At 32.0% G+C, this 140,027-nt stretch overlaps 4 protein-coding genes across 5 annotated transcripts; 2 read left to right on the top strand and 2 right to left on the bottom strand.

Annotated features, from left to right (window-relative positions):
* Positions 1 to 19,272: 19,272 nt before the first annotated feature.
* On the bottom strand, positions 19,273 to 36,303 carry LOC127700242 (mpv17-like protein). Of its 2 annotated transcripts, none has more exons than XM_052203668.1 (5): positions 36,243 to 36,303; positions 24,472 to 24,848; positions 22,593 to 22,660; positions 21,819 to 21,947; positions 19,273 to 19,605 (listed from the first exon to the last, which is right to left on the bottom strand). In XM_052203668.1, exons 2-5 carry the CDS (start codon positions 24,743 to 24,745, stop codon positions 19,528 to 19,530), a joined length of 549 nt encoding a protein of 182 aa, XP_052059628.1. In that variant the 5' UTR covers positions 24,746 to 24,848; positions 36,243 to 36,303; the 3' UTR covers positions 19,273 to 19,527. The 2 variants fall into 2 exon arrangements, with proteins under 2 accessions (XP_052059628.1, XP_052059629.1); XM_052203669.1 differs by having other exon boundaries at positions 24,472 to 24,837.
* A 251-nt stretch (positions 36,304 to 36,554) lies between these two features.
* LOC127700229 (sodium/hydrogen exchanger 8-like) lies at positions 36,555 to 115,393 on the top strand. Its single transcript, XM_052203652.1, has 16 exons — positions 36,555 to 36,846; positions 51,432 to 51,595; positions 55,205 to 55,285; positions 85,593 to 85,642; positions 88,395 to 88,478; positions 91,304 to 91,405; positions 92,932 to 93,110; positions 94,820 to 94,958; positions 99,420 to 99,525; positions 102,919 to 103,035; positions 103,783 to 103,868; positions 104,992 to 105,103; positions 108,766 to 108,917; positions 111,307 to 111,384; positions 112,293 to 112,436; positions 113,818 to 115,393. The coding sequence occupies exons 1-16, from the start codon at positions 36,677 to 36,679 to the stop codon at positions 113,962 to 113,964; spliced, it is 1,911 nt and encodes a 636-aa protein (XP_052059612.1). The 5' UTR covers positions 36,555 to 36,676; the 3' UTR covers positions 113,965 to 115,393.
* Positions 115,394 to 120,467: 5,074 nt separating this feature from the next.
* On the bottom strand, positions 120,468 to 130,427 carry LOC127700234 (endonuclease/exonuclease/phosphatase family domain-containing protein 1-like). The gene is made up of 8 exons (XM_052203659.1): positions 129,796 to 130,427; positions 128,464 to 128,515; positions 127,213 to 127,320; positions 126,614 to 126,742; positions 123,972 to 124,107; positions 123,562 to 123,615; positions 122,549 to 122,689; positions 120,468 to 120,963 (listed from the first exon to the last, which is right to left on the bottom strand). Exons 1-8 carry the CDS (start codon positions 130,146 to 130,148, stop codon positions 120,788 to 120,790), a joined length of 1,149 nt encoding a protein of 382 aa, XP_052059619.1. The 5' UTR covers positions 130,149 to 130,427; the 3' UTR covers positions 120,468 to 120,787.
* A 6,417-nt stretch (positions 130,428 to 136,844) lies between these two features.
* On the top strand, positions 136,845 to 138,128 carry LOC127700235 (cholecystokinin receptor-like). Its single transcript, XM_052203660.1, has one exon. The coding sequence runs from the start codon at positions 136,885 to 136,887 to the stop codon at positions 138,028 to 138,030; it is 1,146 nt and encodes a 381-aa protein (XP_052059620.1). The 5' UTR covers positions 136,845 to 136,884; the 3' UTR covers positions 138,031 to 138,128.
* The last annotated feature ends 1,899 nt before the right edge of the window (positions 138,129 to 140,027 follow it).

Here is a 140,027-nt window from a genome sequence, read left to right as displayed (position 1 = left end):
GAACAATAAAGATAATCTAAAACAGTGTAAGGGAGGTAATCCAAATATAACGTTTTGGTTACTTCCCTTACACTGCTTTTAAATTATGTTTAAAGAAATGCATATTTATAAAGGAAGACCAGTAAAAATATCTGCAAATGTTTTCATCTTTTTTTTTTACAAAAAAATCCATATGAAAGATTTGACACTATATTTTTATTAATTCTATTATAAAATAGATTAAGTTAGCACTATGGTAAATTTAAATGGGTAATTATGGTTGCCAACTCCATTGGAAATTTGAATTGAGATTATGACCATATCTTGAGGGAAAGAATTTTTTTGGGGGAAAAAGGGGGGGGGGATAAAAAGAAATTGTGGGGGGCCAATTTTTTCTCATTTCAGATTTCAGAAATTAAAAAGAATTATTCTTCAAATATTATTTTTTTTTCAAATTTCAAATATTGAAAAATTTCAAGAAGTAATCTTTAATTGCACAGTATGGCGCATTAGATTTGTAAAATCTTTGATCACATTTATTTATTTGTTATGCCGAATCTAACAGTGTATTTAGATTTTTAATTTTGGGTCCAGTTTTCAAATTGGTCTACATTAATGTCCAAAGGGTCCAAAATTAAACTTTGTTTGATTTTAGTAAAAATTGAATATATGAGGTTCTTTGATATGCTGAATCTAAACATGTATTTAGATTTTAGATTTTTGGCCCAGTTTTCAAGTTGGTCCAAATTGGGGTCCAAAATTAAACTTTGTTTGATTTCAACAAAAATTGAATATATGGGGTTCTTTGATATGCTGAATCTAACCATGTATTTAGATTTTTTATTTGTGGACCCCGTTATCTAATTGGTTCATATTGAGGTCAAAAGGGTCCAAAATTAAACTTTGTTTGATTTCATCTAAAATTGAATTATTGGGGTTCTTTGATATTCCAAATCTAACCGTGTATTTAGGTTTTTAATTTTGGGTCCTGTTTTTTAAATTGGTCTACATTGAGGTCCAAAGGGTCCAAAATTAAACTTAGTTTGATTTTGACAAAAATTGAATTCTTGGGGTTCTTTGATTTGCTGAATCTAAACATGTGTTTAGATTTTTTGATTATGGGCCCAGTTTTCAAGTTGGTCCAAGATAGGGTCCAGTATTTAAACTTTGTTTGATTTCAACAAAAATTGAATATATGGGGTTCTTTGATATGCTGAATCTAAACATGTATTAGATTTTTTATTATGGGCCCAGTTTTCAAGTTGGTCCAAATTGGGGTCCAAAATTAAACTTTGTTTGATTTCAACAAAAATTGAATATATGAGGTTCTTTGATATGCTGAATCTAACCATGTATTTAGATTTTTTATTTGTTGGCCCCGCTATCAAATTGGTTCATATTGAGGTCAAAAGGGTCCAAAATTAAACTTTGTTTGATTTCATCGAAAATTGAATTATTGGGGTTCTTTGATATGCCAAATCTAACCGTGTTTTTAGATTTTTAATTTGGGTCCCGTTTTTTAAATTGGTCTTCATTGAGGTCCAAAGGGTCCAAAATTAAACTTAGTTTGATTTTAACAAAAATTGAATTCTTGGGGTTCTTTGATATGCTGAATCTAAACATGTGTTTAGATTTTTGATTATGGGCCCAGTTTTCAAGTTGGTCCAAGTTGGGGTCCAAAATTAAACTTTTTTTGATTTCAACAAAAATTGAATATATGGGGTTCTTTGATATGCTGAATCTAACCATGAATTTTGATTTTTTATTTGTGGGCCCCGCTATCAAATTGGTTCATATTGAGGTCAAAAGGGTCCAAAATTAAACTTTGTTTGATTTCATCAAAAATTGAATTATTAGGGTTCTTTGATATTCCAAATCTAACCGTGTATTTAGATTTTTAATTTTAAGTCCCGTTTTTTAAATTGGTCTACATTAAGGTCCAAAGGGTCCAAAATTAAACTTAGTTTGATTTTAGCAAAAATTGAATTCTTGGGGTTCTTTGATATGCTGAATCTAAACATGTGTTTAGATTTTTGATTATGGGCCCAGTTTTCAAGTTTGTCCAAGTTGGGGTCCAAAATTAAACTTTGTTTGATTTTAACAAAAATTGAATATGTGGGGTTCTTTGATATGCTGAATCTAACCATGTATTTTGATTTTGGACATTGGACCATAATAGGTAAATTAAAAAAATTCAAGTTCTTAGACCACATTCTTTCTGTGTCAGAAACCTCTGCTGTGTCAAATATTTAATAACAATCCAAATTCAGAGCTGTATCAAGCTTGAATGTTGTGTCCATACTTGCCCCAACTGTTCAGGGTTCGACCTCTGCGGTCGTATCAAGCTGCGCCCCAGCGAAGCATTTTATTGATAATTATTTTGTTATTAATATTTCTTGTTATTTCCTAAGAACATCTGTAAATTAATCAGAATATGGAATGTTTGAAGTAAGATTTTTTTCTGCTATAATTGTACTTAATTTTTGCAATGTATCTGCTTAAACTTACTTCAGGTATTTTATTTCTGAAACTTATCAAATCTTAGTGTAAATGTTACCTTACAGTAAATTAAACAATGGCTATTAGCCTACATTGTACTTCGGAAGAACTTTATTTGTTGATTTAGATTTTCGTTGTTTGTTGAAAATTATTTCTTTTGAATTCTTTGTTTCAGACTTTGAGTAATAAACCAATGGAAAATATGCATTTGTTTGGTATTGAAATTTGTATTTTTGATTAACCATGAAATCTACAAAAAATTCTTCTCTATTAATTAGAATGTTTCACAACTTACTTAGAGATGCAAGTTTCATTACAATATCTTCAGATCAGACTTTGCTAGAATATTTTAACACTTGGTTTTGATCTGTTGGAATCTTCAATAAAATATTATTAACATACAATTTGTAACACCTGTATAGAGAAACTTGTAGTTCTGTATCAGTATTATGTAAGGAGATCACTTCATTAATTTGTCTAGCAAGGCTATGTTAACTCTTTTTTAGGGAATGTAGGTTGAATGTCTGAACATCATATGCATTCCTTATTTCACTTTTTGCTTGATATGTTTGAAAATAAACTGTACATTCAATTCATTAATCATCTGTGTGGACTTGTAATTTATGTATGATAATGGCCCTGGTCCAATTTAATTACTTATCTCTCTAATGAACTAATGACCTATGTCCTGTTTGCAAGTTTTTTCTGTCTTTTTAAGGATTTTCTCTCAAATCCATGAAGGCTTCTTTGAAAGCATTTTTAGACTACCTGCATATGTTTTTACTCTGCCTCTGGTTGTAGGTTAGCATTATGGTTTTTATACGACCGCAAAAATTAAAAATTTTTTGGTCGTATATTGGTATGACGTTGGCGTCGTCGTCGTCGTCCGGCGTCGGCGTCGTCCGAAGACACATTGGTTTTCGCACTCTAACTTTAGTTTAAGTGAATGGATCTCCATGAAATTTTACCATAAGGTTCAATACCACGAAAGGAAGGTTGGGATTGATTTTTGGGGTTATGGTACCAACAGTTAAGGAATTAGGGGCCAAAAAGGGGCCAAAAATAAGCATTTTTGTAACTTCCAGACAATAACTTGTGTGTAAGTGTATGGATCTCTCTGACATTGTACCACAAGGTTCCATATCACAAAGGGAAGGCTGTAATTGATTTTGGGGGTAATTGCCTCAAAATTTTAGGAATTGGGGGCCAAAAAAAGGGGCAAAAAACAAGCATTTTTCTAGTTTCATGACAATAACTTGTGTGTAAGTGTTTGGATATTTCTGAAATTGTACTACAAGGTTCCATATCACAAAGGGAAAGCTGGGTTTGAGTTTGGGGGTAATTGCCCGAAACGTTTAGGGATTGGGGGCCAAAAATAAGCATTTTTCTAGTTTCCAGACAATAACTTGTGTTCAAGTGTATGGATCTCTCTGAAATTGTACTGCAAGGTACCATACCACAAAGGGAAGGCTGGGATTGAGTTTAGGGGTGATGAATCATAAGGGGGTTCAAAAAATTTGGGGGGGGGGGGGGATTTTTTTTTTTCTTTTTTTTTCTTTCTTTTCCTTTTATTTTTCTTTTAAAATTTTCCATTTTAAGTTGGTTATTTCTGATTATATTTAAAAGCAAATAATAATGATATGGTAGGAGATACACACCAAACAGGATGTGTAAATTATTATATAATAAGTAATGTGCAATAGCAAGAAATTTTCAATTGCACAGTATTGCACAATAGCAAGAAATCTTCAATTGCACAGTATTGCGCAATAGCAAGAAATCTTCAATTGCACAGTATTGCGCAATAGCAAGAAATATCCAATAGCACAATATTGCGCAATAGCAAGAAATTGTCAATTGTACAGTATTGCGCAATAGCAAGAAATATTCAATTGCACAGTATTGTGCAAAAGAAGATACTTCATATAAATTGCTTATTTCTTGATCAATTTCAATGGGGTTTTATTCTTGAATTCTTGGGGTTCTTTGATATGCTGAATCTAACCGTGTATAAAGTTTTTGGATTTTGGGCCCCGTTTTTAAATTGGTCCACATTGAGGTCCAAAGGGTCCAAAATTTAACTTTGTTTGATTTCATCAAAAATTGAATTATTGGGGTTCTTTGATATGCCGAATCTAACCGTGTATTTAGATTCTTAATTTTTGGTTCTGTTTTCAAATTGGTCTACATAAAGGTCCAAAGGGTTAGTTTGATTTTAACAAAAATTGAATTTTTAGGGTTCTTTGATATGCTGAATCTAAACATGTATTTAGATTTTTGATTATGGGCCCAGTTTTCAAGTTGGTCCAAATCGGGGTCCAAAATTAAACTTTGTTTGATTTCAACAAAAATTGAATATATGGGGTTCTTTGATATGCTGAATCTAACCATGTATTTAGATTTATGATTTTTGGGCCCCGTTATCAACTTTGTCCACATTGAGATCAAAAGGGTCCAAAATTAAACTTTGTTTGATTTCATAAAAAATTGAATTCTTGGGGTTCTTTGATATGCTGAATCTAACCATGTATTTAGATTTTGGATATTGGACCATAATAGGTGAATGTCCAATTTAAAATTTTTAAGTTCTTAGACCACATTCATTCTGTGTCAGAAACCTATGCTGTGTCAAATATTTAATCACAATCCAAATTCAGAGCTGTATCAAGCTTGAATGTTGTGTCCATACTTGCCCCAACTGTTCAGGGTTCGACCTCTGCGGAGCATTTTATTGCTTTGTGCCTCCATATGTCTGATTGTACATTGTATGTGTGTAAGTCTGTCCTGTAACAGGTTAAAGTTTTTTTTTAGGAAAGTTTTCTTTGAACATGTGCTCTAATCATCTTGAAACTTTGTACACATATGTAAAAATAAGATGTAGTGTGATTGGCAATGAGACAACTCTTCACCAGTATAGTTCTCGAAAAGTAGCAGTCTGAAGGTTTTAACCACCAAATTTAGGACGGACACAATTTTGGTATATAGCTAGGACCAACAGATTTTCTTCAAAGGACCACCAAGGAAAAAATGATTTTGAGAACTCTTCACCAGACACCAAATGACATAGAAGTTAGCAACTATAGGTCACCATACAGCCTTCATGTGCATCAAAATGTGAAGTTTTAAAATTATATACCAAATTACAGATTTGACCTTGATTTAATGGTTCACAGAACATAGAAATGTAATAGTGCAAAATAAGTCAATTCTCAGGTTTAAGTCTATTGTTAAGGTAGTTTATCATGAAGTTGTGGTCACATTTACTTCAAACTTAGAACATGTTGATTATGAAATGAACTTGTAAAATTATATGCCTCTGATTTCACAGTTACCCAAACATGGGCACATTAAAGTGTGAAAGGGCCACCCACTATGGTGTTCTAAGGACACTTATTCTTGTTTTATCATAAAATGAAAGTGGAAACATGTTCTAGATTAGACCAAACATACAAATGTATATGCAAGTGCCTACAAAGACTCCACATAATTTATAGGTTCTTATTTGGTCTTCAGCATGAGCTTGGTATAACAGTCACAATACATGGGTTTTCCATTTTACTTGCAAATGGTCTCTTCAATTTAAATTTTTTGTTAGAGCTATTTTAACATTTGGTTGACTTTACCTTTAGGTTTGTCTGAGTACCACTTTAGCATTTTTGATATCAGGACTCAATATAATTTAGTTCTTGATAAAATTGATATAGAACTCACAACTTTTTTAAAATGATACTGGAAAATGAGATTTTTGGCATAGATGTAAATAGTTGTTAATATCTACATCATTAGGTCTATGGTGGATAGTTGTCTCATTGGCAATCATACCACATCTTCTTATTTTTATATTGATGTTAATAAGACAACAAAACCAATAACTACTGGGGAACAACTTGTATATCATAGGAACAGATCTTCCTTTTAAATATAAGGCTTTGTACATCCAGTATATGCCACTGCCACCTACTGAGCATCATATTCTAGACATTAATCACATGAAAGACAAAATGGAAAGATGCTTTTCATTTGTAAATGCAACATAATTATGTTTACAGTATGTATAGATCTTCAAGGTATATTTGTATAATGTGGAGATCTGATTCTTTTGCACTCAGAATTAAAAATAATATTGAATAATCTGTCTTCTGGAATATGCATGAATTATTTCCCACCTGAAGTTACAGGTACGCAACCAACAATCGTTCAGATAATCAAATTATTTGTTATTCATTGTGAGATCATCAACATCTGAAACATGATGATGATGGATTAGTGTTAAATGTCTGGTGGCAAATATTACATGTATAACAGGATGGGACATGTTAATGTGATATGAATATGAACCCTGCTTTGTACTAGATCAACATGCTGAGCCAAAATTTTAATGTGTTAGTTCACAAGGTAATAGTCTGCAGAAATACATGTTATCTTACCCAGACAAATAATGTCTTCTTTAAAAAAACTCCTGGCAGTTCAGTCTTTGCTATAACCTCCAAATGTAGATGGCTTAGCAGAGAAGCAGCAAATAGCCAATTTTTAAGTATTAGGTTTTATACGGAAGGGTATCAAAATTAGCAACCTCACGTACTGGAGGCAAGCATGCTACCATGATACAACCTATCCCATTACATCTGAGGCATGTAACAGTATTAAACACATTTGAATATTAACATTAACTCTTAACTTCAATTCCAAGTATAGGTAAGATCACAAAAGCAAAACAAGTGATAATTTGTGGACTTTTTGATAACCTGGCTATGCATTTAACATTGGAAGAAATTATATTTCGAGAGAATTTATGTAATTTAAGGAGTTGCTCTGTGAATCTCTGTTATCCTTCATTGGTCACTTTGTAAGATATTGGTGTGCTATGTGACCCTGCTCTATAGGTCACATGGTCCTACTTTTAAGTGGTGTCTTTTGCAAAACATTTGAACATTTTCCCAGAGGCGTAGCGTTCAAATTTTTATTGGTACGGCAGGAAATCTAATGGGTGGCGAAGCGACCAATCCCGCCTTGTAGAGGCGGTTATTCGGCAGGGGAACGGTGCCGCTCAAGGTCCCGAGAAATTTTGGAATAAATGGTGCAAAATCCTGCATTCTGACAATCTTCTGACATTTAAATTTCACTCCTGAAAACCCCATTTTCATTAGCAACGATTTGACATATGACACTTTTTTTTTAAAAGTCAACTTCAAAATTTATGACAAAAGAGATGATTTTTCATTTCCTATTGTTAATTATCCATTTTTAGATGGTGACGTTCCCTTGTCACCATCTTATGGTGTTTATATATCTCAACTTGTTCGATTCGCTCGTGTATGTAACAATGTATTTGATTTTAACGAAAGAAATCTCTGTATTACTGAAAAATTATTACACCAGGGTTTTCGATATCACAAACTAGTCCAAACATTTACTAAATTTTATCATCGGTACAAGGACATCATTCGTAAATATAAATTAACATGCAGACATCTTATACGTTCAGGTATTTCACATCCAATCTTTTATGGTAATATTCTTTACAAAGCACAAAAATGTCCGCATTCACCTCAAAAGATAACCAAACCTTTAAACAGACTTATTTGGAAGGGATATAGTTACGATACTGTTGTCAAGTCATTAAAGGATTGCATGTTTTGGTATTAATATTGATTCACTCATAGGGTCTTTGCATCGGAAATAAACACATTTATTCTAAAACCAGTTGTTGGCATGATACGGGTTATGTTCTTCTCATATATTTTATGATGGTATGCCGGATACTAAACCCCTAACGGGAGGGATTGTACTTGATTTTCATATGATGAAGACATAATCTTTCAATCAGTTTAATTGAGGTCTGGAGCTGTTATTTCAGTAACTGCTAGTAGTCCTTTGTTAATTTATGTATCATTGTCATTTTGCTTAGTTTCTTTTGTTACCTATTCTGACATCGGACTCTGACTTCTTTTAAACTGAGTTTTACTGTGCGTATCGCTGTGTGTTTCTTTATTCTACATTGGCTAGAGGTATAGGGGAGGGTTGAGATCTCACAAAACATGTTTAACCCCGCCGCATTTTTGCGCCTGTTCAAGTCAGGAGCCTCGGGCCTTTGTTAGACTTGCATCTTTTTTACTTTTGGTTCATTTATATATTTTGGAGTTGAGTATGACGTCCATTTTCAATGAACTAGTACACATTTTTATTTTGGGGCCAGCTGAGGACCACCTTCCGGGTGCGGGATTTTCTCGCTGCGTTGAAGACCCATTGGTGACTTTCGGCTGTTATCTGTTCTTTGGCCGGGTTGTTGTCTCTTTGACATATTCCACATTTCCATTCTCAATTTTATTCAAAATATAGAAAACAAAATTTGAAACATGAAATGTGTCAAAAAAGACAACAATCCAACTAGATAGAAAAAGTGAAATATCCTAGCTAAAATTGATACTTTCAATTTGTGTCGGACACTTTGCTAGGCGTCTTGGTATGCTCCTGCTTGGATATTATTAGAAAGAAAAAAGATAAATGCGTGCAATTCTGTATAGCAGTTGCGGGAAATTAAGAAACTAATTTTAGACTATCAAATCTTCGCTAAATGTAGCCAGGGTAAAAGGAACTATGGTCAGAACGATGAACATATTATCAAAATTCCTTGTACAATTTAAAGACCGAGAAATAAATGACCTGCGGAATTTCTCAAATATTGTCAAGTCTGGGTAAGACAAATGAGGAAAACTATTACACTGCTTACAAATCTATTTTCATTGCTTGTGAATATGGTCACACTGTCATAACGACCAATGAATTCATGATGACAACGCTAGAACTTTTAAAGCGATAGATATAAAACGGTGTGGTATAAGTGCCAATGATACAACTATCCATCCAAGTCACAATTTGTAAAAGTAAACCATTATAGGTCAAAGTACGGCCTTTAACGCGGAGCCTTGGCTCACACCGAACAGCAAGCTATAAAGGGCCCCCAAAATGACACTTATGTACCGCATCAACAAACGACAACCACTGAACATCAGGTTCCTGACTTAAGACAGGTGCAAACAAATGCAGCGGGTTTAAACGTTTTAACAGGCCCCAACCTCCACTCTAACCTGAAATAATAGCGAAACATCACAACATAGAAAGACACTCTATAAATTAAAATATCAATTGAAATACAGCAACATACGAATGTTCAAACAATTTAGAACAAACGAAGTTAGAATATTTTCAGCTGATCCAGAGAGGGACATCCCAAATTCACCATCATTTCTAAAGGCATCGTGATTAGTGTATAAAAATGCATTCACATAAATTTCAGCTGCACAAAGATATCGTAAATCGTAGGCTAATGTTTCATTATCTACATAAAAAATAATAAAATAAAAATAAACAAATAACAATGTAGATAAAGGTAATTTTTTATCAAAAAGAAAAACAGATTTCAGGAAAAAAAGTTGGTTTTGGGAAAGAAATGCAAAGAGATGGATGCGTTTAGAGACTTTAATGGAATAGCATTTTCCTATAGCGTTAAACGGGTGTGTAACTCGTATAAGATCAGCCCTTGCTTCAGCGACTCATTTTTTTTATTTTTGTTTATTTTTTTTGCTGTCAGTGACAACAAAAAAAAACAAGTAACAAAACAAAAACAAAAATAGAAATGAGTCACTGAGGCCAGGGCTGGTCTATCATTATATACCATTCTAATGATCAGGCAAAGGGAGCAATTAATCGACTATGTGACTGCTGGACTAATATCCACGGCGTATATTCGTAACGCTTGGTTTCAGATTTTATCGTCACGGAACGCTTACTTTCAGCCTTTTTTAGCTCACCTGGCCCAAAGGGCCAAGTGAGCTTTTCTTATCACTTGGCGTCCGTCGTCCGTAAACTTTTACAAAAATCTTCTCCTCTGCAACTACTGGGCCAAATTTAACCAAACTTGGCCACAATCATCATATCTAGTTTAAAAAATGTGTCCTGTGACCCGGCCAACCAACCAAGATGGCCGCCATGGCTAAAAATAGAACATAGGGGTAAAATGTAGATTCTGGCTTATATCTCTGAAACCAAAGCATTGAGAGCAAATCTGACATGGGGGTAAAAATGTTTATCAGGTCAAGATCTATCTGCCCTGAAATTTTCAGATGAATCGGACAACCCGTTGTTAGGTTGCTGCCCCTGAATTAGTAATTTTAAGGAAATTTTGCCGTATTTGGTTATTATCTTGAATATTATTATAGATAGAGATAAACTGTAAACAGCAATAATGTTCAGCAAAGTAAGTTCTACAAATAAGTCAACATGACCAAAATGGTCAGTTGACCCCTTAAGGAGTTATTGCCCTTTTATAGTCAATTTTTAACAATTTTTCGTAAATTTTTGTTATCTTTTACAAAAATCTTCTCCTCTGAAACTACTAAGATGAATTTAACCAAAGTTGTAAACAATCATCATTAGGGTATGTAGTTTAAAAATTGGGTCTGATGACCCCGCCCGCGAACCAAGATGGCCGACATGGCTAATAATAGTACATAGGGTAAAATGCAGTTTTTGGCTCATATATCTAAACCCAAAGCATTTCGAGCAAATCTTTCAAAAACAAAATTGTCCATTAGGTCAAGATCTATCTGCCCTTAAATTTTCAGACCATTCAGGCAACCCGTTGTTGGGTTGCTGCCCCTGAATTGGTAATTTTTAGAATTTTTTTCAGCTTTTGGTTATTATCTTGAATATTATTATAGATAGAGATAAACTGTTCACAGCAATAATGTACAGCAAAGTAAGACCTACAAATAAGTCAACATGACCAAAATGGTCAATTGACCCCTTAAGGAGTTATTGCCCTTTATAATCAATTTTTAACAATTTTCATAAATTTTGTAAATTTTTACAAAATAATTTCCACTGAAACTACTGGGCCAAGTTCATTATAGATATAGATAATTGTAAGAATCAAGAATGTTCAGTAAAGTAAGATCTACAAACACATCACCATCACCAAAACACAATTTTGTCATGAATCCATCTGTGTCCTTTGTTTAATATACACATAGACCAAGGTGAGCGACACAGGCTCTTTATAGCCTCTAGTTTCGATATCACACAGTAGATTGTAAATTTGTATAGGGTGAAACTCCGATTTTACAGACAAAAATTACACAACCAAGTGCCTCACGGAACTTTTGCATATTTGGTCTTTTTTTCATTAAATTTACTTTACACACGTGTAAAAATCTACTTAAAGTTTCACACTTTTTGTTAGATGACGAAAATTCGTAAATTTTCAATCAAAAGAGTGTTAAATTACAAGAGAAATTTTACTCGCATTCTGTATTTCGTGTGTTTTGTTCAAAATGCAACTTTCTTTGCGAAAACGCTTTAAACAGTGGAGTTGAGTATTTGTTAACTTTAGTTCTTCCATGCCCCTAGCTGAGTCATAATATTCATACATAAAAAGTCATTTAATTGTTCTGAAATGTTTAAGCCAGAACAATTGTAGAAGGCCCTAAATGATGCTATTGATTGTGCTATGACTGTTCATGACCATAATCTATCAAAATCTTTTGTTAGATTAGATTTAGATTCTATAAGTAAAACAATGCCGTACTTTGATTAATACCAGGTTATGTTCGTTAACTCGTTTGCACCTGTCCTAAGTCAGGAGCCTGTTGTTCATTGGTTGTCGTTTGTTGATGTTCATAAGTGTTTCTCGTTTCTCGTTTTTTATATAGATTAGAGCGTTGGTTTTCCTGTTTTGATTGTTTTACACTAGTCATTTTGGGGCCTTTTATGGCTTGCTGTTCGGTGTTAGCCAAATCTCGGCGTGTTGAAGGCCGCACTTTGACCTATAATTTTTTACTTTTTACACATTGTGACTTGGATTGAGAGTTGTCTTATTGGCACTCATACCACATCTTAAATTCTTATTTCTATTGAACCGGTATTAATGAATGTACATGTATACCGTATATTGCTTATCACTCATAAATGGGATTTTCTATCTTTGTTATTTCCTATTAAAACCTTGTTTTCTTTCTTATTCCCGTGCAAAAACCTGTTTTTTTTATATTTTTTATATAAATTTTAGGTACCGGCTGCTACGAAATGAACTTGTCTACATGTATTACTAAGTGTATCTTATCATTGAATATTCTGTTCAACATATTTCACACATGTTGAGCTTCAGAAAAGTAGAGATCCTGCAAACCATTGTGCAATTTCTACTTAACATTGTTCCAACATGTGCAGACAGTTTTCATGCCCCCGCCGTAGCGGAGGGGGCATTAAGTTTTACCCTTGTCCGTCTGTATGTCCGTACGTCCGTCCGTACGTCCCAAAATTGGTTTCCGTTCTCCAACTTTAGTTTGCCTCAACCAAATGTTATGAAACTTATCCACAATGCTTATTAACATAAAACACAGATTGAGTTTGAATTTTGGTGGCATCACTTTTACCGTTCGAGAGTTATGCCCCTTTAAAAATGGAAAAATTGCTGAAATATTAATTTTTGTTCTCTTACTTTAGTTTGCCTCAACCTAATGTTATGAAACTTATGCACAATGCCAATTACCACAATACACAGATCAAGTTTGAATTTTGTTGGCGTCACTTTTACCGTTCTTGAGTTACACCCCTTTACAAATCTCAAAATTGCTGAAGTATTTGTTTCTGTTCTCTAACTTTAGTTTGCTTCAACCAAAGGATATGAAACTTATGCACAATGCTAATTACCACAAAACACAGATAAACATTGAATTTTGGTGGTGTCACTTCTACTGTTCTAGAGTTATGCCCCTTTAAAAATGGAAAAAATTGCTGAATTTTTCGTTTCTGTTCTCTAATTTAAGTTTACATCAACTTAATGTTATGAAACTTGTAAACAATGCTAATTACCACAAAACTCAGATCAAGTTCAAATTTGGGTAGTGTCACTTTTACAGTTCTTGAGTTATGGCCCTTTATAACGTTATATGCAAGTGGGGGCATCATCGGTGTCCCATGGACACATTCCCCATTTATTTCTCTTGAAAAGGTTTTCCCTCTTTTAAGCAAATAATGCTATATCATATCTTTTTGCCTCTTGAAGCTTTCATTTAATAAATGGGGAATGTGTCCATGGGACACAGATGATGCCCCCACTTGCATATAAAGTTATAAAGGGGCATAACTCAAGAACAGTAAAAGTGACGCTACCCAATTCGCAAATTCATATTTGATCTGAGTTTTGTGGTATATTTTTTTTTCACTGTGTATAGGTTTCATAACATTTGGTTGAGGCAAACTTAAGTTAGAGAATAGAAATAAAATTTCAGCAATTTTTCCATTTGTAAAGGGGCATAACTCTAGAATAGTAAAAGTGACGCCACCAAAATTCAAACTAGATCTGTGTTTTGTGGTAAAAAGAATTGTGTATAAGTTTCATAACATTTGGTTGAGGCAAACTAAAGTTTGAGAACGGAAACCAATTTCGGGACGGAGAAGGGTAAAACTTAATGCCTCCTCCGCCACCGGGGAGGCATACAAAATGGTGGAAATAGCAAGCTGTTGTTTAAGTTTGAAAGTTCTTTTAATATAACAACACCCTTTTTATGCTACTTACACAAAATCTGCTCCAACAGAGTTATGAGGAAGAACAACTAAAATTTACACTATGTAAGGTCACCATCAAGAATTGATTGACCAATACAATACGTCTGTGTCTCAACTCTCTAGGGACATCTTTTTGCAGTCTTAGATCTTTAAATACTAGAAAAGTTGTCTTATCTATAATTTCACTGATTGTGAGGTTTTGGCTTGTTGAATTTCATGGTGGGTGATTCATGCATAGCAGGAGACACTTACCCTGTCAATGCACACAGTCTGTCACCTTTTGGAGTTCATGTGATTCCCTTAATTTTTGTTTGTTAACTTGATTTGCCTTCTTAATCTACTTATGAGATTTGAACGTCAGTAAACTACTATTGCCTATTTTAAATCAAAACTAGAACCAAAATATGTTGCATTATTTCAGATCATATACTGATGGTGTATCATTACAAGACTGTTCCTTTACTGATTAAATGTTAAGCAAAATTATAGATTTTAGTTGCTATGGCAAATTAAAAGGGTGGCTGTTTGTGTGTGCTCTGAATATAATAAACAACAGTCCACACTCCAAATGTGACATATAAAAAAACTGCTTCGCTGAGCGCAGCTGGATACGACCGCAGAGGTCCAACCCTGAACAGTTGGGGCAAAAATGGACACAATATTCAAGCTTGATACAGGTCTGAATTTGGATTGTAATTAAATATTTGACATATTATAGATTTCTGAATAATTGTAGTCAAAGAACTTGAAATTGGTTATATGAATTGAATTTATATTCAATTAAATATTTCTGTCTGTTGTGCAATACAATGTGCTGTTGCGCAAAACTTAGTAAATATGTTCTCAGACTATAAACAAATAAAGTTCAATTAATTCTCAATGTCATATTAGAAATTTATGAAAATCAAAAGGGAGCTTACATCAATAGATATAAACAATTCACCAAAGTTTCATGAGAATTGCTGACAGCATTTTTGAGTTATTGTCCGAAAACTGGAAAATCACCCCTTTTTTAATGAATAAAACCCCATAACTCAAAAATGTAAAATGTAAAATTTATAAAATTCTAAAGGGAGCTTACATCAATAATTCAATAGATATAAACAATTCACCAAAGTTTCATAAGAACTGCTGAAAGCATTTTTGAGTTTTTGTCTGAAAACTGGGAAATCCCCCTTTTTTTATGAATAAAACCCTGTAACTCGGAAACGTAAAATCTAAAATTTATAAAAATCGAAAGGGAGCTCATGTCAATAGATATAAACAATTCACCACAATTTCTTGCAAGTTGGTGAAAGCATTCTTGAGTTATTGTCCGAAAACTGGAAAATCCCCCTTTTTTCAATAAATAAAACCCCATAACTCGGAAACGTAAAATCTAAAATTTATAAAAAAACGAAAGGGAGCTCACGTCAATAGAAATAAACAATTCACCAAAGTTTTATGCAAATTGGTTAAAGCGTTTTTGAGTTAATGTCCGACATGTTGACGATGGACGGACAGAGGTATACCATAATACGTCCCGTAAACGGGCGTATAAAAACCAAAAAGACCAAGTGAGAAGTTTGATTTTATTCAGACTAAATGAATGAATACTTCTCTAGTATAATCTGTTATTTTTACATATAAAAACACTTCTTATACATAACTTGTATTAATTGTTATTCAACTAATAAATATATTCTAGTAAGAAATCTGATGTATATAATATATTTCTGAATGCTGCATATGAGATAACATTCTTATTGTCTTGCAACTTAAATTACAAGATGAACTGTATATATTCACCGAACAAAGAATATTTTAAATGGGAATTTCATAAATTAAGTAATTGATTATCTAATTGTTTTACGCACCCATATCTCTGGAATGACAAAAAAGGAGAATCATATTAGAGTAATGAAAATTTAATTTGTATGTGTTTTTTTTAACTGGTTATTATAAGAATTCTTTTAACTTGATTAGCAGCTGTTTTAAAAAGTTTTGAAGCCTGAATCAATCAGGCAAAACTGTGGTAAATCTAGGTTTAAGTCACAAATAGCAAGCTGTTTCAACCAGATCAGGGCAATATTGATTTCAATACCAAACAAATGTTTAAATATCTAGCTAAAAGTCAAATTAAAAGGACCAGTTGCTAGCAAATAAGTTAATACTCATGAAAATTCAAATTAAGATAAAACCTATTACTCTTAAACAACATAACTGAAATTTGTTAAAAAGTATAAACCACCATTCCAAAACATCTGCCAAAAAATGTTAGACATCCAACTAACCTTACCTGAGTTAGATCAAAATATGGTAACTAAGGTATATACTATACAATAGCACATTTGACATTTATGGTTAGAAAAAAAACACTTGAATTACTGTAAATTCAGAAATTATTGCGAGGTTATTATTAATGTGAATAATACGAGTGGATGAAGATCGCAAAAATAAGAACTCGCATATTGATATCTGATACTTATATCTGTATGCAGATTTTCCTGAAATCACAATAATTAACCTCCCATTTTAGCCCATTCTTCAAAAAACGCAATAATAATTGCATGCAATAATTTCTGAATTTACAGTAGATCAAAATTTGTATGTACTATACCCTGAAACATTTGACATTGATGGGTGTATAAAAATATACGAGGTTTTCTGAAGAATGTTCTAATACACCATGAAAATGTGTAAAATAATGTTGTCAACAATCCATTATGTGTACCCAACAACATTAACTAGTAAACTATATCTAGTTTATAAGAAATCTGAATATGACACACAATATATCTCTAAATGCTGTATATATGATAACAAACAAACAAAACCAGTTTAACCAAAAATATACTTAAAATTTAAAACTTTAAAATATAAATAACTTTATACATTTGGAATATGAGATAATCTGCATAAATTAAACAAATGACTTAAAATCTACATTGGTTTTGACACAAGGTCTGTTTATAACAGGAAAATTAACTCCTTTAAAAACATACTGGAACAACAGAAGTGGAATGAATAAAAAGATACAGGGATTAAAAATCATAATTCCAAATCATCCATCAAAATTTCACAAACATCAAACAAATCTTACTTGACTTAAATTATGACTGGTTCACACAGGAACATTAGATATACTGTTCCCAGGTTCACATAACAAGTCAATCGTTGATAAGCATATATAAAAATACACAAAGTTCTGGTAAAAATTTTCTTGAAACATTTACAAGAATAAAAAGTTATTTGTATCCAATAATATCATTTTTACTAAATATATTAAATAAATTAAAACCCTGATTATCTTATCAAAGCAAACACTCAATAGTTACAAAACACTATAACATTAATATAAGCTCTTTTTACCAATAAGAAATAAATCATTGTTTACCAATAAGAAATAAATCAGACGATTATAAAGTACCTGAAATACAATTGGAACTACCAATTAAAAAAAATTATTATAAGAGTGACTGTTTTTTCAAAGAACTGTAATTATGAGGTAAAACAAATTAAAGGCAAATTGTACAATTCACTGAGAATATATTTTGATAAAAAATCCCGTTCAACATGTTCACCAGTATCCAAACAATGACCTGAAACATTTAGTACATTTTGTGCATACAATGAAATTATACAATGTAATCAAACAATCTAATCACCGGTATTTAAGATCTAAATAAAAAATTCAAAACAAACATGTGCAATAAAATTATATGAAGTGATTACACAATGTGCTCACTATTTTCAAAATTTAAAAAGAACAGTTGTTCCCTCTTCTACCATCCTATCGCAAACAATACTGTTTATATGGACAGAAACCTTGAGAATTAACTTATTTAATGTAATATCTATCAACTTACATATAGATACGATAAACCACAAAGGAGGAGTTGTGATCACAATGTAGGTGTATATAAGGATATCACATTATGTCAAGTTTTTTTTATAAAATATGAAGGAGGAATCACATTGACAAAGTATGTGCTGGACAGGGCCAAAATTTCTATTTTGAAAGGGATATAACTCTGGTTAAACTTTGTCAAATAAAAAATCCTTCACATTACACAGTTTGAAGTTAATCAAATACAGATTCTACCACTGCATCAAATGTGTTACGATATTTCTCCACTCGAGCAGATAAATTTTAATGTTTAAAGCGTGAGGCTTGCCATAAATAATTAAAATTTAACTGTTAAGATTGGAGAAATATTGTAATACACAAGTTATAGTGGTGGAATCTGTTTCTCTAATGATTTATTGACGATTTCTAAACAAATTTTATCCTTGCTTTTCAAAGATTTGAAGAAAGTTGAGTTCTTTTTATGTGACGTCATCAGGCATGGTCGCCTCTTTTCATAACGTCACAATAGAAAATTCATAAGAAACGAAGAATATTTGACATCATAATTGAATTTCGACCAATCATTTGCAGAGAACAAAGTTTTCTCTAGAGATGAGAAATATTTTTCTCACACCGATCGAGAAATGTGAAAAAAACATGAAAATTAGAGAAACAAAGGATGAAGAAATTGGTCCAAACAGATGGACAGACAGGCTGATTCCTATACCTTTAAAACTTTGTATGTAGGGGAGGGGGTATGATAAGCTATATCTAAATACCAGGTTATATTTAGGAGTATAGAAGCAAACAACAAGTTGTAATGAAATCATTGTAAACTTCTACTAATACAGTGTAGTTCCAAACTTTCCCTTAAGAAAGATCTCCAAATATATAAGACCAATTTCATGGTCCAGAAAGGATGGTCTTATATGAGGTGGACAACTGTACAAAATATAACCAACACATCAAAAACAAAAACATTTGTGCATCAGGTTCATACAGTCATACACAATGTATTCAACAATATAAGAATCCACTCTTAAAATAGAAACAAATATTTTGTGTAATAGGTTCATTAAACACGGTTACAGCTAATAATAAATAATAAATAAAAAAAAATGTGAATTCAATAATAATTGTTGGATACCCATTTTTGTGGATTTTTTGGGTTAGGGCTATTCCAATAAAAAAAAAATGTATTGGGGGGGGGGGGGGGGGGAGATTGTTGGAAGGCACTTTTATATTAATAATACATGGGTGATCATAATGGGTATCACAGCAACTTTTTACATGTATAATGCACTATGATTCTCAATTACAATTCTCTGTGTGGCGGGTGCTGAAAAAACTGCCTTACAACCCCCAACCCCATACATTTTTTTTCTGGAATAGCCCTTATGGGAAACAATTAATTTGAATACTTAACAAAATACTGATTTTTAGTGACTTTGATAGAAGAAAATCATGAAAACACCAAATGAAGTACCAACAAAATAACATTTTTTCTCAAAACATGAAAATTGATACAAACAAAACTAAAAAAATCCACAGTAGTGTAAAATTTGAAAATCATAACTTATTTATAAAATCCTTAATATTCACAATCATTAAAAATAATCACAGATTTGTTAGGTGCCTAGGTTTTACATTCATTAACTTGTATCTTTTGTTTCCTTTTTTTGAGCTACTGGTGGAATGATCTCCATTTCTATCGCACCTGCATTCTTTTTCTGAAAAAAATATACTCAAACTGTTATTAAAGCAAATCTGACTTAAATATAACATTTTTAAATTAATTAAAGTAGACCTAATGTCAGTGAGTCAACAACCCACCAATATATGTCTACCAAAAATAGACATTTTAAAAGAACTGCCTTTAACAATTGACACAAGTCTAAATCATTTGAAAAGCTCTAAATTGACATGAGTGGTGTCAACTGAAGGTTACATGTATCTAATTTCTTTTGTACATTACTCATATAGATTTAAAATCTGACCAGTAATTTTGTCTGTCTCGTAAAGCCTGATATTGGGGTTTATGGTAAACAATATTTAGAAACAATAAAGTGTCAACACAGAGATATGTCTCGCCTTTTTGTTATTTTGTTATTTTGATAGTAATATGTAAATGTTGAAATTAAACAGCAATACTTTAATATGTAAGTTATATATTCAAAGTCAATGAACCATGGCTGTAGGTACAGGACTTAACAATCTCCATGGAAATGAGATGTACCAACAAAATAACATTTTTTCTCAAAACATGAAAATTGATACAAACAAAACTAAAAAAATCCACAGTAGTGTAAAAAGGACAAGGTACGATAAGCCCCCGTTTTGGCCCCCCTATTTTCTCATTTTTCAAATTTTTTTGTTTTGGAAAGCTACTTATTATGTTGAAATATTCCCTTAGGTTTGAAGTTTGTTTGGATGAACTTCAAAACCATTAATTTCAGCAACTAGGTGAGGTGCAGGGGGTGAAAAGGCATAAAAAACGCCAAAAGTAGGAAAATCACGATTTTTGGCCTGTGTTTCTTAAAATTTAATAGCGTGCGCATACGTGACCCGGAGAAAATTATGGCGATCTAGACAGCAATAAATAAATTGCTTCGCCGAGCACAGCTGGATACGACCACAGAGGTCCAACCCTGAACAGTTGGGGCAAAGATGGACACAATATTCGCGCTTGATACAGGTCTGAATTTGGATTGTAATTAAATATTTGACACATAAAAACTGTAGTCAAAGAACATAGGATTGGTTATATGATTTGAATTTATATTCAATTTTTTGCTTTTGTGCAATACACTTTGCTGTTGCGAATTGACCCCCCCCCCCCTCCCCCACAAAAAAAAACAAAAAATTTAAAATATGGTGTCAAATCTTTCATATGGATTTTTTTGTAAAAAAAAAGATGCAACATTTGCAGATATTTTTACTGCTCTTCCTTTTATAAATATGCATTTCTTTAAACATAATTTAAAAGCAGGGTAAAGGAGGTAATCAAAACGTTGTATTTGGATTACCTCCCTTACACTGCTTTTAAATTGTCTTAATTGTTCATTAACCATTACTTTATACATAATTTAAAAGCAGTGTAAGGGAGGAAATTCAAATGAATGTATTTGAATTACCTCCCTTACACTGCTTTAAATTATGTTTTGTACTATAGTATTGGTCCATTAACCAGGACACCCTTGTTTTCCCCCTTTTTTGCCCCTAATTCCTAAATGATTTGAGCCATAACCCCCTAAAGCAAATCCTAACCATCCCTTTGTTGTATGGAAACTTGTGGTATATTGTCAGAGGGATCCATACACCGTTCCACAAGTTATTGTCTGGAAACTAGAAAAATGCTTATTTTTGGCCCCTAATTCCTTAACTGTTGGTACCATATCCCCCAAAATCAATCCCAACCTTCCTTTTGTGGTATTGAACCTTATGGTAAAATTTCATAGAGATCCATTCACTTAAACTAAAGTAAAAGTGCGAAAACCAATGTGTCTTCGGTTGACAACGACGAGGACGACCCCGACGCCGCCAACATCATACCAATATACGACCACAAAAATTTTTTGCGGTCGTATAAAAACAGTGATTATGACTTTGAAATAAAAAAATTCCTGGGTCACGTTGGCGCAGGCACTTAAAAACTAAAAAATCGTTGTACGGAACACCTCCAAAGTGAATAATAATTACAATATCTGAATAATAAAGGAAAGTTTACCCCCCTCACCTCACCCAGTTGCTGAAATTAATGGTTTTGAAGTTCATCCAAACAAACTTTAAACTTCAGGGAATTTTTAACATGATAAGTAGCTTTCCAAAACAAAATTTGAAAAAATAAGAAAATAGGGGGGCCAAAACGGGGGCTTATCATACCTTGTCCTTTATACTTGACTTTATATCTTATTGCATGTTTAATTTAAACTTTGCAGCTTACCTCTTCCTTCATAAAACAGAGAAATATTGACCATAAAAATGACCCTCCAGCTACCACTAAAGGACGGTACTTCAATGGTACTACTCCAAAGTTGATTACTTGAAGGAAAGGCCAGAATGTTATTCCTGTCTGAAATAAAAACAACCAAAATTTACATATTTTATTAATAATAGCTTTCTTCTGCATAAGACTGTTTCCTTATAACATCATCACAAAGTACAGTCATACATAACATTTTGTTTCAATATCCAGTCCAGGCCATAATCTTGCCGGCGAAATGACTATTTAAGTCGCCAAAGAATTTTGAAAATTGCTAAAACTAACCGGCCGACTGATTTCATAGGGAAGTCAAATCGCTTTCAAAATCGGTAAAAGGGAGACAGGGATTCTAGTCATAATTAAATATAATATATGGAAGTCATTAAATAACCTTTACTTCATTTGGTAAATTAGAAAAAAAATTCAAACAAAAATTTCCTTCCAATACCCTTTTAACACATTACTTGTAAAAACTGAATCTTACTTCAGGAGGTCAGTGATATATATTTTTCATTAAATTCTATCCTCTCAAACAATGTTTAGCACAGTTTTAAGCATCTTTCAGCACATGGATCACAATGGTCATGAACCTTAGTATCTTTATTCTCTTTGTTATACTTGTGTAATGGGTTGATAAAACCTTTTTCAAGTATATTAGATAAATCTAGATGTAACAAAAATGTTGCTTAAAATATCATTAACATACTTATCCATATGTTTGTATCTGAGATTTACCTTCCATGTAACTGGAAATTTGGCCTTTAGCTCTTCTAAGAAGTTTTTACGTTCTAATAAGCTTGTAGCTGAAAAACAAACAAATTTACATAAAACTTGAAAAAAATAAGAAAAAAAAAACTTAATCAACCCATGACTGTTATATTTTCTTTATAAATATGTATGGTTCTCCCTAAGATCAAGTCACAAAGCTGTTTCACTTGAGAGGTTTTGATTTACACAACTTGCATTTTTAAAAACGGTCTGTTTCATATAATAGAAAAGGCCATGTAAGACGAATTTTTGATGTAACAAAAGTTTAACAACTATTCCTACCATCTATAAAAAAAATGTTAACCTCTACATAACCAGAGTAGAACAAAATTTAAAGAACTGGAAGAAATTTGATCAACCTAAAGAGAGGCAAAATAAACAGCAATGAAATGAGTGACAGCATTTTGTTCCTCCAGGGACGAAGAGGACTAAGTCAAATCAAGTCATCCGTTAGAAATGTCAGCCTTCTGATGTGACTGCAACAAAGAATTTCACATGAACAATATAAAAATAATGAGTTGTGGTATGATTGCCAATGAGACAACTATCCACCCAAGTTCAAATGAAGTGGATGTAAGCAATTATAGGCAACTGTACGGCCTTCAACAATGCTGTATAGTCAGCTATAAAAGGCCCAGACATGAAAAATATTTATTAATATAATTGAGAAAACTAACGGCCTAATTTATAACAAAACAATTTACGAAAAACAAATATGACAGACATGAACCAACGACAACCACTGAACTACAGCCTCTGGACAGGCCAATAAAGAATGTGGCAGGGTTAAACATGTTTGTGAGCACTCAACCCTCCCCCTAACCTGGGACAGCGGTGTTACAGCACAACATAAGAACATACTATAACACAGTTATAAGGATTTATGCTCAATGCCTTTGTTGTGTGTAATGAAACTAGAATGGCTATCTTGTGAATGCAAATGCATAAACATCACATGCTTTCCTATACAAACTGTGAAAGAGAACAGCACTTACTTTCTTAGTTTCAAAATTCTGGTTGAGTTTTCTTTCAGAACTTTATTTGAAACATGGAAGTAAAATGAAATAATACTTCCATGGTTGGAAGGACCTTGTGAAGGAGGAACTATTACACTTGTAGGTATATTGAGAGGTTTATGTGCTTGTAAAGGTTACACTTCTGTAAATATAGACAATACAATTTCCAATAGGACATGTAGGAACTCCTTTTACAGCTAAAAGTGTGCCACTTTTACTATGAAGTTTCGTAAAAAAATAATATCCTGGAATGGAAAGTTCACAAGCACTACTAGTGTTTGCAAAGGTCCAAACATAGGGCTGTGCATCATATTTTTAACATTTTATAATATATGCCTCTAAGAGCTTAAACTTATCTTAAAATTCTGTATTACCCTCCCTTTATTTTGAGTCTTCCTGAGAATTCAATTTGACCACTACATGCACTATCCAACTGTATTTGTACTGGTAAAATTCAAAAGTAGTGTCTCTGATACCAAACATGGAGATCATATCTGGGAACTAGTAGGTAAACAAAAACAAAATATCTATGAATATTTTAAAGCATCTCCCCAAAAGAGGTGTGGTTTGTGAAACAGCTGTATTTACAAAGTGCAACCTATAACTGATTAAATCCACCCACATTTTGTGCTTTTACCAAATCAGGCCATCTGGACCATTTTGTACAATATTGTTTGTCTTTGTACATCTACAAATGTATTTTCTCAAGAGGATTCAGGAGTTGGTGGTTGCTGTGCTTATAATTTTGGTTATTCCCATATTGCAATATACCTTTCATTTATTATCAAGCATTAGTTCATTGGTAAATATTCATGTTGAATGTACCTTACCTGCATAGAAGCTTGTTATTGATACAGGTGCAAATGTAACCTGCTCAATAAGAACTTTTGTCAATACAGTTTTGGCACTTTTTCCAGGAAACAACCTCTCTGCAAGTTTTATCCAGTTAAATACTAATGGTGCTATCACAAAGGTCCCAACAGTAGCAATCCTGACAGTTTTTTGTACATCATGTTGTTTTTTCTTTGATATGTATTTTTGTTCTACGATGTCTGCTGCAGTCCACAAAGTTGCATAAACCATCATTGTCCGACGCAACGGCATACTGGTGCATTGATTTCTGAGCAACAAAAATCACTGATAATATCTTATTCTGCATCAATGTTGTTAGCTTTCTTCAAAATCAGGTACTGTTTCTGGAAAATAACTGAAACAGTTAAAAAGATTTTTATCCAAGTTGGTATATTTGAATTGTTCACATCTGTTTCTATGGGCTTTAAAATTTTAATGTAGGTGCATAATATAGGATTTTTTGCATCTTATATACATGTTTATACTTAAAATATAGTATGGAGCTTTGAGATAATTGCAAACTTTAAAATTAAAGACAAATTTTCACAAAACAGCCAATTATCAATGATTATGGTACATGTAGGTGCAAATACATGTGGATCTTTTTTATGCATTACAAAAATTTCGCCAGAAAAATTCCACAGAAAGATAAAAGATTGATCTTTTTAAAGAATAAATTTGCATCGGATCTCTGCCACCAGTAACACTGTTTTTGGAAAAATCCTAAAAATGGGCAACAATCTCACCAAAAGAGAAAAACGGGTACACCTTTTTATGTGCAGGCGTCAGGCATGTTTGAGTTGACTGTTTAGTCAAGAAAAGGTATTAAGCAAAAAATATTTGATATATCACCTGGCTTTAGATTCCATTATTTTTTTCATTTTTAAAATACATGTTGATATAAGGACATTAAAAATTCACAGTACCATGCAAGAAATTTTTACTGAGAGCCCTTGACCACAGACTCCTTTTTAATGCATAACTTGATAAAAAAATTCATTTTGTCTGTGTATGATCTTAGGTAATTAGTCTAAAATCTCTATTTTTTGTCTGCCCTTCCACGAAATATTTAATTCAAATTTTTTTAGTGTTTTTTTTTAATTATCGACAACTGATGAGATAATATGTAGACATGGTAGAAGGTCCTATAACAACAACATGATGAGATAATAGTTTTAAGATGACAAAAGGCATAAAAGTACATTAAATGATGCTTGATAGCTAACTAGTAGATACATTGAATTGTCTTTAAAAATACAAATGTCATGGAAGGATCTTAATGATGCCAGGTGGATAAATTTATCAGTTTTCAAGGGCTAAATTGCCAGCACATCAGACTCCCTACAATGGCTTCCATTTTCACAATTGAAAAAAATATGTTGTGTAACTGGGAGACAATTTTGAGGAAGAAGAATCTTGACTGAAAGGAGCTGAATTCAATAAATTATGAATGTCTATATACTTCTACTTCTACCAGATTATGGGGGTATCAGGTCGTTCAGGCCCCCAGTTGATACTTCCCACGTAGATCCAGCCCCAAGTCAATCCAGCCCCATAATTAAATAATGAATCATTTATATTAACTTCAGAGGATTTGGTGACATATTTGGATCAGGATAAATGGAATTTGTAAAAAGTATCGATGATTAATGACAGCAGGTAAGTGAAGAATGCCTACTATTGGAGTAACATTCAATTATTTCAAATCGATATGAAAATGAGTAAGATTGTTACTGTTTGTAAAGCAGCATCAGCATATATAAATATGAAGTTATTTTACATGATAACTTGGAATATCATGGGGAAAAAAAGTCTTTATTTAATTCACACACAGAAGATATTTACAAGCCAATGGAACATATAATTATGTAATCATCATAATGACTTGTTTAAATCAAATCATTATGCTATAATTAATTTGTTTATTCAACAATTGTCTGATGATCATGAACCAAAGTAATGCCAGTTGTAATCACTTAATTCAATCAAAATCATGATTGATAAAATTTACTTAATCAACAAGGTCTTTAAACATGTTATAGTTTGATCTTTTATTTGAAGTTCTCATAATTATTTGTTATATTTTTTTTTTCAAGTAACATGAAGAAGAAATGTACCATTATTTCTTTTCATCACTGTTTCTCTCTGTGTTTTTTTTTTTTTGTAACATCGAATGCATTTTTTAAATTTGACAATCTTTTTAATTCATGAACAGAATGATTTTTCCTGATTTTGAAAACATATAATCAGATCTGTAATATTTAGCTCTGCATTTGTCATCTGGAAATCATTATTTGACTCATCAGCATATATGACTAAAGTATTGTTTCTCATTATTGTAGTATTATTTTCCACGTATTTTCGAAATATGTCATCATTTTCAGAAATTAGATTCTTGATCTTGTTAAGCTTCACCATTTGCCTTAGCCATTTCCAAGTTTTGCCCTTGTCACAACTAATGTGACTTAATATGGCAATAACTAGGATATACAGTGACTAGAGCTCACCGAAGATAAAGTGTCAAACACTGTTATGAAATAGAATTTACATGTTTGATGAAATATAAATTTTTACATACCACACAGGGGAAAGACATTGTGATATTAAAAGAAAAACCCATTCTGTCTCCTCTTTTAAGGTATAAAACCACTAATTTATAGCCCCATTGCTTTCTATGTTAAATTCTGCAATTTCAAGCATAAATGGCTACTTTACCTTAAGTTCAAATAAAGTGGCAGTTATTTCATGTCAAAACTGTACCTTATGCTGACTTGTGCTGAAAAAATCAACATACCTTTAATTGCATATTAGAGCGTACTGGTTCCCGGAAGTTTGATAGTACAAAAACAGGAACTTCTGATCTGAACAACAGGCCAAATCAGCCCTCCTATTAAAATTTCCTATACTTCTTTATTATTCAAATAAAACTTTCAACAAGGGTTCTACAGTGACCCCAAGTACCCAAGCTTTCATTTGATACTAAAACTACCCAAATATTCCCACTATTGACAAAGATACAGCTATGCGTAGGAACTATTTTGTTTAAAATATGTACTACTTTCTTGTATGTTCTTTCCGACCGGGCCTGAATTAGTGGTTCTATACCTATAACAGCACCAAACTTGTTATATTGACTTCTGCTTGACTTAATTTCCTTCTATGATCTATTTCTAGCATAGAAAAACACATAAAGCTTTTGTCAAAACACTATATCACTGAATTCAAGCTCAAATTGGACTGGTAGTAACATATGCGTTAAACAAAGAAAACTACATATGGATACTAATAGTGACAGATATGACACTTTTTCAATTTTTACCAGTTCTGATTTGTTAATATCTACTCAAATAACAGTGTTCTTACCTATATGTCTTATTTTTATCAGAGATTCAACCTTGAATATAAATATAGTGGTCCAAACATAAAATATAATTGATAATTTTGTCCCCCCTTTTTTCTACATGTTGGAAAAGGAGAGTGATTAGGTAAAAAAACCATACTTTTATGTATAAACATGGATCAACAAAGCAATTTATGTATCTCCAAGCTAGACAACTTGCTAAACTGGTTATAAAATGCATTTCAAGTGAGATTTTGGAATTCCTATATAAGTATACACCAATTTTCCTTGAAATAAATAATTCACCAAGAAACACAATGAAACATGAACACTCACTAGATAATTTGACCAAAAACAATATTTATACTATAAACTAGTCATGATATACAAGTTTCATTGGTTTCAGTGTTAGATAATCCAAAAATTTAAATTTCAGGTAAAATCTTAACTGTGTGCATGCTAAATGACCAAAAAAGGCTAAAATACCTTATTGTAGCAATTTGAGGGTTGTAATTTGACACTAACATAATTAATACATAAAAAAAATAATGTAACATGATTTCTGACAACAAATGTGACCAATTTTCACTGTAAAGGGTATGATTTCTAAAAATAGAATTTCACATGCCTGTCAGTAATAGTTATAAAACCACTAATTTATAGCCCCATTGCTTTCTATGTTAAATTCTACAATTTCAAGCATAAATGGCTACTTTACCTTAAGTTCAAATAAAGTGGCAGTTATTTCATGTCAAAACTGTACCTTATGCTGACTTGTGCTGAAAAAATCAACATACCTTTAATTGCATATTAGAGCGTACTGGTTCCCGGAAGTTTGATAGTACAAAAACAGGAACTTCTGATCTGAACAACAGGCCAAATCAGCCCTCCTATTAAAATTTCCTATACTTCTTTATTATTCAAATAAAACTTTCAACAAGGGTTCTACAGTGACCCCAAGTACCCAAGCTTTCATTTGATACTAAAACTACCCAAATATTCCCACTATTGACAAAGATACAGCTATGCGTAGGAACTATTTTGTTTAAAATATGTACTACTTTCTTGTATGTTCTTTCCGACCGGGCCTGAATTAGTGGTTCTATACCTTAAAGAAAGGATTCAGCAAATCAAACAACATTTCTCAATTTGAGAAGTTTTTATAACTTGAAACAAAAATAAAGTTTGTATGCATCAGCTTTGGAATCAGCTTGTACAGTAACAGTGGTGTGTGTTACTATTTGTTATTTGTTATTGCACCAGTTGAAAGACTTGTTAAGATCACAGTCAATTGAACAAAATGCTAATTACTGCTGATTAATGTTGATGGTACGAAATTCTGTAATATATATTTTTATTATAATTATGCATACCAATAGTCTTGAAAACTTGTAATAAAAACATAATCAACATAAATGTTTTATACAGCATAATCATCCGTATTCATTTAAAGGTGATAAATTGATTTGATTTCAAATATTTTATATTAAAATAATATTATATTTCTATATGAACATGATGAAATCTTAATATATTTTTTTTTTAAATATTCAAATAAATGTCTCATCTTATGAAAATTAAATATTCAAATATTCGTCAAAGGCCAACTTTTTTACCGTCCACCTTTTACATGTTTTATATTATCATAAAATTCATACACATTTATGTATCACAATTCATATATTAATATATCTTTTTTTTTATTCCTTATAAATATTTTTTATATTGGGGCCGGATGGACTTTAAATATGGGGTGGGATCGACTTGGGACGGAACGGCTTGGGCCGGATCCACTTGGGGTCAGATCGAAATGAAAGCATTATGGCCACAATCAACGAACCGATTATTCTGTCATGACTTTTGGTGCGCATACTGACCCCTCCCCCTCCCCCACAATGTTTGAATTGAGTTCTTCTTTGTCACCAAGGCTTTGAAAACTTTGACTGACGGTGCTGATACAGGGTACAAGTCAAATCGGCACCTGGTCAATTCGGCACCTATAGAACAAGTCAAATAGGCACCTGGTCAAATTGGCATCTATTTAAAGTCATTTCGGTATTTGGTTAGTCAATTTGGCACCAAATATTTTGTTTACCTTTTTCTATTATTTTTATTTGAGATATCCCGGGGAGAATATTTTTTTTTTATATATTTTACAAATACACGTTGACACCTCGAGCGAAAATATCTAAAAAATATGGAAAAAAAAGGTGTCTTCAACATGTTCAATAGTTTACTTTGCAAAACATAATACTAGTCATGGGTGCCGAATTAGCCAGGTCCCGATTTGACTAGGTGTTGAATTGACCTTACAGGGTGTGGATTTGACCTGGTGCTGATTTATTCAGGTGCCGAAATGACTAGAATTTGCTGATACAACCCCAGGAGGGAGAGTTTTCGAAATCTATATACAGATATAATATGGTTCTACAACATGTACAAAACTTTGCACAGTGTCGGGCAACACAGCTAGTCTACTAAATGCTTTCCCTATTGCTATAGGAAAATTTTGATTATGAACATGTGTACATGTATGACATTAACAGTTAAGTTAAAAAATCCAAGATACTTAATTTCATTAATACATTGGGCTATTCCAGAAATAATCCATCCCCCCCCTATGGAAGACATTGGAATTCCAGATTTTTTTTTCTCAATTTTTTCTAAAATTCCAGACAAATTTCCAATCTGCACAAAAAATTTCCAAACTTCTTGTCTATTGGTGCACAAGAAATTCCATGAATTTTCCAAAGAGTAGAGTAATTTCCACATAATTTTTACTGGTAGTCGTTAAGAATTTCCAGAACAGAAATACTTTGCAACCCATTATTTCCAGGTATAAAACACAAGAGTTCTGATCAATTCCCTATGTATGTTCATCTCTTAAAAGACTTCAAAATAATGGGGGAGGGGACAAAACTTTGATACAGTGATAGTATAGTTTAAATTTAAAGAGCAGGAGCATTCAAAATATTGTTTTATTCATTTTATAAGTTGCACTTTGTAAATAAAGCTTTTTCACAGACAGTCTCTTTTGGAGAGATATATATATATTATTCGTAGATATTTTGTTTTGTGTATGTACTAGTTCCCAGATTTGATTTTGTGGGGTAGAGATACTACAGAATTTAGTATTTATTTGTTTAAACTCTTTAGAAGTTCGTGCATGTAAATGTTAAAAGTATATGCTGCACAGCCCTTTGTTTTGACCTTTGAATAAAATAGTAGTACATACATGTATCAACAACTTTCCATTTCAGGATATAATTAAATTTTTACGAAACTTCATAGTACAAGAGGCACAGTTTTAGCTGTAAAGGTACCCGTAGTTCCTATGGGAAATTGCATTGTCTTTATTTACAGAAGTGCAACCTATATTCTATCTTGAATTGTTTCATATATATATATATACAAAACTGTTGAATGTTAATCAGGTGCAAATGTCACAATAATTGGATTAATAGCATATATGACTACTCACTAGTGGGAAATTATATCACATGGAAAGATAAAAACAGAGAAAATTTGGTTTGATCATGGAAGTATTATATGTTATACATCTATGATATAATACTTTCATGGTTTGATAAATATTGAATGCCTTAATGACCTTTGTTAACACATCAAAAATATATCTTGACTTATGATTAAATGTAGCTTCAGACACTTGAGATGTAATATATATAATCAAGGAGATGATAATTTCAACCAAGTTATGTATTAAAATCTGTATTTTTCACCCTTTTCATATATATTAAAGGATTAATTAACACCAATAAATTGTGCAATTTGATATCCTAAATTTTATGATGAAATTTAGGGTTTGTCCTATAACATCAACTAATGCCAGATTTTAGGTCACTTCAGCTAAATAGCCAGAACATTTACCAATTAACAGATAATTGATACATCATTTATTCAAACACACTTGTTTGTCTTCACAGCAGGAAATTGTCTAATTACCACAATATTGTAGAAGACTGACCAGAAATGACCAGCTGTGGACTATGACTCTACTATGGTTTGCAAAATACTGCTACAAATAAATAGATTGTTATCAGAATCAGTGGAAAACTGTCTACTGACTTTTGAATTTACATTAAGAAGATCCCCCCTTTTTTTTTAAATTAATAGTCTTAATACAAGGCAATAGTAAAAGTTGAGTATTTGTGGTTAGTGTTTTATTTTCACACGAAAGAATATAACTAAGATATGGAAAATGGATATGAATAAGAAATGACTGATGTTTTTTAAAAGAAATAAATTTTGAAAATTTAAAAAGTTGATAAAAATTCTTTTCACAAAAAAAACCCTGACATTCCTAATATATACCTGTTTAACTATTTATTTTTTGTCTAGCCTGCCACTAGTCGACAAAGCTAGACATATGAAGCAATCCTTCACTCTAGCATCATCAACATTTAAGTTCATTTTTAAGTTAATTTCAATTTTTTTAAACGACAGAAGCTTTGTTAAATCTTCATGGAATTCTGCTTAACTGACAGACACTTCTTCTATACAAAGATCATGAAGATAGCATCCAGAGATTTTTATTCTTTTTTTCAATATTTCATTCATTTAATGGACCATGGAAAATGAATATAATACTTCAATGAATGGACTAATTAGATATAAGAAGATGTGGTATGAGTGCCAATGAGACAACTCTCCATCCAAGTCAAAATTTATAAAAGTAAACCATTATAGGTCACAGTACAGTCTTCAACACAGAGCCTTGGCTCACACCGAACAGTAAGCTATAAAGGGCCCCAAAAAATTACTAGTGTAAAACCATTCAAACGGTTTATTTTGCACTAACAAGGTATACATGTACAAAACTTTAATTTTTTCAAAATACTAAGGATTTTTTATTCCAGGAATAGATTACCGTAGCTGTATTTTGCAAAACCTCTATGGAATTTTGGGCCAATGCTCTTCAACTTCATAATTTATAAATTATTAAGTCTTTTATTAAACTTTTTGATTCAAGCATCACTGTTGAGTATTTTGTAGAGAGAACCCTATCTGGTGTACACAATTTTAAGCCTGGTATCAACAACGTGGTTTTTTAAACAGTCTGAGGGTTAAGCTTTTTTTAAGACTTCAATAACTTTGTCAAGCATTATGGAATAGTTGATATGTTGATTGGTGTTTAATGCCACTTCAGCACTATTGTGCTATTTTGTGGGCCTGGCTGTCAGTTTTTATTGGTGGAGGAAGCCGGAGAAAAACGACCTTCGGTTGGAAAACTAACAATCGGAATCCTAGTAAATTATGATTGAAGTTGAGGGCACTGCCTTGTGTAGGAATAGTTGACAGGCCAATGCAGTGGCGGATCCAGAACTTTTTGTAAAAGGGGCAGGGGGGCACTGACTGACCTAGCTGACTTAAGGGGTTGGGCTGCTCCAGTCATGCTTCAGTAATTCCCTATATAAGCAACCAAATTTTTCCCACCAAAGGGGGGGTCCCTTCCCCTGGATCCGCCTATGCAATGAGCCAATGATACAGTGTTAGAATACTTAAAACACTTGGGCACTAAAGCCCTTATTTTTGTTCAATAAACATTTAGATACAGCCTAGGGTTGAATTTAGCAAAATATCAATAATGTCCTCAAACCTTTAAGCAATATCAGGAAACTTTTAAAGAAGATTCTTCATACTCTATAAATACCTGACATGTTGACTAAAAATTATAATTTTTTTATGAATTCTTCCATAATTTACTTATCAATAATTATTTTGCAGTCAACCTTTAGGTATTAAAATGAAAGATCTTGAATAACTTTGTCAAACCATGGAAGTAATATTCCATGGTCAAACCTTCATGAAATTTAACAAAACTTATAAAAATAAGACAGAAGCTTCTTCTTAAATCAAGAGAAAGAACCCGGAGCAAATTTTGATTTTATTTTTAAAGTAAAGATATAAACATGTCTTGCAATAATTTAAACTCAAGAGATAAGGGTCATATTGCAAATGGGGATTTAGAGGGAGGTCACGCCTTATAGAGCTACCACTAAGCTAATAAGCAACATTTTAATTTAACAAATCACATTATAAATAGTTAACATGATTGATGAATAGTGCAAACATCCAAGTATGAGCAATATTTCATCTAAATCGTTTGTAATCCGCGGGCCATGGTGATCCTTTAAGCTAACTGCAAACTAGTACATGTATTATTTGCAACTTTTGATATAAAGATTTATAGTTTCTGCAGCGAATGAAAGAATGAACCTAAACAACTTCTTCTGATCAATTTAGAGCACAATGCGCAGAACAGTGATTTTTTTTTCATTCAGTAAAACAAGTAAATGTGTCCAAAGCACTCGCACGATTGTTTTCTGTGTTTTGGGATAATTTCATAGAAATATGATCCAATATCCACCTTACCTATAATTTTTAGTGCAAATCATTTCTCTGGCCTTTCATTAATACTGTGTAGCAATGTTTTTGGTTTTTCCGGAAATGTGTTAATTTAAGGGAAACTTTCAGCAGAGACCACCCCTTCTGTTTTTCATTTTTTTTTTTTAATACTGTTTTATTTTTTATTTTTTTTTCATAATTTTATAAAATTGGTTAATTTGAATTTGAATTTAAATTTTGATTTTCTGATTTTCTAACTATTTCAATAAATGTTGAATTAAATGTTTAATGGTAAGAATTTTGTCTTATAAGAATATTTGTTTACATATGTGGTTTTAATGATGATGGTCATTAATTAGTTCTGCACAGTGAGAAATTTTGTAGGAACTGTGATGTTCAAACAAACTATTTTATAGCTCATTTCACTAATTCACCAATGTTCTATTTCTTTTGAATCCTATGGATAGGTTTTAATGGGATATAGCACCTATTGTAGAATCTATTTTAATAAGATGCCAGTATTTCCTGAATACTTTTTGAAGTTTTTCTGCTTGAGAATGATAATATGTAATGAATGATACATTACATCTATTTTCAACTTCCTTCTTTTTCTTTATTTTATCTTGTCTGTCTTGGAATTTGACTTTTGATAGAATTTATTTTACCAATTTCAGTTAATAAAATAGTCTTTTTTGCTGGTTTGTGTTTCTAGGTAAATGAATAACTTTGCCTTTAATATAGGATTTAAAGTTCAAAATAGGGTGGTTTGAGTTTTTAAGAAGATATTAGAATTTTTCTGTATTTTTTTAATAGAATTTCATATCTAAAACACCAGTATGTTCATGTTTTTGTCTTTGAAGATTTCAAGGTCTAGAAATTTTATGGAATGCTTATTGCATTCATAAGTGAACTTTAGCAGGTAGTGTTGTTGAATAACTTGCACTTTCAAACAGGAAATCCAATTTCAATAAGTTGTAGGGATGAGCTGGTCACCATGGTCACTATTTCAAGCTTCATTACATATCTCATGATAAAATCTGGAAATTTAGATGAAGGTCAAGTTTTAAACTTGCCTGTTTTAATCACAAGTGTCTGAATTAGATATCAGAATCTTTTGATGTTTGTAAATGTTTCCAATAGTGGTCAAATCAATTATCTCTTAATCAATTTTCCCATGCATTCTTACCAGCTATTAATTTGCTGTTTGTGCTTTTAATCCAATTATTTTGACATTTTCACCTAATTTATAAATAAACATTATAAAATATGTAACAATAAAACACTACATTACTATCCTAAAAAGAAATTCTGATGTGTTTAGAGGAAATGGCAATGTAACTTTCATCTGTTTAATATACTATAGGTCTATTATTTGTTCATAAATACATTTATATGCTTTTATGACAGATATACATTTTTGATAAGTAAAAATATGATATGAAAAGGGTGGGGTATGTGCTGGATACAAATTCTCCTGGAAATAGTGGTGTACGTCATAAATACAAGGGTAAACAAACAAAAATGTAGTTTTTAGTCAGGAATATGTTTGCGCTTAACTTTTAAATACACTTCTCTTGGTTATGGCTGCATATACATGTATTACTAAGTAAATTCCAGGATTTTTTTGCATATTTACACAGAAACAGATAAATTCCAGACAAAAAATTAAAAACTGGTGTCTTCCATAGGTATTGCTTCTGACCTGTACACTCAAATTTCCAGACATATTGACAGCATCATGAAAAAAATTCCAGGATTTTTAAGTAGTATTATAATTTGAAATGCTGGAATTCCAGAAAATTCTGGCAATGGTGAAAAATATTTCCATGGATTTTTTTTTTCACAACTGATGTCTTCCATAGGGGGGGGATGGTTTATTTCTGGAATAGCCCATTATACTCATTACTCATTATTTGTTAGAATGCAACGAAAGAGTTCATGGAAAGGTCAATTCTAAATAATTTATTCTTAAGTTATTTTGCTATCTGTCTTGTTGCGAGATACGTCTGCTGTTCATAATCGTGATTATTGTTATGATTATACCCTGCAAGTTTATGCATATTGTTCAAATGTGAAAGTGCAGCTGTTTGGATGTTAGCGATTAATAAAGGAAAACTCTAGAGAATATAGAACATATGTCTAAATACCATACACAATTACAATGGATTTATTTATTCTGAGTGTGTTATAGAACAGAAAAATATAACATAAATTTAAAACAAGAATTATAAATAAATATTGAATTAAAGCCTATAATATTTAAAAAGCATGTTTTCTTGCAGCATAGATTTTTTTGAAGGAATAATTTTTTTCTGGTTATTAGATGTTTAATGTTTTCCGAGTACACTTATTACTTCCGGCCAGTTTGTCAGTTAAAAACACAATCTCGAGAAAGGCATAATTGTTGTGTTTACATATTTATTTTGCTGTGATGGCCTTTGTTTCCATCATATAGACTAACAGAATAAGCAGGAAATATGAGATTTCAAGTGAAATTAGTTTTGGTAATTTTATTTTTTGGATTAACATGTTTACATGAAGTCGTTGATGCAGCTTCAGCCCCACCAAAGACACTGGCACCGCAACCAAAAGCTGGCCAGGCGGATAAAGATGAAATAGAAGATATTGAACTTCTTTTGAAAAACAGGTAACTTGCTAATCTGAAAGATAAGTTTCTTGGGAAGACAAATATGGTTTTTTTTCAGTTCCTACCTTTTCATTTTTACAGAACATGCAGAATGAAGTTGTAGACGTATAAGGCACCGGTTACAGGTGAGGTAGTTGGTAATTATTTTCCCAAATAGAGTTAATATGTCTAGATTTAGGGATAATTCAGAGGGCAGCCAAATTAACAAATCATTCTGGACACAGAATCCCAAAAAGATTACATAAATTAATACTGTCATAAACATTTAAAACAATACTACATGTACATTGTAACACTAAATTCCAGTACCTTTGATAGAATGAGTGAAGAAGGTAGATCTAAGGCTAATCTGCCTAAATGATGTTAGTAAACAATCAACTCTGACTCTAGCTGTGAAACTGTAACTCTTATATACATGCAGTGTATGGTCCTTATGATATTTATTTTGACAATTTGCGGATCATAAATGGCATAATTGACTTATTGTCAAAACATATATGTACATGTATCATAAGGACCATAAAAGTTATGGTTCCGCAGCTACTCTGACTCTTGCTGTGACGTACATATAATAACATAAGAATTGTGACAGTTGAAATGTGCAGGGAAATGCAAAAATGTGAAAGTTGTCTACAGCCCTTCCTAGAAACTCATTTCTGGAATCAGTTTTACTCTAAAATTATAACTTGAAGCAGGTTATTTTCCTTGTCTGGCAGTAGAATTCGGACTGCTTCTCTGCTATGAAGCTAAATGAAAAGATTTATAACAATTAGCAGTTTTTAATCCCTGTTGATTAAAAGATAATATTTGGTTTATAAAATATATAAATTTAGAATTTATTAGTCCCCTACCGACGAAGTCGAAGGGGACTTTAGGTTTGCACTCCGTCCGTCTGTCTGTCCATCTGTCAGTCCGGCAAATCAGTTTTCCAGACTTTTTTTCTTCATGCTTGAAGATATTGATTTGATATTTGGTGTATTGTTTTATCATGACAAGTTACAGGTCATGTTCAATTTTCACGATTTTAGCTTTTCTCCTTGTTCAGTTAAAGCCCTTTCTCTAGAATTAAATTTTTGACAAAATACTTATTAATTACTAGATTTCTGTTCAAAGGGAAATAACTCAATTTTTAAAAGATATTTAAAAGATATTTTTATTAATGATAAATGACATTTTGGATTTGTTCCCTTTTCTTTGGTAAATTGTTTGAAGAATTTAGTGGTAGGTTTGTTTGTTTTTGATTCTGTATACAAACTAATTTTCTGAATGCTATATATTAAAAATTTTTTTGGATGAAGTGAACTCTTTTATTTAGATAATAATCTATTTTTGATAAAGGATATATTTCATTTAAGAAATAATTCATGGAAGCCACAGATTTGTTGAAAATTTACACATGGCCTCAGCCATGATATCCAAATTTATCCTGAGTGTTAGAGAGGGATAAAATTAACGAATATCATCGCCCAGGCCAAGTGTAAATTCACTAAAATAATCAGTTTTCCACACTTTTTTTTGTCATTCTTGAAGATATTTATTTGATAATTAGTATATACATGTACATTTGTAGTTTTATTATGACAAGTTACAGATCAAGTTCGAATTTTGTTCCGGTCTGATGATTTTGTGCAGAGTTATGGTCTTTGGACATAAAAAAATCACTTGAATAATCAGTTTTCAACAGTTTTTTTCGTCATGATTGAAAATATTGACTTGATATTTTTATGTAGTTAGATACACCATGACAAGATATAGATCAAGTTAGAATTTCATTCCATTACAATGAATTTTTAACCGGTAGGGGACTATGTATTGCCATGCAATACTCTCAGAATGCTTGTTAATGGTATTTTGTTTTCTAACATACTTCTAAAATTGTCAAGCTGGAAATGTTTGTATGTTAAAGAAACACATTGTTTTTTTATCATAATTACTTCTCACTATTGCTGTGCACTGCAGCAAACCATTACATTTTGTACCTACAATGTATATCAGTATACTTCTCAAGAAGGTAAATAACTCATATTTAATTTTAATTTAAAAAGTCAGATTTGGGCTTTCAGAAGTGAGTTTCAGAAAAGTTCTATACACAGTCACATTGCTGTAAGTTAATTAGTTTATGTGATTCAACTAACATGACTAAGGCTTTGAGTTAATATTGTTGTACATGTTGTACATGTACATACCGATATGTCTGCATGATGATGGAATCAAGAGACTTTTATGTTTTCAGCATTTAACATGTTTAATCAGGATAATATATCTTTTGAATGTCATGTACGTACATGCAACCAATGTATACATGTACATGTATATTTAAATTTCATAAACAAATGATGATTGTCATGATTGTACTGAAATTTGAACATTGGTCTAACTCTTGATGGTGAATAACACCCCTGTATGCAAAGGCAAACAGTTAGCTCATTTGATGCACCTGTTGGATTTACATATATGTATCAATGCATGATAAGCATGATCTACAATTATGTTGTGTTCATAAATAATCCTGATACATTTTCCTTGTAATTACTGACATTCTAATTCAAAATATCTGTCTTTGGCAGGTCACTTAAGAGGCGGATTTAGGTGCCCCCCCCCCCTATTGTGGGAAAAATTTGGTTGATTATTTAAGGAATCACTGGAGCGGGCCCCCTCTTATGGCAAGCCCCCCCCTTATGAAATTTCTGGATCCGCCATTGCACTTTGAGGGTAAAAAATTGCCACCTTAGCTATAGCCTGAAATGAGATCTAGATCTATTGTTTAAGATCTAGACCAGGCACAATTTGTTTAATGTAGAACTACACTGACACATTAAACATAATATGAAGAAGGTGCTGCTAGATGAGCTCTGGAAGGTTATATTGGTTAAGCATTTCATTCTAATCGTCTTATTGCATGGAGAGGATGCCATACATGTATATATACTTTTTTGATAATTCGATATTCAAATTTGCTGAAAATTGTAAGTTCCTTAAATTGATGATGTTTTTCTAAAAATCCTGAAAAAAAGCAAAAACTAAAAAAATATGTTTTCTGCCACGTTGTTTGATATAGACGCAAATCAACCTTTCTACCATTCAAGTAAAGAATAAAGAATGATCATACAACTGATTATGGTTAGAGCCTAGAGGCCTTGACAAACAACAGTGGCCATGTGCAATACTACTAGAATCCCCAAAGAATAATTTAGAATCTTGTTTTTATTTTTCCTTTTTCTTAGACCAGGAAAGCCATTCATGACAGAAAAAAAACTAATGTTGTTATAAAAAAAAAGTGATAGCTGATGAATGGACAAGTGTGATGGCTGATTGATTGTTTGCCTGACACCAAGGGACGTATGTAAATGGTCTTGCGGAAATATAGCATACAATGTCCGCTTTGTGCAGAATGCAGTAAAACAAGAAATATGACTGCTGTTATTGAGTCTAACAAAACTTTCATGCCAAATAACGAAATATATTCACTGTCACAATATGATGCTGTCACATAAACAGATGCATAAGATTAGCCTAAGCAACTAATGTTTCTGGTCACCGAATGGACCCTCTTGTCTGTTTAGGCTAAATGTATAAGATTAAGCTTTTAAATGATTTAGATTATCAATAAATTAAATGTTTCTGTTGTGAAATAAAAGTATGTGTATGAGATACCAATTTCAGTCCTTGACTTGTATTTTAAGTTTTTTTTATGAAACAACATGAATTGCTGTTATTTCATAGAACATTTCACAGAAAATATGAAAACTTAAAAAAATAACAAATGACATGACCAACATCTAAAGTTAATTTAAACTTAAAGGGAAGGAAAACAACAAATGACCAACATTTAAAGAAAATTATATAACAAAAAGGGTATGACAATAATGAGACATCTCTTTTCATTGTTACAAAGAAATTATGAAGGTTTTTGTCGAGCCTGCGACTTTTGTCGCAGAAAGCTCGACATAGGGATAGTGATCCGGCGGCGGCGGCGGCGGCGGCGGCGGCGGCTACGGCGGCGGCGGCGTTAGCTAACTTCTTAAAAGCTTTATATTTTAGAAGGTGGAAGGTCTGGATGCTTCATACTTTGTATATGGATGCCTCATGTTACGAAGTTTCCGTCAGTCACATGTCCAATGTCCTTGACCTCATTTTCATGGTTCAGTGACTACTTGAAAAAAAAGTTAAGATTTTTTGTAATGTTAGATTCTCTCTTATTATAAGTAATAGGATAACTATATTTGGTATGTGCGTACCTTGCAAGGTCCTCATGCCCGTCAGACAGTTTTCACTTGACCTCGACCTCATTTCATGGATCAGTGAACAAGGTTAAGTTTTGGTGGTCAAGTCCATATCTCAGATACTATAAGCAATAGGTCTAGTATATTCCGCGTATGGAAGGACTGTAAGGTGTACATGTCCAACTGGCAGGTGTCATCCGACCTTGACCTCATTTTCATGGTTCAGTGGTTATAGTTAAGTTTTTGTGTTTTGGTCTGTTTTTCTTATACTGTATGCCATAGGTCTACTATATTTGGTGTATGGAATGATTGTAAGGTGTACATGTCTAGCGGGCAGGTGTCATCTGACCTTGACCTCATTTTCATGGTTCAGTGGTCAAAGTTAAGTTTTTGAGTTTTGGTCTTTTTTTCTAGTACTATATGCAATAGTTCAACTATATTTGGTGTATGGAAATATTTTATGATCTATTTGGCAGTCACACAGGTTTTATTTGACCTTGACCTCATTTTCAAGGTTCATTGCTCAGTGTTAAGTTTTTGTGTTTTGGTCTGTTTTTCTTAAACTATAAGCAATAGGTCAATTATATTTGTTGTATGGAAGAATTGGTAGCTGTACATGCCTGCCTAGCATGGTTCATCTGACCTTGACCTCATTTTCATGGTTCATTGGTCAATGTTTAGTTTTGGTGGTCAAGTCCATATCTCAGATACTATAAGCAATAGGTCTAGTATATTCGGTGTATGGAAGGACTGTAAGGTGTACATGTCCAACTGGCAGGTGTCATCTGACCTTGACCTCATTTTCATGGTTCAGTGGTTATAGTTAAGTTTTTGTGTTTTGGTCTGTTTTTCTTATACTGTATGCCATAGGTCTACTATATTTGGTGTATGGAATGATTGTAAGGTGTACATGTCTAGCGGGCAGGTGTCATCTGACCTTGACCTCATTTTCATGGTTCAGTGGTCAAAGTTAAGTTTTTTGAGTTTTGGTCCTTTTTTCTAATACTATATGCAATAGTTCAACTATATTTGGTGTATGGAAATATTTTATGATCTATTTGGCAGTCACACAGGTTTTATTTGACCTTGACCTCATTTTCAAGGTTCATTGCTCAGTGTTAAGTTTTTGTGTTTTGGTCTGTTTTTCTTAAACTATAAGCAATAGGTCAATTATATTTGTTGTATGGAAGAATTGGTAGCTGTACATGCCTGCCTAGCATGGTTCATCTGACCTTGACCTCATTTTCATGGTTCATTGGTCAATGTTTAGTTTACTTGGTTAATGTTAAGTTTATGTGACAGTTGTAATAAAGCTTTATATTTAGGACTTTCAACATAATATCAATGATTAGTAAAGAAGGCGAGACATTTCAGCGTGTGCACTCTTGTTTTTATTAATATAATTAACGATATTATTTTTCTGTACTTTATCCTTCCTTTTTACAAATTTGAAACCCAACAGTATCATTAGAAAGGTTTATTTTGATTTTTGTTTGTAAATAAAAATATGAAATTTATATATTTAACTATTTAAGTTGAAATGACATATTATATCTTTAACCCTATATCATTTTAATAGGCTTGGTTCCTTTTTAAAACTAGTCAATAGATCTGGGGACAGGGACGAGGGATTCTTGAAATATTTATTTGATACTTTTATATTGATATTGTTTTTGTTTATGTTTTGCCACATGCAAGATATATAGTGTAAATTAAGATATATAAGACAATAAAATTTGAAATTGAAAATTTATCACTTTTATAATACATTTGTACATGTTATACATGTTATACATGTTATATGCATGTTGTAAAAATGAAAAAGGGGATTTGAAAGAAAATCATACATGACTATATGTTTAAAAAAAAAAAAATGTGCCAGGTTCAATTGTTAATTAGGTTTCTTAAAAAGTGTAAGCAAATGTGGTATGTATATTTCATTTAGAGAAATATTGACCAATATTTATACAGTGTACTTATAACCTGATAAACTAACAGATGTGTGTTCACATGCTGTAATCTGATTATAAATATTTGTATAAAGGCCAAACAAAAAAGTGTTTAATTGTTTATCATATTTAGGGTTTCTTCTTAAAGTTAGAAAACAAAAGGTACAAATGTAGGTAGAAATCATTTTTTAAATGTTTTCTAAATTTTTTACTGGAAAAATGACTGGTAGCTGCAACTATGTCATAATTCACTTCTAAGGTGCCATTATAGTTTTGTTTAGGGTAGACATTTCTGACTTTTGAGACATAGAATATAGGATCGACAAATATTAATACCACTATTTGTTAAAATAAGCATGTCAAATTCCATTAACCTGAGATGAAACTTAAGGAATCAGTATAAAACCTAGAACACAAGAATGCATAATGTAGATTTGAATCTGACCATGCCTTCATGTTTAAGAAAATTTCCCCGACCTAATTACCATTCTTTATACTATCATTACTATAAACTTCCAAAATTTACTTTGACATATATGGTTAAATGGCAAGTTCTTATATTTTTGATAATTAAGGTAGAAAGAAAAGGTTACCCAAGAAAGGTTGAAGTTCTCATGATTATGTTAAGAACATTTTCATTGTAAAAGTCCCCATATGTACAATTCCAAAGTGAGAATTGGTGAATGATTCAGCAATCATCCCTGCTTGGCTGTATAGTACTGGTATATATTATTGAAGGTGATAAAATCATTAAAGTGCATGATGGGATACATTTATTTACTGCTGAACTACTAATATTTGACAAAGACATTGAAAGAAGAAAACAGACGGTTTCAAAATCATTTAACTAAGACATTCATTTACATCAATTCTAAAGTGGTTAATTGTTATTCCCTTTTATACTATTAGGCAAACGTTGCCTTTCCAGCCCCCTCTCCCCCTTTTCAAAATGCTTGATCAGCATCTGTATGTGACTTTTCCAAGTCAGGCATCAGCAGTCAGGCAATAACTCATTTAGGACAAAATAAGTGGCATTCATATCAAATTTGTGTATAGTTTATCAATTTGCTTTCATAAAATTTGTACATGACTATTAAGTCATGTTAATTATAATGTATAAAACATTAAATAAACATCAGGTGTTTCTAAGGTGATTTTAGTATATTTAGATGATTGACTTAGTCAATGTTGTGAACCTAATTACATCTATTTATATAAATACCAAGTAAGATTTATGTTGAAATTATAACTGCTATAATTTCTTCATTTTTTTAACAAAATTGTCCATTATGGTCATCTGAAATTAACTTTCAATTATCATGATTATTGTAGGGACTGATATGTTTCACTTTATAAATGACAGAACTTATTATGTTCATTATTTAGTAGAAAGTTTCACACTTGTCAGAGTGTATTATAATCATGATGATAAATGCTAGCTAATACATGTAGTTAACTCTATAGATACTGATGTTGTTGTTTTCTTAGTTCTACACATCTGTTAATTTCTATATTTAATCATTTGTTTATTATGTATTAAACAGATAATTTTTATTTTTGTTTTTCCTTTCTGGAAATTTGAACACCTTCCAGGAAAGGGATACAAATATTTTTTTATGGACAATAACATGAATAATTGCATCATTTAATTCATCCTGTTTAATGAAATTTATGAAGAGAAATAAATTATGTATCCTGGTGGTATACGTATAGTTCAACAACAAATGTTTTTGTTATGTTGGATTATTATTGTCATCGTAAGGCTTAATAAACTTGATAAACACATTATGTCATCATAAGACTTAAAGTTCAATTTGATAAACATGTGTATGTCATCATAAGACTTAAAGTTAAACTTGATAAACATGTGTATGTCATCATAAGACTTAAAGTTAAACTAGATATACATGTTTATGTCATCATAAGACTTAAAGTTCAATTTGATAAACATGTGTATGTCATCATAAGACTTAAAGTTCAATTTGAAAAACATGTGTCTGTCATCAAAAGACTTAAAGTTAAACTTGATAAACATGTGTATGTCATCATAAGACTTAAAGTTAAACTTGATAAACATGTGTATGTCATCATAAGACTTAAAGTTAAACTCGATATACATGTTTATGTCAATATAAGACTTAAAGTTCAATTTGATAAAACATGTGTCTGTCATCAAAAGACTTAAAGTTAAACTTGATAAACATGTGTATGTCATCATAAGACTTAAAGTTAAACTTGATAAACATGTGTATGTCATCATAAGACTTAAAGTTAAACTCGATATACATGTTTATGTCAATATAAGACTTAAAGTTCAATTTGATAAAACATGTTTATGTCATCATAAGACTTAAAGTTAAACTTGATAAACATGTGTATGTCATCATAAGACTTAAAGTTCAATTTGATAAAACATGTGTATGTCATCATAAGACTTAAAGTTAAACTTGATAAACATGTGTATGTCATCATAAGACTTAAAGTTAAACTTGATAAACATGTGTATGTCATCATAAGACTTAAAGTTCAATTTGATAAACATGTGTATGTCAGCATAAGACTTAAAGTTAAACTTGATAAACATGTGTATGTCATCATAAGACTTAAAGTTAAACTTGATAATCATGTGTATGTCATCATAAGACTTAAAGTTCAATTTGATAAAAATGTGTATGTCATCATAAGACTTAAAGTTAAACTTGATAAACATGTGTATGTCATCATAAGACTTAAAGTTCAATTTGATAAAACATGTGTATGTCATCATAAGACTTAAAGTTAAACTTGATAAACATGTGTATGTCATCATAAGACTTAAAGTTAAACTTGATAAACATGTGTATGTCATCATAAGACTTAAAGTTCAATTTGATAAACATGTGTATGTCAGCATAAGACTTAAAGTTAAACTTGATAAACATGTGTATGTCATCATAAGACTTAAAGTTAAACTTGATAAACATGTATATGTCATCATAAGACTTAAAGTTAAACTTGATAATCATGGTTTTGTCATCATAAGGCTTAAATTTCAACTGAATTATAGTGCTGATGAAACTAAATACACTAGTATATGGTAAAATAGATCTTTAACTAAGACATTCATATACATTTGTAAGTTAGGTTAATTAAAATAATTAATAATTGTTGCAATAAACTCATCATAAATACCAGAATTTAAATTTTATATGCCAGACAGGCGTTTGGTCTACTTAAGACTCATCAGTGACCTTGAATAAAGAGTGTAGGAAAAAAGTTCACAGATAAAAAGGCACAGAAAATAAAGTCACAATAATGACAACATAAAAAAAGTTAATTGGGTAAAATCAATTTTAAAATGTATTTTTTTATTGGTAAAGATTTTTCCATAGGATTTCATAAAAATGTTTAATAGTATTCCATTTCTTTTCCTCTTTTTTAAAACTTATATGGAACTTTTATTGTTAAAATTTTCAATGTATTTTTCTTATAAAGATTTTTAATTGGATTTCATTAAAAAGTTAAATAGCTTTTCATTTCTTTTCTATTACAAAAAGTTATATGGAACTTTTATTGGTAAGTAAATGAAAAAAACAAAACAAAACAAAAACAATTAACTTTTTTAAGACAGCATGTTTAATAACCATCTGTTGAATTGTTTAAAAAAAACCTTTGGCATTTACATGGACAGCATTTTGTTTATATACTTTTGGAAAGTTAATTCTATTGCAATAAACACAAACATTGAAGCAATTGATATTAACACTACATATATATATATATACCGGGGTAAGACACAAATTATTATGAAGTTTCAGATAATCTTCCTGTGAATTTTTTCCCTACATCATAGACATATAATTCATATTTATTGGTCATCCCACTGTCTGTATCACTCTGCTCAGCTCTTAATAAAATTGCATATCACAGCTTTGTGATGTCAAATACATTTACCGCGACATATCACCGACGTCATAATGAATGAACCAACGTTGATAAGTTTGGTTTGCTGGTGAAACATTTAAGAAAACACTTGTTTCTATTATGCAAAATACGCAAAATGACTGTTTTTCCTACAAATTTTGTGACCTTTTTTCTTATGACATTTTGTTTCCATATAACAGTGTAAATGTGAGTGGCAACAGTTGTAAGATGTTATGCATATTATGACTTATATGAACATAATGGGTTATCATACATTGTTCAGAAAACTGGTTGATATAAAATGCCCACAATTTTCCAAGAGGGGTGATACTGATTGTCCCTTATTCAAAGTGATACAGGTGATAGCATAATGTCATGGAAGCATTTTATTAGTAAATTTACTTCTCTTCAAATTTGATTTTAAGATAATTCTTCACAAGCTTTAGTATGCTCAAGAGAGTTAAAGGATAAGTCCTGTTTTCAATTTTTAAAGATGTTATGCACCTTAACAACTTAGAAAATTGGCAAAACAATTTTGCTAGCTTTTTATTTTTTGGTGAGGGTCATGCATGTTGCTGTCTCACTGATTAATACCTCAGATATCCTTTATCTCATAAAACCTTCCATTTTCAATATTGCAATGTATCTTTTGCTAAGTAACATTTCAAGTGAGTCCTGCAAAAAGAATTTTTATACAAACAAAATATTGAGGGTGGGATTATTTTTTTTTATTCCTGCCTTCAACAATGAATTAAACCCATACCTTATAATAAGCTATATTATATATCAAACAAGAAAACCAACTGCCTGATTTACGTACAAAACAATTAACCAAAAACCAATGTGATAATTACAGCAACTAACGACAACCACTGAATTACAGGCTCCTGACTTGGGACAGACACAATATGTGGCTGGGTTAAACATGTTTGCAATGCTCATTCTTCCCCTTACTGGGACATTTTTGCAACAGCACAACAGAAGAACATACTGTAAATATCAGTTAACCAGAACTTGATTTGACTCATCAGCTGGACAAAAAGCACAAAAAAACTATTATCAAAAAGACTGATTTTGTGTCATGGATGGATACCCCATATCCTTGGTTTTTCTATTCTATTAAAGACACAGTACTGATCTAAGAGTACTCACAGTTACTGAAAGCTGGTTCAAAGGCAATTATAACTAATAAATAAGTTACTTTGCATAGAAAATGATGATAATTAATTTATGAGAATATCTGTAATACATGTTTGATGTTGCAAGGTACTTAGATTCTTTCTGATTTATTCTTCAGAGAATATATGAATTTACAAATACTACAACGATTTGTCAAACTGGAAGATTATTTGAAATTTTTTAACTGCTTGACAAACATGTACATGAAATATTAAGGAAAATTGTACCATTAAATCTCGATTACTATCTGTTAATAAATAATATATTACATTCAGGTGATACAAACAGCTTTACATGTATTTTGTGGTTGTAAGATGTCCTGTAAAATATTAAATTCAGGATTTATCAAATATGTTTGGTTTGGTATGTTGCTTATATGGTAAGAACTGGATTTTTTTGTCAATTTCAAATCCAAAAATGTATCTAATAATAGTACATTGCTTTTCCTTATATGGAAAAAGATTCAAAAGTTTGTGATAATGTCCCCTATTTTATAACTGCTCCCTCCCCTCATTTAAGATGCTTAGGATGATGTTAAAATATGTCAAGTGATTTGAATGGCTATTCTTCATGTTCTTACATGAAAATGGACAAGAGTTAAAATGAAAAGTTTGAATTTTTTAAAACTATATGATACATCTATAGACAAAAGTTAAGTTTCATAGTACAAAGTAAAAAAACAGGCACACCAATTTGCTCATAACATGTTATTCCATGTACAATGATGTACATTTGATGTAAACTTAAATATGACATGTATGATGAATAATGTTTACCGGTAATGACTTTTTGTATTTTATTGATAGATAATTGACAGTTTATATATATTAATATGTCCACAAATTAAAGATAGCCATATGGTATATAATTGAATAAAAAAAATGTTAATTTATTCTCGATCTGCTGCCCTCACTAGTAGTACTCTCTTAAATAAACTTGCTAAAAAATTTATTGGTGGAATCTTGTTAAATCACATCTTCACTAGCCAAGGTTTACAATCCAGTCCCCTCCTCTCCTCTGGCCCCTCTGTAACGCTAGCGAAGATGGTTGAATCAGTAATAGTTGTCTTCTGTCATATCTTAATGTGTTTTCAATCATTTTGGGGAAGTTTAGGTTGATTGTATGCAGATCTTATAAAGTCTGTTACCGGTAAATCAATTCACTTCTTTTTTAGAATCAGGGTGAGCGAAACCTGACATGTTGTCTAGACTTCTTTCTATTGCTGAAGATTGTATGTTGTCTTCTAGATGACTTTTGGTTATTTATGTTGTCTGGTTAATGTCTCACTGACATATACTCCACAATTCTTTTTTATGGTTCATTTGGTCAATGTTAAGTGTTCGTGGTTTTGTCAGTGTTTCTCAGATACTATAAGCAACAAGTCATGCAACTATATTTGGTGTATGCAATAATTGTAAGGAGTACCTGTCTAGCTGGTAGGGTTCATCTTGTCTTGACCTCATTTTAATGGTTCATTGGTGAGCATTAAATTTTTGTGGTTATAAGGTTGATTTTATAATAATATTTGGTCCCTGAAACTTTATAAATAACAAAATTCTTCAATTCTTTTCAAGTAAGATCACAGTACTTGTATATATATAGAATAGATAGTTTTTTGTCGAGCCTGCGACTTTTGCATACCTTGCACAGTCCTCGTGCCTGTCAAACAGTTTTCTCTTGACCTCGACCTCATTTCATGGATCAGTGGTTAGCTGGTTAGAGTTAAGTTTTTGTGTTTTGGTCTATTTTTCTAATACTATATTATGCAATAGGTAGCTATATTTGGTGTATGGAAATAATTTATGATGTACATGTAAGTCTGGCAGGTTTTATTCGACCTTGACCTCATTTTCAGGGTTCATTGCTCAATGTTAAGTTTTTGTGTTTTGGTCTGTTTTTCTTAAACTATAAGCAATAGGTAAACTATGTTTGGTGTATAGAATGACTGTAATGTTTATATGTCTGTCTGGCAGGTATCATCTGACCTTGACCTCATTTTCATGGTTCATTGGTCAATGATAAGTTTTTGAGGTTAAGTTTGTTTCTTAGACATGTTAGATACTATATTTGATACATCAACTATATTTGATCTATATATATGGAATAATTGTAAAGTGTACATGCCTGTCTGGCAGGGTTCATCTTACCTTGACCTCATATTCATGGTTCATTGGTCAATATAAAAATTTCATGGTTTGGTCTGCTTCTTGTATACTTTAACCAATTGGTCCATACATTTTTTTTTTAGGTCAACTATATTCAATGTATGGAATGATTGTAAGGTGTACATGTATTTCTGTCTTGGTTTATCTGACCTTGACCTCATTTTCTTGGATCATGATAAGTTAATGTGATACTTGAAGTAAAACTTTATATTTGGGGCTATCAACATAAAATCAATGGTAGTCAAGCAGGCAAGACATTTCAGTGTGTGCACTCTTGTGGTAAATTTAGATAAAGGGTGAATTTTTAGATGAATTTTACACATTGTGTATTATAAGACTAAGGTTTCTCTTTTGTTAAATTAATGGCATATCATCAGGTTTAAAGCTGTTTTGCAGTTTTGAAAGTAATACGAATAATTTTGAAATCTTGGAAAACTAACAATTTCATGTAAATTCTTTTCTATATTGGTTTCTGAAAGAATATGAAGGATCTTTAAATGATATACATAAATGGATGGATCGATCTGTCATAGAGTTGTCACTTGTTTAGACGTACTTATTTCTGTGACTGCATCTTACGATCCTTTAGGACAGATAATTTAGCTTATCTGCAATCAATTCCATCTGAATGTCTAATATTATCATGTACTGTGTTACAACTCTTATATTCTACTGACGAGGAAAGGTAACACTAGGCCACCGAAAGCTGAATTTTTAGTTCAGTCTAGGTGGCTGAGTGGTCTAGAGCGCTGGACACAGTGCATTTTGCAGTGCAGGCGGTGTTGTCTCGATATCTCAATAGCATGAGTTCGAATCCTAGCAAGGGAAGAACAAAAATTTGCTTTTGCAAATTTGCAGATTTAACATTGTTGTGCTGATATTTAGAGTAATAATGAATATAATATGTGTTTTCAGCCCTGTATCACCTTCACTGGTGATCCAATGGATGGATCTGTCATAGAGTTGTCACTTGTTAAGACGTACTCACATATATATATATATATATACCGGGAATGTTAAACGTAGTAGCTTTCATATGGAAAATACAAGCTGTTGTCTAATTGAAATTGAAAATTGAAATCCCAATTGGAATTTTGAAACAATAATTTCATTGATACAATGTGAATTAGAATCATTTATTTATTATTATATAATATATTTTGTAGTACATTTCTAAATGGAACAGAGACCAACACCACCACCACCTCTACGACTCTGGCACCTACCAAGGCTCCCACAAAACCAGTGGGACCAGAGCTTCCAGAAAAAGGGGCTGCAGAACAGGAACACCATAGTAGTATGACCATATTTTTCATCCTTTTGGTAGTAGGTAGGTTCTACTGGTAATGTTATAAAGTTATCTCCTTTTCCAAGATAAACCAGATAATCCCTTTGGGTGCAAACAACAGTTTTAAAAGTTTGTGGGTGTATAAAGTTATGAAGTTGTCAGCTTTGTAGTTGTCGTTCTCGTAGTTTGAAGACATATGATTTCCAGACCATATCTTGAGATCAAGTGTATGCATATGGATCTTTATGAAATTGAACCACAAAGTTCCATGCATACTACAAAAGGAAGATTGTGATTGATTTTTGGGCCCCGTTTTCGAATTGGTCCACATTGAGGTCCAAAGGGTCCAAAATTAGTCTTTGTTTGAATTTATCAAAAATTGAATTATTGGGGTTCTTTGATATGCTGAATATAACTGTGTATTTAGTTTTTAAATTTTTGTTTAAAACAAGTCTGAAATCTTTAGCAAACTAAATTAGTTACTTATCGGAAATAAATTTTAGAATAATCTATTGTGGCATGCAGGTCTGATGCCCAAGAATTCCCCATGTCATAACAGATTTTTTCATTAAGAATGATTAAGATGAAATGAAAAGTCATATATTTATGATACATGTACAATATAATTGAGTCCAAGTCAGTTGTTTTATAAGATTGCAAGAAATTTGTATACTGTGAATTCAGTAATCAGTTGAATGTTTTTATTTATGCAAACAAAAAATGCAAACTTAAAAAAACATCTGCTATGAATAAAAATTTCTATTAAAACTTGATTATTTAGTAATTAATCCCCTACCGACAAAGTTGAAGGGGACTTTAGGTTTGCACTCGGTACGTCTGTCTGTCCATCAGTCAGTCCGCAAATCAGTTTTCCACACTTTTTTTTCTTCATGCTTGGAGATATTGATTTTATATTTGGTGTATTGTTTTATCATGACAAATTACAGATCAAGTTTGAATTTTGTTCCAGTCTGATAATTTTGTGCAGAGTGATGGTCCTTGGACTTACAAAATTCACTCAAATAATCAAGTTTTCCACACTTTTTTTCTTCATGCTTGGATATATTGATTTGATAATTGGTGTATGGTTTTATCATGACAAGTTACAGATCAAGTTCGAATTTTGTTCCGGTCTGATGATTTTGTACAGAGTTATAGTCCTTGGACTTAGAAAATTCACTCAAATAATCAGTTTTCTGCACTTTTTTTCATCATGCTTGAAGATATTGATTTGATAATTGGTATATAGTTTTATCATGACAAGTTACAGATCAAGTTCAGATTTTGTTCCAGTCTGATGATTTTGTGCAGAGTAATGATCCTTGGACTTAGAAAATTCACTTTTAAAAATAATCAGTTTTCAACACTTTTTTTCGTCATGCTGGAAGATTTTGACTTGATATTTAGTATATAGTTTACAACATGGCAAGTTAAAGATCAAGTTAACATTTTGTTCCAATGCAATGAATTTTTAACCTGTAGGGGACTATGTATTGCCATGCAATACTCTCAGAATGCTTGTTTTGCATAAGCTTTAATGTAGTGAATGCATTGTTTTTGATAACTTGCATTAATAAATTTTTTGATAAAATTCTGACTATAGTATGTAAAAATAATAATTATTTCTGTTTATGATTGAACACCTGTGTCATTGTCACATGTTACTAGTTGTTCATATTAACCTTTCATCAGTAAAAAATACAAAATCATCCATATTTATCAATGATGATTTCTGATTATAACTATTAGAAATTATCAATACAATCATTAAAGGATTTTTGTAGTTCATAGAGTCAAATTTTCTAGTTCAGAATATTTTACTTAGATTAATACTTTGCTTGTATTGTTGATGACCTTTTAAAACTTTGATTTGTCATACATGAATTAGATTTTATCTTGTGTGCATGGTCCAAAATTTCAACAAAATATTCAGCTTTGATCTGAATTAAGCATGTGTCCACTATGGTTTTGATGTTTGACATTGATATATTTTGTATTTAGTTATAAAATTGAGAATGGAAACAGGGTATGTATCATTGACAACAACACGACCAAAGAACAAAAAACAGCCCAAGGCCACCAACAAGGTCTTCAACACAGCAAGAAAATTTCGCACCCAGAGATGGGCTTCAGCTGGCCTCTAAATAATAATGTGTACTAGTTCAGCATAAATGGACGTCACGCTAAACTCCGAAACATAAAATTGAACAAAAATTAAAAAAACTTATAAGACTAACAAAGGCCAGAGGTTCCTACATTGGGACAGGCTCAAAAATGTGATGGGGTTAAACATGTTTTGTGAGATCTCAAACCTCCTCTATACCTAGCCGGCCTATAGCCAATGTGGAAAACACAAACACACAGTAATGCGCACAGTAAAACTCAGAAGTACTTTAATCCTTAAATGATGATATAAATGGAAAAAAATTTGGTATGTATATCTGTATGCATTTTTAGTAAATGATCAATTGATCTTTGGAATCAATTTAAGATGTACATACCCAGTTTCAGGGGTTACCTGACCCTCCCCGCAAGTCATGGTTCGATAATTAAAGTTTCGGTTTTTTGTGAACAAGAGAGATTCTCAGATACACTTAGTTATAGGTCAGCTGTATTTGGTTAAGTAGTATTGTAAGGTTTATAAAAATTATCAAATTTGGAAGGGTTGTCAGTGCGACAACTATCCACATCAGTGATCCACAATAGAAAAAAAAAACCAAGGATGCAACAATTTTGTACATCCTTTAATAATGAGACAATGCATGTTTGACTAATGGGCTCACATAACCCTACTGATTTCGTTTTTATTTTTCTAAAACTTTAAGCGGTAGGTCGACTGTATTTGGTGTATGGAATGATTGTAAGGTTTACATGTCTGTCTGACAGGTGTCATTTGTTCTTGACCTCATTTTTATGGTTCATTGGTCAATGTTATGTTTCAGTAGTTAGGTCCTCTTCTAACATTCTATAAGCAATAGGTCAACTATGTTTGGTGTATGCAATGATTGTTATGTGTACATTTCTGTCTGTGTGTATTTTACTGATAAATGGGAATACTTTGCCATCAATATTACACTTTCACACTGACAGTAGCAATAGCAGTCAAGACATAGGGTCACAAGGAACCTTTTACAAAAGTTTTGTAATATATGAAGTAAAATCTTGATCTCAGTAATTTTCATGTCTAAACAAGTGAAACAACTCTGCATATCTTTTTTTGTTTACATACTGAAGAATTTAAATAATATTGGAATTTAAGGTGTTTTAATCACAATTGCTTTTTTAACACCTTCAAGGTAAAAATATTTCACAATTTGCTTGAACTTAATTTAACAGTATAACTATGATTGGCTGTCACTGTATTCACTTAATTCAGACAAACTTTGTGAAGTTCATACATGTCATACAAGCAAAAATAAAAAATCAAGACAACCAGTATTTTCCCTGTCTTTCTAATTGATGAAAATTTTCAACTTCTTCTTCTGGCAAAAGAATAATTATACTACAAATAGAATATACCAATTGTGTTATCTTTTAACATGTGTATCCTTTAATTCATATTATTAATAAGTGCTCTTATATTTTTCAGCAATATGTATTATGGTAACTCCTTTAATTCATATTATTAATAAGTGCTCGTATATTTTTCAGCAATATGTATTATGGTAACTCATGGACTGATTCAGACAAAGTTCCACTATCTACCAGAAAGTATAGCTGTTGTTCTCATAGGTAGGTAATATACTGGATTCAAATATGACATTCTGCAAAGGCTTTGAATATACACCCATGGTAAGACATGTGTATGTTGTATGTAGGTAGGTAATATACTGGATTCAAATATGATGCTTGGCAAACACTTTGAGTATATACCCATGGTAAAATATGTATATATTGTATGTTAGCTGATCAGCAACAACATGATTTGTTTGGGCGATTCCAATTTGCTAGCACTTCGCAGGCAGATATAAAATAAACATGAAAACATAAACAAACAGTGATACAATATAAAAATAAGGAGATGTGGTATGATTGCCAATGAGACAACTATCCACCAAAGTTCAAATGAAGTGGATGTAAGTTATTATAGGCAACCCTATGGCCTTCAACAATGAGAAAAACCCATACCATATAGTCGGCTGTAAAAGGCCTCGACATGAAATATATAAAACAATTCAATTGAGAAAATTAACTGCCTAATTAATAACAAAACCAACGACAACCACTGAACTACAGACTCCTGACTCAGGACAGGCACATGAAGAATGAGGGCTTAACTCATCAGACAAATGTCAGATGGATACAAAGCAGAGAAACATCTAACAAAAACACAGACTGGACATGGCAGGGTATTTATACATCCAGCTAACAACAAAAAAATAAATAAAAAGTTAGATTTATTAAATTTATTGAGTTAAAAAGTATGTAATTATACAAATGAAAGTGATATAGGTCTAAAATATGATGTCATTGTGATGTAATAGTAAAAACATTGTGAAATTGAAAATGCACAATAGTGAAAACGGCACTGAGAAATGTGATTACTGGATCTTATGAGGGTCAATTCCTTCTTTTTGGACAGAAACATACATAATAATTACATTTTCATAATCTTTTAACATCATCCTAACTCCCTGTATGTCAATATTAGAAGTTCAATTTGAGGAACACAAATATTTTCCTTTACCTAGAGCACTTTGATCCAAAGGGATTACTGTCTTTGTCCTATTAGACTAGAAATATTATTTAATAAGGGCTTGAATTATATACTCATTTTACAATGGTAGACCTTTTAATCCGAAATTTTATCCTTTGCTATCGTTGGTGGTGAAGTATATGGCATAAAGGGCCAAACTGTGATAAAATCAATATAAATTGTATCCCACATGAATCATTTATTAACTAGTCTAAACTATACTGTCAAAATCATATTTATTAAAGGTTAAAATTCTTAATACATGTAATAAACAAGACAGAAGAATGACTGATTGTCTATTATACCCCCAGTCTAAAAGTTGGGGCTATATATGTATTGCATTCACCTTGTCTTTCCATCTACCTGTTTGTCTGTCCATTTATTTGTTTAACTGTCCCTTCGCCAATCAAATATTTCTGTGACACTTTTTTCAGGTATTACTAAAAAGATTGACTTAAGGTTTTATTTGGTCAGCAGCTTGCATTGACAATGATGAGTTGTATAGAGTGAGCACTTTTCAAATCTGCTTAATAAACAACAACTTCCTGTGTGTCTAAAATAGGAATTTTTAAGTATGTTGAATCAACTTACATTTTTTTTCACACTTTTCTCAAGTACTACTAAACAGAATGAGTTTGAATATAGTCAGCAGCTTGAAAGTGATATGTTTGGATATGTCGGACAGCAACTTCCTGTTTGCTGATACTCTAAATTTTTTTCAATATGTTAAATGAACTTAAAATTTTTCATCACACTTTTTTCAAGTACTACTAAATAAAATGATTTTGAATTTTGTCAGCAGCCTTACAGTGATGAGCTGTAATGTGTGGGTGTGATTGTGTGTGTGCCTTTTTGATCTGTTGGACACCTACTTCCTGTTTTCAAATACTTTCAATTGCAAGTGGGGTTGTGCTAAGAACGACAACATGTGCATTCTTGTTTTAATTGTTTGCCCCATATTAATTCGCAGAGGCAACTAGGTTATTTATGATTACTGGTAAAATAAAATATTTCTAGTAGGATAATTCCAGCTGACTATGCAATATGGATCTTTGATAGTTAACTTGTGTTCTTAACTTGATATCTTATAGACATTTATATAGCCTCCATTTGCGTTGATTTTTTGATTTTCTGATATAAATGATTACAGTTGATTATACGTCTAAGGCATTTATCAACAGGGACCTTCCAAGGATAGGTTACTGGTTATATGAAAAAGAAAATATGATTACAACAAAATCAACTTTATTAATTTACAAAAAAAATGAGTAACATTTAAACATGATGACATTCAGACAATATTTTGTTAAAGGGAAAATTCGCGATTTTTTACTTTTCATCTTATTATGTTCATAATACCATAAAAAACATATTTACCAAGTTTTATCTGGATATGAACACTAATAAAGAAGAAAATTGGGAATTAATAATTTAATTTATTCCAACTTCCTGACTTATGTGACGTAGTTTAAGTCTTTTTGCATGCCGGGAGTGAATAAATCTCATTGTAAGTCTTGTTCGTTAATCATCTAACAACGCGATTTAAAGCGCATCGACGACTTTTGGCGTAGCTATTAACCAACTAATAATGAAGGAAGTAAAGTGATCAGCCGTGCAACTTTCAAAATTAAAATGTACGATTTATATTTAAAGGATTTCTGATATGATTATAGTAATAAAAATAAATCATACAATAGAATATATTTTTATGAATTTTTTTTCCGACGGATATGTTGAACAAACATATATAACTGATATTGTTTTACAAATGCATGTTTGTATTCTCACCTGAAGGCTTTTACTTCAGTCTAGCAAACATTTTCCACTAGTACTGTGTAAATACAATGTGTATTGTACTGTGACACTTAGTGACCACCTGTTGAATGCGTGGTTAAATTCAAGGTAATTAAAAGATTAGCATTCTGTAATTCTATTCTTTTGATCTTCACTCAGTGAATTTTAGCCAACACGGTTCACCGTTACAGGTGTGAACAACATTTCGTATGAATGATAAAAACATTAATTATTTGGGGAGGAATATGGTGGCAAAATACCTGAATCGCCGTTATATACATGTATATCTTTTATATTTTGCGTAAGCTTAATTTTAAAATAGATAGGTGAGTATTTTGTTGTAACATCGAAATTCTGAATTACTTTCAATTAAATAATTTTATAAATAAAAATGGCCCACGAAAACGAGCGTATAAACCAAACACTGTACTTATTTTTTCAAATTATCATGGGTATTAACCTTGAATATTTCAATGTTTAGAGAAAATTATCGCGGTTGTTACATGATTAATATAGCTTGGTCCGTCCACAGCGATCTACATTTACCTAATCGGGAATGCCCTTATTAAAATATTTAAAATCTCACAACGTATACATACTTTAGCTATTTGACCAACGATGTTTAAAAAAAATAACAGAATCAATCTAACGTCAACTTTCCTTTTTTGAATGGAGACAGACCGGCGGAATCAATTTTCAATGTGCTTTATATCTTGTACCTTTGCAAGACTTATCATTCATTCATAAACCTGCTATATACCAGAGACATATATGTCAGTCTTAACTGACAAGAATACACCTAAAGCGGACAAGCAGTATATTCTTTAAGTTTCTGTGATTTAATACTAAGAAAGAAAAAAATCCCGAAATTAATTTGATACTTTGATACTCAATATTTTTCCTGGAAAATATTCACATCCTCGTTTGGTCTGAAAATAAGATAAGAATTTGGTATACAGAACATGCAGAAGCGGAATGTCATAAAACCTTGTTATATCACAAACCATTATAAATGTGAACCTGTATACGTAAGACCTCATGGGACGTCACCTAACCACATACAGGTAATATACAAGTAGCTCTGTTATACCCGGAAATGTCAAGGTAAATCACTACCGATACAGAATGTATCAATGCAAAGAAAATTCTGATGATTGAGAAGCATGACCATTCATGATTTTAGAGGAGTCTTAGGTGGAAATTGCCGGTACGATTTAAATTCTGACTAGATTTTTTTCTCTCAATTTAAATCACTGAACTTAAAAAAAAAAAGAAACCTACGCCCAAGATCAGAATTCTTCATGTAAATTCATAAATACAACGTTCTTATTTTGTAACTTTCGATATACTTCACCTCCAACCACCGCCCCCTCCCAACCTGGGAACAGTATATCTAACATTACAATGTTTGTGTACCTGCCCAAATAAAAAAAAAAAAAGAAGAAAAAAGAAAGAGATGAACGGTAAGTCACATCAAATTCAAATATTTATATGGTTGATTGTCGTCAACTAGAGGTGTAAAGTTACATGTCTCTGCGTTAACTTATAAGAATGACAGGAAAGTATATACTTGAAATAGATTTATAATGAATAATATGCAACTGCAGCACCCCTTTTTATCAAAGTGTACAAGCATGTATTTTAATGACTATCCATTATTTCGATTAAGAATGACAATTGTACGTGAAATTCTATAGTTGCCAGTGAGACTTTTTTTTACCAGATATGCGACTTTTCGTATTTATATTTTCTCTTATATTACTCTCATTTAATATTTTATGCATAAGTGCAATATTAGGAATGGTTTATCCCCCCCTCCCCTTTAAGCTAACTAAATAAATTAATCAACCCTCTAGCTGACCAGACGTTAATACATCTACTATCAGTCTATATGGAGTGAAGTTTCTTTATTTCTTCAAATAAGCTTTTTGGGGATCATTAGTGTACGTCCAGTGGCATATATATTAGAATGTAGGACAGAAAGTCACAGGACAAAAAGTCACGGACAAAAAGTCACGGACAAAAAGTTACAGGACAGAAAGTCACAATTCAGTTTCGAGATTATATTTCTTAAAATAGTACTGCAACTGACCTCGAAAAAGACGCTTAGTTAACGAGTTTAATGTTCCGGAATAACACACGGCTGCAAATGGTTTTAAATGATAGAATAATATCTATATTAAAATTTCCGTCTGGTCGTAAAAAGTTCCTTTGGTCACATTTTTGTATTTTAACCCTTTAATGGGGTACCCCTTAATTTACGGTTTTGGGTAGTTACCTTAAAATACCAAAACAAAATTATTTTGTTAAATTTCCGGCTCTTTTCGTAAATATTTTCGATGCACATATCATGAAGGATCATCAGAATGATGAAGACATAAATATAATACCATCCCCGAGTAAAACTCTCAAACTTAAAGTTTGCAGTTTTTTAGATTGAAATTTAACGCATTTTTCTTTGAAAACGAGAAAACATATGATTCAAAAACAGTATTTGACATTTGAGAGGACAAAATATATCATTGCGATACTGCATGCAAATTTTGTGGGGCAAATTCCAAAGAATTTTGTCAAAAACTCAAAAATAAAAACATCATTTATACCTTTTTTTATTACGGAAATTTCATATCCGTCAATCAGCTCCATCATTTATTTTTTCCTTCACATTGAATTTGATAGTTTCAATGTGATTATGTTCATTTTCTTGGATAAGTTAGATAATTTTAAGTTTTTTGAAGTGTGATTTGTTTATATATAGTAGTTCTTTCGTGTATTTTGTGTTAATAAGTTATATTTTTGTTGATAAAATTTTGACTTTTTATAAAATTTAACCAAATCCTTCAGATAAGATGTTTTTCCGTATAATGACTAGTTGTGGAAGTCCTGTAAAGTTTACTCCTACTAGTCCCAAAAGGAGAAGACTTGATATTGTGTGGAACAAATACATTGTATGTCAATGTTCAACCTCAAAGCAATTAATATGCAAGCGGTCAGGAAAAAAAGTACAATTGATGTTTCGCACAGATTTTGTGTGTGACAAGGTGATGCTACAACTAACATCTCTTGATAGTCTGCTTTCCTTGGACGAAAGATTTGTGAATCATTAGTGATGTTATTAGCCTTACACCAGAAGGCTTAATTGTAGCGTCTTTAAATTAGAAACAACAGAAAGCCAAATATGTGATCAATCTGATGCACATGTATCCTCACAACCTGACACTTTTATACGATCTCGCACTCAGTTTCCTCTTTGTAGTTTGGATATGAAAACATTTTTTTTGTGTAAAAGCAAAACATTTAAAAAGAACAGAAAACTACACAAAATTGAGTCGCCTGAACGTGTTGACATTCTTTTGAGGTGTGATAATGTGAGTAATCATTTATGCATGGTAAAAATCGCGAGTACAGATTTATTTTCAAATGCAGTCTACTTTTCAGCATGCATTACCAAGTACTTATTGAAGTCAACACCTGTGCAATCAGGTAAAGCAGTTACTGAAGAATTAGAATATATAAACTTGCTTTCAATTAATTGATAACGATTGTTAATGATGATATGTTCGTCCATAAAAAGGCCTTTCTCATGTAGCACATCCTCGACATATACCGATCACTTTCACCCAAGAATGTCTCTGATGCTTACCAAACTGCCAAACTCCAGAACAAACTAACTAGTTATTATGACACCTTACAATTCAGACACAGCGGGGACAAGGGATGTCAATAATAGAGTTTAGCTCTGAGCTCACTATAGGGGATGCCATATCTGAAGGAGAATTGAAGTCTATGTTATGTCTTTCAGAATTACACCAAGGTGTGTTTGAAGATATCAAGGATACATTAAATGAAGAACAATTACTTCACTCTGCCGTTAGCGCTCTTAGAAGCTCTGTCCTCGTTGGGTGCTTCTATGGAAAAGATGTCTGCATTGCTTTTTAAGTCCATTTGTTAGTTAATTGGTGAAAAATCAAACAAAGTCGCTTCTGAACCGTATTGACCCTAAAGATAAAAAAAAATTCGCAAATGTATGGCTATTACAAAATCAATCGTTTCTGTAGCAAAATCAACATTCGCCCATTACATTTGGGATTGGCCGTGCAGTTAGGGACCGGTCAAAATTTCTCAACGCATGGGACCGGTGCAAAACCAAAATGAACTATAAAAAAACTTGAAGTCCCATGGTAATGCAAGTGAAGAAAAGGTGTTGTCCCATTCTATTTTGCAACAAAATAAGTTGGTGTCCCATGTTAATTCATACAGTATAAGTCCTTCAAACCAATGTGCCAGACAAGCATACATCATTCAAATAATGCTGACATTCTTTATTTTTAATTTTTTGAAGTTATTATCTGAGGTTTTTCTTTTGCGATTTGTTTACCTTTTCATGTCCCGCCAATTTTGTTGTACGGTAAATCTTTTTGCTCTCTGGCCATTCTAATATTTATTATTGAAAAAGCTCTTGCCCAGGTTTAGTTTATTGCAAAAAAAAAAACCAAACTTGACCTGCTATTAATTAATCAGAAAACTTACATATATAATATATATCAGAACTTAATATACATGATATATATGATGTTTTTTTTAAATGAAATGTGTATATACCATGTATACTTCAAATTTTAATTATATGATTATTTTCGTGTTTTCTTGTCATCAAATTACAAGAAAATCTCCAATAACAGACATTTGGACCTGCATGGTATTTGGAAATATACTGCATTCAGAATGTATTACCAGTACATGTACTTTAACGGACTCTATATTTATTGGAGGGATGGGCCAGTCCATTCTCATTTTTACTGAATTTTATATTTATTTGTATACATGTAATTCCACATGGTTTTAATCAAGTAACCATATCTATTCTTTTTACTCGTCATGTTACACTAAAAGATTCTAATTATGCATTGTGTTACTTCATCTTTCTTGATACATGATACTTAATGCATCAATCACTCTGTGTAATCATTTTCAAAATTTATTTAAATGAATATCAAATTATTAATATGGATATAAAAGCTTAATCTTACTCATGTTCTTAATTTAGAAGCAATGATGGAACAAAGTAAATCAGACTTTAAATTGTTTTCTGATCATGCTGATCATCAATGGGGATTCTTTTAATTCAGTTTTCCTTGTCAGTCGTTATAGAATATATGTATGTAATTCAATTTTCTGACCACTGTACAGAAAATATTGACTTTGTTCCTAGAACCATCCTCCACCTCCCCTCCCCACCACCAACCCCACCCCCACCCTCCTAAAAAACAAAAAAATCTAAAAAAAAATCAAATTCCTTCAAAACGTCATATATAACTTAAGAATCAAACAAAAGAATTCTAGATTAAAATACTATCCTGTTCCATATGTTTCATAACCTTATTTAAACAATGTTTTCACCAATAAGTGTAAAAAAAAACTCCCTATTCACATCAACAGAGACATATAATACAACACTCATTTGTGCAGCCCCCCCCCCCCCCCCCCCTTTTAAAAAAAAACAAATCAAACAACCCTGAAATTCAAAGGCTTATAACCATTTACTAGTAGATATTTGTATATAAAAGGAACTACAATATGAACTCACAACAAAGGATTTTTGAGTTATCAACCTAAATAGTCAAATATACCACCACATCCCGTGTTTGTTTTCCTTCTGGGATGAATAGGCGCAGGGGAGTGAAACAAAGGCTCTTCTTTAGTTTAATGTTGGACTGATATTGATCAGATGAAATTGGAATAACAAATTGTAGAAAGATCAAAACTAATGAAGAAAAAAAACTTATTTCGTACATTTATTTCGTCAATTTCAAGTGTACATAAATACATCCTAATTTGAAAATAAGCTTAGTGTAAGAATTATTCCGACAGTCCATCTTTGAAAATGACCATTACTTTATCAAATCAAATGGCATTTTTATAACACTTGAAAGCTATCTTCAATATGTTCTTACAAGTAGCAAATTTTATATTCATAAAGATATTTTTTGCACTCAATTGTATAAAGTAATATGTGAAAAAAAAAATTCTTTCAGTTGGGATAAAATTCATATACTAGTTGACTTTAAAAAAATCTTGAAAGTTCTGCTTCAAATTATCTGGGATTTTCGTAAAGCTTGATCACTATCTCCTTTTTATATTGTTCTTACAAATGGCAAAATTTGTTTTTCATGTAGATTTATTACTGTCAAATTTTATGCTTTATAAAAAGGTGAAAATTCCAGTTGGGAATAAATTTAGCTACCAATAGTCATCTTTGAGAATTTCTACAACTTTTTAAATTGCCTGAAATTTTCATAAAATTGAGCCATTATGTCATGTATATACTGTTCTTACAATATGCCAAATCTTAATTCATTTGGAGATCTACTATGATAAATAAGCAAATTATATAATTGTTTTCAGTAAATGATGATTGTCAATGATAGAGATTATCATTTTCTTTTCAAATTATTTAAGATTCTTATAGACATTCACAAGTATAAACAGTCCCTAATATTATAATTAAAAAAAAAAATCAAGGTCCCATGCACATTTAACTTGTACAAAATTCAGGTCCCATGGAAATTTGGCTTTAAAAAAGTGCATGCCCCATGCTCATTTGCACCGGTCCCATGCATTGAGAAATTTTGACCGGTCCCTTATATAATGAATATGGGGATATGGGTCATGAACATTGATATAAACTTTTTACTCACATGGCTTTTGTGTTTCCTATGCAGAGGCAAGACTATACCTGTCAAGCATTGCCATGCACGAGTTTGACCGAATCAAGACGGTATTAACGCTCCAGATGGCATTGTTTCAAAACACCAAGGGGGGTGTTTGATACAAAAAGGTACAGACGATATAGTCATCAACAAGGAGACAATTGATAGTAAGGAACGTTTCATTCCATGGACCAAAAAGACCGGGAAGACAAAAATGGATAAACCCCAACATTTTTCAAGGGATAACTGTCATCAGATTACTTACAAGATTGACTTTGTACCTGCAAAGGTAAATCTTTGTGCTCAAAAGCTGAGTTTACTCTGAACAAACTCTGTCCTTCACCGAACTTGCTTGTGTCATGAAAGGGATGTGTGTTGTAATGCAAATACGCGTACGCTTTCGATGACAAAGAGATTGATCCATATCCCTATTTAATGAAGACTAGAGCTATTGTATGTAGCTTTTAAAATACAAGTTATATAAGGGTCTTGGCCGATTTTAAATTACAACATTAGCAAATTGGCATTATATTGTATTTTCCATTTCTTCCTTAAAAAATTGATGAGTTTACACTTTGTTACCAGGATTATCCCACTAAGACAATGTTCATGCACCAAACTGAGTTTGTTTTACATTCAATCAACTGCTAAATCAATGCAAGTAACACTTATGATTTTTGTCGAGCCTTCGACTTTTGTCGAAAAAGCGAGACATAGCGATCCTACATTCCGTCGGCGTCGTCGTCGTCGTCGTCGGCGGCGGCGTCCACAAATATTCACTCTGTGGTTAAAGTTTTTGAAATTTTAATAACTTTCTTAAACTATCCTGGATTTCTACCAAACTTGGACAGAAGCTTGTTTATGATCATAAGATTATATTCAAAAGTAAATTTTGTAAAAAAAAAATTCCATTTTTTCCGTATTTTACTTATAAGTGGACTTAGTTTTTCTGCCAGTTAACATTACATTCACTCTGTGGTTAAAGTTTTTAAAATTTCAATAACTTTCTTAAACTATCCTAGATTTCTACCAAACTTGGAAAGAAGCTTGTTTATGATCATAAGATAGTATCCAGAAGTAAATTTTGTAAAAAAAAAATTCCATTTTTCCGTATTTTACTTATAAATGGACTTAGTTTTTCTGCCAGGAAACATTACATTCACTCTGTGGTTAAAGTTTTTGAAATTTTAATAACTTTCTTAAACTATCCTGGATTTATACCAAACTTGGAAAGAAGCTTGTTTGTGATCATAAGATAGTATCCAGGAGTAAATTTTGTAAAAAAAAAATTCTATTTTTCCGTATTTTACTTATAAATGGACTTAGTTTTTCTGCCAGTTAACATTACATTCACTCTGTGGTTAAAGTTTTTAAAATTTTTACAACTTTCTTAAACTATCCTGGATTTGTACCACACTTGGACAGAAGCTTGTTTATGATCAAAAGCTAGTATCTAGAAGGAAATTTTGATAAAATTTTGTTCCATTTTTTCTGTATTTTACTTATAAATGGACTTAGTTTTTCTTCCAGTCAACATTACATACATTCTACAGTTTAAGTTTTTAAAACATTTATTAGATTCATAAATTATCCTGGATTTTTACCAAACTTGGACAGAAGCTACTTACAATCAAAACATAGTATAGAGGGGAATATTTTTATTAATTTTTTTCCTCAATTTTGTTGAGCCTGCGATTAACACCAAAAGTAGGCGAGACACTGGGTTCCGCGGAACCCTTACGAATTTTTTTTTAAACCTCGCATTCGCCTCGGTTGACTATGATATTTTTTGTGTTATAACTGATCTGTCCGGACTTTGCAAATAAACAATATTTATTTATCTATAACTAGATACTAATTTTCCCAAAATACATAACCTTTAAGATGCTAAATTAAAAACACTGTTTCAGCGCTTGAAATATGTTTTTTTTCAAAGATAGAAAAAATATTGAAATAATTTGATAAACTGGTGTTTTATAGTTTAGATAATAATTCTGTAATATACTGTAGTGAAAAATTATAAGAAATATGAAAGTTAATGGATGTAAAAAGGTCAAGGCCACTTCTACTTTTGCTATGTCATAAATGGAAAAAAAATCAGAAGGTTAAAAATCAACGCCATTTTGTAATAGCAGATCTTCATATGAATAGTCAAATTTAAAGTTTTAACATCCTTTGCAGCATATGCTTATGATTGAATCGTTTTTGAGGCATTCTAATGAATAAATATCAGCAATTTTCTGCTTTTTGTCCTTGTGGTTGAAATATTGATATTTTTAGGCCTGACCTTTGACCCCAATTTCACAAAAATGTGACCACTCTGGAATTTTACGACCAAACTTTTCTTATTGTACACGTTTTCCTCTTTCCATCGATATATAATTTAGGTGTGTGTTCTTCCGGAACATTAAAGTTTAAAAAAATTAACTCTGGTTGCAGTACTAAAACAAGAAAACACTAATTTAAAAAATAAAATTTTTGTTTTTTCTTGAACCATTATATATGAAGCAACTTTATAATTAAAATTTATTCAATAAATATCAATAATGATCAAATAATTGTTATGAAAACTAAATGTCAAAGTGGCTTGGTACTTAAATGGCTTCATTGTGCCAAGAAATATATCCTTTGCATGATTAAAATTTAATAAATTTTCATTTATCAAGGCTTATGAACAATTTCCTAAACTTAAAAATGAATATATGTAATAAAAAGAAAATATTTCAAGATCTTTCTTTTATATATTCAAACAATTGTCAACAAATTATTTGTGACTTTTTGTCCTATCAAATTTGTGACTTTATGTCCTGTGACTTTTTGTCCTGTGACTTACTTTCTGTCCGTTTACCATATATTACATGCATGTCGGAACAGGAAAATTGACATGAGGTACTACCGGTATAATAGAACCATGTTCACATTATTACATTATTATACATAATACACAACCATTGAGATGATGACGACTTTCTTAAACTGTTCAAAATAATCTAATTGAAATAAAAATCTGTGATTTTACTATGTGCATAACTTCGATGAACCAAAGCAAGTTTGATATCGACCTGTATTTAAATCAAATTGGTTTTGGATGTTTCTCTCGTATATTCAATATACATGTATATATTCTAAATAGCGACTATCCATAGTTCCGTAACCTTCTATCTAGGCGTATAATCCAATGATCGACAAGTGCGTACATTTTGTTAAATCAATATTTGTACGTTTCAAAATGTCCATAATTATTGACAACGAGTAATTACTTACATTTTCCCCAATTTACGTTTGGAAAATATGTAAATATATTTTTATTTTATCAAATCTTTTTTTGGAATTATTTAGATTTTCATAAATATTCTTTACACCATAAATGTTATTTATAAACAAGCGTATGAGTTTAGTCATATATATAATGGCTATTATATCTATGGTTTAGTAAAGACTAGCATATCACTATCGGACACGCAAGACAAAGATGTATATTCATCTGATAGTTTCAAAATGGAAAGTTACAAGTTATCGGCCGTGTACACTTCTCAATACCCTCAGAGGTGAAGTGATGCACGAACTTGCTTTATGTAATTGTGTAATAAGAGTTTTAAACCCCGACAGGAAATCGCTTGAATACCTGGACGTGTCAACTCACAATACCTATGGGAACAATTCCTTTAGCCATGCTGGTGATCAGATAAGGGAAGGTCCGAATTTATTTAAATAAGATTATTACATAAATGAATTATGAACACACTAGATTTTCAAAAACATTTTTACACGGAACACTTAATTTACCACTTTGAACTTTTAAACTAATTTCCATTAAAATTTCTTGTTTCCAAAACTTAGTAAAAAAAAACAGTTTTAAAACGACAGACCATAGTACTAGTTATTCAAAAAAAATTATATATAATTATATTTTTCGTATCAAGTTAAGTCAGGAAAGGTTGCATGCACAACCATGTCTATTATAATCTTTTTTTGTGACCCGGGAAACTGTTTAGGCTTTCCTTGTCGGGTAAAACAACCGTACGCTTGACAAGATATCGACACTCAATTACGGCTACGTTAGGTTACTGCTTGTTTTGGTCCTTTGTGGTTTATAGATATATCGTGGTTTTTATTCAGGGATGATGTCAAAATGGCCGCAGTGATACTCTAAATTTAAAATCGATGGTGATCTCTTATCTAGCAGAATTAAACTTAAATATTTATGGATTTGTGGTTTTTTGTACATAATCAACATAATATCAATTTTTCATTTTTTTGCGAAGTATCCCTTTAACACTTTGATAGATACACAAAAATATATCAAACAAATATTTAGTTATGTACACACTAATTGAAGTTAAGCAGACAACAGTTAATACAATGCAGATACATATAGGAATAAATCAGACACCAAAATTGGACAATGTAGATACATTATTGGAATACTTTAAACAACAAATCAACATTGCAGATACCTATTGCAATACAGCAAACAGCAATTCAACATTGCAGATACCTATTGGAATACAGCAAACACCAAATCAAAAATGCAGATACCTATTGGAATACAGCAAATTCCAAATCAACAATGCTGATACCTATTGGAATACAGCAAACACCAATTCAACATTGCAGATACCTATTGGAATACAGCAAACACCATAGCTATTAGAATACAACAAACACAAATTCAATATTGCAGATACCTATTGGAATACGTGAAACACAAATTCAAAAATGCAGATTCCTATTGAAAAACAGCTTACACCAAATCAACAGTGCAGATACCTATTGGAATACAGCAAACACCAATTCAACAATGCAGATACCCATTGGAATACAGCAAACACCAAATCAACAGTGCAGATACCTATTGGAATACAGCAAACACCAATTCAACAATGCAGATACCTATTGGAATGGAACAAACATGAAATCAACAATGCAGATACCTATTGGAATACAACAACACCAAATCAACATTGCAGATACCTATTGGAATACAGCAAACACCCATTCAACAATGCAGATACCTATTGGAATACAGCAAACACCAATTCAACAATGCAGATACCTATTGGAATACAGCAAACACCAATTCAACAATGCAGATACCTATTGAAATAAAGTAAACACCTGTTCAACATTACATATACCTATTTGATAAAACTAAAACCACTTTTTTTCAACAATGCAGATACCTATTGAAATAAAGTAAATACCTATTCAACAATGCAGATATTTATTGAAGTCATGCAAACCCCAATTCAATGTAGATACCTATTTGAATAATGACTGGTGAATAAAAGGTATCCAAGTCTTGATGACACAATTTGAATGACGTTATTGTAGTGAGACCATAAGGGATATTTTTCAGATTTAGCAAAAATACACTCATTTTAAGACATTTTAAGAACATTTTGGCTTACATTTAGTGTAATTATTTAGCACAAGTGTGGCCCAAAAATCTTATCTTGCCAGTGAATAGATAAACACAAAATATACTTGCTGGTGAAATATCATATTGGTTGTGCACTGCATTATTTCTAAGCATGTACATTGTACAAGTCAAGTACAAATAAAAAATGAAAACCACTCTTTTGAATAATAAAGTGTATTGAATTTAAGTATTTTGATTTATTTACCACTATTAAATTTAGAAGAAAAAGAATTAGGTCAAAGAAGTTGCCTGAGTACTGAATGTGCCTTTTATATTACCATACATATGTCTTGTTGTCATGTTAGAAACACAAACAAATAAACCTTGTAGACCACACAGTAATATGAATATATATTCCAGCCATTCTGATTGCAAAATACCAGATAAAAAACCTATAACCCAAAAGATACCAGATGAAAGAAGAAGGCGGAAAAACAGTTTTGCATCTTGGAAGGATGAAGATTTGATAAGATGTCTCATTTCCACTCGAAGCAGGCAGATCTGTACTATAACTCGTAACATAATAACAAAATTGATCAATGTAGAAAAGACGACTGGTCCACTAAAGAAAATAAGATTTGCTGGATACCTGTTTGGAAAGCAAACTGAATTTCCATATCCTGCAGATAAATTAGCAATGTCAAATTGATCTAGGATGACAGCTGGACCAACAAATAAAACTGGAATCAACAAGCCAATTATGGTAAAAACATGCTTAGTGAAATTTCCTGTCCGCTTCATTGTTTTGTTACCAGTCTTCATTGAAGTGAGATTTTTAGCTATATAAAGAACTGATATCAACATGAAAGAGAACACAGTCAGCCATAAATAATGAAGAAAGACTCCAATTATGTAACATAGGAATGCTATTTTAGAGGCATAACTACCAATCATGAACAAAATGTTTGAAGCAATCAGCGAAATGGATATGTTTTCCATGTTAGAACCTGCAATACTTGAAGATAGGTTGAACTTTCTATTCATTATAATGGAGAAAACCAAAGCCACAACAGAAACTGAAAAGCATACATATGTCAGGATAGCTTTGATAGAGTAGGACACTTCTTGGATTTCCTTGAAATCTTGGTTTATATGATATTCATGGCAGACTGCATCTGTTACTTGTATCTTGAACAACCCATTTTTATCAGCAAACACTGTCATCTTCTTACAGCCAAGGTGTTCAGATCTAGAAGTATTTGCACCATTCTTGTCAAGATCCTTAATTATATCTGTGGCTATAGTATCTTTTATCTGGTGGAGGGATTCATTTTGCAGTGTAAGGGGTAAATTTTTCTCTTTGCTAATTTTAATAGTGTTGTTTTCATCAGACCAAAACATATTCCACATTAAGTTATTTAGATAATGCTCATTTTGTCTTAATTCATGGAGGAAAGATGGTTTGGGGAAAATAACCTTCAAGTTTATTTTGGCAGCTTCATTTTTTTCTCCATTTGGGAGAAGAAGTTTCTTAATGGATACTTTTTCTGTGTCAATGACCTTAGCCGAAGTCCAGCAATAGGCAGAAGCAACTGCAATAATCTGTTGTCTTGTCAGAGACACATTGGATACAAGGTAAAAAGTTTCTGGATAGCTGATAAAATTTGTGTAAATTTCTAAATCACATTGGTTACTCCCATTCACCTGAAAGTAAAATATTGAGTACCTTTAATATATTTACAAACGAATCTCATTTGATCACTTATTTTCTTGCACTTGTTCAGTTCAAATGGGATTTTACTAGAACTGTCCAAACATTTGATAGGTATATATTAACAGTTACGTTGCTGAGGTAAAAGTGCTTGTTTATTAGTTCTGCTCACGTCTCAAGGCAGTGATAAACATCTCAAGGCAGTGATAAGAGAATTACCCAGTAACTGAGCAGGGTGATATAGGCGAAGGGAAGGATGATGAACATACAATACTTGTCCCTTCATGTAAAACAATAGCCATCAATTAGATAATCCATAAATTTGATTTCAGCCCCTAAAAAACCTTTGTGGATTGGTCTATTTCTCAGATACTATAAGCAAAAGGTCAACTATATTTGTTTTATGGAATGATTGTTAGGTGTACATGTCTGTCTGAAAAGGTTTATCTGACTATCACCACATTTTCATGGTTCATAGATCAACATTAACTTTCCTTGGTACAGTCCGTTTCTCAGATACTGTATATAACGTAAGCAATAGGTCAACTATATTTTGTGTATGGAAGAATTTTAATCTTTCATGTCTGTTTGGGAGTGTTTATTTCACCTTTTTCATGTTGTCTTTGTTTAGAAGGGTTATGGATAATGTTAAGATTATGTGATACTAGTAGTAAAATCTTTATCTTAAAAACTTTCAGCATAAGTTCATTCGTGATCAGTAGACCAGGGGAGACATGAATTTAATGTGTGTGCACTCATGTCAGAAAGTAGTTAGAAAAATTAACTTTGAGTTAGGTGCTCATCTGAATTGTTATGTACTGTAAACAGGGAAATTTTCGCTGCGTTTTTTCTCTCGTTATTTTTGTGGTAAGATTGGAACCGTGAAAATAAAACTTTCCATGAATATTTCAAGGAAACAAGGAAAACTAATTAAGAAAGAAGACCATCCATAATGTATACCAATAGGATTATGTACAGGGACAATTTATCACAACTGTTTTTTAGACAACAGATCTTCATCAAAAAATTAAAACTGTATTTCTAAATGGAAGGCAGTGTTAGATATAAAAATGTTTAACAAAAGACAGTCGAATTAAAATGAAACTTATTTTAAGAAAGACGGAATTATAGATATTGTTATATAAACAACACTCATGAAAGTTAGGTAAATGACAACTTCAATTATTTTTAAAATGATTACCACATTGCATCTGCTACTATAAGTTATATGGTTCGCTACTGACCCCCTACGGATCCATAGAGGGTTAGTAAAATCCATAGGGGGTGAGGCCGAAGGCCGAATCTCCTATGGATTTTATTCACCCTCTATGGTCCGTAGGGGGTCAGTAGTTAACCGTATAACGAATTTATCGCCTGCGAGACTTTTTTCCGCTGTGTTTTGTAGAGAAATAAACAATAAAACACAACAACATTAATAGATGACGTCACTATTAACAGTAGACGTGACGTCATGAAATCTACTAACCCCCTACGGATCCATAGGGGGTCACCACGTGACGGCGTTAAACCAATCACAACGTGATAATTTACCGGCGGTGCGATAAACTGATTAATATGATCAAAAGATTGATTAATTAGTTGTAATCCTTTCAGCTTCTTATTCGCTCATAGTAAAGCTATTATTTTATGTTAATTGTGTATGTATTTTTACAAGCAAACAAGTCAAATAATTTGAAATCTACATACCTATTTATAAACCAACAAAAACTGTTTGTTCAGACAAAAAGGGTTTTGATCAATTTTCAACATTTGCTTTATGATCCATGTTCAACTGTATGAAAGGCTGTTCATTTCAAAAACGAGATAAAGTAACAAGATAAATACAGTTTTAACGCATTTAAACAATATTTTAACGCATTTAGCACTATAAAACTGCAAAAAATTACAGAAAAAATTTTCTACTTTCACATTAATTACATTTTAAGGTGTCAGATTTTACACGTAACTTACTAAAAGTAAATGCTAACGATGTTTGAATGCGTTAAAGAATGTTTTAATGCAAAATCTTAACGAATTAACATAATAGTGTTGAATTTGAAGTGTTAAATGTAATTTATTATGACATTTATGGCAAGTACAATGAGTATTTTATAGCAATAAATGTCTTTTTTAGTCCCCTACCGACAAAGTCGAAGGGGACTTTAGGTTTTCACTCTGTCCATCTGTCTGTCCATCCGTCAGTCCGGCAAATCAACTTTAGGTTTGCACTCTGTCCATCTGTCTGTCCATCTGTCAGTCCGGCAAATCAGTTTCCCACACTTTTTATACGACCGCAAAATTTTTTTATGGTTGTATATTGGTATCACGTTGTCGTCCGTCGTCCGAAGACACTTGGTTTCCGGACAATAACTTTAGTATTAGTAAATGGAAATCTATGAAATTTAAACACAAGGTTTATAACCACAAAAGGAAGGTTGGGATTGATTTTGGGGGTTATGGTCCTAACAATTTAGGAATTAGGGGCCAAAATAGGGGCCCAAATAAGCATTTTTGTCGAGCCTGCGTCTTTTGTTGCAAAAGTGAGACATAGCGATCCTACATTCCGTCGGCAGCGTCCACAAATATTCACTCTGTGGTTAAAGTTTTTCAAATTTTAATAACTTTCTTAAACTATCCTGCATTTCAACCAAACTTGGACAGAAGCTTGTTTATGATCATAAGATAGTATCCAGAAGTAAATTTTGTAAAAAAAAAATCCTGTTTATCCGTATTTTACTCATAAATGGACTTAGTTTTTCTGCCAGTTAACATAACATTCACTCTGTGGTTAAAGTTTTTCAAATTTTAATAACTTTCTTAAACTATCCTGGATTTGTACCACACTTGGACAGAAGCTTGTTTATGATCAAAAGCTAGTATCTAGAAGGAAATTTTGTAAAAATTTATTTCCTGTTTTTCCTTATATTACTTATAAATGGACTTAGTTTTATTCCAGTTAACATTACGTACAGTCTGCAGTTAAAGTTTTTAGAACATTTATTAGATTCATAAACCTTCTTGGATTTTTACCAAACTTGAACAGAACTTCTTACAATCAAAAGATAGTATCTAGAGGAAAATTTTTAATAATTTTTTCCCCATTTTTGTTGAGCATGAGACTTACAGCAAAAGTAGGTGAGACACTGGGTTCCGTGGAACCCTTACGAATTTTTCTAGTTTTCAGACAATAACTTGTGGAACGATGTATGGATCTCTCTTACACTGCTTTAAAATTATGTGTAAAGAAATTTTGTATTGTCTTGATGTGATTAGCTGTCAATTTATTTTTAGAAATTCCTAATAAAAATGCTGATTAAAGATATATTATTTTTAGACATGATTATGTATGTCATTTTTTATTTTAAGACTTTTATGATGTATTTAAATGGGTAATTAAGGTTGCAAACTCCAATGGAAATTTGAATTGAGATAGTGACCATATCTTGAGGGAAAGATTTTTTTTTTTGGAAAAAGGGGTGGGGGAGGGGAGGTGAAAAAAAATTGGGGGGGGGGGGGGGGGGGGGGGTAAAAAAGAAATTGTGGAAGGGGGGGGGACAATTTTTTTTTCTCATTACAGATTTCAGAAATTAAAAAGAAAATTTCTTCAAATATTATTTTTTTAATAAGGGTGGGGTGAAAAAAAATTTTTTGCCAAAAAAAAGGGGGTTTACAGTATCAGCATCTGCAGGGATCACCACATAAAATTGTTCTAGGGTTAAGAGCAAAATCAGGTAGTATTAGCAACTATAGGTCACCTTACGGCCTACAACAATAAACCCATACTGTATCGTTAGGTATAAAACGTCCTGACATATATTGTTTTTAATGCAATACTACCAGAATATAGATTCTTAATACTGTGGATTAATTATTACTTGTTGGATACCAATTTTTGTGGTTTTTGTTGTTAAAAGGGAACAATGAATTTATATGTTCAAAGAAGTATAAATTTGGTACATGCATGTATGCAGGCTTTGGCAAAATCACGAAATATAATATCAACGAAAATAAAAGTTTTTCTCAATCCACAAAAATAAATGATATATTTATTACCTGGTAAGTCATCTTGCTGCAATCTTCTGCCTTTGTTTCCTTTTCTGTGAAAGAAAATAGGATAGTCATTGGGTAAACAATATCTCGACTAGTTAGTCTATCATATAGATGACCCGTGCATCTATATAAGTGACGATTAGAGACAGGAGCACAGAAATGGTTTCTGTATAAATATATCTCTCTTTTCTCAATTAGATATACTGGATTGATGAACATTTGACATTCGGTGTCATTATTGCTAGCTAGTTGTAGCATACATGGACGAATTACTGTACCTGTTGGAGGTATAAGTTGATAACCACGGCTCATGCGGAAAATATGATTCATTCTGTCTGAGCTAGACATGTTTTCAGGGATATTTGATGGGTCTAATCCAATCATTTGTAACGTCAGATTGAATGTTTTATACAAAGTAATATTATGACACAATGCACAGTACTTATTTTTGAATATAATGCCATCATTAACAACGCAAGGTCCCACATGCAGAAAATCATCACTATGACAAAGACGTAGGATAGTTGTATTGTCTTCCATGGGTGGACATTCAGCCACTGCAAACAATCCTTTGTATATGTTATTAGATGCTTTGTAGCATTGGTAATATGGCGTGTATACTGAGTTTAAGTCTTCATTGTACTTGATGTCGTTGCAACAATCCTTAAATTGATGACATTGTTCATCACAATTACAATACTGTTCTTCCATTTGGGTCTGTGTTACCTCACAGGTCCCATCCTGATAGCATGGATCTGATAAGACTAAAGCTTTGTATGGTGAAACACTTGTCGAGTAGATAAACAGCTGGTTGTCGAAAATCTTTGTTTGGTGAGTCACAGAACTTTTTTCTCCATGTGTGTGTTCAGTACTACTGTAATTTTCTCTTGCATTATTTCCAAGGCCCACTGTACTTGGTTCCTCAGATCTTAATCCAATGTCCACTGCGAGAACAAAAGTGTGTTGGAAAAAATAGAATAGTAAAAATATTATTAATACCATGTAATAAGTCATGACTGATGAGCTTTTGTGAGTTTGAGCCACTCTAGGATTTATTGTGTATTGTTCATCAGCCTTTTTATATATAGGCATGTAATCAATAATTTTCAAAGAGGTAAAAAAGCAGTAAAAATTGAACATAACTACGATAACAGGATGATATATAAATTATATACCAGTGCAATTTGATAGGTTGATATAAACATTAATTAATTTCTTTTCCAGTTCTTTTGTTATGGCTTTATTTCTGTTGGTAATTAAAATAGATTTCAAAGAATGAATGTCAAAATCTGTTAAAAACTTTTTGATTGCTGTAAATTTGCAATCATCTTTTAGGTCTAAGGCATGTTAGAGCATAAATAAAAAGAATTTCTTTATTTTTTTTATAGAAATCAGTATACAATTATGGCCTTCACGAAAATTTTATATCCAAAATTACTTAATGGAGAAAAGGTTATTTACCTCCAGGTTCATACGACCGAGGGAAAATAACCTATCGAGAATTAATAATTTTGAATATGAACATTTCATGAAGGCCATAACTGTATTATCATACTGAACTTATTAGGTACAAATACAAAGATATAATTATATTGTTTATAAATCTTGAACCAAATCTTGAGACAGCCACCATATTTTCCAGACGTTAATAAATGATATGACGTCACAAGCTACATGTAGGTGTTATTTTGACATGCAAATGTGCGCCAAATTTAAAAGAGTTATTTTTGCTATGAGGATATTCCTGAACAGTTATTTTGTCCAAGCACGTTTTCCCAAACAGTTATTTTGCCTACTTGCACTCTGCCGCAGGAAAAGGGGTTATTCTCATTGAAAGAATAAAAAAAACATACAGTTATATTTTAATTATTTCATTAGAGGTAATCTATAGTAACGTATGATAACAACTATAATGATACCAGATCTCACAGATATAAAAAGAAAGCCATCATGCCAAACTGTTCAAGGTAAATTCTTCTCCTGCCATGTTAAAAATCCTATGTTTTTTTTAGTTTTGATTTATTTAAAAAAATACTGTTAGAAACAACAGAGAACTGGTGAAATTTCAAAACACTAATTTATAAATGTATTTTGCATTTTAAGATGCTATCCGATTGACTGCTTAAGGAATACAACCACTTATTCATAGCCCTATTGCTTTCTGTGTTAAATTTTGCAATTTCAAGCATTCATAGGTTCAAATAAAGTGACAGTCATTTGATGTGAAAACTATTCTCTATCTTGACTTGTGCTGAAAATTTAACATTCAGGTACCTTAAATTACATATTACAGTGCAAAGGTTCCTGGAAGTTTGGTACATAGTACAAAAACAGGTACATGTTCTTCTGATATGAACAACAGTGCAAATATGCCCTCCTATCTTAATTTGATACATTTTTTTTAGTTATTCAAAAGAAAATTAAAAAAAGGCTTCTACAGTGATCCTAAGTCTTTAAGCTTTCATTTGATACCAAAATTACCCAAATATTTTACAAACTGACAAAGTTACAGCTATGTGTAGGAACTCTTTTGTTTAAAATATGTATTTCTTTCTTGTGTGTTCTTTCTGATCTGGTCCAAGTTAGTGGTTCTATACCTAAATTAAATTATGCTGAATGTATTAAGTAGAAATCCAGCTAAAAAAGTGTGTTTTAATCATTGCCATTTTGCTCTTCAAGTCATATGATACCTCAAATTTTACAATAAAGATGAATATGTTTTGTATACTTGAATGGCTACGTTTTACTATACTAGTACAAAAATGTATAGCACATGTAGATAGACTTTCTTTTAAAAGAAAATCTTCTTTTTTATCCAAATCTTCAAACATGTACTGCTATTGAATTATTGTCTTCCTGTACTGTAATTGGCCGACAGCTTTTCCCTATACAGTGACCTTAACCATGACACTTTGGTTAGAAATTTGGCAATTGCACAGCTAGTAGGAAGATAAAAAAAAATATGATCCATGGAAGAAAAAGTGAACAATTATGAAGGAATTAGTAATTTAACTTAAGCTCTAGAAGAAAAATTAAAATACGCCATTATCATGAAAATTAACAGATAGATAGACATTTGAAACAGTAACAATGACAAGAACACTAGTATCTACAAATAAGTCAACAAGGTAGAATCGTCAAATGGTCCCATATAAGAGTTATTTCCTTTAAATGATGATTTTTTTTCCCATTTTTCATTTTTTTAAGGAAATTGTAGTTGATAGAGAGAATGTTTGATAGTAAATATGTTCAACAAAATATGATCTACCAATAAATGAACATGGACGAATCATCAATTAACCCCTTTTAGGAGTTATTGCCCTTTAAAGATTTATTTTACCTTTTTTTTGGGTGTTTTTTACAGAAACTATAATTTGATGGAGATCAATTGTAAAAGTGTTCAACAAAATAAGATGTACAAGTCAACTTGCCCAAAATTGTCAATGGTGACCTCTTATAGGAGTTATTGCCTTTGAAAGATAATTTTTAGACTATGACATCTATGTCATGAAAGCATGACATATTGATCCTAGATTCCATCGACATTGATGGTGTCAACATTAATATTCATTCTGTGGTTTTTTAAACATCAATAACTTTGTCAAACCTTTATGGAATTTTATGAAATTTGGTCAGAAGCTTTTTATGAAAAAATAAAAATAAGGAGATGAGGTATGATTGCCAATGAGACAACTATCCACCAAAGTTCAAATAAAGTGGATGTAAGCAATTATAGGCAACCGTACGGCCAGTATCTTAAGAGAAAAATTTTGTATATTACTGATAAATGAACTTGTATTTTTTTTTTTACAGTGAACATAAAGATGTAACAGTCTAAGATTTAAGTTTTTCAGTCATCATTTACTTTGTCAAACCTTCATGGAATTTTACATAAATTGGACAGAAGCTTTTTATGATCAAAAGAACAAAATGATAAAAAAAAATATTTCATTTTGAGAATTTAACTAATAAAAGGACTTAGTTTTTTGCAGTTAACAAGTAGATGCAGTCTGGGGTTTAAAGTTTGTTACTTACTGATTAATTTGTCAAACCTTCATAGAATTTTATGAAACTTTGGCAGAAGCTTTTTATTGTTAAGAGATAATGTCTGAAGCAAAACTTTAAACATATATTTCTTTTATTTTCCAGTATTTTACTCATAAATGGACTTTGTTTTTTGTACTTAAAATTTACAGACAGTCTGGGATTACATATTATTGACATGATAAATTTGTAAACCTTCATGGATTGTTATGAAACTTGGACATAAGCTAATCTTCAACACCAAGAAATAGCATAAAAAGATACAATTTGATTTTTTTTTTAAATTCTGTATTTTACTGATAAATGGACTAAATTTTACTGTCATTCATTACACTTTTACACTGACAGCTGCAATCAAAGGTGACTGGGTTTGCGGAATCCTTTTCAAATTTTAAAACTTTTCGCAGAATCTAAGAGTTTAAGGTAAATTATGCTAAAAAACTGATATTGAAAATATGGTAAGGAGGGGGTTGCAAAATTCAAATAGCATTGACTAGCTAGGAAAGAGTCAGAGGATTTCCAAATTTTGAAAAGATATATCATGTTAAGGATGTTCGCTACTCTTTGCTTTTGACCTTTTGGCAGATATTCTAAATCCTCTAGTTTTATCCATGTAGTGCATTAATAAATAACCCCTACTTTTCTTTTCATTATGTTAACAATATATCGTGTAAAAAGCCACTTTTAAAAATCTTATAAAATCCTTGTTATTTTTTCATATTTTGAAAGAAAAATAGCGCCAATGTCAAAGGTACGAAAAATCTAGAGAGAGAAATTTCCTGCCAAATTTTCAAATGATTATATTTCAAAAACAAGAACACAGACCTGTCATTATTTTCTGCTTTTTAAGGTCAGTTCTTTATAATATACTATCGATTTATAATAGTCTTTTAAAAAGCTTGTTCTTTTGAAACAGATAAGTGAATATCCTTAATGAGAAGTATTTATGAAAAATACCAGTCTAGAGAAAGTAAATTTTCCTGAGCTGCTAGGCAAAAGAAATTTCTCCTCTATTATAACTTGCTTTTTTCACTAATTATCCCTTCTGAACATGATATATCTGTTAAATTACATCTAATAAAAGAAAAAAACAGGAAAATTTCACACAAATAACACATCAACCTATCAAAATCTAGAATACTTACCGGTTATATAAAAAGTAATTAAGGATGAAGAAAATATGAAAATGGGGGAAACAAACATCCTTATTGGAGGTCTATTATTATATGATATAAGATGTAATTATAAAGAAAAGATGAAAATGTGAGGAAGCAAACATCCTTATTGAAGGTCTGGATAGGGGGTTTCTTCATTGATGTGTTCTTTAATTTTTAAGGCCATATTACTCTTTTCTCTTATTTTTTCCAATTATTCTCTTTTATGAAAGCACCCCATTATTTTCTATAATCTTTATTTTTTTTTGTGCATTTTTCTCTTTCCTTTATTTTTGCCACTCCGCTTGGCATAGGGGGCAATATGTTTACCCTTGTCTGTCTAGGTTTGTCCGTACACCCCAAAATTGGTTTCCCCTCCCTAACTTTAGTTTGCATCAACCAAATGTTATGAAACTTATACACAATGCTTTTTACCACCAAATGCAGATCAAGTCACTTTCACTGCTCTTGTGTTATATGCCCCTTCATAAAAAGAATATTGCAAAATTTGCTGTACATTGACTTTTGCATATTTACAAGCGAGGGCATCTGTGTCCCATGAACACATTCTTCTTTTTTATTTTTTTTTCCATTTTTCTCTATTCTTTATTTTTTTTGCCTTTTATTCTCTATTCTTAAAATTAAACTGAGCATCAATCATTTCTAGTACAACATAACAATGTGGTTCAAAAATGATTTCATATTACTCATCAGTATTGAATTTCATTGCATAAAAATATTCTAGACTGAACATTTTATTTTAAAACATAAAAGCATTCTAATAAAACCATCTCCTTATTTTTATCCTGTATGTTGTGTAAGTTAAGTTTTTATATATTGTTGTTGATGAAGAGAAAACACTGACAAAATACTTTATACAATTCTTAGAAGATTCAAACACCACTATATTTAAACAAGCAGGATATTTTAATTAGAAAGAAAGAATATGGGTTACAACTTCTCATGACATACGACGAAAAGACCAATTTTTCAAAGGAACAGAACTTTTATTGCTGTTCTACATATTGATAAATGTTTACAAAATAATTTACACCTCACAGTAAGGTCAAAATAGATACAAGCAATGACTTCAATATTACTGGTTAATTATCTAATAAAAAGAACCATATGCACTACAGATGTTGTACCGGTATGTGGGAGTAATGATCAGTAATTAGTTAACTGATGAGATTCTTCTTCAAGTTCTCTCATTCATTGCAACATCTAGATGTCTTGTGCTTATTTGTGTTGTTTGGTTGATGTCTCACTGATGTTTATCCAACATCTCCTTTTGTTCATACCATAATGCCAAAATGCTTGACAAAGAAAACTTAGTTGAGGAGACAATAAAAAACTGATCTAAAACAATTGAATAGCATGAACAAATTTTTAACCACAATTTTTATCGTATATTGGTATGACGTTGGCTTCATCATCGTCGTCGTCGTCGTCCGAAGACACATTGGTTATCGCACAATAACTTTAGTTTAAGTGAATGGATCTCTATGAAATTTTACCATAAGGTTCAATACCACAAAAGGAAGATTGGGATTGATTTTGGGGGTTATGGTACCAACTGTTAAGGAATAAGGGGCCAAAAATGGGCCAAAAATAAGCATTTTTGTAACATCCAGACAATAACTTGTGTGTAAGTGTATGGATCTCTCTGACATTGTACCACAAGGTTCCATATCACAAAGGGAATGATGGGATTGATTTTGGGGGTAATTGCCACAAAATTTTAGGTATTAGGGGCCAAAAAAGGGGCAAAAAACAAGCATTATTCTAGTTTCCAGACAATAACTTGTGTTCAAGTGTATGGATCTCTCTGAAATTGTACTGCAAGGTACCATACCACAAAGGGAAGGCTGGGATTGATTTTGGGGGTAATTGCCTCAAAATTTTAGGAATTCTGGGCAAAAAAGGGGCAAAAAACAAGCATTTTTCTAGTTTCAGGACAATAACTTGTGTTCAAGTGTATGGATCTTTATGAAATTGTACTACAAGGTTCCATATCTCGAAGGGAAAGCTGGGTTAAAGTTTGGGGGTAATTGCCCTAAACGTTTAGGAATTTGGGGCCAAAAAACAAGCATTTTTCTAGTTTCCAGACAATAGCTTGTGTTCAAGTGTATGGATCTCTCTGAAATTGTACTGCAAGGTACCATACCACAAAGGGAAGGCTGGGATTGAGTTTGGGGGTGATGAATCATAAGGGGGTTCAAAAAATTGGGGGGAGGATTTTTTTTGTCGAGCCTGCGACTTTTGTCGCAGAAAGCTCGACATAGGGATAGTGATCCGGCGGCGGCGGCGTCGGCGGCGGCGGCAGCGTTAGCTAACTTCTTAAAAGCTTTATATTTTAGAAGATGGAAGGTCTGGATGCTTCATACTTTGTATATGGATGCCTCATGTTACGAAGTTTCCGTCAGTCACATGTCCAATGTCCTTGACCTCATTTTCATGGTTCAGTGACTACTTGAAAAAAAAGTTCAGATTTTTTGTAATGTTAGATTCTCTCTTATTATAAGTAATAGGATAACTATATTTGGTATGTGCGTACCTTGCAAGGTCCTCATGCCCGTCAGACAGTTTTCACTTGACCTCAACCTCATTTCATGGATCAGTGAACAAGGTTAAGTTTTGGTGGTCAAGTCCATATCTCAGATACTATAAGCAATAGGTCTTGTATATTCGGTGTATGGAAGGACTGTAAGGTGTACATGTCCAACTGGCAGGTGTCATCTGACCTTGACCTCATTTTCATGGTTCAGTGGTTATAGTTAAGTTTTTGTGTTTTGGTCTGTTTTTCTTATACTGTATGCCATAGGTCTACTTTATTTGGTGTATGGAATGATTGTAAGGTGTACATGTCTAGCGGGCAGGTGTCATCTGACCTTGACCTCATTTTCATGGTTCAGTGGTCAAAGTTACGTTTTTGAGTTTTGGTCTTTTTTTCTAATACTATATGCAATAGTTCAACTATATTTGGTATGTGCGTACCTTGCAAGGTCCTCATGCCCGTCAGACAGTTATAGTTAAGTTTTTGTGTTTTGGTCTGTTTTTCTTATACTGTATGCCATAGGTCTACTATATTTGGTGTATGGAATGATTGTAAGGTGTACATTCTAGCGGGCAGGTGTCATCTGACCATGACCTCATTTTCATGGTTCAGTGGTCAAAGTTAAGTTTTTTGAGTTTTGGTCTTTTTTTCTAATACTATATGCAATAGTTCAACTATATTTGGTGTATGGAAATATTTTATGATCTATTTGGCAGTCACGCAGGTTTTATTTGACCTTGACCTCATTTTCAAGGTTCATTGCTCAGTGTTAAGTTTTTGTGTTTTGGTCTGTTTTTCTTAACCTATAAGCAATAGGTCAACTATATTTGTTGTATGGAACAATTGTTAGCTGTACATGCCTGCCTAGCATGGTTCATCTGACCTTGACCTCATTTTCATGGTTCATTGGTCAATGTTTAGTTTACTTGGTTAATGTTAAGTTTATGTGACAGTTGTAATAAAGCTTTATATTTAGGACTATCAACATAATATCAATGATTAGTAAAGAAGGCGAGACATTTCAGCGTGTGCACTCTTGTTTTCCTTTTTTTCCTTTTTTTTTTTTTTTAAATTTTCCATTTTAAGTTGGTTATTTCTGATTTATATATAAAAGCAAATAATAATGATATAGTTTAAATAGGTAAATTAAAAAAAGTTTTAAGTTCTTAGACCACATTCATTCTGTGTCAGAAACCTATGCTGTGTCAAATATTTAATCACAATTCCAAATTCAGAGCTGTATCAAGCTTGAATGTTGTGTCCATTCTTGCCCCAACTGTTCAGGGTTCGACCTCTGCGGTCGTATCAAGCTGCGCCCAGCAGAGCATTTTATTCTGTCTGTGCAGGTGGTTTTCAATTAATAATTTTTTGATTTACCGTTTCCTCAGTGATGTATTTTGTACCTATTGTACTGTTGCGTTGCTAGCATACCCCACTCATCAAAATTTATTCATAATAGAGATACTTTATTAGTGTATCTGTATAAATTAGATGAAATACATATGTTATGATTATTTAACACAAGTTTAGCATGAACTAAAAGCACAGAAAGAAACATTTTGTTTTTTTAAAAGTCGTAAATATATTCATATAGATATATATATCTTCCCTCTGCAGGATTCGAACCCTTGCTTCTGTGACATCGTGGCAACACTGCCTGCACCGTGTCCAGCGCCCTAGACCACTCGACCACCTAGGCTACATAAAAATATAGCTTTTCCTTGTCCACTTTATCTAGGGTTGTAACACAGTACATGATGTATAGTGGCAAGTAGATGGTGTATGTATATAAAAGAGGCTGAAAAGAATTGTATGATATATTTTGGATAAATAGAATTTGACATAAGTCCCTTGTGACTTTTTCCGATATATGAAATAATATTTAGTAGTACTTTTACTGCTGTTTTACTTTGAAATGTGTTTATACTTTTAAATGATAAACAGATTTTGTTTATTTTCAGGTGCATTAATTGGTGTTGGTATAAAAATATTGAAGATTGGAAATTGGCAGGTTAGTTTTCTCTCTCTCTCTCTTGCTACAAATGTTGCTAAAATGGGACATAAATATGTTGTTCTGGCTGTGATAGAGTGTTAATTTTATTTTTCAAAGATGTTGCATATATTATAAGCAAAACAAAGGGTGCCTCTTAGTAGAACAGGGATTTGCTGATCCTTCTCAAGCACCTGATTTTAACCCCCCCCCCCCCTTTTTTTAAATATTTAGTTTCCTGTGTAGTGTTTTGTCAATTTGTTTGTGTAGTCTTACTTTCTTTATTTTCTTTTGGCTAAAGAGTTGTCTGTTCTTTTTATTTTCTTTTGGCCATGGAGTTGTTTGTTCTTCTTCAACTTTTAATTTTGATAGCCTCCTTGGTAAAGTTCTTTGTTTTGTAGCAGACTACATTTCAGGAGGTCAAAGACAAGAATCTGGTCTTTGATTAAAATGCATTATGGTCTGAAATGTTTGTCTGGCATGTTTTAGTTATCATTGACATCATGTATGACTTCATAGTATCAAAGTTAAGTGTTCATGCTACAGTGATTAATGCATGAATAGGAATACCAGCATAGTCCTAGAAATTTTTCTGAAAGGATGGTGGTCATGAGTTTTGAAGGATGAGGGCTTATATAAATAACTAGAGGCTCTTAAAAGAGCCTGTGTTGCTCACCTTGGTCTATGTGCATATTCAACAAAGGACACTCTCCAACATTGTAGACGAGAATAGAATTCATAACAAATATCTCTGTTTTGTTGATCTTGTATTGCTGATCATTTAGTCTGTTTAGTCTCTCTCTATCTTCTTTAGTTTTTGCTCAAAACACAAAAGACGATAAAAAAAATCCTCATTTACGGGGAATCGCTCCTATAAAAAGTGACAGTCTACTAACTATATCGGCAAAATATGACTTGATAGTAGATCTTGCCTTGCTGATCATTTTTTGTGATTTAAAGTGTCTATGTATCTGTTATAATTTTTATCATATAAGGCAAAATGAAAAAAAATAGGGAAAAATTGTCAAAAAAGGTCAGCCAATAAGAAGTCTTTGAACGAGATCTTGTCTTGCTGATCATTTTTACTTATTTAAGTTTCTATCTATCTATGATAATTTTGGTTTGCAGGCGGGGTAATCGGGTACATTTTTTAAACTAGGTACCCCAGTGATGATTGTAGCCAAGTTTGGTTATATTTGATCCAGTAGTTTCAGAGGAGAAGATTTTTGTAAAAGTTAACGACGACGGATGACAAAGGGCGACTGACGCCAAGTGATGAGAAAAGCTCACTTGACCCTATGGGCCAGGTGAGCTGAAAAGGAATTTCAAATATATGCATGTGGGTCTGATTGTGTACAAACCCTCTAGGGAAAACACTGCCAAAAGTTTTTAACCAACAGAATGGCGGACGCCCTATAGTGATCAGTCTGTCCATCTGTACGTCCGTCCGTCCGTCTGTCCGTCCTTCCGTAACAAATTGTGTCCGCTCTATATCTAGAGAACCGTTATGATTTCAAAGTTTATACTTGACATGTATATTAACCAACACCAGAGGGTGTGTCATAATGTATGTACAACTTCCTTGGTCAAAGGTCAAGGTCAAAAACTTTGGTTTTAGTTGACAACCCCATGTCCTATGGTAAAGATCGTGTCCGCTCTATATCTTGAGAACCGTTATGATTTCATAATTAATACTTGACATGTATATAAACCAACACCAGAGGGTGTGCCATAATGAATGTACAACTTCCTAGGTCAAAGGTCAAGGTCAAAAACTTTGGTTTTAGTTGACAACCCAATGACCTATGGTAAAGATCGTGTCCGCTCTATATCTTGAGAACCGTTATGATTTCAAAGTTTAAACTTGACATGTATATAAACCAACACCAGAGGGTGTGTCATAATGTATGTACAACTTCCTAGGTCAAAGGACAAGGTCTTAAACTTTGGTTTCAGTTGACAACCCCATGTCCAATGATAAAGATACAAATTTTTTACCACACATTATTCACAGCGGGGCCCACAGAGATGGCTCCCATCTCAATGATATCTAGTTAAATTCTATTTTGAGCTAAAAAAAATTATACTTTCTAAAGGACAAAATGAATGATGAATTCTCCTGATTTAAGGTGACAATCTTAGTTCATGTTGACAAATTGAAATCATGTCAATTCTATTTTATTTTACTGGTTTTTTATGCAAACTTTTGGTCTTTAGTGCACCTGATCAAATTAATTCCAAAAACATCCATGCCAAAGGGACAAGTATCTGAAAAAGAGAGGAGAAAGATACCATAGGGACATTCAAACTTATAAGTAAAAAAAACTGGCGATACCATGGCAAAAAAAGTAAAAGACCAAAAGACAAACAACAGTTAACAAAAAACCACATAGAAAACTAAAGACTGAGCAACACGAACCCCACCAAAAACCAGGGGTGATCTCAGGTGCTCTGGAAGGATAAAGCAGATCCTGTTTACACATGTGGCATCCATTGCGTTGCTCATTTAAGTATATTGAAGACTAAATTGCCTTATAAACACTAAAAACTGAAACAAAAAAAGGATATGTAAGGATTATAAAAATGATATTTAAAATCAAAGGACCTTTAAGTTGGCCTATCTTATAATGTTCTTTTGATTAAAATGTACCAGAATCTGTTCAGCTTAGTAGTATCAGATCATGATGAGTATGCATTTCCACGATAATAGTATTAGTATAAATTGATGTATAAAAAAAAGTTAACATTTACTTAAGTTTTGTATTTATTTCAGAATGAAGAAGCATTTCCTCCTACAGTATTCTTCATTGTTTTACTTCCACCAATCATATTTGAGTCTGGTTATAATTTACATAAGGTAACTGATGAAACATACTCTGATATACAGAAAACCAACTAATTTCGCAAGTGATTTATTTTCTTGACTTTTGTGACTAGGAAAATAATGTCAATATGTCAAAATTGGGACTTCCCTTACATTGATACACCAAGAATATTAGAAAATGACAAAAATGAACCTGCCAAGTTGACTGGAAAGGACTTAACTTGAAATAAAGTATCCATAAAAATTAGTTGATTTACAGTATTCTAATCTTGAAATCACTTTCTAGTTGCACTTTTTTGTTTACATTCTTTTCAATAACAGAACATATGCTGAGCACATGCACAATCAAACTCTGTGAACTGAGGTAATCATGGTAATATCACAGGTCTCATACATATGGATCCAGTAAGGTCTAAGTATTGTTTTGTAAATGTATCAGAAAAGATTGGTGTAATATTGACAAAATTTAACCAACATGACTGCTTATAGGGAATTATTTTTCAATATTTCATACTTGAAAATGTTTCAAACAAAAAATACTTATACTGTTTAAATCGTAGCAAATGCCGCTTAAAAGAGGAAAAAGCAAAATATTTCATGACAATTTTGCAATATTTCCAAACAGCTTATCAAACATTTGTAATTTTTATACAACCGCAAAAATTTTTTGTGTCGTATAATGCTAAATGTCGTCGTCGTCATCGTTGTCTGAAGACACGTTTGGTTTCCGGACAATAACTTTAGTTTAAGTGAATGGATCTCTATGAATTTTTACCAGAAGGTTCAATACCACAAAAAAAAAGGTTGGGGTTGATTTTGGGGGTGATGGTACCAACAGTTTAGGAATTAGGGGCCAAAAACAAGCATTTTTGTAGTTTCTGGACAATAATTTGTGTGTAAGTGTATGGATCTCTCTAAAATTGTACCACAAGGTTTCATATCACAAAGGGAAGGCTGGAATTGAGTTTGGGGTTAATTGGCCCAAACGTTCAGGAATTAGGGGCAAAAAGAGGGGCCATAAACAAGCATTTTTCTAGTTTCCTGACAATAACTTGTGTTTAAGTGTATGGATCTCTCTAAAATTGTACTACAAGGTTCAATACCATAAAGAGAAGGCTGGGATTGAGTTTGGGGGTAATTACTCAAAAAGGGGGGGGGGGGGGGGGGGGGTCAAAATGTTGGGGGGATTTTTTTTTTCCAATTTTTTGTGGGGTTTGAAATCTTCAATTGTACAATATTGCGCAATAGCAAGAAATCTTCAATTGCACAGTATTGCGCAATAGTACAGTATTGTACAATAGCTCATTACTGGGCAAAAGCAAGAAATCTTCAATTGCACAGTATTGTGCAATAGCACAGTATTGCACAATAGCACAGTATTGCGCAATAGCAAGAAATCTTCAATTGCACAGTATTGCGCAATAGCACAGTATTGTACAATAGCACAGTACTGGGCAAAAGCAAGAAATCTTCAATTGCACAGTATTGTGCAATAGCACAGTATTGCACAATAGCACAGTATTGCGCAATAGCAAGAAATCTTCAATTGCACAGTATTGAGCAATAGCACAGTATTGTGCAATATCACAGTATTGCGCAGTAGCAAGAAATCTTCAATTACACAGTATTGCGCAAAAGCAAGAAATCTTCAATTGCACAACTAGTATTGTGCAATAGCACAGTATTGCACAATAGCACAGTATTGCGCAATAGCAAGAAATCTTCAATTGCACAGTATTGCGCAATAGCACAGTATTGTACAATAGCACAGTACTGGGCAAAAGCAAGAAATCTTCAATTGCACAGTATTGTGCAATAGCACAGTATTGCACAATAGCACAGTATTGCGCAATAGCAAGAAATCTTCAATTGCACAGTATTGAGCAATAGCACAGTATTGTGCAATATCACAGTATTGCGCAGTAGCAAGAAATCTTCAATTACACAGTATTGCGCAATAGCAAAAAATCTTCAATTGCACAGTATTGCACAATAGCAAGAAATTTTCAATTGCACAGTATTGCACAATTGCAAGAAATCTTCAATTGCACAGTATTGCGCAATAGCAAGAAATCTTCAATTGAAAACAAATACAAATATTTTAACCAATTTTGATGGGATTAATTAAGTCTTTAATTTTTGGGGGTTCTAACCTAGTATATTTTTTTTGGATATTGGGCCCCATTTTAAATTGGTCTACATTGAGGTCAAAAGGGTCCAAAATTAAACTTTGTTTGATTTCATCAAAAACTGAATTATTGTGGCTGTATGATTTACTGAATCTTATTGTGCATTTAGATTTTTATTTTGGGCCCTGTTTTCAAATAAAGGTTTGAAGGGTCCAAAATTAAACTTTGTTTGATTTCAACTAAAATTAAATTATTGGTGTTTTTTTATATGCTAAATCTAACCATGTTGTTAGATTTTGGATATCAGACCATTCTAGGTAAATTAAATATCCCATTTCAAATTTTTAAGATCTTTGACCACATTTATTTTGTGTCAGAAACCTATATAATGTCAAAAATTTGATCACAATCCAAATTCTGACAGTATCAAGCTTGAATATTGTGTCCAAACTTGCCCCAACTGTTCAGGGTTCAACCTCTGCGGTTGTATCAGGCTGCACTCAGCAAAGCATTTTATAAAGTCTGCAAGCATTTATATTGAACTGTTTTTAGAATAAGGATAGTTTTTAATTGGATATTTTGGAACTAATTTATTGGTTCCATAGCTATAGCCACAGGGACACATAATTGTAACACAAATTTCAATCATATTATGAAATCCATGAAAGAAGTTAAAATATTTTGCAATTTTTCTAATTGTCTCCCCTTTACTCATAATTTGTTTTACAGGGTAACTTTTTCCAGAATATAGGATCTATATTATTGTTTGCTATTTTTGGTACTGTTATCTCTGCATTGATTGTTGGAGGTGGATTATACTTACTTGGAAAGGTAATTTACATTTTTAAGTATATTATACTAATTCTATATACAATGGACACATTTCATATTTTGTTAATTAACTTCTGTTACTTTTGAGGCCAAACACATTTTAATTCAAAAACATAACGCATAAGACTTGTGGATCTTGAAAGCTTAAATAATGTTTAGGTCGAGAGAAACATGCCTCAACAAAAAAAACTTTTAACATTATGTTTGTAACACCAAATGTAACCTATCTGACTTGAATGTTTACTTTGCGATCTATTTCCTAGGCTTAAATGTGATTGAAATCCATAAGATTTTGTCAACTTTTACTAAAATCTCTTATGTTTTTTCCTATTTTGGGTGTAAACTTGAAAAAACATTTACAATTAGAAGGTTTTATGCTCATGGAAATTTACAAAAAGTTTATCAAGCATTGAAAAATACGAAATAATTAATGACCTGACATATTTAAAAAAAAACTATTACTCTGTTATTATAGGCGGGTTCTGATGACGCTGATCTAATTGGTGAAACATGTTGACAATAAAAGATGCAGATTACTTAAGTGTTGTTGTCAATGTAGCGATATCTGTTATTATAGGTTTAAACTCATTTTTCTAGAGATTATTTTTTTATAAATTGGTGCAATTAACTCATAAAGAAGTAGGCCCGGTAAGACCCCTTTTTGGCCCCAAATTATAGCGTTCTTACGAAGTTGTTGAAAATGTCAACTTTTAGCTATTAATTGGAAAATAGAATACTTTTGTTACGTAAATATGGGCTGCTTTTGACATTATTTCATGCAAAAATATTGAAATCTTCACAATTTTAGCATTTTGTCTATAATGGAAGTGGCCTTTCTTGTGTTCAGTCTTAATATTTAAACATATGTTGTATTTAATGATAATACATGACATATATAAATGTTGAGACTGAACACGTATTTGGCCACTTCCATTTTAGACAAAAACCATCTGAAAAGTGACATTTTATGGCATATTTGATAGATTTTACATATTTAAGCTTGAATTTGAGCATCTTTAATGACAAAATCAGTTCAAATCTTTTACATAAACTAATTGAATCAACTGAAGTAGACACTTGAGTGTTTAAAAAATGTCAAAAATCTTTCATCAGATGTACTATGAATTTTAGGCCGAAATTGGCCTTTACTGGACCTTCTCCTTTGTAAAGTTTGTGAGTCAGTAGCCCAGTTTTCACATCAACAACATTTAGAAAAAATGTGTTTAATCTTGATAATTCTCTACCCAAACATTTTTTTTTAAATTTCCTTGGAACCCCAGTATTTCTTTCATGTATATCACACATGAAAAGATCACAGTGAAATCAACATAGTGTTTACTTAGGTTATGAAAGTAGTTTTGGCAACATGGTCTATCAAAATGTAATCCAAGGAAAATTGAAATAATTCCACTGGACCAATCAATTCAAGTATTTGTGGATTTGCAAATAGTGTAAGAATTATTTGACTATATCAAACCTGATTTGAAAATGTATAATTTTGAACAAAAGAAATGTTTTCTTTGTAGGCTGGTCTTGTGTACGAGTTTGATATAGTTGAAAGTTTTGCCTTTGGGTCTTTGATATCAGCTGTAGACCCTGTTGCAACTCTAGCCATTTTTAAAGCTTTAAATGTGGACCAGATATTATACATGTTGGTATTTGGAGAGAGTGTCCTGAACGATGCAGTAGCCATTGTGTTGACCACGTTAGTTAAAGTATAGATAGATGCAAGCCAAATAACTAATACCTTTTACCATTTTCTTGCATTTTGTCAGTGATAATGAGTACTGTAAATTCAGAAATTTTGATGATGTTTTTTATTTTGAAAATTGTGACAGGTTACCAAAAATTACATACACATTTTATACTTTGACAGAATTATTTGTATTTAGCATTTCCTCAAATTGCAATAATTAATCTCACATTTTGTTCAATGTTGAGCAATTGCAATGACAAATGCATGTCTTTTTGTTTGTTTTATTGTGTCATTGGACTGCAGTCTCAATGACATGAATCTGAAATCCCCACTTATTAATATACAGTAGAAACAAATAAGAGTAAGTATATATGTATTTACACCATCATGCCATTAAATGTTATTGGATGCAAGGTTGGCAAAAAAGCGGTCAATACTAGTATTGACCATGCCGGTGGTAAATACCGGTAAATACCGGGAAATACTGGCAAATACTGGCAAATACTGGTCGATTGAAATTTTGAGTGGACATTACTATAAAAACCACTCTCTACCTGGTCAATTACTTTTAATAATGAAATAATGAAAGTGTTAAAGTCATTCTAAATGTTCTCACATTTCATTGTAAATTCTTAATAAACAGTGATTTACAATGATTTATTAGTACATAAGATAAAAATGTTTCGTCCCTGGCAAGGAAACTCATCAGGTGGCTTTTGCACTGACTATAGCATTGCAATCATTACATTTTGCACTGGTTTTGTTGTTGTCTTATATTGTATAGAAGTTCCAAATAGGTCTTCAGGTTTCAGTTTGGTGCTTAAGGTCAAGATGGTTGTACTATGTGTATGTAAATCATGTAAAAATTGATTATGTAAAGGTAAAATTTATACTACATTATATATTTTTGGTTTAAAACATAAATTACAGTTCAGCCATAAGAGTAAAGGTCCTTCATACCTTCCATTTCCTGCATAAAGATGATTTTTGTCTCACATTTAATAGACAGGAAATATTTTATTGTTTAAGTGAGTCTTCAAATATTTTATTACTTTCAACCATGTTTTGTCATCATTTATTGGGGGCTGTTGTTTTTATAGTAATTAAATTTTCACACCTAGCAATGCCAGGTGATAGTTAATAAGACACCTGTAACTTCATTTACCTGTAGTTTTATGTACCTGTAAAAATTATGCATTTTCAATAAAAAATATCTTGATTGAAAAATGTTGTAATAATTAATTTGTCAATTCTTTATATATATCTAAAATATGCAAGATCATAACTTATAAGGACTAAATTAGTAGGTATAAGTGTTGAAAATGAATAAAACATATCAAATTCATTCATTTATATCAGCTGAAACATGCTAAAAGATAAAAGTTTAAATATATCTTACTTTTTATCTTTTTTTTACTTCAATAAATAGTAAAAACCACCATGAAAATTTCAATCGACCAGTATTTGCCAGTATTGACCACTTGAGGAGTATTGTCCAGGGCGGTAAATACCGGTAAATACCCCCGGTAAATACCAGGGGCGGTATTTACTGCCCAACCTTGATTGGATGTCATTCATTTATCATGCTTTACCATAAATTAAAAGTCACATTACTTAAAGACCCCTTTCTGAATTATTGAAAGCTATCATTTTATTTAACCATAATATAGTGTAAATTGGGCTAAATGGGGAGTGTCTAATACATGCATTTATTTTAGGACGATTTTGGAGTACAATAAACCAGATGTAGTCATCACCAGTGGAGCTTCAGCATTTTTTGGAGCAGTTGGCAGGTTTTGTGTTATGTTTTTTGCATCATCTGCCATAGGAGTTTTACTTGGTTTAATTAGTGCCCTGGTAAGTTATTAAGTTGATATAGTGACATGTCACAGTAATAGTTGATAAAGAGACACATTACAGTAATAGTTGATAAAGTGACATGTCACAGTAATAGTTGATAAAGTGACATGTCACAGTAATAGTTGATAAAGTGACATGTCACAGTAAGTAGATAAAGTGACATGTCACAGTAATAGTTGATAAAGTGACATGTCACAGTAACCGTTAATAAAGTGGCAGGTCACAGTAATAGTAGTCACAAGCAGGATGTTTCTGAAGATTAAAGAACATGTGAGTAGTTTACTGTCATCAAATAAATTGTGATTATATCGAAAATAAGAAGATGTGGAATGATGACCAATGAGACAAATATCCACCAGAGACCAAATGGCGTAGATGTGAAAAACTACAAGTCACCTAGAGCCTTTAGCAATGAGCAAAACCCATACTGAATAGCAAGCTTAAACATAACAAAATGTAAAACAATTCAAATGAGAAAACGAATGACTTGATTAGTATACAAAACAACAAACCAAAAAAAAATATATAATATGCTTCTAAAAAGAGATAACCACTTGACAGGCACACATACCTCACATATAGAATGTGGCATGGTAAACATTTTTGATGGTGCCTTTAAAGCCTATAAAAACACATTTAAATTTTGTAAACAGGTTGAAAACATGTTGTGCACACTGAAATTGAATCACATGTTTTTATACGACCGCAAAAAAATTTTGAGGTCGTATATTGGTATGACGTTGGCGTCGTCGTCGTCATCGTCGTCCGAAGACACATTGGTTATCGCACTCTAACTTTAGTTTAAGTGAATGGATCTCTATGAAATTTTACCATAAGGTTCAATACCACAAAAGGAAGGTGGGGATTGATTTTTGGGGTTATGGTACCAACAGTTAAGGAATTAGGGGCCAAAAAGGGGCCAAAAATAAGCATTTTTGTAACTTCCAGACATAACTTGTGTGTTAGTGTATGGATCTCTCTGACATTGTACCACAAGTTTCCATATCACAAAGGGAATGCTGGGATTGATTTTGGGGGTAATTGCCTCCAAATTTTAGGAATTAGGGGCCAAAAAGGGGCAAAAAACAAGCATTTTTCTAGTGTCATGACAATAACTTGTGTGTAAGTGTATGGATCTCTCTGACATTGTACCACAAGGTTCCATATCACAAAGGAAATGCTGGGATTGATTTTGGGGGTAATTGCCTCAAAATTTTAGGAACTAGGGACCAAAAAGGGGCAAAAAACAAGCATTTTTCTAGTTTCATGACAATAACTTATGTTCAAGTGTATGGATCTTTATGAAATTGTACTACAAGGTTCCATATCACAAAGGGAAAGCTGGAATTGAGTTTGGGGGTAATTGCCTAAAACGTTTAGGAATAAGGGGCCAAAAAGGGGCCAAAAATAAGCATTTTTCTAGTTTCCAGACAATAACTTGTGTTCAGGTGTATGGATCTCTCTGAAATTGTAATGCAAGGTACCTTACCACAAAGGGAAGGCTGGGATTGATTATGGGGGTAATTCCCTCAAAATTTTAGGAATTAGGGGCCATAAAAGGGCAAAAAAACATAACATTTTTCTAGTTTCAGGACAATAACTTGTGTGTAAGTGTATGGATCTTAATGAAATTGTACTGCAAGGTTCCATATCACAAAGGGAAAGTTGGGTTTGAGTTTGGGGGTAATTTCCCTAAACGTGTAGGAATTTGGGGCCAAAAAGGGGCCAAAAAACAAACATTTTTCTAGTTTCCAGACAATAACTTGTGTTCAAGTGTATGGATCTCTCTGAAATTGTACTGCAAGGTACCATACCACAAAGGGAAGGCTGGGATTGAGTTTGGGGGTGATGAATCATAAGGAGGTTCAAAAAATTTGGGGGGGGGGATTTTTTTTTCCTTTTTTTTTCTTTAAAATTTTCCATTTTAAATTGGTTATTTCTGATTTATATATAAAAGCAAATAATGATATGGTTTCAATAGGTAAATTATATTTTTTTAAGTTCTTAGACCACATTCATTCTGTGTCAGAAACCTATGCTGTGTCAAATATTTAATTTCAATCCAAATTCAGTGCTGTATCAAGCTTGAATGTTGTGTCCATACTTGCCCCAACTGTTCAGGGTTCGACCTCTGCGGTCGTATCAAGCTGCGCCCCAGCGGAGCATTTTATTTTTATTTGTTTTGAAAAAAGTGTAAGATCAGATAGCAATGTTTTTTGTATTAGGAGGTTAAGAATTCATTGCAGTAGCAAGTTTGCATGACATTTTATTATAAGTAAAAGATCAAATGTAAAACTACCAAAATTGCTTCGTTTGACATCTCCTCCTTAATATTTAGATATGAGCAACAGCCAGCATGATATAATTCTGCAACTTGTCTTTTTTGTCATGTCTGCTACATTTTATAGTCGCAGACACAATACATAGCATTCCTACATTCCTTTGCTGATGTAGGGTTTAATAGTTAGGTTCAGTCTGTGATAAAAGATTTTATTGACTATCAGTATCCTTGTCAAACCTTCTTGTTATTGTATAAACCTGGATAGAAGCTTTTTTATGATAAATAAAAAATGCCATTATTAAAGTTGGAAAAAAAGTTGTTTCAATTTATGTATTTTACTTTTATGTGGATATTGTTTTTGCATTTAACATTTAGAAACAGTCTGGGATTAAGATATTTAGACATCAATAACATGATATAAAACTTGGACATGTGGTTATTAAATTAAAAAAAAAAATGCCTGAAAAAAAAGTTTTTTTTGTATTTTACTGATAAATAGACTTTGTTTTTAGCAGTCAATAGTACAATTTTCTCTGACAGCAAACAATAGCAGGCAAGACATAGAACCCTATAAGAACTTTTAATAATTGTTGTACAAATGTAATAGCTTTTAGGGTTATTGCATTTATTTAATTTTATAAAAAACTGTTCATAAAATGACCATTTTTTATCAAATATGAAAATTATAATATAACAGTAGCACCATGATTGACTTTTTTGCACTAAAATTTCTGCATTATTGTATTTATTCAGCAATGAAATTAACACAATTTTGTAATGGTTTAAGGAGGCGCATTGGCAATATTTAGCCTTTAAAAATGGAACTGTTATGAAATGATATGAATCTTTAGCAAATTTCATGCATAGTTTTAACAGTGATTATGTTCAGTCATTATGAATATTAATAAAGGAGGAAGGTAATACGCTTTTTTAACATAAAAATAATATAAAGCAGTTTTGAACAGTGGCATTGTAATATATATTTATTTGAAATCCTAGAAGTTTCTATTCAAAAAATTTGTCAATGATATTCTTGTTATACCCCCTATTTTTTGTCTTGCCTCAATGAGGTCGAAAAATTTACTAAGATGTTCTGTTTCGGGCAGTGGCAACTTCAATTATGTATTAGTTTGTGATTATGCCAGTTTACGAAGAGCTGCTTGTGGTAGTTCAATGATATTTGGTTTGCAACTTGTATAAGAACTAACATATCTCATTTCCATGGAGATTATTTAGCCCCCACCCCCTCAGTCTTGGTCTGAAGACTTTGATACTTTTGCTTAAAGTGTGTGATAAGTTCAGTGTAAAATAATCCACAAATGGTAAGTCAATGAAATTTGACATGCAGTTGTAATAGTATATGCACATATCATGTTCATGAAGATTACATGGTCTTGCCACCTCAGTCATATGCATGGTTCATTGAATTTGAAACTTTATAAAAATAAGGAGATGTTGTAAGATTTCCAATGAGAAAACTATCCATTAAAGTTCAAATGAAGTAGATGTATAGTTTACAAGTTACAGTTTGTGTTAAACTATTATAAAGGGAACTACTAATGATAAATGAATGATCTTTGGTATGCAGTTGTATAAATATTGCCATTTTGCCATATTGGCCCTGCACGTTCATCATGGTTCATTGACCTTGAATGTTTTTTATAATTTACATGATAAAGTATTGCTAATTAATTTCAACATTATGTTATACTCTCAAGTTTCACAAAGGCGAGACATATCTCTGTGTCAACAGTTAATTTAATTGGATGGTATATGGTGATGGCAATGTAATGTCCATCCTTTCCTCCTTCTGTCTCACTTTTGTATTCGTTTCTGCTGCTGAACACCTAAAATCTTTCACAGAATCTTACACACATGACAAACTTTTCCAACTCCTCTATCATTTCTTCATCCAAGGTTTACTTCGGCATGACATGGACTCTGTTATATTAGCACACTACAGTACACATTTGTATATTAATCTTTCATCTGAATTTAAACTTTCTCAGAATATTCACCATGCAATGCTACTGTGCACATCCTATTTTGTTTTTGATATGAATTCTTTTTGGGGTTTCCATTGGAAAATCATGGACTTTACAAGAGGTGGGTGTATCATTTGTTCACTTTAATAGCAGTACCTCGTTGCTTTATACAGTATGTATTTTCTTTTTCAGTTATTAAAGCATTTTGATCTGAGAAAAACACCTTCATTAGAGTTTGGTTTAATGCTCACTTTTTCATATCTCCCATATGGTTTAGCAGAGGGATTACATTTATCAGGTAAAACTCGACACTTACAAGATCTCCAAATGTATACTGTGGATTCATTTATTTTCGTGGGTATTAATTTTTCTGGTTTGCGGAAAAGTCGTATTTTCATGGATATTTAAGTTCATGGATTTGCCAAAGTCTGCATACAAGCTTATAGAAATGTGTACTTTGTTGAACATTTAAATTCATGGTTTACCTATAACCACGTAGGTTGATATCCCAGGAATAATTATGAATCCACAGTATTATACATGCTAATTATTCACTTTTTAAGCCCCAGTCGCAGCAGAGGGGACATTAAGTGTTACTCTTGTCCTTCTGTAAGTACGTACCGAAATTGGTTTCCTTTCTCTAACTTTAGTTTGCCTCAGCCAAATGTTATGAAACTTAGACACAATATTATGCTTATTACCACAAAACACAGATCAAGTGTGAATTTTGGTGATGTCATTTTTACGTTCTAGAGATACTTCATGATAATATGAAGATTTAATAAATGCTAAACCTACATAGGTAGGATATATACTCACTGAAAATGATTATAATTAATTGATGTTCCTCAATAGATTAATACATATATTCCGAAATGGTTTTATAAATGCATATTTGATTTTTTCAGCTTTTTAGCTCACCTTGCCCAAAGGGCCAAGTGAGCTTTTCTCATCACTTGGCGTCTGTCGTCCGTCATAGTCGGCGGCATTATCGTCGTCGTTAGCTTTTTACAAAAATCTTCTCCTCTGAAACCACTGGGCCAAATTTAACCAAACTTCATTAGGGTATCTAGTTTAAAAAATGTGTCCGATGACCCTGCCAACCAACCAAGATTGCCGCCATGGCTAAAAATAGAACATAGGGGTAAAATGTAGATTTTGGCTTATATCTCTGAAACCAAAGCATTTAGAGTAAATCTGACATAGGGTAAAACTGATTATCAGGTCAAGATCTATCTGCCCTGAAATTTTCAGACAAATCTGACAACCTGTTGTTGGGTTGCTGCCCCTGAATCGGTAATTTTAAGGAAATTTTGCAGTTTTTGGTTATTATCTTGAATATTATTATAGATAGAGATAAACTGTAAACAGCAATAATGTTCAGCAAAGTAAGATCTACAAATAAGTTGTCATGACCAAAATTGTCAGTCGACCCCTTTAGGAGTAATTGCCCTTAATAGTCAATTTTTAACAATTTTTTTGTAAATTTTTGTAATCTTTTACAAAAATCATCTTCTCTGAAACTACTGAGACAAATTTAACCATACTTGGCCATAATCATTATTAGGGTATCTTGTTTAAAAAATTTGTCCGATTACCCCGCCTTCCAACCATCATGGCCGACTTGGTTAAAAATAGAACATAGGGGTAAAATTGAGTTTTTGGTTTATATCTCTGAAACTAAAGCATTTAGAGCAAATCTGCTAGGTGGCAAAAATGTTCATCAGATTTAGAATTATCTGCCCTGAAATTTTCAGACTAATCCGACAACCCGTTGTTGGGTTGCTGCCCCTGAGTTAGTAATTTTACAAAAATTTTGCAGTTTTTTGTTATTATCTTAGATATCATTATAATATCTAATATCTAATACTATTAATTATGATTTTAACCTTATTAAGTCTCCCAAACGAAGTTTGGGAAGACTTATTGTTTTTGCTCAGTTCTTATTATTATTATTATTCTTCTTCCTCTTCCTCTTCCTCTTCCGCCGCTTTTAAATTTGAACTTGTCCGCACCCGTTCTCCAAAACCGCTTGTCAGATTAACTTAGGGTTCACAATATGTTAGACTAACATGTCTAGTGGTGCAATCAGGGTTTAGTTTGTGCAATGGGATTTATAAAGGGATACTTTGAGGGGCAAAAAGAAAAGAGTGTTTTACTATAGAACCCTATGGGATTTTATTTTTTTAAATTTTCAAATGATTATAAATTGAAAACCGTTTGTGATAGACACAATCTTTTTAATTGAAAATGTTCTAAATGATAAAACCCATTAAATGAAATACAGGGTTAGTCCCCAGGGGTCACCCCCACCCCCTACCATTTAAGAAAGTTCTAATACTTTGTAAGTGGTCAAGATCCCCACCCCTAAACCATATATATTCTGGTTTGTCATGCTAAGATGGTTTGAATGATATACAGGGTTAGTCCCCAGGGGTCATCCCAACCCCCTGCCATTTGAGAAAGTTCTGATATCTTGTAAATGGTCGAGATCCCCACCCCTAAACCATATATATTCTGGTTTGTCATGCTAAGATGGTTTGAATGATATACAGGGTTAGTCCCCAGGGGTCACCCAGACCCCCTGCCATTTGAGAAAGTTCTAATATCTTGAAAATGGTCGAGATCCCCACCCCTAAACCATATATATTCTGGTTTGTCATGATAAAGCACATCAAATGAAATACAGGGTTAGTCCCCAGGGGTCACCCCACCCCCTGCCATTTAAGAAAGTTCTAATACCTTGTAAGTGGTCAAGATCCCCACCCCTAAACCATATATATTCAGGTTTGACTTGCTAAGATGGTTTGAATGATATTCAGGGTTAGTCCCCAGGGGTCATCCCGACCCCCTGCCATTTGAGAAAGTTCTAATATCTTGTAAATGGTCGAGATCCCCACCCCTAAACCATATATATTCTGGTTTGTCATGATAAAGCACATCAAATGAAATACAGGGTTAGTCCCCAGGGGTCATCCCGACCCCCTGCCATTTGAGAAAGTTCTAATATCTTGTAAATGGTCGAGATCCCAACCCCTAAACCATATATATTCCTATTTGTCATATCCCGAACATTTGAATGACGTATACAGTCAGTCCCCAGGTGTTCCCCCCACCCCCAATGTTCTTATATCTTGTAAATAGTTGAGATCCCCACCCCTAAACCATATATATTCCTGTTTGTCATGTAACGAACATTTGAATGACGTATAGGGTCAGTCCCCAGGGGTTCCCCCCACCCCCAATGTTCTAGTATCTTGTAAATGGTCGAGATCCCCACCCCTAAACCATATATATTCTGGTTTGTCATGCCAAGATGATTTGAATGATATACAAGGTTAGTCCCCAGGCATCACTAATGCATATAACTTTACTGGACCAAACCAATTTTCACTGGACTTTGCCCAATGTCAATGTCATACGAATTATGGGAGCTTCGTTTGGGAGACTTCGTAACAGCATCCTGTTACAATCATTTCTTGTTTTACATGATTTCCAAAGCATCAGTAAATACAGGTGAGCGACACAGGCTCTTGACAGCCTCTAGTTTGTAAGGCTATTATTGACACTTCTACATCATTTGGTCTCTGGTGGAAAGTTGTCTCATTGGCAATTATACACCATCTTCCTATTTTTATATACTTTATGAACCTACTCCCATTGTATTCTGATTCTATTTGTTTACTTACAGGTATCATGGCCATTTTATTTTGTGGAATTGTGATGTCTCATTATACTCATTCAAATCTATCACCAGTCACACAGATCACTACACAGATGACATTTAGAACTATATCATTTATAGCAGGTATGTAAACAGTACACACAGACATACCTATATACACAAACATGACTGACACCACACAGATCACTACACAGATGACATTTAGAACTATATCATTTATAGCAGGTATGTAAACAGTACACACAGACATACCTATATACACAAACATGACTGACACCACACAGATCACTACACAGATAACATTTAGAACTATATCATTGATTAGCAGGTATGTAAACAATACACACATACACATACACATCACATCACTTAAATTAATACAAAGATGAGATGTATCACTAGCCTGCCAACACTGAGGTTGTGAATTGCACCTGGAAGGTGTGCTCAACATTAATGTTAATTGACTAGGATTGTCAGTTAGCCTAGCAAAGGTCTGTGGTTCTTTCCTGGCACTCCAGCTTCTTCCACCTATAAAAACTGACTGCCTCGAAATAGCACAATAGTGCTGAAAGTTGCATTAAACACTAGTCAGTCAATCAATCAATGTTAAACTGATAACCTTAAAGAATGAATTTATAAATTTGATTGTATTTAGCAATATCTATAACATTTAAAAGTATTAATGAAAGAAAGAATAACATTATTATATGAACATGAGGTTAAATTTGTTGTATATTATAACATATGTTGATGTTTAATGAAATTTTTGACAGTGGTAGGTATGTGTAAACTTTTCTTTTTTTTAGTGATTTTGGATTTTTTCATTTATGAAACTACCTATCTTTATTTTGAAATGTATATTTTTTTCAGAAACCTGTGTGTTTGCCTATCTTGGGTTAGCCATATTTAGTTTTAATGGTTTAATAGTCAAGCCAGCTCTAGTCATATGGGGTATTGTAAGTATTATTAATATGAATGAAAGGAGATGTGAGATGTACATTTATTAGGCCCCGCCGAATGGCGGCCGCCCTATAGTGATCAGTCTGTCCGTCCGTCTGTCGTCCGTCCGTCCTTCCGTCCGTCCGTCTGTAACAAATCGTGTCCGCTCTATATCTAGAGAACCGTTATGATTTCAAAGTTTATACTTGACATGTATATTAACCAACACCAGAGGGTGTGTCATAATGTATGTTCAACTTCCTAGGTCAAAGGTCAAGGTCAAAAACTTTGGTTTTAGTTGACAACCCCATGTCCTATGGTAAAGATCGTGTCCGCTCTATATCTTGAGAATCATTATGATTTCAAAGTTTATACTTGATATGTATATAAACCAACACCAGAGGGTGTGTCATAATTTATGTACAATTTCCTAGGTCAAAGGTCAAGGTTAAAAACTTTGGTTTCATTTGACAACCCCATGTCCAATGATAAAGATACACATTTTTGACCACACATTATTCACAGCGGGGCCCACAGAGATGGCTCCCATCTCAATGATATCTAGTTAGACATCAACCCAGCAATAGGAAAAACCAAAAGAATTATAAAGGTCAACATTATTAAAGTCTTTATGAATAAACAAGTTTCTATACTATATTTCAAGTTTTAAATTGCCTTAGTCTAGAAAAGTTGCAAATAAATTTAATAGAGACTATCAAAGACAAAGATCTGCCAACAACACTAAGTTCTATTTGATAACTAAGACACTTAATATATGAGCTGTGTCAGATAAAAAACCACCTTATGCAAGTGCACATATACATGTACATGTATAAGACATTGATTGATTTTGAAACATTCAAATACAAAATAAAAGATGGTATTTCCAGAGTTGCTGACAAACTAACCACATACCATAAGATCAAGCACATCTCTTCCTTATATTGAATAGTTATTTTGAGCCTCCTTTCAGTACAGTAGTGGTGATAGGCTGAAGAATGTCTGTGTTATGTACAATTGGTGTCGTCCATATGTCGTGACCACTCAGCCACTGCAGCTCTATACAAATTTTGAATTAGGTACATGCATGTTTATGTTTTTCAACTAAAAAAATAAATGTTTTATATTTTGTCTTTTCAGGCACTTGTGTTGATAGGAAGAGCTTTCAATATATTTCCATTAACATTTCTAGCTAATTTCTTCAGAGAACATAAGATTACTCGTAAAAATCAATTTATAATGTGGTTTAGTGGTAAGTTAACCAAGATTATATGTCATGTATTTGTATCTTCAATGCACAGGTATATATTTGCCGCTTTGTAATATATTTTAATGTGGATAATTACCAATCTCCTTCATAAACTTTGGGACATTTTTAAAGTAGCATGTTTCTCTTAGTTTGAGATTGTTGTCCTGAATATGTATGAAATATATGATATTGGACATTAGGCAAACAATAAAAGACATTGATTGAGATTGAAATCAGAAAAACAACCTTCAAAACTTAGTTTCTTACAAATCTTAAGTTCTGAGCTTATACATTTTAGAATACATGCATCAGTTACTTTAATATGATGATTGCATGTCCTTGACCCTAAGTTGAAATGGCATATAGTTTTACCTATGTCCATCATTTTGTCCTTGATATTGCTCTAAGGTAGAGCTTTACCTGAATGTAAAAAATTGAATATAAATTCAAATCATATAACCAATTCTAAGTTCTTTGACTACAGTTATTCTGTGTCAGAAACCTATTATGTGTCAAACATTTAATTTCAATCCAAATTCAGACCTGTATCAAGCAAGAATATTGTATCCATTTTTGCCCCAACTGTTCAGGGTTGGACCTCTGTGGTCGTATCCAGCTGCGCTCGGCGAATCAATTTATTGGCTTATATCTTAAAAGTTTAAACAGTTTGAACAAAACTGATGTGGGGTAAAAATGTTCAGCATTTTCAGAAAAATCTACAAATCTTTTTTGGGGTTATTGCCCCTGAATTTTTTCCACAGTTTTGATTAATAGCTCTAAAACTAAAGCAGTTAGAGGAAAACTGATTGGGTAAAGATGTTCTTCAGGTCATGGCCTATCTCCAGGAAGTTTCAGAAAGATCAGACAACCCATGATGAATTATTGACCCTGAAATATAAGTTTTGTAGCAAATTTTGCAGATTTTGGTTATTATCTTGAAAACTATAATAGAAAGAGACTAAATTGAAGAGAACAATAAGATACAAATCAGTCAAAATAGTTGAAATCTTCAATTGACCTCTTACCAGAGTATGCCCTTGAAAGACAAATTTAACCATTTTTTGCAAAAGCAATAAAAGATATAGAGAAACTGTCAATAGCAAAAATTTCAGCAAAATATTATCAACAAAGTCTGCATGTCTGAAATGATCAACTGACTCCTCATAAAGTTATTGCCCCTAAATGCCATTTTTTTTTTTTTTGCATTTTTGTAAAAATTTTAATACATATAAACTATTAATGGCATAAATGAGATCAAAATCAGATCTTCAAATAAGTCATGAAAAGGTCAAAATTAAGAATTTTTATAATTTTGCCAATTCTTTTTTAAAACTGTAAACAGTAAAAATGATCATCAATACAAGTCATACAAGTCAAAAATGTCACTAAGATTTACAAATAAGCAAACTTGACTGATTGCAATAAAGGTAAAACTGAATATCAAAATGGTACAATTTAACTAGGTGAGCAATTCTGGTGTCATATGGTATTTTGAACCCCCTAAAAATTGAACCCTGGGTCATTTTTCCCATATGTATATGTCAGCTATAATTTTTAAAATTAAAGGTCTATAGTAGGGGGTTCAATATACCATGGTAGGTATGAAAATTTTATTTAGCCATGGTATTTTGACCCCTGCCATGGTATATTGAACCCCCCCCCTTTTTACACCTCCAATTTCAAAATTCTAGCTACTGTTACTCCTTTACATAGTAATTATACTCCAGTAAGTAGTTTGTATGTATTTTACATGCATGAAAAGATATTTTGAAAATTTTACTTTGCCATGGTATTTTGACCCCCCTACCATGGTATATTGAACCCCCTACTATAGACCTTTAATTTTAAAAATTATAGCTGTTAAAACTCCTTTACATAGTAATTATACTCCAATAAGTTGTTTGTATGTTTTTTACTTGCTTGAAAAGATGTTTTGAAAATTTTATTTAGCCATGGTATTTTGACCCCCCTGCCATGGTATATTGACCCCCACCCCCTTTTACACCTCCAATTTCAAAAATTCTAGCTATTCTATCTCTGTTACATAGTAATAATACTTCAATAAGTAGTTTGTATGTATTTAACTTGCTGGAAAAGATATTTTGAAAATTTTACTTTGCCATGGTATTTTGACCCCCCTGCCATGGTATATTGAACCCCCTACTATAGACCTTTAGTTTCAAAAGTTCTGGCAATTCTGACTCTTGTATATAGTTATCATACTCCAATAAGTAGTTTGTATGTATTTTACTTGCTTGAAAAGATGTTTTGGAAATTTTATCTAGCCATGGTATTTTGACCCCCCTGCCATAGTATATTGAACCCCCCCCTTTTACACCTTTAATTTCAAAAATTCTAGCTATTCTATCTCTGTTACATAGTAATAAAACTTCCATAAGTAGTTTGTATGTATTTAACTTGCTGGAAAAGATGTTTTGAAAATTTTACTTTGCCATGGTATTTTGACCCCCCTACCATAGTATATTGAACCCCCTACTATAAACCTTTAATTTCAAAAATTCTAGCAATTCTTACTCTTGTATATAGTTATAATACTCTAATAAGTAGTTTGTATGTATTTTACTTGCTTGAAAAGATGTTCTGAAAATTTTATCTAGCCATGGTATTTTGACCCCCCTACTGGCATGGTATATTGAACCCCCCCTTTTACACCTCAAATTTCAAAAATTCTAGCTATTTTAACTCTGTTACATAGTTATAATACTCCAATAAGTAGTTTGTATGTATTTAAATTGCTGGAAAAGATATTTTGAAAATTTTACTTTGCCATGGTATTTTGACCCCCCCCCCTGCCATGGTATATTGAACCCCCTACCATAGACCTTTAATTTCTAAAATTCTAGTAATTCTAACTCTTGTATATAGTAATAATACTCCAATAAGTAGTTTGTATGTATTTAACATGCTGGAAAAGATGTTTTGAAAGTTTTACTTTTTGAATTTAACTGAGCCATGGTAATTTGACCCCTCCCCCTTTTTTCCATGGAAAATTAAAACTACCTGTATATATATAATATATATACAAGTCTAAATTGAAAACAACGTTCAAACCTATGATTGCATTGGATAAAAACCGCAATTTTTATACGTGTGCATGCAAAACAAATTTCTTGGTAGAGGGGTCTAAATACATCACAAACAACATTTTCCAAACGACCAAAAAAGTGAAAAAGTATATTTTAACAAAACTATATATAAATATATATATATATGTTTTAATTTCAAATAATTAAAGCCTTCAAGCTACATGGTCTAGTGATAATGCTTCAATAAGTATTTTGAATGAAATTTTGTTGGTAAAGACTTCAGAGCACTTATACCAAGCAAAGATATATCTTTTAACCAATCATGGAAAATTGACCTCCCCTTCTTGTATGAATGATTTTTAATCTATGATAAGCATTAGAATAATGTATAATGTTCTAATAATCATCTATAATGAAAAAAACTGGGGGGTTCAATTTAGCATGGGGGGTCAATTTTCCATACAGGGGTGTTCAATTTACCATATAGCAGTATTTTGACCCTGGGTCAATTAATCATAGGTTCAAAATACCATATGACACCGGCTCTTGAGAGCCTCTTGTTACTTACATCAAAATTAAAATATGTGATTTTGATATTATTATTATTCTTTTTTCCAGGTTTACGAGGTGCTGTTGCATTTGCCTTATGTTTACATTTAGAATTTTCTAAAGAGGATGAAGAGAAAAGATACATTTTAGTGACAACCACTTTAATCATTGTTTTATTTACCACTATGTTCCTTGGTGGAGCTACAATGCCTTTAATGAAGGTAAGTTATTATCATACTCCTACTTAAAAAAAATGAATTAAATCTTATTCCTAATTAAAAAAAATGAAAAGAAAACAAATTGGCTATTAGAATGAAGCTGTTTAGATTGATTGCCTAAAAGTCCATGAAGTTGATATTCCAAGACCAAAATTTTATGAAACACAGGAAAGTAACCATGTTTTGAAGAAACAATGGCTGTATTTCCTTTTTTAGCACTGAATGGTGCTGAAGCATTTAAGTTATGAAATAAGAGGATACAGGTAATCAATATGTTTATGTTAACAGATATGTGCCCCTAATCCTAAATTATTGAATATCTTCTGTTTTGGTGATTTTTTCAATATTGTGAAATTTAAATCCCAATAACAAACAAATTGTAGATCTGTGAAGTGTGATGGATATAACTTCTGGTCATGCAACACATTGACTATAAAAATTTAAATATTTTTAGAAATAAATTTGGTTTTTGAGCTCACCTTAACAAAAGCATCCATTAAGCTATTCTCATCACTTGTTGTCTGTTTTGTTCTACAAAAATCCTCCTCTGAAACTAACGGTCAATTGGAACCATTCTTTGCCAAATCATCATTAGGCCAACTAAAACTAATTAGTAGATTTTTATCCAAATGTTTGAAAAAATGGGGTGGGAGGGTGGATTTTATTTTTTTATTTTTATTTCCTCTGGAACTCCTTTACAATGAGTTCTTCATAAGCAAGGGTAATAATAAGCTTATGTCATGTTTATATAAGGAATTCTACATATTTTTTTCAAATTTCTAAATAAATATTTCTGATTGGCAACGACTGTTCTGCACGTAATTGCCGCTTTAGAAACCTATTTTAAGTAAATAGCAAAAACAAGGAGAAATGCTCTCTTTTAGACTACCTACATCAAATATATTTGCTTTCTAAGCTAAGGTTTGTAGTGCCCATGCAACACAAGTATTATGAGTACATTTATGTACATAGTGAAATGAAAACTCAAACTGTTTTGAAAATACTAGGGTTGATGCTTTTAAGATTCTTATGCAAGGTGCAAATTGTTTTAATATCATTAAATTACAATGTAAATTTGTGTGTTTGAATTATTGCCTTAAAAGACAATAATTCTTATATGATTTACATATCTATAAATACTTGAATTGGATTGGTCAATTAGAATTTTTCTCTTGGTTTACACTTCGATATACCATGTTTCCGAAACTACTTTAGTAACCTTCACTGTGATCTATTCATGCGCGATACACATGCATGCCAGGATCCCGGGATTTTCAGCAAATTGAGATTAAAAAACAAATACATAACAGTTGTTTCTATTCTAATGCATATATATAACAAAAAAGAAATAATGCATTAAAGCTTCGAAAATGTATAAAAATAAAATTTAAATAAAATTCCGCGAAATTTCATGAATGATTTAGTGAATTTACGTCATGGCAAAACACGACGTCATACGAATGAAAACTTTCAAGGGAAAGATTATTTCGTTACTTGTATGCTTCAAATAAGGAAAGTATCTCATTAAAATGATGTTTTTGGGATAAGTCCTATTTTATTTTAGATTCTGTTGCATTTATCGAACCTTTATAGATTTTAGAAATTCAATATGGCGGCCAACTCCTTAGTTACGACCTGTCAATAGTGCATTTGATGGTAATTATAGTAGCCATTACACAAAAAAATGTAAATTAAAAATAGCGAATATTTGGCTTAAGAATTATAAGGATTAAACACATTTTTTCTAGAGGTTATTGATGTGTAAACCGGGGCTCTTACTCACAAACTTAACATAAAAGTCCTTCGGACTTTTATTCAGTTTGTGAGTTAATCTCCCCAGTTTACACATGAATAACCTCTAGAAAAAATGTGTTTAATCCTATAATGTATACCAAATTTTTACCTTTTATCTTGAAAACTATAATAGATGTATCAAAACTTTAAATGAATGCCAAAATGATTTATAGCAGGGCAAGATCTTCAAATTGTCAACTCTTTATAGGAGTTATTTCCCTTTAAAAAAATGATAACTTTTTTTTACCCTTTTGCATTTTAAGCAAAAATCATAGGGAAAAGAGAAAAACTGTAAACAATAAAAATATCAGCAAGGCATGATCAATAAAAAAAGAGATTTTAGTCATGAATTATATCCTATGATAATAATTTATGAGAGTGGCCATTGTTGAAGATGCACCTAGGTCCTCTTTAGAGATCTTTAGAGCCTCTAGTTAAAACTGCAAGGAGGTTAACAGGGTTGCATTTTCAGTAATGTCAAGTTTATATAGAACTAATATTGTATTTATATATTGTGTCTTTTTATAATTTCAGAAGAAAGTGTATTATGATGAATAAATTCAAACAAAAGCTGATAATGATATTATTAATTTTGTAGCTTTTAGATGCCACAGCAAAAACTAAAAAAAAGAAGAAATCTGGTAAAGAAGTTTCTCTCAGCAAAACTAAGGAAATGGTAAGGATATCAAATATACTTACAAAATTATAAATATGCTCAAAAACCATAAATTTTAATAAGGGCTGTTCCAAATTGATCATGGTGTGGGTGCTGGGAGGCACTCAAATTTATTATTTGTGGGTGGTGCATTTTCCTTAGAATTTTGTATAAATTATAAGTAAAATGACAGTATTATATTAAGAGTGGTATGGATAAAAAAAGTGCCTCCCATATATACCCCATTCATTTAATTCTAGAACAGCCCTTATGTAAATGAAATGTTACATGTTATTTTATGAAATACATTACATTTTGTGGTATTTTGAATTTACCATATTCATAATGAAGCCCATAAGTTTCAAAATAAAAGTGTGTATAATGCATATATATACACAACATTTTTTGATCAGATCTTTCTTCACACACTTTTGATATAGGTGTATCAAAAAATTGTAGTTTTTAAATTGTTTGAAAATGTGGTTAATTTTTGTTGACTCTCAAATATTCTGAGTAGTTGCCTAAGTTTATTTTCATGTGATATTGAGATAAGAAGATGTGGTATTACTGTCAATGAGACAACTCTCTATCAAAAACCAAAAACCAAATTATGTAGAAGTTGGTAACTGAAGGTCACGGTACAGCCTTCAACAATGAGCAAAACCCCTACCACATAGAAAGCTATAAAAGGCTCCAATATTACAAATGTCAAACAATTCAAATAAAAAAAGTAACGGCCTGATTTATGTACAAAACAATAAACGAAAAAAAAAGGAAAATGATGTATACATCAACAAATGACAACCACTGAATTACAGGCTCTTGACTTGGGACAGTCACATACAGAATGTGGTGGGATTTAATATGTTTGATTTTCATTTGACAGCTAGAAACAGTAGATACTGACCATACTTTATTTTATTTGACAGGGAGAAACAGTAGATACTGACCATTTATCAGAGTTAACTGAAGAGGAGTATGAAATCCATTATTTAAAACCAAACCAGAAAGGCTTTCTAAAGTTTGATGCTAAATATCTCGTGCCATTCTTTACAAGGAGATTTACTAAACAGGTTTGTACACACAATATTTTTTTATGTTATTCAAATATCATTATACGAACATTAGTGAATAATGTATAATTATCGGTAAATACATATCTCATTATAGTGAGACTTGTAAATTGATTTAATCAAACAATTTATAGAAGCAGAGGAAAAAATGTTTTAATTAGAATGGTCAAAGGAATTACTTTTTCAAACGAATAGATACAATTTTGAATGGTAAAAACAGCTTTGAGCAATATCTTACCAAAATACAAAGGAAGAAAGTATAAATTTTCAAGTAAGAAGCGTTCACTGAAATAGAATTTCCATTAGAAAAGAGAAATGTCAACAATGAAAAAAATTATATTCCATAGATAACCAATTTACAGTTTTGAATATGTGTAATCCATATTTTGCATAGGAAACTGGGATAGAACATCAATATTTTTAATAAGTAGCACGTCATATTGCAATAACCACTATAAAGAGATACGTTTGCCACAAATATAAATTTGTCAACACCTAAAAACACTTCAAGAAATAGTCTAAAGACAATGGTGGTAACTGCTAGGAATGTACTTAAATTTGTATGCCTTGCCTACCATAGTAGAGAGGAATTATGTTTTCTGGTCTGTCTGTCTGTCTGTCTGTCTGTCCATCCCATATCAGGTTAAAGTTTTGATTTAAGGTAGTATATGGTCACATCAACTTTAAACTTCGTACACAGTATGATATGAACTTAGTAAAAATATGCCAAATTATTGTTTTGACTCAGATTTCATGGTTTCTCTTGACATGGAAATGTAAACTGCAAGTGGAGCATGGTGTCCTATGGACACATTCTTGTTCAGAACATATATTTTATAAGGTGGGGGAGGTTTATGTGTCATGTTATTCAGACAATGATTTAGAAAACAGCAGTTTTGTGAAAAGTAAAACAGCCATTATTTGAAATTTCTTTTGAGAGTACTATAATTTTATCTGAATAATATAAAAATAGCTTCATTTCTTCTGCAAAAGAGGGTAGACAAATAATGCTTTTCTTTTTGCTGCAGTGCTTAAGAGAAGTAAGTTATCTATTTTCAGTAAATAGGTCAAGGGTAGATAACTCAAGTACACTCATGGCAGAATCAATTACACTAGTATGTTAAGGCACAGGAAGATATTTTTGAGCAATAGATGTTAAAAAAAATTTAAGGACATTTCTTGTTTAATTATTTCAATCATTAGGCATAATCTAGTTATTGCAGAGAATTTACAGGATTTAAAGAATATTAAAATATATAAAGTGTGCCATTAAAAGAGATTTCCCTGTGTAAATAAAAACTATTATGAGGAACAAAGACATAGACAATTTGACATAAAAGTAACATTTTAGTATGTTTATGGTTCTTGTGTATTTTTACAGGAAGTAAGAGAAGGACAAACACAGATGAACTATCTGACAAATCAGTGGTTTAAAGATGTGAAGAAAGTTGCTCCTACAATGTCTGACTCGGAATCTGAAGATGAAGTGGAGACAAGCCTTATTGAGAATGAAGTTACACAGAATTGATCTACTGTAAATTGCTCAAATGACTACTTGTATCCAGTCAATTATTGTATTATTTTTTGTATTTATATTATTTTTCATGATTAGATGTTAGGTTTATCATTTATGAAGGTGCCACTCATTTATTTCATATATTGGTAGTTTGATGTACTGTGTACTTTTACCATATTTTATAGATAGGTTCATTTTGTATATAAGTTTTGAGTATTATAATTTAAAGACCATCACACTTATCTTTAATAATTGGTTGTGACTAGAAACATTTTTGATGCCTAGAAATATTAAAAAATAATTGTTAAATCAAAATAGTATAACTGGTAGATAAAGTTAAAAGATTTCAGTTTTTTTTTTTTTTTTTAATGTTTTTTTGTTTATATATTTCATATTTATAGGCCATACATGATACATCTGGTTCTCTGATATTGCCTCTTCAAGAAAATTGGTATCCATGACGATAAACAAATCCATAGTACAGAATATATGATATTAGAATATTGATTTATGTTGCATAGTTTAAATACTGTTCATATGTGTTTTTATTGAGGCATTTATTGAAGGTTTGTAATTTTTACTCATTTGTCCAGGACACAAGATGTTGTTAATTGTTTATTTTAATCCATGTATTAATTTATTAATAATATTATTATTACTTTATTGTTATGATGTTTTTGATGTTACAGATTTGAACATTGGTTCAAGTAGAATTGTGGAACCATGAAACTTGTTACGAACCTTATCTTGGCTAGTTGGAAAGGATTTTCGCTAAGAACTAATTGCCGAAAATGTATTCCTGGCAGGCAACCGATTTCATACGGCAATTGGTGTCGCAAGTAACAATAGTTATTTCTTATTGCCACTTTCTGCAGGTAATCGTAGACAGTCCCTATTTTTATTGTATCAGTGTGTGTGTGTTAATTTTATTCTAGACTACCATTTTGTGTGTTAATTTTATAATGTTAATGTTTTGGGACCATTTCATGTTTGTGATTGCAGCTTTATATTTGAAGATACATACCAAATTGTATTGATGCATTTTAAAATTAACACTATAATACTTATTTTTGTTAATTAGAAGTAATTTTTAGGCTAATGACATATTGTGTTTTTATAGGTTTTTTTAACATCAAGATACCTTGTGATAACTTTATATATTAATTACAATTTGAATGATTATAAGTTTTCCACCTTAATCCCCTCTGACAGCAATGAATTTAATTAAGATTGATGTTTTCACCTAGATTTGTTACCTTTGAGAAACAGTTTATTCAGAAAATACCATTTATAAAGAAGATATTATAAATATCTGGAATATTATGTTGACTTTTCAAGTCTTGTATGATTTCTGTAGGATTGTTTTATGAAATTGAAAATGATGTTAGATTTTAAAGTTTGTACTGAATGATTAAAAGTTTTGAGGGATTTTTTTTTTTTTTTTTTTTGGGGGGGGGGGGGGGGGTAGGGGGGGTATATTTAAAGAGCAGTTTTGAAAATACAGTGAAATTTTATCTATCATATAGATCTCAGATACTATAAGTAATAGGTCAGCTATATTTAGTGTATGGAATGATTGTTAGGTGTACATGTCAGACGAGCAGGGTTCATCTTACCTTGTACTCATTTTCATGGTTCATTGGCAAGGATCCAGAAATTTTTTCACACAATCTAAGTCATTTTGAGATGACTTAAAAGTTGGGGCCCTTTTTTCAAATTGTCGAAATCACACTTGATTATAGCAATAAAGAACTTGTATTGACTGTTTCATCACATTTACTTCATGAATTTTCTTACCGTTTTTCTAAAAACTTTCAAGAACTGTTTATGGAATGCAACTTTTAAAATTGAAATGATTTTAATGACTCAAAATGGTAAATTTTCAGACATCTCAAAGTTTCTTTCGATTTTGAAGATGAATATAAAACTGGAAGTTTTGCGACAATACTAAAGTACGAATAATTCTGGATTCATTTCCGGGATTCGTTCTGTTTATCAAATTGACAGGAAATCACCGTATTTTTAATTTTATTACCTTTAAAGGTGTTTGAATATAACAGATAATAGTTACCCTCATTTAATTTAGAATGAAATCATTTTGCATTTTACGATTAAGTGTCTTAACTGGTGAAGACTATATCAAACATGCGTATTACATAGTAAATAAAGCACATGTTTAACTCATGAAAAATTACTTTTTCTACGTAAATTAAATTAAGTTTTAATTTTTTTTTGATAAAAATTGATGATTGTCTTTGCTGAAAAGTAATTAAATAATGAAGAAAGTTGTCATGGAATTTTCATTTCTTTATAATATTAGTTTACTGTCAGGTGTGATTTTAAAAACACAGGTAAAAAGTGATTAGCAATCATTAGCCAATAATTCCCGGAGGCATTAATATAGTTGTTAGGAGGGCCCTCGGGATTGTCATACTATACTGGAGTGGCAGTTTTATTACAGGACAGGGATTACAAAACCAAAAACAAGTGCAAAATGCCGATTAAGAAACCCAATCTCAATGAAATGACCGAAATTATTTCTGTAAAAAAAAAAAAATTTGTTTTAAATCCCAATCTGCCGTTTAGGACAAATAGCTTTCAGTTTAGGTCATGACCGGCAAATATGACTGTTTCTGGACCCTTATTCATTGGTCAATGTTTAGTTTTTATGGTTAAGTCTGTTTCTTTGATACTTTTAGCAAAAAGTTCAAATGTATTTAGTGTATTTAATGAATGTAAGGTGTACATATCTGTCTGACAGTGTTTATTTGACCTTGAATTTATTGTCATGGATCATTGACAATGTTGAGTTTATGTGATACTTGTAGTAAAACCTTTATCTTTAAGACTTTCAACATTAAATCAATCATGGTCAGTAAAGTAAGCAAGACATTTCAACATTTGCCTTCTTGTAACTCTCTGAGGAATTGCTGAAGTACACATCTGTCAAAATATTCCAAATTACTATTATTTCTTTATTATTTTTCAAGGATTTTAACATTTTTACTCCCTTCTAACATTCCCCCATGAAAAAAAATTAGTGAAATTACTTTTCCACTAAAAATCTGGGTTTTCTTTGTAAAAAAATTTTATATAAAAAACAAGAATGTGAGCTTATTCATATCATTCTTTTGAATGAGTTGTATATCTAGATAAAAAATAATAAATTTAGGAGTATGTTGTTATTTTTAATGTTAGTAGTAAATATCCTGAAAAGATCTCAGTTGAATTACTAAGTGAACATACTACTTTCTTTGTTGATTTTTACTGTACATGTGATATTTGGGTAATTTTTTTAAACTGATGTGCTTTTTTTTGGAAGATCTGTATTGATTTTTAAAGTAAAATTAAACATGAAAATGAATTCAAGAGTAAATGTTTGTTATTTATGTATGCATTTTGATCTATAAGTCTGTGCTATTTATTTATTATTTATCATGTTGTGTATATTGTGTATATGTGCATTTTGTGTTATCATGTTACCAGTGTGTGAAAAATAGTAGGTTCTATTTCTGATTGTGGTTTGGTGGTAAAAGATGGGTATAATGGGTTTTCTCTTTCTGTAGATTCAATTTTATTTTATGGGTACTAAATTTTCTTGGATTTGGTAGGTATAGATAAACCACAAAGTTATTTTTTCAAAATAATATAAAGTTTTAAAGGCTTGAACATAGAATATGTGCATACCACAAAATCAAGTATCCACAAGATAACAATTTTTCCTTCATCTATGAAAATTGGTACCCACAAAAATATGTGAAACCTCATTATTACAAATTTAAAGTGACAAATTATTGGTACTTTTACCAGCAAATCATCTTGTGTAATACATTAATTGATAGTATTTAAGGGACAGATAAATAGCTTTTAGCTTAAAAATGACAATTTCCAATGTACAGTACATGTGATACATGAAATTTCAGACAATTGCTGTCCTTGTGAAATAAAAGAGACAATTTTATTTACAGCAACCGTGTCAACTAATCGAAAAAGTCAAGTGAAATGGTCTTATTTACTCTTCATGCACTTACCTGGTAAATCAAAACTTTGGATTTAAATTTCAAGAAAAAAATATTCTCTATGCTGCAATTAGGTAAAAGATAAATCTTAGTTAAATCTAGAAAATTGTCGACATGAAACACCTGGTACAGTACATCAGTGATCAGTAAAATCTGTTGTTTAAAGTTTGATATTTTGTTAATAGAGCATTTGCTTCAGCTGTAATACCACCATTGATTTTCCCCTATTAGTCTTTGTTAAATTTGCACTTTTCAAATAATTGTACAGAATTTATCTTTGTTTCAAATAAAAAAATACTTGGCATGAGTAAAATTTTATCCTGTCCAGTACTATAGACAAAATTTCACACAACATTTCATTGCATATAAGAAAATAACCATCACTGGAAGTTAACCAATCAAATTTTCACCCCTTTTTTCCTATGTACAAGCTTTAGTAACCATGTAACCTCAAGTTTCCAAAATATTCTATAGAAACACCAAATAAAAAAATAATGGTGCTTTGAAACACCCAAGATATATGTGTATGACTCAGAATTTTTTTACTGCGATGAAATGTAGGATTAATTTCCTACAACTGGCAAATTCAAAGGAATATTTTTTCGACCCTTTTTCGTATGCAACCGGATGTGACATACTATGATTTGGTGGTATTACACCTTATTATCCTATTTTATATTTTGAAAATCTTATTTCTGTTGTGTTAAAGCTTTGATTCTGACAATTTTTTTATCCAGCAAAATACTTCATTATGTAATTTCAAAATCAAAATAAATTGTCTTTATTTTTTTCCTGTGGAAATTAAGGGCAAATATATTTCATACCATTTTTTCAGTAAGCTGTGTATTGTATCAATATTGTATGAGAGTAATGCAAAATATGTGATATCTTTGAATAAAACTATTTTACACAGAATTTAATTTGTGTTGATGATTTAAAATATTTTGTCATGTTTTACATCTTAAGAAAGGGGGTCTCATGTTTAACATGATACATGAACATCAGCTTTTAGACCACTCAGCCCAATGAGATCAAACTTTACCTGTATTGTGTATGGTTACTTTATCTATTTTTTCATTTTTGTGCTACTCAGATATTCAAGAAGGTAGAGAGGAGAGTGGATATAGTGAATTTTGATTGTCCTTGGTGTTGTTTTTAGGATGGAGGGCTTAGTGATTTTTGTTTCATCCAAAATCTAGGATAATTATCCCTTAAAACAGAAAATGCTTGAAGGAAATATATGTAAACTGAATGAGTATGTTGAAAAAAGAGATATTGGGTATCAGTAAAAATTTAATGTGACATGTTTTACTGCAGACTGTTGTGCGACCATGTGTGCTAGTATTCAAACAAATTGACAATATATGTCAGTCTAGTACATATTCAAAGAAGGGTACCGGTATATGTAAATTTACCCTTTATAAAATGAAAATCATTCGAAACACATGAGGTTTTTAAAGCAATTGCTTTAATTCTATGGCGTATAGCCATCTTTATGACCAAGATCAAGCAAAAGATTTTGAGCAGATTCCTCGTCTGTCATTCTAAAAATCCTATGCATGTTTTCTAATGAAAAACATTAATTGAAACAGTTGAAAAACAACATATGTTCTTGTAGATGTATTTTTGTATTTAAGGAGACAACCGTTTGACTATCAAATATTGAATCATGTCAGTTGTTGATTTAATATTGAAAATTTGACTGAATTATCCCTTATACGGTTTAATGTTATTTAATTCATGTTTCTATTTGAAAGAGGTCAAGTTGCTCTTGTTCATTCATAAAATTATCTTAAAATCACTACGCACGTTATAGTAATGTAACCTCATCTCACATTATTTGTTTTAAATTAAAAGTAGCACAGTTTACACGTTCTGATTACACTTACCATGTTTTTAATACTTCCTTGAAATTACGGGCCCTGTTATTTATTAAGGGTTTCCTTAATTGGTGATTGATACTGAAAGAATTCACTCTGTAAACAAATGATGATCAACTGATCAATGTTACTTCTTGAGACAGTGTTAAATGTCATATATAATGACCCTCTAGACTATTGAAAATGATTACCTGTAATTCTCGGCTGTGGGAAGACGAAATAATTACGGTTGACATACTTGGGTAGGCCTGCTACGAATGATTCCGACAACAAAGGTAGGCATGTTATACCCCATTGTGTAGATAAATCAATTTAGATTTAAGGCATAACAAGTTTCAGTGGGGTAGAAAACTGAGAAATCGAAATATAACAAATTCGCGACCAGGTAACATTTTTCAAAAATGCGATTATGTGTTATGTTAAGGTATATAAGATTTTTTTTTCAGAGACAAGTGCCTGCGGTACCAATCCAAAATAAATGATGATCACCATCCCATCAAATAATTTCTATAGGTAACAATCACTTACAGGAAATGCATGTGAACTGAGGATGAGGACAAAGAATATAGTTTGGACACTAAAAAATTAGTTTTTAGAGTTTTATTTACCTTTCATTCGTTTTCATTTTTATTTTTTCATTTGAAGTAACAATTTTATTTATTTTAAAATACATTATGATTATATAATTAGTTCTTATAACATAACAAATATATATTTAATTCACTAATTCTGGCAAAAAAATTATAGATTTATATTCAAGTCTTATTTGATACTAAAATGTACACCTTTCGATAAATGTATGCATGCATATTTTGATATATAATCACTCATGCAGATGGTGTGTTAATCATTACTGTAGCTAGTAATTGTCTTCAACTTTTTTGGAAGTAATTTGACATTTATTACACAAATTTTGTTTGTTTCTTATGTTTGATATCAACCAGTGAGAATAAAATTTGTATCTGGAATAATTCTCAGATCTGCCGAGTCATAGTCTTTCCCTGTGTATAGCTCTGTCCAAACTGGACAGTGGTCACTGACAAGACCTCCCCATGACCATCCGTTGGGTATCAATGGACTTGTTAGATTTTCTCTTATAACACCTGAATTACCTTGAAAACAGAAATATAAATAATTTCACAAATAATAATTCCCATAAGCAAGTTTTTTTTGCTCAGATACATTTAATAGAACATTTTAAATATTTGATACTTTCTACTAAAGCTAAAATCGTAATCCAATTCAGTTCTGTTCATATCTTTGGATTATAAACCAGCCAAGCTAAGTTTTGCCTGCGACAAGAAAAGCTTTAGTTTTAAAGAAAAAAAACCAACATTTTAAACAGAAAATTTCCTATAATGAAGTTAATATAGGAATAGATTATCTTAGCTGTATTTGGCCAAATCTTTTGGAATTTTCGGTCCTCAATGTTCTTTACTTTGCCTTTTAACTTTTTGATTCGAGGGTCACTGGGTCTTTTGTAGATGAAGTGTGCATCTGGCGAACAAAATTATAAGCCTGGTATCTTTGCTGATTTTTTTTTTAAAAACCAGTGACGAAACATTTACCACTAGCCGAATGATACAACTTAAAGAAACTTTCAGCACTGGTATTGAACAAGTTATAGAAATTAAACTCACACAATTTTCATTTTATCTACTCAGTAACATGCAATCTTAGCTTAAAAGTAATAAAAACTACACTACTCGCTATTTTGTGATATCTTTTGTACATATTATGCTGAAGATCATTCGCCTCCAATTCATTAGAAAAATATACATATCCAGTGAGGTTTTGTATATTATTTCTAGGTTTTCAAAACTTTGGTCTAGCTGTGTGTTTACGTACGTCTAGGAAATTTTTTGTGGAAACGAAAGAGAAATAATAAGTTTTACATCCCTTCGGTTCTTATTAGAGGCATGTGGCATGATTTTAATTATTCACAATTATAGTCAAATTTACATCAAAATTTTAAATCGGTATTATAACATTTAAACTTGTAAATAACGTTCCTTTTTATATTTTTATATACTTTTATATTTAAGTAAGCTGCAAGGAATGACGTGCATCACAGTTCAATGTATAACCTTTAAATAAGAACTAGTGGATTGTTCTTTAGCAATGTGTCTGTAAGTTTAGTCAATAGACAGTTTTGACATATATGTGTATGAATGTCATTGTGAATAATTAGACGCATGTCACTAGCATATTTTTCTGGAGAAACTGAGATATCCTTTGCTTAAAATTTATGGTTCTGTGTTGTTTTTTTTTTGTAGATTATTGTTTGTTTTACCGTTTGACTTTTGTTATCTTATTATTTTTCTAACTTTAATGTTTACATTTTGATATTGAGGTTGTGATACTAAAACGTGTGCTTATTGGTTTATTATTCAAGTGAAACATAGTGGTGGTATATGTTTGCTTCATGTATGAAGAAAAGAAAGAAAAAGAATCAAGCGACAATAAATTTTTTAAACATCCGTTTAGGCCTTTACATATTTGTTGGTCATAAATAAATATCTTGGCAAACAAAGTGTAGATATTTCAATTTTTGTTTTACCCTAAGTAGACCAGACACAGATAACATGATGGGTAGCTTTGTTGTTTCCTTGACCGTTTTGTAAAATGTGTGATGATTTGTCTAACTGCAATGTTCACAAGTTTCCAATATAACAGACAAATGAAAATATTTCATACCTGAAAATGAATTATTGGTTCTGCTACTTATCCATATATGATCATAAATCTGGCTACCTTCAGGATTGCTATTGCTGATGTTTGTAAACTCATCAATTGGGACACAATTGCTATATCCTTTCTCCCTCATAATATCAAAATCTAATAACAAACATAAGTATTTTTTGATAAGGACAAATGTTTTCCAACTGGACACAATGATTACTATCAGTTGTTCATGCGTTGACTAAGATATGAAGTCATTGTTGTAATTACATTTTTTTCATTTTTGATAACATATATAATGTAGACTCAACAGATATTGCATTTCATTATACTGAAAATCGTTAGTCAAGGATACAGTCAAAAACAATCAGCAATTGTAATGTTTTACATAATTAAACGTTTAACAAAGAATAAACTTCACATTTCTGAGACAATTTTAATGTGATCCTCTTTTGTGTCCAATCCATAACCGTTTTCATTATTATCGTCCATTTCATTTCGTGAATATAGGAGTATCAGAGACATATAATACATTATGTATCATATGTCTCTTGGAGTATTGTGTTGCAGAGGCGTAAAATTCTGATTCTTCAAATGATGATAAATAAGAGTCAACAGTAGTTTACCTATGTTCAAAACTTGCAGATTATTTTGATTATACAAGCGAAGACACAAGGAAAATCTGAGGGAATCGCGTGAACTCCAAACAAAGTAAGCGTTTCTTGCTATGTAATAGCATTGTCCATTTATATGTATACTAATTATACTTTCGACTGTAGTTGCATTTGAAATATTTTATGAGCATAATTGACAGGCATTGACAACAGTATTGGTCAGATTATGGAGCTTGCTTCAAGATTTCTCCCTAGCAGATTTAGTTTCAACATTAGACGTTTTTTGATAGCTCTTTTCAAATTGAAATTTAATAGACATTTTTTTTTAGATTTCTGTTTTTAAATTGAAAAATATAATCTGACTTAGTGAAATAAAACTGAATGACATGTGGAATGCTTATGCTGTTATCATACCTTCCTCTTTTGGATCTAAATTGAAATCTCCTAATATAATGATATCTTCCTCTCCTGAAATTTTATTGAAACTGACATGTAATTGAATTATGGTTGTATTAATGCTTTTTGGATTTATATCGTTCTACATTATTCTTCGTGTCAAAAAATAATTTACACTGAACAGTAAAACACAGATATGTAACAAAGTCTATTTTTTTCGCAAAGTAATTAGATAGCTGTAAAATACTTTAACCATTCAATCTAAAATAATGGAAAAGGAGTTGATTTTAATAATTCCATATTGAAGCTTTTAAAACAACGTACATTATTAGACAAGCTTTCAATTGCAGGGATGTTTAGATCGATTTTTACACAATTACTAGCCTTGGATACTGACTCACTGCACGGCTAACAAAGTATTTAATTACCAGGGTATTGTTTTTCTATGGCATCTATCACTTCAGGTACTTTATCTATCTCCTTTTGAAGCCTTTCTAAGTCTTCATTACCTAAACCAGTAGCTTTCAGATGTACACTCACTATTATACAATCAAATTTTTTAATCTACAAAACGTGTATTATATATGTATTTTCACCAGATCTTTATAAAAATATAGTATTCAGACTTCAACAAATATCAAAAAGAGTCATATAGTAGAAAGCCAAGACCATCATTAACACTATTACCGAAGCGATTTTTCAAAGGCCGAAAACAAACTGACAATGCCATGACAAAAAAAAAGTGAACATTTCAATTGTCTGAATTTTCTCCTCTTATTTCTTTTTATCATTTTCATTCCCTTTGGCTTCAATAAATTTTATATTTGAAAAGAACAACCATATATGGTATGGACGAGGAAAATGACAAAAAGCACTACAAGACACTACAAAGACAACTAAAGATTAAGAGAATTGAATATCACAACAAACTTGAAGTGAACTGACGTGAGCTGCAAGGATCAAACTGCTACTGCTCAATTAGTGGTAACCGTCATGACAAGTACAAGTCCGGCGTGGTTTGCCGCATTCGGTTGAAGTCATAAACGTGGAAAGGAAAAGCCCATTATGACTGAGACAAATTGAACACATTTGTGGTTATCTGTAAAAACTCATAAAAATACCAGGTTTATATTTTGGTACGACAGAAGAGCATTTCGTCTACATAAGACTCATCTCAACTACTCGACTGTGACACAGATAACAGTAGTCCAAAACGGTCAAGCAAACTATGTTAGTGTCAGTAAAATTAAGGATGAAATGATTCTAACTTTACCATTAAGAACCTTTGATTCGATAGCTGCCTTCGATCGATTATTGTTTCCAGCAGCAAACTATTTAAAAACAATCTTTGTTAATTCTTAAAAGATTGGAGATATGAATAACTTATGCGGATGTTGCGTCAATGTTGCTTCAAAAAATTGAAAATTTACAATGAGAATTCTAAATCATCTCATTCGTGGTATTTAGTCCTAAGTCGACCTTCATTTTTTATATCAGTTTTTAAGTCAGGGAATGAAACACATCTCACTGTACCTTTCGTTTTCTCTATTTCAAGTTCAACGCGATATATGCAACAAAACAAACGATATTTGAATTACACGGTGAGATGACATATTTTCTACTGACTGTAGAATGTATAGTTTGCATAGTGAAGTACAATGTTAGCTTTCTTTTTATAACTATTATGACTAATGAGTGATTTATTTAGGTATCCTATATCTTCTAGTCAATTACCCTTGAAGCTGAGTGTTAATATTGCATGATGAATTCGGTATTGCAAGTTATCATATATAGTAATGATATTCCAATCCTAAAATGATGATAAATAAAGGCAACAGTAGTATACCGCTATCCAAAAGACATAAATCAATTGAGATTAAATAAATCCGGGTTACAAACTAAAACCGAGCTTGATGTAATTGCCAAATTTCAGACAATATAATGTAAAATACCCCATACCTCTAAATAAAACGTAACAAGAAAATATATACTAAACTTATTTTTAAACGAGAAACCAATGATCTTTCAGTTCTAGCTATTTGCCCTTTGTCATGCAATTCTATTACATTACAAGAACTTTCCCAAACAATTGTAAGCTATTGAAATCAACATTGCTCAGGTGGAACTGAAGAAAAGTTTGGATAGCCAATGGAATTAAAGAATTAAATTGTTTCATTTCCATGTAGCAACATCCAAGAGGCGCCTGCATATGGAATATGCGTCTCCCAGTTGATACGTTATTCCAAAGTTTGCATTATAATTCATGATTTCCTTGATAGAGGGTTGCTAACAAATAACTATTAAACCAAAGATTTCAAGTGGAGAAATTGAAGACATTCCTTCGAAAATTTTACGGACGCCATCACGAATTGGGTGATTGTTATAGAATATTTGTTATACAAATTACGTCATATTTATTGAAATTGTCGTAACAACCTCGTGCTTTTTTTCTCGAATGTAACTATACCGAATTAGACTTATGAACGAATTTGTACATACATGAGCAACACATCGGGTGCCACATGTGGGTGCAGGTTCTACTTGCCTTTCTGGAGAACCTGATATCACCCCCCGTTTTCGGTGGGGTTCATATTGCTCGGTCTTCTACATGTTGTGTCTTATTGTCTATTGAACGATTTTCGTTATTCGCCATGGCGTTGTCAGTTTACCTTCGACGTATGAAAAGGAACATCACCTTGGTATTTTCCTCCTGTATTCTTTTTACATTTTAAGACATATGGTTCATACAAGCAAAGAGGCCCACCACGTTTTGTGCCTGTACCAAGGTAGAATCGGATGTTGTTGTGTTGTATAATTGTTTTTGTTTGTAGATCTTTTTTGTTGGCGGAATTGGTGGTTGGTGTGGTCTGTTGTACTGTCCAATATACATGATAAGTCGTGTTACCTTTTTGATGTATTATTTGACCTCTCTAAATATTTTGTTTATGATGGAATTTATCTGTCTTAATTTCTTCCATTAGATGGTGAATGATTATTGAATTATACGAAGTTGATTTCAATGATTTCTTATGTATTTGTTGCTGTGAAATTTTCTGTAGATAAAACTTACCTTAAAAGTTCCAATAAATGGTGCCCTAGTAAATGGTTTAGGTGAGTTATTTGGTTTTTCCAGCAACGCTGAATGATTTAATGTTATCCCCCTTGCTGTGTCATATAAAAAACCATTGTACTCCATACTCTACAACAATTCAATGATTAATTTTTATATGAACAAAAACCAGAAAAGAACCACCAAAAATATTTTACTATTATGAAATTATTCAAATCATGTCAATCATGCCTTTAGGGCCTTGCCTTACCTTGGAAAGATGCGATTGTATTATTATTTTTTCTTCTTCAATTTATTCATTCCTAGACCAAAGTGTTAGCTGATAGTACCCTCGGCGTACGAGATGCCACCATCAGCGGCACTGGCTAACTTATAATAATACTAATCCAAATGGTGCTAGTTTCAGGACGATCACTCTTGAGCACATATGTGTCTCAATCTGTTATGTATGTCATAGAAAAAAGAAGAAAAACGATAACTGAAAGTGATAATTGTGAACCTACAGAATTGCGGAAAGCTGAAATCATTTTTTTTATGACAAGGAATGAAAAACGGACAAATCGTTATGGCTATTTCTACAGAAAAGAGATGTGACATACTCGAAACATCCTCCCAGTAGCATCTGATACTGAATACTGCCACTCGCCACGATGTCCTGACCAATTTCTTGTGCAGGATAAAGATGGATTATTCAGTTCTTCACAAATCTATAATCGAAAACATAAAATTTGCATGTGTAATTATCGTCTATAATTGCTAACATACACATCATTTTAATTAACTATGGTGGATAGTTGTCTCAATGGGAATCATACCACATCTATTTATTTTATATTATGTTAATTATCTTTTTGAAAAGCTTTTATAAAAGATATATTATTATGAGTGCATTTCTTTCTAACACAAACGATGCAAACGACTAAGCGCGCACATGTTTTGATCATTTGTTTCAAACATACGTTTGCAAAGTTTACATAAACTTTGACAAACTATGCACTCGCTAAAAATGCGTCTGCAGTTTGTCGTTTGTCGTTTGTTAGTACAAACGCTACATTTGTTTCTAACTTCAACCTTTAATATATTAAAATAAATCGGGTCCAGGACCAATCCAGTATATCTTATTATAATCCTTCGTAGTTCATCCATTTTCTATGTGCATATATTTAGAGTAATTTAGAGCTGGTATAACTCTGTGAATGATACATATTTTGTCTTGTGGAATACATTTTTCATAATTCATACTTGCATGCTTGTAGTATGAGACTTATGTGTGTATTTTAAGAATAGAAATTCATATCTGGTATGTGTTTTTATTACCAGAATTACAAAGAGGTGTTTCGGTTATGGTCATGTAGACCTAGGCCTATTCTCATCAGGTATCCCCTATATTTTCCCTTTCATGTAATATTTTAGAATGGTTCGAATTTGATTTCACTTATGGGGATACATCTGTTTACCAACAACACGTGCATGCATTATTGAAAGTTCAATACAGGGTCAGAAAACACGGATTAAACGATGCATTTGTTTCTTCTTTTGTAGCGTTTAGCAAACGATAACAAACGCGACACAACGTTTACAAAATTTTGGTTAGAAAGAAATGCACTCCTTGAAAATACTTCATTTTCAAAATGCTTTTTCTGATGGATGAAACATCAGGCCTTTTGTAGAGAAAAACATATAGAACTGTCCCTGACAGACATACCATTTCACAATAACAATGAAATAAGGGAAGGTTAAATAAGCCTAGTGATTTACAGTGTGAAAACAAAATCATGAAAATGAAACAAGTAAACTACAGACAAAAAAAGATGACAGACGCTCACTTGGTAAATTTTATTGATAAATACCTTTTCCAGGGCCTTTTTATCAGCCAGCTCTTGAAATGCTATTAAACTAAATCTGAAATTTCACGGAATGGATATAATTATTTTTATTCTAATTCTACTTTCTTGGTCAATCAAAGATCAGGATATTTAGCTCCATCTTATCTCGTGAAGTCGTTCTTCAGAAAGGAACCGACTATTCATATGTTTTCTTTAGTTTACTACATATAAACATATTGTTTCGATTTAACCCATTTTCAACTTATCATATATAACAAAAAGGCATGCAACTTTTAATTGTCGTAATTACAGATATGTATGTTTATGGTTAAGTATTGTAAACTACTATTTTTTCTTTTGCCTTATCCTTAAACTTCATTTTCTGCTGAATATATAATATTATTCCATTGTATTATTCAAAGTTTGACGAAATTGTATGTACTCGATTGAACTAGAAATAAAGGGTATCAAACTTTAAGGTATAGTTATGCCTGCTTCATATCGAGACTTACAACAAAAGAAATATAATTATCGTGCGTCCGAAGCTCTTTCTAGGATTTACCTCCATCAGTAACGCTTAAACTCAAACATTTATAAGCCAGGGGTGTATAAATACGAGGAAACATAAAGCGCTATATGACCAAGATGTCATTAAATGTAATTGGATATACTGCATGTAGATCACGTTCTTCCATAACATAAGGTCAGATTGATGAAAGGTCCTCCCCTAAATTATTGAAATCTATCATTTTTCATCAACCATGATATGTTGGTGTAAATTGTACAGACCCAGTCGGGATAACGCCCTCATGTGTGTATCTAAAATGGCTGCGATGTCTACTCCATAACTAAACGTTATGACAAGAGCGATGAATTCAATTTTCCCTCGTTGTAAACTTTCCATTTTTTGTAGCAACATTTCAGCAATTACTGCATATGACGTATTTATCTCATTTGATACGGTATTTCAAGGCTTACGTTTGCTACCAAGATCTCCCTTAAAATAAGCAATTAAACGAAAGAAAAAGCTACACAGCAAAGCACTTTCAGCAATAGAGTTGTTATGGTCTGTAAAATAATTTAATTAATTAGACTGTCCGTGTAAAGTAAAGAAACACAAACACGTCGTCCTATGTGTTGAGAACTGTTGTTCTTTATTTCTTTCATTCAATTTTGTTTATCACGTTTTCACCTGCATCTCTTTAAAATCGGTAGAGTTTGCCAAAAATAAAAGTAACTCCCTAACTTCGGGTCCATCTTTTCTGTTTAACTTTAGCTATATTTCATAGCTATGTGTCAATAATTAAATGATTGTTTTATATTTTTTTTTCATAAGATTATTTTCATTAAACTTACCCATTTTCTAGAATTGTCATACATACAACTTCTTTTACTCCTGGATTATCAGCTTTTTCTTCATCGAATCGTTCTATATTCCAACTAGCTATTCGTACTACACCTTTTCGTCCATGTCTAAATTTGAATGGTGTCACTTTTGGTCGAGAAGATGATTTGATAATGTTAATGATTGGTTCTAATAACTTTAATATATTTTCCGTAGATTCAGATACGTGGCTTTCTGTGCATGCAGTCTCTGCAAATTCGTAAGGTAAGGGTGCACGTATGTTCCTATTCTCGCTGGTAACAGCCCTCTCTACATGTTCGTAATCTTTGTTTTCAGAGGAAAGACAGCTATTTAGTATCCCCATTGGTAAAACAGCATGGACGAGGTTAACGTAAAGACATATTTTACAAAATTAAGTCGTTTCCAAATTTAGTATGTTCTAGAAGTATTAAATCCACTGGAAAATTAATAAATGAACCTTGCATCTAAAACTAATAACATCTTATATTATGAGCCATAAGTGTGAAGAAGGAAATACAGTGTTAATTTGAACTGTAAATATTAAGCCTTCCTGTCCGGGTTCATCAAAGGAAAAACATTCACTCTACGATATAAAAGATAACATAACCACTACACTTTAAGGTCGATCGACCCAAGGTATCAGAGTGGAACATTTTAATATTTAAATTACGTTTATTACATTAATGTCGGCTTTACTTTTGTTGTATAAAATCGATCTAGTAAAAAAGATTAACATAAATTATTGTGAATTTTTTTTTAACATGTTTTTATATGTGTGTAGGCTTGCGCTAACGGAAAAGAAATAAATTTAAGGTACATCACTGATTATCTCTCTTATTATTTACATACACTGTAATAAATTCATTCTCCGTAAATAATAAAATACTATATTATTATTAAAACTAATTAAGGTATCACTTTCTCCAACAAAGTTGACTTTAAACCATTTGTCTTTTCAATATATGCTGAATTAACCAAATTATATTCCTCACATATTGAAGAATTTTTACACTGGGTTGATGCCACTGCTGGTTGACATTTTGCCCCAAAGGTTATCACCAGCCCAGAAGTGAGTATGATTTATTTTGTGATGACATCAAATATCATTGATATGATCTTTGTCTGTAAATGTGCTATTTATACCAGGGATGGGAACGACAACCGACAAAACAATCATTAATAATCGATTTCTTGAAGGATCCTTTTGTAATCGATTAATAATCTTTTGAATTATAAACTGTTGAATTATTCGAAACACTTAGGTTTTTATCTAACCCCGGGCATATATTGCCATTGCAGTATTTGGCATAATTTTCCAATGTTTGGATTATGCTCTTCGCCTTCTTATTTGATCTAACTTTTTTATTCGAGTGTCACTGATGAGTCTTTTGAAGACAAAATGCGCGTCTGTCGTCTGTCGTCTGTCGTCTGTCGAACCAAATTATAAGCCTGGTATCTCGGATGATTTTGTCTTTACAGTGTATTTTCTTTCCCTGTATATCTTAATGTTTTGGTCGGATTGCTTTTCATGATGGATAATTACAAAAAAGCATCTCCAGCGTTAAAGAATTTAATTAAAATCTTAAACTATGTTCGAATGATACTATGGGTTCTTTTCTGTCTTCTGATACAATATCAATTTAGCACTATAAGTATCATCTAAGATACGTGTTATAGTGCTCTTTTTATTTGTCTTTGTATATTTTTAACCTTTACTGTTTAGTCCATTTTGGTAATATCCGTTTGGCGTGGCTCGGTGTTTATACATCCTGCCATTGTGTTATTGTGCTATGGTCATTTTTTTTTGTACTCTTGTCTTTCATTTTTGATTATGTGCTTTGTCTATATAGTTTCTTTATGCCATTTTGTTTTTCTTTGTTGACATAGTTGTTTCGTTTTATAGTGATTAGGATTATAACACAATTTTGACTGCTGTACCCCTATCTTTGACAGTTTTACCTATTACGTCTGTTTGTTTTGCTCACACATTGTTATCAATATAATGAAATTATATGCAACTGTCGTACAAGTGAGAGGTTTAGCTAACTATAAAAACAGGTTTAATGCGCCATTTTTTACATAAGGAAACGTCAGTACCAAGTCAGGAATATGACATTTGTTTTCCATTCGTTTGATGTGTTGGAGCTTTTGATTTTGCCATTTGAAAAAGGACTTTCCGCTTTGAATTTTCCTTGGAGTTCGGTATTTTTGTTATTTTACTTTTCATTGATTTTGTTTCCTAATTTTATGAACGACGTAAATTGAACATATATTGTTTTAAATGTGCTGTCTTCAAGTATCTATTGCAGCGTGCTAAATATACATTGTTCATTTTTGCGCCTGTCCCAAGTCAGGAGCCTCTGGCCTTTTTTAGTCTAGCATGTTTTTTAATTTTAGTTCATTTATATGTTTTGGAGTTTAGTGTGACGTCCATTTTCATTGAACTAGCACACAATTTTATTTAGGGGCCAGCTGAGGACCACCTCCGGGTGCGGGATTTTCTCGCTGCATTGAAGACCCATTGGTGGCATTCGGCTGTTGTCTGCTCTTTGGTAGGGTTGTTGTCTCTTTGACATATTCCCCATTTCCATTCTCAGTTTTATTTGAATATGAAATACGTATTCATTTATAATAATCCTTTTTATACCAGGTTGCAAGGGCGGGTCTAGTAATCAAGTAAACACTTTATTCCTTATGATCATTTTCACCTGCTGTTATATCGTTTTATGCTTCAAATTAACTATCAAAGATTAAAACTGGTATCTTAATCCTCCGAGTCATATTCTTTATTTGTATATAGCTCTGTCCAAATCTCCTCATAAACATCCGTTAGGTATCAATCAACATGTAAGATTTACTCTAATAACTCTTGAATTCCCCGAAAAACATTAAGTATATTAAATGTGAATGACGAAGCTATATTACATGTATCTACGTATGATACTGATATATAATTCATTTTAAGTGGTGATTGAAATGTTTCAATAGAATCGTTGTCTCGCGTTCATTGGAAAAATCTTGTAAATTTATCTTTGTTTGTCAAATCCTTAGTCAAGAAGTCATTAATAATAACATAAACAGTACCAATTTCTACTGTACAATATGCACATTTCGACAGTTAATATATTTCCAGTGATGCTCACAGACAAAATAATTGAAAGTCAAAATTGAATGCAAACGCAGAAATGCTGATAACACCAAAAAAGTCCACACGTAAAGCAAATTGTGAAAATAAATTACCTCATGTTCATGCCAATACTGGCTTCTTGCCTGGTTATACCCTCTGGTACTGACAGTCCACCAGTCGAGGCATCTACCAAGTGGTGGCAATAATATTAATTATGTTATAAATCATGTCAGTACCGAAGCACTGACTCCGGAGTTGATGATGCCAATTTTACTGCGCCAGATGTGGATTTCGGCAATTAATGTCTCTTCAGTGATGTTTGAAATTAAAACCTAATACCAACAATTTTATTGCAGCAGATAATTAAAGTCAAAGATTATTTCGTTAAAGCGTTTATCAAAAAGGTTGTCCGTCTGGTCAAAACTGGCTGCTGGAGAGAAATCACTTGAGAGACTGGTTTGAACCTGAGATAAGGGATACTACCCAAAGTAGAAGTTCTGCTTCATATTGTATTCTTTTCCTTGATATTGGCACAAATGGTCAAACTAGAATCTTTGACAAATGTGATGATTTCAAATTTCCAATTGTCAACTTCCGATTTCTCGCCAGTATAATACTCTCTGCTTCTGTGACATCGTGGCAACATCACCTGCACTGTGTCTAGCGCCATAGACCACTCGGCCAACTAGGCTTTATAACAATATAGCTTTCGTTAGTCGAGTATGCCTTTCCTCGTCAGCTTTATCTAGGGTTGTGATACAGTACATGATGTATAGTGGCAAGTATATGGTGTACCTTTAAGATCAGCTATGTTTTGTCAGGGGCGGGTCCTGGATTTTGGAAAGGGGGGGGGGGGGGGCGAAGTATGTAAAGATCGCCGAGCGGATCAAGGCGAATATTTTTTTGGACTTTTTTTGGCTAAAAAAACATAAAATAAGTGTAAAATGCACTTTTTTTAACGGTTCCTGACGTAAGGCATGTATATTTTATAGTTAAAGTGTAAGGGTTGGACATTTTTGATGCCGTATTCTCCCCATTAATTGTCTATTATAAAATGATTGGATGGATCCAAAGCTATGGTCTAATATATTTGATGTGGGACTTGTCAGTAAAAAATTGACATGGAAAATTCTCGTTTGTTGTATGTTTAGTTAGCATAACGTCACGGATTTCTTGTTGTAAACAAGATATACGCCGGGCTATTCAATGAAATTTACAATACGACCGACACGAGTTAAGAAAGACAAACAAGCAATTTTTATCCAAATGTTTGGTTGAAATGTTTCACCCAACAAGGGAAGTAAGGGGATCCAAATCAACCAAAGGCTACGAATGAGTCTGAAATGACAATGAATATACGAATGACGGTCGACAAATGGAGACCCAGCAGGCAGGTTGTAGTCGGGCCTTGAAAAAGTATTCATTTTATCAGTTCGACGAAACGGACATTCCGGTCAGATATGGGATTAACATGCAAACCCCCGGCCCCAAAAAAATTACGCCCTTTTTTTTATTCATCATGTTCATTTAATGCTAAATAATTCTGTTGGAAATTTTTGTTTCTAATAGCAAAAAAAGTGGACAAGATTATTGTTTTCAATCCAGATACGGCCAGAATTTTTGTTTAGGCAAAAATCAGGGTCAGAATTTTTTCTCTCAAACATCTCAGACTGCCCCCTCAAATCAAATGGTCCATACCTTAGACTTTAAATCTATCTAGAGCTTATTGACTGGGGATCATTATTCGGCTACTTTATTAATAGGCTGGGGCGTGTTGGGTTAAACATGTTTTCGTAGGTAAATAATATCGCTGTGGAACTTTTTTTTCATGAAAGTTTTCGGTGGAATTGTGAAATAGAAGTCAATAAATACGTTCTTGCTCAATCCTTTGTCGCTTTGAAGGTGTCAAGCTTGTCATCCTCAGCCTAAGTAATGTGTTACTGTAATTTGAATTTCAAAATGACTGAGTGACATTTTTTCGACGCATTGGTCAACATCACCGTAGCGAATCACATAATTTTGACATAATCAATAATATATTACAGTAAATACGAGCGAAACATATCTTTATAAGTAAAGAATTGTCGCATAAACATGGCAAAGTTCACGAAGTCTAGTCTGATTAATCATTTTACAAAAAGAAAAAGAAAAGTTCAAGCAAAGGAGGGAGGGGGGGGGCCGTACGCCCTCTACGCCCCCTCTGGATCTGCCACTGTTTGTCTATCGTAAAGGATGATTATGCAATTTTTTATGTATATCCCCACCCCAACAATAACAATTATAGCTGTTCCGGACCATACGAGTATTTTGACATATATACTCATAAGGTCCGACCATACGCGTATGGTACGCTAACAGTTACTCTTGTTGTAAGTTACATAAGGTTTTGTCAAGGTATATTTGTTTCGCCTTACAGAAGTTCCCATAGAGACTTAGTTAAAACGATGCCATAATATCCTGTTGGAACAAATATTTTATATCCCTTATTCCGTAAGGAATAAATACTGTAGTATTTGTTCCAGTGGAAATAATATCACAGAATATTTCTTCCACTTGGAACTTCTATTTCATGAAAGTATGACCCTTCAATGTTCACAAAAATTTAGACTTTTTTATTCAACATGTTTAATCATATGCATCATTGTTACTTGATTAACGAAATAAAGTTAATTTTACCCACAAGTTAGAATCATAGTAAACACATTTTCACTTGGTCATTATTGATTTTTCCTTACGAAACATCTTTCACTTGTTAATATTTTTTGTTTGAAACCTATAAATCATTATGTTTTATGCTTATTGTTGATATTTTAGTCCATACTCAAACGAATTCGTTCACCATCGATTGCGTGTTTCAACAGGTAATGTACATTTCTTTGTGTTGTATATTTCTCTGCCTGATATGAGATGAGGCCTTTTTAAAGGGGGATTTACCCCAATATTTTAATCAAATAAATAATATTAACACATTAAACAACACTTGAAAATGTTTTCTAGATTGCAGTATAAAGACAATAATAGTGCATTGACTTGACATATCAACGATATGAGGATTCGTCCCGAAACGGGTAAAAAGCTCGGCAGAGCCTCGCATTTCCCAATTTCTAAGCCTCATCCTTAAATCGTTGATCTGTCAAGTCAATGCACTATTATTTTCTATGTACAAGTAAGTAGAGATTCCTTTTCGTTTTCCTCAATTTGTTATACCTTGCGTAAATGGAGAGATCTGCAATTTCTTGACAACTAATAAGTGCTGCTATTCAAAAGCAAAGTTGCGGAACATATTCTACCAGAATCATTTGGTAATCCAAACCAATATTGTCTCCTCCATTATAGTCTTGAACATTTAAAACCAAATATTGAATAAACAGCACTGCTAATTTTAAGTGTTTAGTACTGGTCTGTTATTCAAGATGGCTGTCGCTGTGATTAACATAAAGCCCCATAGAAAACTCTCTTTGTCAGAAAACAGTCAGACATCCAAACATACTATCAACACTGATCTGTGTCCACACTTGTTTTCATAATCAAATATTTTTTTATGAACAGATATGTATTTTGTATGCATATATATTTCATTTTATGAAAGCATATTTTGATTTTTTGAATATTTATTTTGTTTTAAGGGACATATATTTATTTCTAAGAACATATATTTTATTTTTTGTAAATATTGCAACGTTTGACATGGCCCAATCACTTTAAACTAAAAATAAAATTGAATATCTTGTGAACTTATTTTAAGTTTAGTACCAATTTCCTTGTTAATTGTTTTAAATAACTATTTAATTGAGGAAAAATGTTTTTATCTGTTAAGCCGGAAAGTATCGCTGTTAAACTTAAATTTTGAAAAATTCAAATTCCTCGAAAATATATATAGACGTTTAATGCATAACTTTGGGAATAGATTGAAGTGTCCCTTTCTCATTTAATCAGGGGAAAATATTATTCAATGTATAACATTACAGCTGTTGAATTGAATGGCATGATATCAAAAACTCTTATACCAAACATTGTTGTACTTGCGATTTATGTCGTTCTTGGCACATGCGGAAATGTGTTGGTTTTGTCGGTTTATTCATTTCAAATGAAAGGACAATCAGATGAAAGATATTTCATATCGATTTTAGCTGCATTTGACTTGATAGCAACGATCTACTGTGGGATTTACATGATAATTCAATGTCTTAACCAAGTTACATTTACACACAATATTTTGTGTAAAACCACACAATTTTTTGTTGGATTAACAACATTTATTCCAATTTTGTTATTACTCATAATTGCAGTTCAGAGATATCTTAAAGTGTGTCTGCCCCTGAAACCAGCAATGTCGCTCCATGTTAAGAGAACTGCGTTGATACTAACAATTGTTATTTCATTTTTATGTGCCTTGCCGTTAGCGTTCGTTTACGGTTCTGTTCCATTTCACAGCGACACTTATGGAATTACGGGAACACGTTGTGGCAAAGAAAAAGAAGGTCACCGATTAGCAAGGGCCGTATATGCCATTGTGATAGGATTTCTTGCTGTTGCTATAGTAACAACCCTTATTGTCTTATACTCATTAATTGGATTTACAATCTTTCGTCAATTAAAGATGAACAAACGTAAAAGTAGTAGAGTAGAATTCAGAAATTCGATGACAAAAACTTATGAAGATGGAACTTCTGAAACCGAAAATAGTGGTGTTACGCAGAATAATATCACTTCCGATCTAGATTCCAAAATATCAAATTCAAGTAAAGAACAGCGATTGGAAAACAATCACCAAACAACTCTATCTGAACTTGTTGGATCCAAAAGAAGACAAAAAAATAACCGTCGAATAACTCACAAACTGACAATTATGTTTTTTGTTATAACTTTGGTTTTTTTATTTAGTTATTTGCCGAAAGTGATGTTGCTTCTTGTTGAAGGCTTAAACATAGATTTTTGGGAAAAAGTGTCAAACACAGAAAGACCTGGATTTATGTTTATATATGATATGTTTATTATTAATAATATCGTGAACCCTTTCATATACGCTTTCATGGATATCAAGTTTCGTGAAGAAGCGACAGTTTTCTTAAATCGTGTTTTTCAATGCAAATTTTGATTGTAAATAACAAACAACATAATATAACCTGAACACATTATTACAAAGCATGACATGACTGTATTATAACCAATAAAGATAAAGGCCACACCAATGCATATGCTGTAGATGTTCTTCGATTTTGTTTCTTTTATATGTAGAGGATAGCACGGTTCGGTATTTTTATCTCCATTTAATTAAGATATATTTATCGTAAGGTGCACAGAATAAGCCGGGAGAAGGTTATGATAATTTTGTTTATTCAGATCCTGCTCCACATGTGACACCCGTCGTGTTGCTCATGTTAAGTTGTTCAATCTTATGTTTTCTATGAAGTGTTTTGTGTATAAGTTCGTCTTTTCGTCGTTTTTCGTTTTTTGCAATGATTTTGTCAGTATTTCTTTTACTTGAATGTTCACTTGGTATCTTCCGCCAATTAAGTTTTCAATATGAGAAATAGACTCGATAAAGTCAATTTGATGATTTACTTATCTCTGGTTTTAAATTTTTTACAGACATTTTGAGAAGCCAACAAATATCATTTTCATCATAATTTCACTCATTGAATGACATAAAGCACAAATTACATTTTGCTCGTTGGTATATCAATAAGCATGTAATCAATCTCTGCTAAGATCTTTTACGAATGAGACGTGAAAACCATTGATTGTAAAACTGCAGCAAAATATATCAATCTGTACAGTTTGAAAGTACTCGGAAACAAATAATAGCAACATTACGATGCATATGTCAAAAATTTCACACGTCATGATTGGTCAATTTTGGCAAGTGCGATTCGAGGAATAAGAGTAAAATCTATAAGTTATTTTGACGATAACCATTTCGAAAAGATGTCTGAATGTAAAGACCATTCCAACCCTCCGGCTCCCGACTACAAAATTTTCTTTGACCTCGATACATTTGCTGTGGATGAAATTTCTTTTTATGATATGTAGATTAAAAAGATTTTGAATCCTTGATTAGTGAGCATGTTGTGTTCACATCTCTCAGAAAAGTTTATCTGACGAAACAATATACTAGTACTTAAAAAATATGCAGTAAAAAGTTTATTTTCATTTCCGTTATGTGGCGTGAAGTATGCATTTTTGTATTTTATTTCCAGATTAAAAGTTATGAACATGGTATCCCTTTACAAGCTTAACTTAACCTACCACATCTTCTATTGTTGGAAAGTTTGCTATAGCTTGCTATAGCAATATACTTTCCTAAGGCATCGGTCTCAAACCGGAAGTTGGACAGACTATCTTACTATAGGATGTGTGTTCTACTCCTAGATAATGTAGTACTAGTGTTTGAATACTAATTCTAGGAAGATGCTTTTGAAATTTTGATTAGCTTACAGCTTGAATTAAAATGTACTGAATGTTCATCGATAATTCAAATGAATCCAACTTCATTTTGAAAATGGCTATCACAAACATTACTTCGCGGATCTGCGCTGCGCGGAAATTAAAATCAATACACATCTACACGAGACAGCAGTTTCTACGGTTATGCTTTTATCGGTATTCCCCAGACATGCGTGAGATCCATATATGTGTACCTCCCGACGGGAGTACAATAATCCCGGTTTCAGGGGTTTCCTCCAGTCCTCCGGTTGAAGAGAAAATAAATACCGTGTTTAAAATATTTCATGAATGAACATTTTTCTACGCTATTTTTACTACGATTTTTACAAATGTTTATTAAAGACGTAAAAGCCCGAGTGTATCGAAAGTAACCTGGTATCTCATCTAGGCCCATAAAAGACTCGGACTATAACAAACTCTGCCTATTACATTATCGGCCTTACAAAATCGGACTATAACAAAATTCGTATATACTATTTGTTATTAAGTCTCCCAAACAAATATTGGAGACTTTTTGTTTTTGCTCAGTTCTTATTATTTTCCTTCTTGGGGTCTATTTAGGGGTATTTTGAGGGGCATACAGAAGGGAGGGATTTACTAAAGAACACTATGGAATTTTATTTTTTAAATTTTCAAATGACTATAACT

This window comes from Mytilus californianus, unplaced genomic scaffold (genome assembly GCF_021869535.1).
Source record: "Mytilus californianus isolate M0D057914Y unplaced genomic scaffold, xbMytCali1.0.p SCAF_5, whole genome shotgun sequence".
Taxonomy (NCBI): domain Eukaryota; kingdom Metazoa; phylum Mollusca; class Bivalvia; order Mytilida; family Mytilidae; genus Mytilus; species Mytilus californianus.
The sequence above is the reverse complement of the archived record's forward strand: the minus strand, read 5'-3'. Positions and strand labels throughout refer to the sequence as shown.

Excerpts from the sequence above, each read along its gene's own strand:
- LOC127700235 (XM_052203660.1), top strand. The coding sequence starts at position 136,885 with ATGTATAACATTACAGCTGTTGAATTGAATGGCATGATATCAAAAACT.
- LOC127700242 (XM_052203668.1), bottom strand. The coding sequence starts at position 24,745 with ATGCCGTTGCGTCGGACAATGATGGTTTATGCAACTTTGTGGACTGCA. Across the intron at positions 21,948-22,592 it reads AATTTCCAGTTACATGGAAG|ACAGGAATAACATTCTGGCC; the intron begins GTAAATCTCAGA and ends TTTTTATTTCAG. Across the intron at positions 19,606-21,818 it reads TCTGTTTTATGAAGGAAGAG|AAAAAGAATGCAGGTGCGAT; the intron begins GTAAGCTGCAAA and ends TATTTTTTTCAG.
- LOC127700234 (XM_052203659.1), bottom strand. The coding sequence starts at position 130,148 with ATGGGGATACTAAATAGCTGTCTTTCCTCTGAAAACAAAGATTACGAA. Across the intron at positions 127,321-128,463 it reads ATAAAAAGGCCCTGGAAAAG|ATTTGTGAAGAACTGAATAA; the intron begins GTATTTATCAAT and ends TTTCGATTATAG. Across the intron at positions 122,690-123,561 it reads TTTAGATCCAAAAGAGGAAG|ATTTTGATATTATGAGGGAG; the intron begins GTATGATAACAG and ends GTTTGTTATTAG.
- LOC127700229 (XM_052203652.1), top strand. The coding sequence starts at position 36,677 with ATGAGATTTCAAGTGAAATTAGTTTTGGTAATTTTATTTTTTGGATTA. Across the intron at positions 94,959-99,419 it reads TTGGTTTAATTAGTGCCCTG|TTATTAAAGCATTTTGATCT; the intron begins GTAAGTTATTAA and ends TTTCTTTTTCAG. Across the intron at positions 108,918-111,306 it reads CTACAATGCCTTTAATGAAG|CTTTTAGATGCCACAGCAAA; the intron begins GTAAGTTATTAT and ends TTAATTTTGTAG.